The 144,179-nt window shown below is 42.0% G+C and overlaps 1 pseudogene; it reads left to right on the forward strand.

Annotated features, from left to right (window-relative positions):
- Nucleotides 1-4,948: 4,948 nt before the first annotated feature.
- On the forward strand, nt 4,949-5,066 carry LOC124614553 (annotated as a pseudogene).
- The last annotated feature ends 139,113 nt before the right edge of the window (nt 5,067-144,179 follow it).

Here is a 144,179-nt window from a genome sequence, read left to right on the forward strand (position 1 = left end):
AATAACCGTTTAAGTTTTGTGTCGATTTGTTTGCGCTCTCTGTAGATTAGTTCAGACGTTCTTTGCACAACAGTTTTTACCATGGATAGGGACTGCAACTGCTGTGTTCGGATGCAGGCTGAGTTGGCATCCCTTCGCTCCCAGCTTCAGGCAGTGTTGGCTTCGGTCACACAGCTTGAGGCTGTTGCCGATGGGCATCACTGTGGGGTTCCGGATGGGGGTTTGTCGGGGACTGCCAGCTCGTCCCACGCATCCCCCGATCGGACTACGACTGTGGTTGCCCGGGATACTGCCCGCATTGAGGCTGATCCCTCACCTGTGGTAGAGTGGGAGGTCGTCTCAAGGTGTGGCAGGGGGCGAAAGACATTCCGGAGGGCTGAACGGAAGGCCTCTCCAGTTTGTCTGACGAACCGGTTTCAGGCTCTGTCTCAGGCTGATACTGATCTTTGGCCTGACATGGCTGCTTGTCCTGTTCCAGAGGTTGCCCCTCAGTCTGCAAGATCCGGGCGGTCGCAGAGGGTGGGCTTACTGGTAGTTGGGAGCTCCAACGTCAGGCGCGTAATGGGGCCCTTTAGGGATATAGCAGCAAGAGAGGGGAAGAAAACCAATGTGCACTCCGTGTGCATACCGGGGGGAGTCATTCCAGATGTGGAAAGGGTCCTTCCGGATGCCATGAAGGGTACAGGGTGCACCCATCTGCAGGTGGTCGCTCATGTCGGCACCAATGATGTGTGTCGCTATGGATCCGAGGAAATCCTCTCTGGCTTCCGGCGGCTATCTGATTTGGTGAAGACTGCCAGTCTCGCTAGCGGGATGAAAGCGGAGCTCACCATCTGCAGCATCGTCGACAGGACTGACTGCGGACCTTTGGTACAGAGCGGAGTGGAGGGTCTGAATCAGAGGCTGAGACGGTTCTGCGACCGTGTGGGCTGAAGATTCCTCGACTTGCGCCATAGGGTGGTGAGGTTTCGGGTTCCGCTGGATAGGTCAGGAGTCCACTACACGCAACAAGCGGCTACACGGGTAGCAGGGGTTGTGTGGCGTGGGCTGGGCGGTTTTTTAGGTTAGATGGCCTTGGGCAAGTACAGAAAGGGCAACAGCCTCAACGGGTACGGGGCAAAGTCAAGACATGCGGGGACCCAGCAGCAAGCGGTATTGTAATTGTAAACTGTCGAAGCTGCGTTGGTAAAGTACCGGAACTTCAAGCGCTGATAGAAAGCACCGAAGCCGAAATCGTTACAGGTACAGAAAGCTGGTTGAAGCCAGAGATAAATTCTGCCGAAATTTTTACAAAGGTACAGACGGTGTTTAGAAAGGATAGATTGCATGCAACCGGTGGTGGAGTGTTCGTCGCTGTTAGTAGTAGTTTATCCTGTAGTGAAATAGAAGTGGATAGTGCATGTGAATTATTATGGGTGGTTACACTCAACAACCGAGATAGGTTAATAGTTGGCTCCTTTTACCGACCTCCCGGCTCAGCAGCATTAGTGGCAGAACAACTGAGAGAAAATTTGGAATACATTTCACATAAATTTTCTCAGCATGTTATAGTCTTAGGTGGAGATTTCAATTTACCAGATATAGACTGGGACACTCAGATGTTTAGGACGGGTGGTAGGGACAGAGCATCGAGTGACATTATACTGAGTGCACTATCCGAAAATTACCTCGAGCAATTAAACAGAGAACCGACTCGTGGAGATAACATCTTGGACCTACTGATAACAAACAGACCCGAATTTCGACTCTGTATGTACAGAACAGGGAATCAGTGATCATAAGGCCGTTGCAGCATCCCTGAATATGGAAGTTAGTAGGAATATAAAAAAAGGGAGGAAGGTTTATCCGTTTAGCAAGAGTAATAGAAGGCAGATTTCAGACTACCTAACAGATCAAAACGAAAATTTCTGTTCCGACACTGACAATGTTGAGTGTTTATGGAAAAAGTTCAAGGCAATCGTAAAATGCGTTTTAGACAGGTACGTGCCGAGTAAAACTGTGAGGGACGGGAAAAACCCAGCGTGGTACAACAACAAAGTTAGGAAACTACTGCGAAAGCAAAGAGAGCTTCACTCTAAGTTTAAACGCAGCTAAAACCTCTCAGACAAACAGAAGCTAAACGATGTCAAAGTTAGCGTAAGGAGGGCTATGCGTGAAGCGTTCAGTGAATTCGAAAGTAAAATTCTATGTACCGACTTGACAGAAAATCCTAGGAAGTTCTGGTCTTACGTTAAATCAGTAAGTGGCTCGAAACAGCATATCCAGACACCACGGGATGATGATGGCATTGAAACAGAGGATGACACGCGTAAAGCTGAAATACTAAACATCTTTTTCCAAAGCTGTTTCACAGAGGAAGACCGCACTGCAGTTCCTTCTCTAAATCCTCGCACAAACGAAAAAATGGCTGACATCGAAATAAGTGTCCAAGGAATAGAAAAGCAACTGGAATCACTCAACAGAGGAAAGTCCACTGGACCTGACGGGATACCAATTCGATTCTACACAGAGTACGCGAAAGAACTTGCCCCCCTTCTAACAGCCGTGTACCGCAAGTCTCTAGAGTAACGGAAGGTTCCAAATATTTGGAAAAGAGCACAGGTAGTCCCAGTCTTCAAGAAGGGGCGTCGAGCAGATGCACAAAACTATAGACCTATATCTCTGACGTCGATCTGTTGTAGAATTTTAGAACATGTTTTTTGCTCGTGTATCGTGTCGTTTTTGGAAACCCAGAATCTACTATGTAGGAATCAACATGGATTCCGGAAACAGCGATCGTGTGAGACCCAACTCGCTTTATTTGTTCATGAGACCCAGAAAATATTAGATACAGGCTCCCAGGTAGATGCTATTTTTCTTGACTTCCGGAAGGCGTTCGATACAGTTCCGCACTGTCGCCTGATAAACAAAGTAAGAGCCTACGGAATATCAGACCAGCTGTGTGGCTGGATTGAAGAGTTTTTAGCAAACAGTACACAGCATGTTGTTATCAATGGAGAGATGTCTACAGACGTTAAAGTAACGTCTGGCGTGCCACAGGGGAGTGTTATGGGACCATTGCTTTTCACAATATATATATAAATGACCTAGTAGATAGTGTCGGAAGTTCCATGCTGCTTTTCGTGGATGATGCTGTAGTATACAGAGAAGTTGCAGCATTAGAAAATTGTAGCGAAATGCAGGAAGATCTGCAGCGGATAGACACTTGGTGCAGGGAGTGGCAACTGACCCTTAACATAGACAAATGTAATGTATTGCGAATACATAGAAGTAAGGATCCTTCATTGTATGATTATATGATAGCGGAACAAAGACTGGTAGCAGTTATTTCTGTAAAATATCTGGGAGTATGCGTGCGGAACGATTTGAAGTGGAAAGGTCATATAAAATTAATTGTTGGTAAGGCGGGTACCAGGTTGAGATTCATTGGGAGAGTGCTTAGAAAATGTAGTCCATCAACAAAGGAGGTGGCTTACAAAACACTCGTTCGACCTATACTTGAGTATTGCTCATCAGTGTGGGATCCGTACCAGATCGGGTTGACAGAGGAGATAGAGAAGATTCAAAGAAGAGCGGCGCGTTTCGTCACAGGGTTATTTGGTAACCGTGATAGCGTTACGGAGATGTTTAATAAACTGAAGTGGCAGACTCTGCAAGAGAGGCGCTCTGCATCGCGGTGTAGCTTGCTCGCCAGGTATCGAGAGGGTGCGTTTTTGGATGAGGTATCGAATATATTGCTTCCCCCTACTTATACCTCCCGAGGAGATCACGATTGTAAAATTAGAGAGATTAGAGCGCGCACGGAGGCTTTCAGACAGTCGTTCTTCCCGCGAACAATACGCGACTGGAACAGGAAAGGGAGGTAATGACAGTGGCACGTAAAGTGCCCTCCGCCACACACCGTTGGGTGGCTTGCGGAGTATAAATGTAGATGTAGATGTAGAAGTGCTACTACTGCAGTGGATGACCGCTACCTACGGATTATGGCTCGGAGGAACCCTGATAGCAACGTTACCATGTTGAATAATGCTTTTCGTGCAGCCACAGGACGTCGTGTTACGACTCAAACTGTGCGTAATAGGCTGCGTGATGGCGAAGTCCATCTTTGCAACCACGACTGCATGCAGCGCGGTACAGATGGGCCCAACAACAGGCCGAATGGACCTCTCAAGATTGGCATCACGTTCTCTTCACCGATTAGTGTCGCATATGCCTTCAGCCAGACAATCGTCGAAGACGTGTTTGGAGACAACCCGGTCAGGCTGATCGCCTTACACACACTGTCCAGCGAGTGCAGCAAGGTGGAGGCTCCCTGCTGTTTTTGGGTGGCATTATGTGGATCCGACATACGCCGATGGTCGTCATGCAAGGCGTCGTAACGGCTGTGCGATACGTGAATGCCATCCTCCGACCGATAGAGCAACCACATCGGCAGCATATTGGCGAGGCATTCGTCTTCATGGACGACAATTCGCGCCGCCATCGTTCACATCTTGTGAATGACTTCCTTCAGGATAACGACATCGCTCGACTAGAGTGGCCAGCATGTTCTAGAGACATAAACCCTATCGAACATGCCTGGGATGGATTGAAAAGGGTTGTTGGGGACAAAGTGACCCCCCAACCACTCTGAGGGATCTACGCCGAATCGCCGTTGAGGAGTGAGACAATGTCGACCAACAGTACCTTGATGGACTTGTAGATAGTATGGCATCCCGAATACAGGCATGCTTCAACGCAAGAGGACGTGCTACTGAGGATTAGAGGTATCGCTGTGTACAGCAATCTGGACCACCACCTCTGAAGGTCTCGCTGGATGGTGGTACTACATGCAGTGTGTGGAAATGATGTTTATGTTGATCTCTGTTCCAATTTTCTGTGCAGGTTCCAGAACTCTCGGAACCGAGGTGATGCAAAACTATTTTTTATGTGTGTAGTTGAAAACCGTGGCAACGGCCTTACCGCAGTGGATACACCGGTACCAGTCAGGTCACCGAAGTTAAGTTCTGTCGGGCGTGGCCGGCACTTGGATGGGTGACCATCCGGGCCACCATGCGCTGTTGCCATTTTTCTGGGTACAATCAGCCCCGTGATGCCAATTGAGGAGCTACTCGACCGAATAATAGCGGCTTCGGTCACAGAAAACCATCATAACGACCGGGAGAGCGGTGTGCTGACCACACGCCCCTCCTATCCGCATCCTCAGCTGAAGATGACACGGCGGTCGGATGGTCCCGATGGGCCACTTGTGGTCTGGAGACGGAGTGCTTAGTTAAAAACCGGAGGCAGTGTTGTTCTGGTGTGCGAATTACTCAGAATGGGTAAATAATCTGAAACCAATATAATCAACAAAGTTAGGGATTTTTATCTTTAACCAGAAAAGTTTTACAATCTTAACGCCAAATATTTAACTCAGAAACTAATTTGTAACGTAATCTCTCCTCCAAAGCTGTTGTTATACATTACACTCCGATTCTTTAGAGAATCATGGGGTTGGGGAGGGGGTGGGCGCGCGACTGCTACGGTCGCAGGTTCGAACCCTGCCTCGGGCATGGATGTGTGTGATGTCCTTAAGTTAATTAGGTTTAAGTAGTTCTAAGTTCTAGGGGAGTGATGACTTCAGATGTTAAGTCCTATAGTGCTCAGAGCCATTTGAACGATTTGAGGGGGTGGGGAGTGGGAGGAGGGGGACTGGTTTCTTGAACGACCCGTACAGTTTTTGCTGAACGTTATTTAATATGTGTGTACTGTCGAGTTCGGGGTTCTCCAGTTCACTTCAGTGTCTACCGGAGCCTGCTGACCAATCACTATGGAGAACGACCGTGTACTGGCTGACGCAAACCGTCGATGGATATAGTGATGATGTTTGGTGTGCGGGGCGCCCAGCTGCGCTATCATCAGCGCCCGTACAATGTCCCAATTCTTACATAGTCAAGTTTCTTTTTACGCAGTCCAATCTAGCCACTATGATCATGATGCTGATGAGGACAACACAAATACGCAGGCCCCGGGCCGAGAGAATCCCCAACCCGGTCGGGAATCGAATCCGGGGCTCCGTGATCCGGAGGCAGCAACGCTAGTGGCTAGACCACGAGCTGCGGACGGATGGAGTGAGGTATTGCAGCAATACAGAAAAGTAAAAATCACATGACGCGGCTGGCTCAGAGTCCCTAATTCTAATGTTAAGACTCCTGACAGGAATTTTTTTTCTAATTTGCGCACGCTGGCACCTTTCCTTCGTGATGTATGACACTTGCGTATCAAGGGGACATATTGCGAGTAGGTGGTTGTAATGAGTGTGTGTATATTGTAGTACCGTGTTTCTGACGTATGACAAGAGCATAAGGGGAGGGTTCAAATCCTCTTCCGACCATGCAGTTTCACATTCCCAAGTTTTTTCCTGAATTGTTCAGGAAGCCTGTTTTGAAAAGGACACTATCAATTTCCTTCCCAACACCGACAATATTTGGTCAACATCTTGATGGATGCAATCATTCTGAGGGTTGCATTTCTAACAATTTGAAAATATTACATACTGTGCCAAAAGGACTACTGCTAAATACTTCAGAAGAAATTGAAATCTATTCACTTCACAAAAGTAAACAGTTATCTGTTTTACATGAGCAACTTGAATTCAAAGACAAAAGTTTCTTTGAGCTTTTTGACGATCTGCTTTAGAATGTTCACTCATCTGTCCTTCGTTTTTTTAAAATTATTTAGGAAATATTTTATCTTTACTTTGTAATTTTATTCCGCCAAACGCTGACTATCTGTTTTCAGAATGTTTGCTTATATGCATTAAGACTGCTTATTGCTAATTCACATCCCTTTATTTTTGACTCTACGGCTCGTAGTACTATAAATTTAAATTCCTTCCATCTTCATTATTTTTATTTGTTTATAAGACTGGAATGCAACGCAAGACATAGCAATGCCTTTTAAAAATTGTCACATACAAAAAAGATGGAATCTACATATGAACCTCATAGACAATATTTCATAAATATGCACAACTACTGTGCTGTCTCGATTCTTTTCTTTTTTAGTATTGATCTGTAAGAATTATTATGTAATCTATGTAAATGGAAGTCTCTTACTACACCAGTAAATCGTATCTGTGCAGCATGTTCTACACGTGACACGTGTAAGATAACAATTATTGCAGCCTACTCGTTGAAAATTGTTTCAATAAAGACATGTTGTTGCTCAATAGTACATCGTCTGACGTGACAGTCTTTGCCATTCCCCTTCGCAACAATTTCGTTAGATAGAATCCTGCTGCCACATCTTTGCACTGGCGTTTATCCTCACCATGGCAACCACTAGTTTGCCTGTCGAGTTTACAACAACTTCAGTGGAAAGAAGCCTGCTGCCACATCTTTGGAACGGCGTCCAACTTCACCATCGCAACCAGTGGATCCAAATGGTTCACTAACAGGCCTTAAGAGGGCAACCCCTGTACTATCAAAACGAAGTTCATTTATCCTACATGTTTAAATATTTTTAACTCTTCTTAGTTGACAATAGTTGTGAACAAGCTAAATTTAGTGTGTGTTTATTTTCCTTTCTTGACAATGTCCTTTTAACTAAGAAATTTTACATTGTTATTCGACTTATAACCCATTGGTTAGCAAAGACATCATTTCGTCAGCCTCCATTACATATAGTAAGACCTGCACTGGTTTCTCCAGTAGTGATTTACCACCAGAAGGAGGTTCTTACTCATTGGTAATCCATCGTTTTATAGTTTTGTAACTTTATGTGTTTTCTTTAATGTATGTAGTCCTCTAATTAAAGCTTTGTATACGACTTGTAGGTCTGAAGATGGCCACAGTAGTGGTCGAAACCGGTCACCGTAATAAATAAATTATGATCAAGACTGTTTTTGATAGTAAATGTTTGTAACACATTATGAGAGTGACAGTGGAGGACAGCAAGATATTTAGCCTGTATTTTGCACATGTCCAGAGTATAGCAGGAGAAGACATATGAAGCAAAGCGTAATGAGGAATACACTAAGGCTTGTCATAAGATGAACGCGAAGAATTATGAGTACAGAGCCGTTGTAACGGAAAAAGTAAGTAATTGGAAGTAAACAGAGAGGAAATTGTAGGTATGGAACAGGCATAGTACCATGAGATATTGTGCAACCAACGGGACTCAGGTAATGACGATATTACTACGATTATTAATAAGGGACGAGCTGTAGCAAGGGCAATGAACCCTATGTGTGCAACGAAAAGATAGTAACAACAACGAAACACTATGCTGCAGAGTGCAGTTTTGCATGGAGTTGAAGCATGGAACTTTTTTTTAATTTAGGACGTAACTCAAGCAGTACTACGATGGATAGGATAAAAAAGGACTTCATCCGACAAAGGATAAACGAAAAGGGACAGGAATTTCTGTGACGTCATCTAACAAAAACAGCTGATATGATTTGGCCACGCGAATGGGACGATTGAGGAAAGGACACCGAATAGGATACTACGATGGATACCATGCCAGAGGAAGAAACTGGTTCACCATGACAGCTGGTAAGATATACTGGTGGAGGCAATGGAAGCACGTAATATGAACGTTGACGAAAGTCAAGATAGAAGCAGATGGCGACTGGAAGCGCAGAAGCGGTGTCAGCCGTAGATACTCCGTAAGAATAAGAAGAAGAAGAATAGCTATCCCCAAACCAATGCCTGTGCTCCCGTTTCTGATGAATTCGACGTCCACTGGACGTAAAACCCTAATCTTGATCCAGATCTTTGTGATTCATGGCGTTGATACTCTTCTTGTCAATTCCAGTCTAATCCGTTGTCAGGTTCAGAAACATTCACCGATTTGTCGCACTTCTTTGGTTTTGTCATTCGTTTTCTTGCTGTTAATCAACTGGAACGTGACCTTTTCTTTTCAGTCCACTAACTTTTGGTACAGTTGCGAACGCATTTTCTGCCCATGAACTCTGGTCTGTGAGTTTGCATCTCTGTCCCCATTTTCCACAATTTATATCGAATCGTGATGCCAATCCCTGATCCCTTTTTGCTTCAACACGAGTCCTTCCCCTTGCTACCAAGTTCAGTAGACAAGTTTGTTGGACACCGCGTGGACCTTCTCATAATTCTTTCACCTAAGAAGATCACAACACATTTCCTACGACGGACGTAACTCGAGAGCGAAAAACACGTACGCAGAAACAAGTGAGCATGGAATTGAAAAAAACTCAAGACACTGTTTAGAGGAAAATCCGCAGGATCTGGCCTAGCGCTTGCCCCCAATTCTTTAAAGAATCGAACGCCCATTATTTACGCGCCATGTTCAAAGTTGGTTGAAAGCTGCTAGCTGCTCTCTTTATAGCTGGCCGGAGTGGCCGAGTGGCGCTTCAGTCAGGAACCGCGCGACCGCTACGTTCACAGGTTCGAATCCTGCATGGATGTGTGTGATGTCCTTGGGTTAGTTAGGTTTGAGTTGTTCTAAGTTCTAGGGGACTGGTGATCTCAGATGTTAAGTCCCTTAGTGCTCAGAGCCATTTGAGCCATTTTGCTTTCTTTATAGAACACTTGATGAGAGTAATTTGGGTAATCTGTGCTCAGTTTTAAGCAAAACTAGCTTTTCATGCATCTCAATGTTTCTGACGTCATATCTACGGAATTCTGAGTAGTGCAACGATGTAAGTTCGGAAGTACGTTTAAGTGATATACGTAGATATTGTCTACAAAATGTGTTTTCGAATGAAGTTAGTTAAAAAAGTAATAAATTAAACCATCATGCCTGATGCCGAAGTTTTACTGCATGAACTGCAAACACGTAGTAAGCGAGAAACTTTTTTCCTTTCATTATTTTGTTCAGGGTGTCGGACAAAAAGTTTCGAAATGGTTCGAAATTATGTATAAAATCGCTAAGTGTTCTAATTCTCAAATACTGGATGAATGTAATCTGGGTAACAAAAATGGTTCAAATGGCTCTGAGCACTATGGGACTCAACTGCTGTGGTCATAAGTCCCCTAGAACTTAGAACTACTTAAACCTAACTAACCTAAGAACATCACACACATCCATGCCTGAGGCAGGATTCGAACCTGCGACCGTAGTGGTCATGCGGTTCCAGACTGTAGCGCCTTTAACCGCTCGGCCACTCCGGCCGGCAATCTGGGTAACAGCCGAGCTGTGAATTACGCTCCCTCAGCACATATACACAGTTTCTAACTTTTATACCTGGAAGCCATTAGATACGCAATCAGCAACTGGAATAATGTGACCAATTTAGCCACTTAGTAATACAAACATTGAAACTTATCCCTCTTCTAGCATGAGATTTTCTTAAGTCGCTGGAATAACTAAAAGTAAAACATACACCGACGGAAAAAAATCGCAGCACAAAAAACAAATAATTCAGAGTAATGAAATTTCGGGAATACATTTGTCTAGATAACGTAATTAGCTGATTGACATTGTACGATTGTAAGATCACAGGTTAATGTAAGCGCGAGATAGACCATTGCAAATGTAAAATGCTGGTACATGAATAACCGACGTAACCGCTAGAATGTTGAATGCAAGCATGCAATCGTCTACGCATGGCGTTCTACAGGTGCAGGATGTCAGTTTGTTGGATAGAGTTTCATGCATATCGCACTTGGTCAGTGAATACAGGCGAGCTTAAGGGGGCTAGGACGTCAAACTGGCCGACTTGGAGCAGGAGAGGCACCAAAGGACATTTTAATTTCCACAGTCTATAATTTTACAAATAAATTCATAAAACTTTGTTAGCATGACCAGGAAGGGTTCAGGATTCACGCTTATAGCAGTGGAAATTCAAAAATATAACAAAATATATTTTTTTACGTGTGAAATGTCATCATTTTTTTCACTTACTATTGGCCGCATTCGTTGCTATAGGTACACTTTTCTTCGTAAGTAAGGGAGATTCTTCGATGAATTTTGCACAGCATACAAACCATACTTACAGGTGTATGAAACTCTAGAATTTTCCAAATCTATTAAAAACTGTGCTAAAAATTGAGATAATTAACCATAAAATTTGAGTTTTTTCTAAAGATGAAATTTAAAATCTAACAGCTCATTCATTTTTTCATTAATTAAATAAATTCTAGAGTTTCATACACCTGTAAGTATGGTTTGTGCGCTGTGCAAAATTCATCGAAGAATCTCTCTTACTTGTGAAGAAAAGTGTACCTATAGCAACAAATGCAGCCAATAGTAAGTGAAAAAATGATGAAATTTCACATGCAAAAAAAAATTATTTTGTTATGCTTTTCAACTTACATTGCTATGAGTTTGAATCCCGAATCCTTCCTGGTCGTGTTGACAAAGTTTTATGAATTTATTTGTAAAAGTATAGACAGTGGAAATTAAAATGTCGTGTGGTGCCTCTCCCGCTCCAAGTCGGCCAGTTTGACGTCCTACCCCCCTTAACACTGTTTTTGGAAGATGCTGGAGTTGTCGTGCGATGATTTCTCATATATGGTCGACTGGAGACAGATCTGGCATTCGAGCAGGCCAAGGCAACAAGTCTACACTCCGTACAGCATCTTTGGCTACAATAACGGTATGTGGGCGATCGTTCCTGTTGGTAAACACCCCTTGGAATGCTGTTCACGAATGGCAGCACAACAGGTAGAATCACCAGACTGACGTACAGTTTTACAGTCAGGATGGATGTAATAAGATAACCACGAGAATGCTGCCACACGAAATCAAATCCCGGACCATAGCTCAAGGTGTAGGTCCAGTGTGGCCAGCACGTAGACAGACTGGTTGCAGGCCCTCAACTGGCCTCCTAACCAAAACACGGCCAACTCTGGTACCGACGCAGAACCACCTTTCATTAGAAAACACAACAGACATCCACCCTGCTCTCCACTGAGCTCTCGTTTGACAACACTGAAGTCGCAAATGGCGGTGCTTTGTGGTCTGACTACAGGACCCGCGGCTCAGAGAAGTCCTTAAAGTAGCAGATGTTTAACAGTTCGTTGAGTCACTGAGGTGCTAACTGCTGTTCAGGTTACTACTGCAGATATAGTGCGACTCACAATGCCATATGCCGAACACGATGTCTTTCCTCTCGGAATTGCCACGTGGCCGTCCAGAGCCCGGTGTTCTTGCGACCGTACATTCTCGTACCATCGCTGTCAGCAATCATAAAGTGGCTACATTCCTGCCAAGTGCTTCTGCAATGCTGGTAACGGCATCTTTGTCGCCTTAAAGGCATTCTTCACTGACATCAGCTCACCACGTCCGATCTCAAATGTAACTAACGCTCACAACCGTTATAGTATGTATTTAAAGTAAAACTGGGTTGCATCCTCATAGTGGCATTACTAGCACCACTCTCATGTGACTGGCGCGAAATCTGAATAGGCATCGTCTTTCAGATGCAGAAACACACACTCCAACTTTCGCTTATGTCGTATATGGTGTTGCGTCATTGTATGTGGAACAGTTAATAAGAAACTTCCTGGCACATTAAAACTGTGTGCCACACCGAGACTCCAGCTCGGGACCTTTGCCTTTCGCGGGCAAGTACTCTACCAACTGAGCTACCCAAGCACGACTCACGACCCGTCCTCACAGCTTTAATTCCGCCAGTATATCGTCTCCTACCTTCCAAACTTCACAGAAGCTCTTCTGCGAACCTTGCAGAACTAACACACCTGGAACAAAGGATATTGCGGAGACATGGCTTAGCCACAGCCTGAGGGATGTTTCCAGAATGAGATTTTCACTCTGCAGCGGAGTGTGCGCTGATATGAAATTTCTTCCAGGAGTGCTAGTTCTGCAAGATTCGCAGAAGAACTTCTGTGAAGTTTGGAAGGTAGGGGACGAGGTACTGGCGGAATTAAAGCTGTGAGTACGGGTCGTGAGTTGTGCTTGGGTAGCTCAGTTGGTAGACCACTTGCCCGAGAAAGTCAAAACTCCCGAGTTCGAGTCTCGGTCTGGCACACAGTTTTAATCTGCCAGGAAGTTTCATATCAGCGCACACTCCGCTGCAGAGTAAAAATCTCATTCCAGTCGACAAGAAGATCTTTAGACCTGCAGATTAAGCCTAATGACGTCAGTCTGTTGTTTAATTATGGAACGTATTACGATCTTATTGGAGAGAAAAAAAATGGCTCTGAGCACTACGGGTCTCAACATCTGACATCAGTCCCCTAGAACTTAGAACTACTTAAACCTAATCAACCTAAGGACATCACAAATATCCATGCACGAGGCAAGATTCGAACCTGCGACCGTAGCGGTCGCGCGGTTCCAGACTGGAGCGCCTAGAACCGCTCGGCCACATCGGCCGGCTGTTGGAGAGAGAACAGCTCTTTTGTAGGTATCAGCGTTGTTTCCATATGCAGTAATCACGTGAAATCCAGATTCTGCTTTTCATTCATGAGACCCATAAGGCAATAGATAACAGAGTTCATGTTGATGGTGTATATTCACTTCCAGAAAACGGTAGTTGCAGTTCGGCACTAGGGGCCAGAAAGAGAAATGTATGCACACAGAATATCCGAAGAGGCAAGCAACTGGATATAAGACCATCTCGCGAACAGAATTCAGTACGTAGCTATTAATGGGGAAGCAGTATCAGTAGCTAGGCCAACGTCTAGCATTATCATAAGATAGTGTGAAAAGCCGCTGCTGTTTCCCTTGTAGACCACTCGAAAAATTCTTGTCTCATACCATGAATTGCACAGTTTTTGTGTATGTGTGTGTGTGTGGCTGTGCTTTTTGTATTCGAAACGTCTTCCTCGACATTAATTTGACCACAAGTGCTTGCCAATTACACCCATTTATACACCATGAGCAAAATAAAACTTGTTTGGAAAATCGATCAAGCGCACTGAAATAGTCAATTCAAGTTCCTTGACATGTGGGACACAGCTTACATGATCTGCTCATGTGGCTGGAAATCCTTCAAGCACCTTGAGATAAACAACCCGCCTTACATTCCTGCTCCTGAGACTGTAATTCATTCAAGCATCTTGAGAGAGGCAACCTAATTTATATCATCTGCTCCTGAGGCTGAAAAATTCTTTCAAGCACCTTGAGACAGACTTCCCAACTTTCATCATCTGCTCCTGATGTATGCTGGGTTACCTTTCATAAGGTGCTTGAACTATTTTCCAGTAAGGTTTATTTTGCCCGCGCTCTGTAGTAACCATGGTTCAAATGGCTCTGAGCACTATGCGACTTAACTTCTGAGGTCATCAGTCGCCTAGAGCTTAGAACTAATTAAACATAACTAACCCAAGGACGTCACACACATCCATGCCCGAGGCAGGATTCAAACCTGTAGTAACCATAACAGCAAACATGGATTCTCGGTGCAGTTCAGTAGTGTCTGCTGTGTCTCCAATGGCGAACAGAACATCGCAACCTGTGCAGCCCCGCATCTACTATATTTCCGAATCGGGCAAAAACTTCAGAGTGGCGCCCATCCTCCTCGAGCGTTTGTGATAGGACATTTAAAAAATTTTTTTTAAAGAAAAACGATTTTTCAAAAATACGTTCGTTTTGTAGCGCACATCTTTCTGAAGAGCTTTGTATATAAAACATGTATGTTCGAGGAAATGTAAGACATGTTATTTGGTCTTAATTGTGCCAAAGTGCAGCGCCACGCCTCTTCACACAGCATTCTTCTATCTCACGTCACTGTTTTTCGCTCTTTGGAATTCAAACGTGTATACTTTGTAATGGACCCACTCAAACCTATATTCAGGACAGTGGAAATTAAAATGCCCTGTCGTGCCTCTCCTGCTCCCAGTCGGCCGGTTTGACATCCTACCCCCCTTAAACAACTCGCAATTAATACTGGATGGGATTTTTTGTGACCGGAAAATAAGAACTCTTCAGAAAATTTCCACTCTTTGTTGCCTGTTAGCTAATAACTTTATTCTTTATGTGACATAAAATTAAATGTAGGAAACACAAATCCAGTACAGGCAAGAGAGAAGTAAGACAGTAACCATTTCTTCAATCCTTAGGTCCCAGCATTCTTTTCTCTCTAATCTTGCTACAGCTTTACACGGCGTGCTTTCCTTTCTGTAAAAGAATCTATTACCTCATCAAAGTTTGTCAAACGTTGTCTAATACTGAAAAAAACTGTTAATACGAATAGTACCTAAGACTGGTGTAATACCCCGATTTGATTACCTTATTTTGTGACGGTCTGCTAGATAAAACGAAATAGATCTTTGTAATATTGAAACAATTGCAACACACACCAAGTAAGCGACACTGTTTTGGCACAAATGGTCATTTTTATCTACCTCTTTTGCATACATAACACGACAGGATATAATTCACGATGTACAAATTAGGCCTACCACAAGCGGAAAGTCTTATGTCAGGAAAAAGTTTCACGTTTCAGTCATTTGCTCCAGTTTCTCTTGCATGAGATCGAAAAGTATTAGTTTGTATATAAATTTGGAATCGTCACATTCTTCAACATAATTTGTGTGATGTCTCCGTTTCTTCTCCTCCCTCGTTCTAACAAACAATCTTTTCATTGCTAATTCTCTAACTCTTCGTGCCATTGTCAAAATTTGTTCCCCTGTTAACTTCTCTAACCCTGCCAGAATCACCGGTTTAGTTATCCCGCATCGTTCAACGCTTTTTCCCCGCTATTCCGAGAACAGAATTAAAGCGGATGCTAACCGGTGACTGTATAACTGGCCCTTATTAGTGTAGCGATCTGGCAGAAATTTTCTGTCAAAATTTCATTTTCTTGGATACACCGAGAAGATAATATGTAATCTTTCCTTACCTATTATTCCTGTAAATCGTTTATTTCCACTCTGGTAATACGAATCTATGGATATCGCCAATAATTAAAATAACGCTTATCGTTCGCACACCCAAGCAACCGTATAAACAAACGGTTTATATGGTTTATTTGGCTCAACGCGTGAAACCCCTTCCCCTTTTGTCTGCGGGAAAGTTTTTTTTTACTTTTAGATGCGACGGGCATTCCCCTGGTAGAGACGTCGCGTGCAATATGCACGCATTCAAAATTCGTCTTATGATTTTTCAGAAATCAACTTAAAATGTTTTCAAAAATGTTCAAAAACCAACAGGGGTGCGTTTCAAAATCATTTGAATAGTCGATAAACCGACATGCACTGGATGCTACGGCTTTGTGAAACAAGGTTCTGTTCTTAAAAAATATGAATTTATCCCCCTCCCCCCCCCCCCCCCCCAACCGTTCCTCCATCCCCTCCCTCTAGATCTGGGCCTGTCTGTATAAACAGTGTGGTATGTCACCATAAAGGGATCTTTCCAGATCAGTTCATGCCCTGGTTCTCAGTTTCTGGCAAGAAGTGTTGTTAGCATGAGAAATTACCGGCTGTCTTGGCACAAACCACAGTCAGGTTATTCGAACAGTCAACTGTTATCGTTAAGCAGCAAACATTGAAGGCCTAGCAGGTAGTGGGTTATAGATGCCCTGAGGAAAATGCGACTGGAGTGCGCGCTAACTTTTCGGAAGCAATTGGGAGAGCTGCGTCTCCGCAGATATTACGCAACAGTCTCCACTCGATCACATTGGCCTCTTGGTGTCCATTACGAACAACAGTACAAAGTTCCCAGCATCAATGTACGCTAAGGAGGTGAACAAGGGAGTTCCTGATTATGTGGAGTCCTGTTCTCTTCATCACCGAGTGTATGATTCGACCGACGCCTGATGGTTGTCGGAGATGAGTGCGAAGGTGGCCAGGCACATCAGTCATGCAGTCCTACGCGTTCAGTAGCGAGATGAGTCATCTTTTGAGTCGGTATCGCGTGCGGATGTCGGACGCCTGTCATAGTTACTGAGAGTAATTTCAGGCTGTGCCAGCGCTGGCACAGGATCCTACAACCTATTGTCCAATCTTACAGTCAATTATTAGCAACGAGTTCGTGTATAAAAAGGATAATACTGGAGCACACCGAACTCAAATCGTAAAAAAATTCGTCCCGGAGGTAACAATCACTGGAATGCTATGGTCTTTGGTACCTGCTGTGTCTGATCATGCTGCGTGTGTTACTCGTATATGCTCGCCCCTCCATAGCTATGTTCAAATAGTATTGTTGACTTTGAGACATTGTCTTCATGGACGCTGCTTCGAGGCCTGATTTATACAGAGTAAACTGTTGTTGTTTATTTTGCTTTTCAGTCCGAAGACTGGTGTGATGCAGCTTTCAACTTTAGTCGGTTCCGTGTAAGCATCTTCATCTCCGAATAACTAACGCAACTTACATCCATTTGAATCTGCTTACTGCATTCATTCCTTGTTCTCTCTCTACAATTCCCCCCCCCCCCCCCCCCCACACACACACACACTTCGATCCATTAATAGACTAACCACATCTTAATGGTTCAGAAAGTGTCACATCAACATCTAACCCCATAATTTAGTCACGTTACGTCACAAATTTCTTTATTCCTTAATTCGATTCAGCGGCTGATCATTAGTTAATCTATCTAACCATGTAATCTTCAGCATTCTTCTGTAGCGTCGCATTTCAAAACCTTCTGTTCTCTTAACCACAGACAGAGCTGCACGACCTCTGGGAAACATTGCGACTGGTTGTACGTAAGGAACAACGGTATGGTGTTGTACCTACGAACAACGGAACGGCTGTCTGAACCGGTGAGGCACGCAAGCCACAGATTCTAGGCACAAGTCAATAGTTCGTGGGGAGAGTAAGTGAAATACGTTCATAAAGCATCAATGGACATCATAAAAACATCACTAATGATCACAGATTGCTGAGAGAAATATATTTACAAAAATATCGCCATTAGCGACTTATTTCCACTAGTTTGCCATCTGTGCAGTAATTATTTGAAAGCATGTCACTGTTGAGGAATTACGTACATTTCATAATGAACTATTTTAGGGGCACTTCTTCAACTTCAGTGGCGATTACCTTGTGCATTATGTTTGTGGGAAGACTATAGTTCTTTTCTGGGCGCAGACTTCTTGATTTTGGGTCGTCTACTGTAATTACGTTAAATGAGATGTGTCTTATTCCAACAGAATCGGAATGTTTCTGCTGTTTGTGGGACACATAGAGTAAAAAGTTAATTTTTTCCAAATATCTTAAAATGTTTTAAAGGTGACTTCACATTTCTTTTGCTCTTCCTCAGTTGCAACAATCAGTTTTTTCACGTTTTATTTCTTTTCTACGAATTTCATTTTTGGTTCTTTTTGATATATGTGTGTGTGTGTTTGTATTTGCGCGTGCAGTATCTTATGTTCTGTTGTGTCAGTGAATTGACGTTCTGTTTGCTGTGTATACTTTACAATAGCTAAATATCTATTTTGTATGGTTTTAGATCGCCACTGGGGATAATGCCGTCGTTCCTCGAAAAATAGATTAGGATTAGTGTTCCTGACAGTGTTTTTATTTTGAAAATAGTAGGTACTTAGGCACGTAATTCGAAAACAGTTTGTAGACTCGAGTGATTTTCCTAAACAGAGCGTTAAATGGGAAATACTAATCTTGCCGGGGTGTTGGACGGTCGCTTTATTCGTGCCGGCCTTTGTTGCAGGTGTTCCACGGGCTGCGGCGGCTGGCCGGGTTCTTTGTCCCGGGCAGAGGCTTCGCGCGACGGCTCCCAAACCGCCAGTCACGCCCGCGGCCGGCGAGTGAACGAACGCTCTCAAGATCACGCGCCCGCCGCCACCACGTCCCACGCTCTCGCCTGCCCCACATCGATTCATCGAAACAGAAACTCGAGCACCAGCAGCGCGCCGACGCGGCCGTACCTGGAACTATGAACGCGCCTGTTTCTCCGTAACTCCGCAGTGGCTTCCAGGTAGCGGCACTGTCCCGTCATGGAGATGCCACGCTTCAGCGTCTGAAAACATTTGCAGAAATTTCCTGGTACGATACTGAATGTGTCAAGAAAGTAAGTGCTTGAGAAAGAAAGCAATATAGATTTTGACACGATTATGTTATAAACCTATAAAAGGACAAATTACATAATGTTGTATTATTGTGATAGAAAAAATTTACTACGGAATTTGTAACTTAGTACGGTTCATGTAGACTCTAGATTCCAGAGGAAATAGCTTATCATAGCTATTAAACTATTTGTAGTCATTTGCTGACAATGGTCAGCTAACACAAATAAAAATTTGTTATGGAAAAACTGACTTAATAAATTCTCTCAACTTACACCTACTTCGAGTTATGTATCTTCTTGTATGAATTCGCCCAGCAGAATGTCTTGTGGCATTATTTCTAGGGGACCTATCTGAGTGGTGAGTACGGTTTTTCTTATTAATTTACTGTAAATTTGCATTACCATATGTTTACTAATCCATGCAAATAATATCAGTCGGCTGGTAGAAAGCATTGAACATTCTTTGTTCCATAAATAGAATGTGTAACCAAAATAACTAAATGTTTGTCCTTAAAATATTTCAGTCGATGTATAGAAAGATAATTTTGTTAGTGTAGAGTGAGGATATACATAACGTGAAATTTTAGAAATAAGTAGTACCTTTTTCGTTGTGAGGTGCCTACAATCTTTTTCACCAGTTTCAGTGTTCAAGATATGGGTTTAGAATTTACTCAGGAAACAACACCGTACTTCATAACAATACATAATAACTGAGATCTCTACATTTTCAGCGTGGCGACGTCAATCTTATTGGTTAATTTCTGAATTAAATCATTCTAAATACACGCTGAAGGCTGCCAAATTATTTACACAAGATGACCTTTATGAAAATGGCCGTAAGCCGAGATTGGTCAGTAAGTACATGATGCAATAAAGGTCATCTTTTATAAATAATTTGACGATCTACAGTGGATATGTAATATGGTTTTTATCTTTCAGGAGATCATCTTGCATAAATAATTTGATAACCTACAGTGAATATGTAATATGGTTTTTATCTTTCACAAATTTTGTCAAATTATGGAGTCACACATGAAGACAATACTAATACTAGTCAATATTTACATTACTTTTAAGTCACTGTTAATTAGATTCATTGGTTTCAGATTTTATGACAGCAGCTTTCAGAATTCTCTCTCAGAAGCTGTGATGACCAGAAACATAAATTTTTGGCTTCATGCTGAATAAAGTATAGGACACTGGAAAAACTAGAAGGAGGGAAGTGAAGTGAAGCATTTGAATTCTAATCTTTCTGAAGGGTACTTACAATTAAATCAATTGTTAAGACAGCGAATGAACTGGGTCTCTGCAAAATCGTTGAGGATAGGAGTACACACAAAACTGCAACTAGAAGATGGGGCAAGATATTACGACTTATGTTAGGACATGTGGGAATAACTTCCATGATACTAGAAGAATCAGAGAGGACGAAGATTATCGGGGAAGACAAGAGATTAGTATATATTGAGGACATTGGGTATGAGTACTAATCTGAGACAAAGAGGTTGGTGCTGGAGAAGAACAACCCTAATACAACTTGTTTCTATGTCAAAAATTCGCTATTTTTTGATGTAGTCCCTTTTTAGACCCAAGTAATTCGTCCACTTTTTTTTTTAAGCGAGTGCATGCCATACCTAAAGAGCAACTCCAGAAGGCCTACAGAAAAACCATTTACGGCTCCCACTATCTTCTTCATGTTACTGGAAGTCTCTCACTGCCATAATTTTCCATATATGGTGAATATGGAAATCTGTTGAACGAGGCGAGTATTCTGACAATTCGTGCGTCATAATCCTCACTCCAAAAACAAGCTTGAAAATAAGTTGTAACCTCCGTCCCGCTATATTTTGCTGATTCTTTGCGGCGATTGGACACGGGTAAAGGATGGTAGCACAGAGGAAACTTTGAGTATGAAACCCGTCAGTACTGCCTAAAACTAAAAAGTGATTCTTTTCTTTACAAAGTCATGAGTTTCGTAAATTTAAGTTAAAGTTTGCTTTGTAACGATAACAATGCATACCATTCACTTCCTTTATTGATTTCTTAACTAAAACAGTTTCTGACAATGGTTAGACACCACCATGCGTAGATTACAAGTTAGACATTTGTGTAGTGCTGTCCATGTTAAACTGTCGCGCTATAAAAGGTCAGGGTAACCTTAATTATTGCAATAATAAAAATAATAATATAGCCCACCGACGGATACTACTAACAATGACAATACAGATTTCACCACTTATTAAAGGTGTAATTAGAAGCACCCTCTGCGATTAGCCAATTAATGGTTCATGTTGCTTTATCATACGACGGAAAAGTTCCAAACTCAGATTCCGTCATCTGCTACAAAGTGATCATATACTTGCGTACGACTCGATCGTACACTGCCGTTCCACGCAGACGTCAACAACAACTGTCTTCGCCTCGTATGAAGGCGCGTGAACTGCAGGGGTGCGACTTTGTTGGACAAAACAGCAAGACAGTGCCTTGTGCCGGAAAAAGTGTCATCAGCTCCGAAAGTTCCAGAAAAACAGCGATGTATTAGTGGCACGATTAACGATAACTGTAGGAGTAGCCCTTATAAGGTACCTACACCCTAGTTCGTGTTCGAGGGCTTGCTAAAAGCACTGTCTCCGAATCTTTTGTGTGAAAACATAAAAAATTTTTAATTAAACACTTCATGTGTGTGTGAATTCCTAAGAGACCAAACTGCTGAGGTCATCGGTCGCTAGACTTACACACTACTTAAACTAACTTATGCTAATAACAAAACACACAGCCATTCCCAAGAGAGGACTCGGGAGGGGCCAAAACACACATACTTATTTCTCAACACTGTCACCCTGAAAAACATATTTCTCCCAATGAGAAAACAGTTTGTTGATTATCGTCACTGTATAATGTTTGTCTTTGTTGATGGGGCCACATCCTTCCTCTGCTTGCACCGCTTCCCGCTTCATTACTATCAAAGTGACGTCCTCTAAGGTGTTCTTTAAGGATTTGGAGACATGAAAATCGGATGGGGCCAAGCTGAGGTTAGTACCACAGTTTCCTTCATCACGAGCACGAACAACCGACCGTTCCAAATTACTGATGTTGATTCCGTCATCACCATACAGCTTTCATTCTTCTATGGAGTTCACTTGGAGACACGTTTTCTGCTGTTATAAACTCGATTACAGCGTACTGTTTCTCACCAACGACATAGTTTCGTTACACACCACCGTGTTACGTGCTACAATCCCCGGCCCTCTAGCGGCAGAGGGTTGTAACTTAACATTCGCGAAGTGGGAAGGTCGACCGAGTAACATGCGTGACACGTAACACCTCAACCGATGTTGAGAACAGAATAAACAGTTTGGAGGTGTTACTTTTTAGCAGACCCTTGCATATATTCACACAATATGATATATCTACTTAATAGGACCGACTTCTTCTCAGCCAATTGCAAGATTTGCAACACAAGGGTAGTTGTGGCATGTAGGATGGAAGAGGGAATTTCAGTTTCAGGACAAACTTGAAATATCTGCCGTAGAAAAGACAAGCAACTTCAGGCAACACTGATGACACCACAACCCTAATTAGAAAAACAGGATGACAGTAAATCTATGGTGACCTTTCGAAGTGAGATTTTGGAAAATGCTGGTAATATCGATCAGTTATGAGTACGCTAAGCAATCCAGTGGCGTTCAGCAAACGATGCCATCGGATTTTTACTTCCTAATTGACATGGGTTTCGTGTTTTGTGGAAGCTGAGTAGACATAATACAGAATACTAAGATCAACTTAATATTCAGTCAAGTTTTACAAGACAAATGATTGATAGCAACTCAGAAACAGAAATGGACACTCCGAAATTTTCTACAAAATGTTTTACAAAATTTACCCCTTTACACGTTTAACTGTTTACTCTTTTACTCGTCTACATAGGAAAACCGTGCCCAGAACATAACACCCCACTATAGCTGACATCCTCCGGTAGTTGACACCCCACAGCAAGCGCTAGTAAATTGTACAAAGCTCCCAGAACTCTTATGCATAAAATTCCTGGAAAATATCCAGTTCAAAGACAATGTTTTCCGCCGTGTGACAGCATGATTTATCATTATCATCAGGGAATTAGAAATTTTTGTACTGCGAGATAAAGTTTATATCTTAGCATGGGGTCAATATGATTAAGTTAATATCCGAGGTGGAATCATTATAGTGTCTGGCTGGCTTTAAAAGCATGGCAATCCTCGTTTCGTACCAATACAAATGTATTTTAATACTACTCAGTATGCATTTCCACCTGTTATGTGGTTTTCACGTTTGGCAGTGGAATATCACAAACGTTTTGAACTGCAGGATGAAGCCAGGAGCCCAGTATGGAGGTCACTACACTATTTGACTGACCTTGACATCGAATTTTGAGACGAATTTTGGAGAGGAAATGAGAAAACATTGTTTAATTTGTTAAACTATATGCGCAGCCAGAAACTAAATTTCCTGTGCAAAAATATCGAAGGACTTTTTAATTATTCACGGGGGTAAAACTGACGAAGTTCGCATTTCGTACGCTGTGCTATTTAATTGTTATTCATCCGTGACCAGCGGAGTGTCTGCATAGCTTCCTACCTTTATGACGGCATCGCCTGCAGCTTGATTCTGCGAAAATCTCAGATCCTCTCCCATTGCAGCGCTTCGTCTTTTTCTGTTACCGATGACGGTCCTCGGCATCCATTTTGAATAAATTATGTCGAAAATTTTATGTCACCGAAATGTTGCTCCAGAACGTAGTCCATTCACAAATTTGAAGTAAACAAATTTCTTAAATAACTCAAGGCAACTGTGGTATGAGATTTGGCGTGTTATTTTAGTGAAAACATGATATTGCAGTAGCAAACAGTACACACTAGACAAGATTAGTGTTTTTTCTGAAACGCTAATGTTCACGAAAGCTTTCAGTCTTTCTAAAGACACAATTCATTCACACACCTCCTTCCGCACATACATTACCTATTTCTGTAACTAGATTATTAACCCTTGAAATCAATCATACGTCTACACCTCTTCCTACTATACGTCTTGATTCAGTGCCCATAGTTGCTCAACGTTTCGAACTTCATGCAGATGCTGTCCGCGATTGACATTTACAGAATATTTTCAGCTCTACTTTTCTTGCTCGTGAATCTTCCCCCCGTAAATACTTCTGTACACGATTCAACATTCCAATACGCTTTCCTGCTTTACTTCTATACCTCCTCGCTTACTACAGTTGCACGGTTTTTCAATACGAAGTTCAAACAGCTCTAAAGTTTCGCCATTACGCAACAATACTGTCCCACAACAGTCTTCAGCACACTATGGTATCTCTCAAATCAGAATTCATCTTTTTCTATACGGTTAAGCATTTCTGTAAACATTCCGTTTCGTGCAGTCCAAATAGCACTCCACCACGTTTAATCTTTAAAGAATTTCGTTAGCTGTGCACACTAGCGTACTTCCATTCTTACAAACACTCTGCTGTCAGCTGTCAACGTCTTCCTACTTCCTCTGGAAGCACGGACTATATTTATTCCCTAATGAGGGTAACACTTGAGTCAATTTACAATTATTGTTTTACATTATACAAATTTTACATGAAATAACCATATATTTACGAGCAATTTATATCTATGTAAAAGGTAATACGACAAAAAACAGGAAAAGAATATACAGTGAGCAGAAAACAGCATTTAACCAGAACAGGTAAGTACATAACAAATGGTTCATTTCAAACCGTGTGAACATGATGTACCTGGTTTCGGGAGTTGAACATACGTCCATAAAATGTTTCTTCAGTAACTGTTAAAAGTAAAAAACTCTGTCCAAACAGACCTCAGAAGGCCGAAAGGTACTGACCGACCACCGTGTCATCCTCAGCCCATAGGCATCACTGGATGTGGATATGGAGGTGCATGTGGCCAGCACACTGCTCTCCCAATCGATGTCAGTTTTTGTGACCAGAGCCACCACTTCTCAACCAAGTAGCTCCTCAATTTACCTCACAAGTACTGAGTGCACCCCGCTTGCCAACAGCACTCGGCAGACCCGGACTGTCACCCAACCAAGAGCTAATCAAGCCCAACAGCGTTTAACTTCGGTGACCTGACAGGAACCGGTGTTGTCACTGCAGCAAGGCCGTTGGCAACACCAAAACACAAATGGCTGTATTTGGAATGATTCAGTGTACTGACAGAAACTGGTGTTACCACTGCCGTAAGGCTGTTGGCATTGTAACTGTGAATTTTACTACAAACACGTGGCGAAAGTATGATTCAGTGGAATAGAAAATATGGAGACTTGCACACAATTAGCACTCACGACTTCAGTGTAATTTTAATTTAGTCATCCCTCTTGAATTCCGTTTATGTTGTTTTTTGTTCTGGTGTGTGCCACATCTAGTAAGGACAGAGCTTGTCCACGGCACGACCACTCATTGTAAAGTACTGCACACTACTGCTTTGTTTTTCCGGCTACTATTACAGTGACAGACTGTCTCCTAACAAGATTACAAGTAAGTGAAAAATTTTCTTGTTCTGTATACAAGTAATCAAAAACTTCGCATGTGATCACATACAGACCTATTAAAGCAGAATTAGGTGGGATTTTCACGTAGACAAAATGTTATTTGGTATTCGTTTTTTGTTCATAAGTTATTTACATGTTCCATACATCATTTGAACGATTCTTTCAGAGAAATTATGTGTGATGAGTCAGTTTAGAGGATATTTGTACACAGTTAGAGTTAACAGTGATGAACATGTTGTGGTATCTTCCAGGGATAATGTTGCCACACCAAAGTCAGTCCCGTATATCGATACCACAGGCATTAGAGAGGGCTCGCAGCAAGCCGCAACAGCCAATGGGATACACTTCTGAAGATCACATCTCTCTCCCAGCATTGCAGTGGTCTCACACTGAGGTGAATACAGAGCTGAACTTGGAAGAGCTCTGCCCCAGTTCCAGACCTCAGTTACAGCAGTCACAGCGTAGGATTAACCAGTTGTAAAAGCGTCAGGTGAATTTGTACCGTTGGAATGTTGAACATTGTACCTCAAAAGAACAGTTTATTATTTACTGCATCAGGTGATACTTTCAAAGTACATGACAGCTGTACATTATCCAGTACACCTGTCGCAAAAATTGTGCAAAAGTTAAATACATGATTCATTCATTCACGTAACAAAGTGAACTGATATTTCATCTGCTGTATGTAAAAATTAACATTCTCCAAAAGCACTCAAACAACACACAGTTGTGACTAGAGGACTGTAGTTTAGTCTTGTCACAACGCATTCAGTCTTTGCAGCTACACTTAAAAACTAGATTTTTGTTTTGCAGGCTACCAGTTTTCAAACAAACATTCGCCAATGAAATAGAAGGAGTCGGCCAGGAGAAACGGTTTTAGGTTACATTTAAAACTTGCTTTGCTACCTATAAGACATTTTATGTTACTCAACAAATGATTAAAAATTTTGGTTCGTGCATACTGATCTTCATTCTGAACCACTTATAGCTTTAATAATCGGTGATAAAAGTTATTTTTTTCCTCTAGTGTTGTGGATATGGACATCACTATTTTTCCAGAATATGTTGGTAGAGCTCTTGCCCGCGAAATGCATAGGTCCCGAGTTCGAGTCTCGGTCCGGCACACAGTTTTAATCTGCCAGGAAGTTTCAGCAGTATTCTTCTCTGATAACGATGAATTGTTTACGACGAATTTCATTAACGAATATATGTATTGTAATGCTTCAGTTAAAAATGCTAACTTCTTGAGGAGGTCCCTTCATGGCGACACCACAGATTACTCTTACTGCTTGGTTTTGTGTAATCAGTAATAGCTGATAACTTTCCCCAGAAAATTATTCCGTAAGAAATTATTGACAGGAAATGTGCAAAACATGTCAGGAGGTTTATTCGTTTGTTTCCAAGACTAGCAATTATATGCAGAGCAAACGTAGCAGAACTTGTCTGAGTAGTTCAGTCATATATTTCCTCCAGTTCAACTTCCCATCAGTTTGGAGTATTCTACCCTTTACTGAGTCCTGTTGATGTGCTACATCCGTTGTTGATGTGACTCTATTTGTTGCACAGACCTGAATATAGTGTGTTATGTCAAAATAAAGGGGGAGTCTGTTTTCAGATACCCACTTAATAATTCCTTGAAAAGTATCGTTAACTATCTCTACTGTTTCTTTTGCTCTAATGGGATATATTATAACACTACTATCATTTGCAAAAAAACTGCGAAGTCTGATCGTTAAGTGGAAGGTCATTAATTACATCTTTTCCCAGTTCAATATTGTTTGATTTATTCAGCAAAATGTATTGGATTATATTTCTTAAGTATCAAACACCTCGGAAAAACCACAAAAATTCACCACCTGGTTATATATTATTATGTAAGGCTTGTAAGACCTGATGATTAAACGTATAAATAACATTCTTAATCGAGTTAGACTTCTGGAATGGCAGCTGTGATGTGTTCTGTTAAGTTGATTATGGGTAAATGAAGACTACTCTGCAGTGCCGGCCGTGGTGACCGAGTGGTTCTAGGCGCTTCAGTCCAGAACCGCGCGACTGCTACGGTCGCAGGTTCGAATCCTGCCTCGGGCGTGGATGTGTGTGCTGTCCTTAGGTTAGTTAGGTTTAAGTAGTTCTAAGTTCTAGGGGACTGGTGACCTCAGATGTTAAGTCCCATAGTGCTCAGAGCCATTTGAACCATTTTGCACTCCGCAGTACATCAATTACTCGAATACTTTGGAAAAAGATGCTGTTAAGAATACTGGACGAAAATTATTTAAGTCTGTCGTGTCGCCTTTCTTGTATAGAAGTTTGGCAATCGTATGTTCTAATTTGCCTGGAAAAATTCCCTGAGCCAATGATGGATGTCACACAGATAATCCCTTATTAAATTAAAAGAGCTTTTAAGAATTCTGTTTGAGATTCCATTAACATCATGTGAGCTTTGTTTTCTAAATTTGTCATAACAACTTTGATTTTAATAAAGGTGCTATTTCTACTTGTTCACATATTGTGAAATTACGGTTTTATTTTATTCTGTTGCTTTTTTTAACTAAACCAATCAATGAAAAGCACTACGTTGAGAATGTTCTACAGCATTAATTTATCGACTTCAAGGTCTGATGACAGCCTTCTAAGGTGAAAACAAGTCACCCTAAATATATTTCTCCTGTAGAAGGCACACAGTATAGTGCTCTTTATTTATTATTATATTGTACTGCTATGAAGAGCAGTAAGAATCACTTAACATGGATCATTTAATCCTATTTTCGCTGCTACATTGGAAAAGTGATTGTAATAACACTTGCAACTTCTGCATTATCTGTTACAGCATCGTCGTTTAGCTTACTTGTTGTGGTACTTTATACACAGACTGCTTGTTATGTCCCATATACTACACTACATTTTTTCGAGACCCCGTAATTGCCCTCCATTGCGATATCTAAGTTTGAAACTTCAGTCATAGGTGCCTACAGCATTTCTCTGTAAGGGTGCAAAAGCGTCGCGCCCTTCGACGTCACCCTCGGGCTAGGTGACGCTTCATACACCTATGTGTCAAAAACAAAAAAAAAAAAAGGCAGAGCTCAGCAGTGTCAAAACAGTAGTGTCAGCAGTGTGGAAGGTTGTCAAGAACGCCCTGTTCCTCGTCGCAATGTGGTCTGTCGTTCCCGACCGCGAAGTGTGTGGGAATCAGCCCCTCGAGGCAGGGGGTGGTTTCATTGACGCTGAGGCCTCTTCGTGTCGATTCTTAGCAGTGGTGTGTCTGAAATATTTTCCTCAGTCACCGATAAGAAAACCATATAATTTCGATGCTGGGAGTCGCGGTTCTGATCTCCATCGCAGAGACTTCTACATGGATACTCTGCAAATCACATGTAGGTGTCTGACAGAGGGTTCATCGAACCACCTTCATAATTCTCTATTATTCGAATCTCGTATAGCGCGCATAAAGAATGAGCACATATATCTTTCCGTACGAGCTCTAATTTCCCTTATTTTATCACGGTGATCGTTTATTCTTATGTGGGTCGCATCAACAAAATATTTTTGCATTCGGAGGAGAAAGTTGATGATTGCATTTTGTGAGAAGATTCAGCCGCAACGAAAAACGCCTTTGTTTTAATGATGTCCACCCCAAATTCTGTATCATTTCAGTGACACTCTCTCCCCTATTTCGCGATAATACAAAACGTGCTGCTCTTCTTTGAACTTTTTCGATGTATTCTGTTAATCCTATCTGGTAAGGATCCCACATCGTGCAGCAGTATTCTAAAAGAGGACGGACAAGGGTAGTGTAGGCAGTCTCCTTAGTAGATCTGTTACATTTTCTAAGTGTCCTGCCACTAAAAGGCAGTCGTTGGTTAGCCTTCCTCACAACATTTTGTATGTGTTCCTTCCAATTTAAGTTGCTTGTAATTGTAATTACTAGGTATTTAGTTGAATTTACGGCCTTTAGATTTGACTGATTTTTCATGTAACCGAAGTTTAACGGATTTCTTTCAGGAATCATATGGATGATCTCACACTTTTCGTTATTTAGGATCAATTGCCAATTTTCGCACCAAACAGATATCTTTTCTAAACCGTTTGCAATTTGTTTTCATCTGATGGCTTTATAATTAGATAAACGACAGTGTCATCTGCAAACAACCAAAGAGGGCTGCTCTGATTCTCCCAAATCGTTTATATAGATAAGGAGCAGCAAAATTCCTGTACCACTGCCCTGAGGAACGCCAGAAATCACTTCTGTTTTACTCTATTACTTTCCGCCGGTTACTACTAATTGTGACGTCTCTGACAGGAAATCACGAATCCAGTCACACGACTGAGACGATATTCAATAAGCACGCAATTTCACTGCAAACCGCTTCTGTGGTACAGTGTCAAAGGACATCCGGAAATTCAGAAATACGGAATCAATCTGAAATTCCTTGTCAATAATACTCAACACTTGAAGCGAGTAAATAGCTAGTTGTGTTTTACAAGAATGATTTTTTCTAAATCCATGTTGACTGTGTGTCAATAGACCGTTTTCTTCGAGGTAATTCACAATATTCGAACACAATTTATGTTCCAAAATCCTGCTGCATATCTACGTTAATGATATGGGCCTGTAATTTAGTGGATTACTCCTACTACCTTTCTAGAATATTGGTGTGACCTGTGCAACTTTTCAGTCTTTGGGTACGGATCTTTCGTCGTGCGAACGGTTGTATATGATTATATATGACATTAAGAGAAGGTTTAAATGTGGGTAAGAGAGGGTGTAAGGATCTTCCAATAGTGTGACAAGTCCAAAGTGGCACTGGATAGAATTGTGGTGAACTTTGGTGCCAATGTGACATCGTTAACCCACCTTACACCTCACATGAGCTTCTGAGCTCTGGTCTTTCTTTCGCTTGTGTCGACACCTTGCTGTTTGAAGCCCGAGGTTGACCTCTCAGGGCGCCATTCTTTTACAACATTACAGAGACAGTTTGCAGACACCTTTGAGCGAAATTTCGAATTTATGAGCTACAATGGGGGTCAATTACGCGTTTTCGAAAAAGTGATACTTTAATCGTGTTCCGCAGTGTAGTCTAAAACTTAGTATCTGCATTATTGATTTCTGTCACGACATGCACATTCCTGGACATTTTAATCACTTTCCTTAAAATTACAGTACTTTTGTTAAATTCTAGGCAAGCCGGATCTTGACTTTTTCTGGCCTCTATATAAATTTCCCTTTTGCTCTTAAAATATTAATCCATTTTATTCATCCATGGATTAACTGTTTTTATAATGGACTTCCTAGATACTTTTTTTAGTAAAGCACCTGTTTCTATGTATATCTCATTCCACACTATCTCTTCAACTTATTTTTAAAACATTATCTTATAGCCCTCATTAGGGCTATAAGATGCTATATTGTTTATTTCCCGTAATTCTACGATCAGATAGTCCATTACCTGTTGGGGACACACTAGTTTATCGGCCTGGCCTCTGTCTAAAGAAATATTACGAGTCGGGGTTCTTTCATCTTGCCGCAAGCGAGTTGGAAAATTTACCAATGAAATCAGATTTTAACATCCAAATAATGATTCCAGTTCAATTTTCCTGTCAGAATGTTTTAGAAAAGTCTACATTGACATCTCCACAAACTAATAACTGTTCTAGGTTTTGTTTACACAAAAATTGCTTGTTTCAGTGTTTTTACTTGGTGTCCAGCTTTTGGATATGTTGCAACTCCTTTCTTTTTCTGTGTGCACTCCACACGAAGATTATGGTAGTCTGTAATCACTGGCATTTATTTAACTTTTCTACCCCTGTGGTTTCACGGTATTTGGAGAGGAACAGAACACCAATCACTTCAGAATTTTCCACAATTCCTAGACATACAAAAAGCTCATTTCCCCTGTTTTTCAGCCCCGTAATGTTTGTACGAAACAGACTAATTTTACTTTCCTGGAAACTGTTTCTTTCAAGACTGCCTCTTTACAACCTGACTCTGATCTAAAAAATGTATCCCTCTGACTATAGCAATCAGAGGTATTTTTCTGTGCGTGCTTGTGATTCCCTTTACACTTTCTGCAAGATAGTCAAACAGTCATTCCTTCCGCCAGCTATTCAGGCGCAGGTCATCATTAGCGTATCCCTACATCCCAGTTGCAGAAACTGTTACAGCACAGATATGAACTTTGTTTCAGTCAAATGTAATCCACTCTGCCCCCTGTTTACTTGGCTGACACCAAGGTAAAGCCAAGGCTGGTCAGGGGCTGGAAGAGCTCCAAGAACGCCAAAAAATGTGTGTTGTTGCTGCCCCTATTTGCTCCTAGTTACCTTCAATACTATATACTATGTTGCTAGCCAGGCTGTTTCCTGCTTCTCGTACTGAAAGTACCTGATCTTCCCCTTAAAGATATCTGCAAAAAGTCCCTACGTTCTCTGTCGCCTGGTTAAGGTATCACTAGGTATCACGAAGCTTGTGATTTGGTAGTCCACCAAGTTTTTTCTGTAGCATTGGCCTAGATCCCTTCCATGATTGCTACCTACGAGGAGAACTCTCTTCTTTTGCTTGATTTTTCTACCGACCTAGCCTTGAAGTTGTTCCTACGAATCTAATGCCCTCTTCTTTTCTCAAAAACTAATTCAGTTAGGATGTCAAACCGATTGATAATGGGAATTTGAAAACTGATTTTTGAGGTTACCTCCTTCTGCTTATAACTCGTTCCTTTTTCCCAGTTCCCGCTAACTCTTTCCTGCTTCAACCTATCCAATGCGAAGTACGCCATTTTTAATTCTGCCTGAAGGGCAAAGACCTTTCTTCGCTCCTTCCTCGATTCTCCTGTCTCGAATGCATAATCTACAATTCCATGGGACAGCCTCATCTGATAATTTACTTATCTCACCGCTACAGTTACCCCAACGAAGCACAAAGCCCCAGCCCTGATATATTTTCCCGATACGAACTAACCTGTGGTAACATCCTCATTTGTTGCATATGACGCTAAAGCACATTAACACACACTTAAACTATAATAAAGCAAGAACTAATAAAACTTATCTTCCGATGAGCTACGTAGCTAGCTTCTAGACGACAGGCGGACGTAATCACAGAAGACACGAAACGAATGAAAACTAAAACAGTACAATATTTTTAACACTATCATTAAACAGACACTGTCAGGAAATAACGAGAAAACATGGAAACTGAAGCTGGTGAAATTCTTCTCTGTAAATCATAGCGTTAGCCTTAGTTATTTCTGATGGATCTTGACGATTGACTACTTTTCGGTAATTGTGACAGTATATTGTCCCGTCACTAGTCTATAATGTTAATAGTATGCTTGGTGATTAACTCTTCTTTCTATAGGTAGGATTGTGTATTCCATTACGCTTGCTTGTTGGATGCGTAGTACAGGAGTTCTATCAATCAGTCATTTAAAACACGTATAGCTTTCAGTGTACATAGCATGGTGTTATGTTCTTTTGTATGATGATGAGAGAATGGAGGCAATGAAAACCGGTACCAGTGCAAAGCCTACTGCTCCAGAAAAGTACCAACGTGACTACTGGACTTTACATCCCCATCCGATGGGCACACCACCATAAACAGTGCCACATGTCATCACCCAATGAGACACTGCAGAAACGCAAGGAATTTAACACAGGACTTTGGTGCAAAGTGTGGTGTTCAGAAACTGCGTGGTCACCTGTCTTCTTTCTCCGTCCAGCGAAACAATAACGCTGAATATTTCTGCACCTCCAGGGTTTGAACTGGTACTTCGGATTCGGGCGGCTTAATGACCTCGGCTACGGAGACAGATTGATGGAAGTGAATCAAAAATGGGCTTCCGATGTAGGCAGAGCGGGAGCAGACCTGTTGTGCATTGGACACGACCCTCGTCTCGGGCGAACGATAAAGGACCTACCACTGACCAGGAGAAAGTGGTGGGGAGGGGAGAGCATGGAGGGGAAGGCCTCGTGCTCGAGCATCGGCAGTCAGTTCACCAGCGAACAAGATGACTGCAACACGGTCACCTCCTGCGATACTCTATCCATTGGACTCAAACACCCAGTCGCATACCCGAGATCTATTCCCTCGTCATCAACTCCGAGAGAAACTGAAGACTCTCAATAGCTAGTGACTTTCGATTTGACATTAAAAGGTACAACTGAGCGAGGTGATACAGTGGTTAGTACAATGGACTTTCCTTTGGGAGGACGATGATTCAAATCCTCTACTGGGCATTCAGATTTAGGTTTTCCGTGACTTCTCTAAGCCGCTTAAGGCAAATGGCCGGATGGATCCTTTGAAAAGGGCATGGCAAATTTCGTTCCCCATCCTACCCTAATCCAAGTTTGAGCTCCGTTCCTAATGACGTCGCTGTCGACGCGATGTTAAATATTAATCTTCATTCTTTCGTTTCATTAAAAGATTTTAAAATACTAGAAAAAAACGAGTAAAGGGTATGAATGGCAAAAACATGCCCGCCATTCATCTTAAGAAATGGCTTTATCATAAAACTGGAGTTAGATGCATTAAGAAACTGGTTTGCCAAGAACAGTGCATGACAGCACTTCATGGGGGCTAACTAGTAACTCCTTTTCCTTCTGTCTTTCTCTCGCACCGGCGCAGAATCAGCATGGTTCTGAAAGGATTTGGCATGGCTAGTGTAAAGGGTGGCCGCATGCACTTCCTATCACTACCCTGTACCCAATATGTGTACCCCAAATTCAGCGTATACTGTTATTTACATCAAACTGAGTGAAATCTTTCTAAATGTGTGAGAATCGTGTAACTGAGGCGGGACTTGCTTACCAGCCAGGTTTTCACCTAGAAGGCCATAGGAAACGGCCTAGAAATCAAAGTCTGGCAGGCTGGCATTCCGGCTCACATCGTTAATCCGTCTGGCGGATGGATTCGATGTGGGGCCCGCATACATCCCTGTCGTGGAAGAGGGATTTTAAAATGCACAATCATCCGGTGGTGTCATGGGAACTTACTTGTGACCAATAATTAAGAAATAAATAGCTTATGCAGAGCTACATAAATACCTCAGTATGACCATAAATGCCTCAGAAACTGAAAGCAGTAATGTTACGGTAAGACGACAATGTGTACAACTTGTCAACCATTGGACGTGAATGTTACCGTAAATCACACAAATGAAATAGGTGCATTTAACGTTACGTCAGAAATGTAACGGTTCCTGAATTATGTTGTCGCTCCTTAGGGGTAAGTATTTCAATTTTTTGCATAAATCTGTGTACAGTCATTAACTACGACAGTGTCAAATATTTGGCACATGGTGGTTTGTTTTCAGAGTACGACATGTGCAAGGCACTTTAGTTACGTTTAATGTAGTTCTAAGCATGTGAAATGTATTTAAAATATTCGTGTAGTGAGTAGTATCTAAAAGTTCTGCAGAGCCACTTAAAATGGCTTGCATGGAGAAACCGATAGTCGTCTGGCGGATGTGTTGCCGTTTCATGAGTAGAATGCAAAAGCTGTGTCACAAATTAGCGCCGAATAATAAAAACAAAAATAAAACACACGAAACGTCAGGGGCACTGCGAGATAGGAAGCAGACTGATGGCGCTATGCGGGTGGCCTACATGGAGGCGTCCAACCACACTTCGTCATCCCACGCTGGCTCACGTTTCTGCAGAGGAGTTTGTCATAAAACTGGTCATCCTCTCCAATTCTTCTACTCTTTTGACATTATTTTATTACGTCTTCTACAGTGAGCAAAGCCAAAAGAAGAGACTGAATACTCGCATAAATTTGTTAGCTTTCGGAATTCGAATGCAGCATGTCCTAAAGAAGTATCTTCTCTACCGTCATTGTAGCGTTACTGGGAATTAAGAATCTAAAGAAGTGTCAGATCAAAATCCAACAACAGTTCATTCAATACCACTTCAAATTTTAGAACAAAATGTTTGTTTTCGCTTTGAAAAGGAAGATACAAAAATATTTTAGACATTAAGATGGCAACTATGAAAATATGAATTAGCTTTCATACATAATAATAGTTGTGTGGATTGATAATTTTTTTCACATTTATGGCTTTGAATGGCTGTTGTAGTACCATCTCGTTTCACCTACACTCGTTTCATTTATAAGTTAACATCAAGCTATCCTGTGTCACGCAAAGATACTTGCAGGCTGACACGCTAGTATCGATGGTGCACGTCTTAGTGTGGCTCTTTGACCTGGGCGAACGCGTGACGTGTCTCGATGGAAGTTTGCGAGGCCAATTAGACAACTTGCCGCAAGAGTTCGTGCTTTCTTCGGCGTGGCGTGTGCCCATTTTCTAGTCGCCCGAGTTAGGCACTTCTGTCCGGTTTGGCTTGGTCACGGGATCGCAGGTTGCCCTTTGACGTCATGCTGGTGCAGATCTGCTAGTAAGATCGCAACATCCTATTGGCTTAAGCAAAGCATTACAGATTAAATCGGCAGCACTCACGTAGGACGATCAAGTTTTCCCATGTCACGGTTAGGCACGGTAAACCTATCTCCAATAATTGGCTTACTGGCTGAAAACGGAACTTAGTTTCATGAATATAGGTTTGTGTGACTGAATATGCTACTGACATTCACGATCATTTTAGATTCTATAATGCCCTCACATTTAGCAGCAAGGTAGTTCAATTCTCTGACTTGATTATTTTTTATATGCTGTGCAGTAATTTATCTCTTTTATACCTAGCTTGAATTTCAGTGATGGCTGAATGCACGTCTGCAAATTTTGTGAAAAGTGTGGTTTTGTAATAAACCAAATTACTAACAAATTGACGTCCATATGTCCATTTAGTTTCAAATCTCGCTTCTTCCTTTTGCAATTGTGTGGTTATGTAAGATGACGTTTTGCAACAGGTCACACATTGATTGAACACTCTGTTTAATTTCTCTAGTATTCATAGATGTGTGGTACATTCCACTACACAACAAGTATTACAACGGGCGATCAAAGAGTTTCCATTTGAGGGCGTTGCTGCAGCGTATATGCGTCCAGCGTGACTCCGATGCGGGTACATAAGAACCGACATGCTGCCAAGGGCTTAGTGTGGCCATCGAACGGAAGTTTTTTGATTGCCACCTAAATTTTATGTTACGTGGTTTTTCGTCATTTCTGGGTAAGTTCTCGTACAGCACTCTGACGAGGAATTCAAGGGCGCCGCCAGCAGACGCTGCAGATCAACTTTCAACGAATGCTCATGGAAAAGCTGTCTTTTGTATGTTGAGAGGTCAGAATTTTTGTATGTAAGTAAGGTTCAGAATCGTTTCAGAACAGAAAAACTGCATAAATATGCGCATTGTGCGGAAGATCGCCTACGAGGCGAATTCCGTTTACATTCAGAGTTTCACAATCTTTGCGTCTGTTTCCTCTCATAGAGTCATAGTAGCTGTAGAGAGACTGTGGCACATTGTTCACAGCTCCTTCTGGTGTCACACGGTACCGTTAGCTCCCATGTTTTGTGTGGGCATTGTGTGGTCGTTCTGAAACAGAGAGAGTTGGGGGTATAGCTCTGTAAGCTAGACAGTTGCTAAATTCAGTTTCTGAATCGTGTCTGTAACGTGCTTAGGGTATAAATGCAAGCTCATATCTTGAAAGAAGTTTGAAGATTTGTGTACGTATTTTTACACGTGTTCTATAACTGTGCTGTGTTCTTTGTACATTGGTGCATTTGTTTACTTGTGTAATAAAACTTTTTCGTTCAAGTTCTTCTGCGTATGACTTAACCAATATGAAATTCCATGAATTTTTTTATGGTGGAGAATCCTGACGAAGGTATGCATTATACTTCGTACCATTTTGCAAACGTCAGGAGTATAAGATCAGAAGTTTTTGTTGTTAGTGGCTGGATGGAAGGTATGGTGAATTATACCTCTCTTATATGAGTGTAATAAAGTGATTCATTTTCTGACAGCTAGAATAGTCATTACTCCAGAAACTGTTTTTGTTGGTTTTTGGAACCTTTAAATGAAGTCTGCTCTCCCACTAAATGTCGATTACAAATAAAAAGGCCTGTAATTTCCTGTGAGTGGATGGTTACTAGTTTTGAATTATAACTTCAAATTAAAGTAGGCGCCGTTTGTAAGTAAAGTAAACAGTGCAAACTACTCTATAAACCAATATTGGTATTCTTTTGTTTATGGCCAGTCATTTTACAAAGTTTGGATCTGTATAGTGTATTGATGATAAATTAACTCAGGGGAAAGCTAATATAGCTAGGTAGTGTTCTAAGTATCAGTTTCCGAAATTCAGTTGTATGTCCGACTGGCGTAGTGGGTTAGGTCGTAAGGCACCTGGTCCATGAATTACAGTTCCCATAGATGACGCCTGTAACAAACAGTTTATTTCAAAATCGAATACAAATTTAACCATATGCTGCATAGAATGTACACAAAAGCAAACGTTTTGTAGAAAGTTTTTCTCTTAACTCTGATCGAAAGTTGTAGGTCAGACATATCTCCAACTGATTTTGAAACTTTTTGTCTTCGATGTATCATACATACGGTAAAGGGTATTTTAAACTACACTATGACTGATCCTAAACGGCATTTTGCATATCATGTTTTCTTATTCTGAATATCACGCAGTAGATTGTCTAGAACCGGATTATTACAGTCATTGATGAAATACAATGTGTATCAAGTGTTCGTCCTTTATAATAAGTGGTAATTTCGCTTCCAGGTTGAACTGCAGAGCATTAGATAAGTCACACTTAAAAGATTCCACAACTGAAGCTTCCTCATGTAGCAATAACTTAGGAAATGAAGGATTTGTTACATACACTAAAATAGAATACAAGTTCAAAAACAATGAGACAACTAGATTTCATAGTGACCTGCACACAGAAGTGTGTGTTTGTGAATTAATTTTGAAAAATAATTTACCTTTAATTGTACCTCTATCTGTGTCCCCACTGAGATATTTTGAACTATTTATGAGGAACATGGATTCCTTACTGTGCTCTCTGTCAGAGAGCAGCAACTAGTTAATAGTCTATGGTGACTTCAGTGTCGATTTTCTGAAGGATTCTGATAAGAAAAATGACTGGAAACCTTATTTTGATCCTCCCATTTGATCTCATTAATTAACTTTCCAGTGTGGGTGGATAAAGGCAATAGGGCCCTAATTGATAATGTTTTCTCTGCTGAAGCTCCCCTGATCATGATGTACAGTTAGTTAGGATAAATAACATACTGCCTTCCAGTATTGATACTTCTCAATAGAAATCACTTAGAATAACTAATCACTCCAAGACAAATGTTTTTAAGAGTAGTTTACAGGAGATGAAATGGAATGTAGTTTATAATGATCCTAATGCTAACTTATAATTTAATCCATTCCATGATAAATTCGTATCACTATTTGCAAATAGATTTCCGCATAAGCTAACCATAAAGGACACTAAACAGTCATGTAAAAAGCCATGCATCACCAGAGGGAATAAAACATATTTTGAAAGTAAAAGGGAAATGTAGCTTTTGGCAATAGCAAGTAGGGATCCTGCAGTAGCTACGCACAACAAAAAGAACTCAAAAGTACTAAAAAAGGTTATTAAAAAGAATGGAATGTGGTGAAACGAGAGGACAACCAGCCACAGGACAACATACCCCTATTGAACTGAATGGAAAAACTATAAGTGATGAGTCACAGGTAACAAATGCATTTAATAATCATTTCTTAAATACAGTACATAGCATAGGGACCAACAGTTCAAGAGCAAAATCACAGAATTTTATGGAAAATGTAACTTTCATTATGAATACGAATGTATCACCAACTTCTCCTTCCGATATTAAGAAAATTATACATTCTCTCAAAAACAAATGCTCAACTGGTTTTTGTGGTGTTTCCAATAGAGCACTAAAGATTTGTTCCCACTTAACAAGCCCAGTCTTATCTGAAATATGTAAAGCATCACAACTCAAGGCATTTTTCCAGGGACACTGAATAATGCCACAGTTAAACCACTCTTTAAGAAAGATGATAAGAGAAATGTTGATAAGGAACCAATCTGCTTCACTGCTGACATCATTCCAAAATTTTGAAGGTGATGTATTCTAGAATGGTATCTCACTTTAGCAACAATAGTATCCTTAGCAAATCACAGTCAGGTTTCAGAAGGGTTTCTCAACTGAGAATGCCATTCACACATTCACTCACACGATTTTACAAGCATTACACAATAAAATAAAATTGGTATTTTCTGCAACCTCTGTAAGGCATTTGACTGTGTGAATCACAATATTCTTCTAGACGAATTGAGCCTTTTGTGGGACTGATGGAACAGCCATCTAATGGGTAGTTTCATATTTAATCAAAAGAACGCAGAAAGTAGTATTTAGTAATTCAAGGAATATAGTCCATGGACATCGTTCTGATGGGGGAGAAATCACGATAGTGTGCAGCTTTAGGTCCACTACCGTTCCTCATATATGTAAACGATCTATCGTCTAGCATGCAACAGGAAGAATTAGTTCTTTTTCCAAATGACACTAGTATTGAAATCAATCCAAGCATACGCACAGAAACAGAAGAAATGGTAAACCAAGTTCTTAAAGGCATCATTGACTGCTTTTCTGCGAATGGTCTCACCTTCAGTTTTAAAAAGATGCAACGTGTTCAGTTCTGCACATCTAGAAGTTCTGCATCAACAATAAATGTAACACACGGTGAGGAAATAACAAATAGGATGGAAACTTCAAAATTCTTAGGGATCCATGTTGATGAGAATTTAAGTTGGAAGAAACAGGATTTGGAACTCCAAATACCGACTTAGTTCAGCCACATTTGCGCTTAGGATCATTGCAAATCTAGCAGGTAGACAAATCGGTAAGCTGACATACTTTGAATGTTTTCTTTCAATAGTGTCATATGGAATAATGTTCTGGGGCAATTCACCTTTAAGAAAGAAAGTTTTCATTGGGCAAAAACGTGCTCTTAAGAATAATATGTGGTGCTCACCCACGGACATCTTCTAGAGATCTGTTTAAGGAGTTGAGCTTCTGACTACTGCTTCACAGTGTATTTATTCCCTCATGAAGTTCGTTACAAATAATCCACTACAGTTCAAAAGGAACAATGATGTACACAGTTACAATATCGAAAAAAACTGACATTCAGCACTCCACAGTAAGGTTGTCTTTAACACAAAAAGGGGTGCACAACGCTGCAACAAAAACTTTTTATCAATTATTAATAGAGTAAGAGGTGCAAATGTGGAATACCGGTAGTAATACGGATATTATGATTTCTTGCCTTGTAGGTGCTGCGTTTTGGTTAGCTGCTTAAAAAATATCTTCAGAAACTATAGACTGTTTTGGGATGAATTGATATTACAGTTGGTAGCCAAAGCGAATGAGTGTATTCGTTTTCACGAATTTTCTAGGTGGTATACTTGTTGTAGGTTTCTGGTTTCCAGTTTCATTCTTGTCATAACATATAAATTATTAACGTATTTTGTAAACAGACGTTTAGGTATTACATTAAGCTGTAAAATGGCGTGTTTTTTGCCTATTTAAATTTATTTGCGATTTCATTTGCTTTCTGAATTTCAATACGGCTGTGTTACTAATGAGGAATACCAGTATTCCATATTTGTACCATAGTATTCCACATTTGTACCGTACTTTCACAACCTGTTGCACTTACAGGAATTCCTTCAGGAATTACTTCACGAGCTCGAAAGCAGAGGGATGAGTCTGATTTGACAATGGCAATTAAAAACGCTACAGAAAGAAAATGGGCCACTCCAGAAATCTGGATGTTATAAACCTCGCACGTGAAACCATGTCAGAACCTTGTGTCTGCCTCCTCATGGCTCCCACGAGATGGAACCGCTGGATAGAACTTTCGAAGCCTGTTATTCTGAGCTAGTACACGTGTGTATGAGGGAAAATACAAAGACATCGCCGAACTGAATGGGAAGGTCTACCTCAAGTGCCAGACATGGGAGTCAATGGGTTTAGGGTGGCAGGAATATACCCATTAAACCCTTATATTTCATTGATGCAGACTTCATTGAAAACAATGAAGGAATGATTAAGGATTTACCTAATGATCCAGTCAATGGACCATATGCAGGTCCATTGCCACAGCTTCTCAAAGTGGAAAGCCTCAGGTTGAAGTCGAGGGAGAAACATTTGCTGCTGCATCTGAAATTACACCTTGATAAATCCCATCTCTTGTAGTAATAAAAAAAGAGGGCAGGAATGTAGGGAAGAAAAGCAGGTCCTTCAGCAGTCCTAGCCGTGTCTCCATACAAGATATCTCTTGAAATATCGAAGATAGCTACAAAAAAACTGGAGACAAAGTAACAGATTTCACCAAAGCCAAGGAACCAAGAATCATATGGTTCTGAAGATGATGTTTTTAGTGTGAGAGATGATTCGTCCCCCGTTATTAGCGTTATTAGTGTACCCACTAATGAAGATGGCAATTGTCTTTCTTGCTGGGATAAATTTTCGCAGAACGAGAAAAGTGAAGAATGGATAATATGTCTAATGTGTGAAATGTGGGAGCACACTGGATGTACACCTCAAGATAAAGGACGACATGTGTGTGACAACTGCAAGCGAAATTAATTAGAGTAAGGAATATAATAACTGAAAATGCTATATTTCGTGTTTTTCTATTGTGTTATTGTGTTTTATTATGATTTGTTTGACAATGAATTATTAGATTTTCCATTATTTTTTTTAACTTTAACAAACGTGAAACGAAGGGGTCATTCCATATTTGTATTCTATAATATTAAGCGCCAAAAATGTCCAACTTCGTGTCAAGCCTAATTTATAAATGTTCCTAATGTAACATGTATTCGAAAATTTAGGAAGCACTAAAATATTTTCCAGTATGTGCTACAGATATTTTGCCTGCTTAATGTGAAAAACTGAGAAATTTATAAACGAAAAACAAAATATTATTCCATATTTGTACCACTTCCTCTGTATAAAATGTCTCACACACAGTGAAGTAAAATTTGAAAGCAAACTGAGAAAGTTTTTTCTTGACAACTCCTTCTATTCCGTAGAAGTAATTGTGTTACTGTATTGTGTAGAAACTGTTGGGTAGGAATTACTAACTCACATCTGTATGTCTACTTTTTTCCCTTTTGAAATAAAAAAAATTTAAAAAATAAAAAAAACTTAGAAATGTTCAGAATGTAACCGTATGTACAAATTAACTTGCGGTGTGTACATAAAATGACTGGTTCCACACCATTACGATCTATAGTGCAAAATGATTCATGGAACATGTAACTAATTAATTAACAGTTGCATGTTATTTCGTAGTTACTTGACACATTATCTAAGATTAACCTATAGTACGACCATCCTTGTCCAGAGCATAAAACTTGGCGTAGGACTGTTCAGTTGCTTCGCTGTCATCGTGCTGTAGACTCTCTATGGTATTCTATCCCTTTGGTTCCACTCATTCCCCATGCAGTACTGAACAGTTATTTCCTTCTGAGACAAATGATTTTGTTTTCCATTGTGCTTGCGAAGGTTAACTGTTTCCGACACAGAATTTATACACTGAAGCACCAAAGATAGTATAGGCATTTTATTCAAAAACAGATATATGTAAATAGGCAGAATACGGCGCAGCGGTCGGCAACGTCTATATAAGACAACAAGTGTCTAGCGCAGTTGTTAGATTGGTTACTGCTAATACAATGGCAGGTTATCAAGATTTAAGTGAGATTCAACGTGGTGTTAATGTTGGCGCCCGAGCGATGGGACACAGCATCTCCAAGGTAGCGATGAAGTGCGGATTTTCCCGTACCACCATTTCACGAGTGTACCGTGAATATCGGGAATCCGATAAAACATGAAATCTCCGACATCGCTGCGGCCGGGAAAAGCTCATCCAAGAGCGGGGAATCGTTCAGCGTAACAGAAGTGCAACCCTTCCGCAAATTGCTGCAGATTTCAATGCTGGACCATTAACAAGTGTCAGCATGCGAACCATTCAACGAAACATCACCGATATGGGCTTGCGGAGCCGAAGGCCAACTCGTTTACCCTTGATGACTGCACGACACGAAGCTTTACGCCTCGCCTGGGCCCGTCAACACCGACATTGGACTGTTGATGACTGGAAACATGTTGCGTGGTCGGACGAGTCTCGTTTCAAATTGTATCCAGCGGATGGACGTGTACGGGTATGGAGACAACCTCATGAATCCATGGACTCCACAGATCACCAGAGGACTATCCAAGCTGGTGGACGCTCTGTAATGATGTGGGGCGTATGCAGTTGGAGTGATATGGGACTCCTGATACGTTTGGATCGACTCTGACAGGTGACACGAAAATAAGCATCCTGTCTGATCACCTGCATCCATTCATGTCCATTGCGCATTCCGACGTACTTGGGCAATTCCAGCAGGACGTGCGACACCCAACACGTCGAGAATTGCTACAGAGTGGTCGTGGAACACTCGTCTGCGTTTAAACAATGCCGCTGGCCACCAGACTCCCCAGATGTGAACATTATTGAGCATATCTGGATGTCTTACGATGTGCTGTTCAGAAGACATCTCCACCCTCTCGTAGTCTTACGGATTTATGGAAAGCTTGCAGGATTCATGATGTCAATTCCCTCCAGCACTACTTCGGACATTAGTCGAGTCCATGCCACGTCGTGTTGCGGCACTTGCGCTAGCTGGCGGGGGCACTACACGAAGTTAGGAGTTCTTTGGTTCTTCAGTGTATTTAGGTACGTCTTTCATTAGATCTTGCTAGATAAATGGATGACATGAATAATACTTAATTCAGATGGAGTTTTTGGTTGGTTGGAATTTATAAAGACAGTGGTTGGCTTCCATGCTGGTTATTTTATGTTAGTATTTTTATAAAATTACACCTGATCCGGCAACCGTTTTTAAATGAGTACTTAGCCGCAACTGAGGAGTACTATGTTAAACCAACCAGTGGCAGACAATGCGACAGAATGTTAACATTCTAAGAGGGCGCGCTGAATAGTAATTCCTATGATTCTTATCTCCGTTCTCAATATGGATTAAGGTATCACATGTCACGCGTATTACTCGGTCAGTTTTCCCGTTTCGCTGACGCACATTGCAATCCCCTGCCACTAGAGGGCTCCGAATTGAAGAGAGTAACATGGCGGTGTGTAACGTAAGAGCGTCTGAGTGCTGTAATCGAGTTTCTAATCGCAGAAAACATTCTGGCTGTCGAAATCCACAGAAGAATGAAAGCTGTGTACGGCGATGGTTATATCGACATCAGTAATGTGCTGTGTTGGGTTGTTCCTGTTCGTAATCAAGGAAATTCTAGTGCTAGTCTCAGTGAAAGAGCTACAAAAAAAGAAAATCGATATGCAATTTCCGCACTGCAGTCTGCAAAGACAGTCCATTATAAGCAAGACCTAGAATGTAATACGGAACACTAAAACAGGTCTAACAGTGAATATGCACAAACCTCCGCAATCCGACGAAGTTTTAGAATCGTTCTTGGGTACGATAGCTCCACCCGACGTAATGGATAAGGAAGACGAGGTGGAATATGATGAGGACAATAGTGTCATGACACAGCCCTTTTCGCTGGAAGAATTCCAGATTGCACTCTTCGAAGGGAAGGGTACTGCACCTGGCCCGGATTATGCTGACTACCCAGTGCTAAAACATATCAGATACAAAGAGAAACTACTGCTGCACAAATTGCAATAGTATATTGACACAAAAAAAACCAGAACGACTCGCTAAAAACATGTCGCGTCGTCCTCATCTACAAATTAGGAAGAAGATGTGATAAACTCGAGTCGTATCGGCCTATCAGCCAACTACAGTGTTCGGCGAAGGTAATGGAAAAGATTATTAATCTGCGATAGAATGGTAGTGTGGAAACAAGGAACTATTACCGGAAAAACAACTTCGGTTTCGAAAAGGGAAAGGGACAACTGAAATCATTTTACTATTAATTACTGACATAGAGCTAAATATGACAGTTAGGTGCATAGACTTGACTAAAGCATACGACAGTGTCGTCTTGTCAGTCCAAGGCAAAACATTGAAGAAACTGTAAATTCCGAAGCTACTCGTGCATGGCGCTGTGAGCCATTTGAGCAATACCAAGACAGTCATTTTGCATTACGGAACTAAGCTGGGAGCCAGAGAAAGTAGCAGCGGACTCCAGCAGGGATCAGTCCTGGCTCCCTTATTATTTAGTCTCTATAATGCAGACTTTCATTCCTTCTTTTGTTCAAATGGCTCCAAGCACTATGGGACTGTCTTCAGTGATGAGTCCCACTTCCATCTGAGCCCAAATGATCAACGAAGATGTGTCTGGAGACACTCCGGGATACCAACCTGTCACCAGCCATAAGGCCCAGAAACCAGAAGTCGTGGTCTGGGTTGCCATTTCATCTCATAGCAGGTCCTCTTCTCTTGTCATCCACGGCATCCTTACAGCAAAGCGATGCATCAACGATATTGGTACGCCCCGTTTTGTTGTCCTTCATGGCAAACATCCTGGGCTTACATTTCAGCAAGATAACGCCGCCCGTACACGGTGAGAGCTTCTACTGCTTGTCTTCGTGCTTCCCAAACTCCATCTTGACCAGTAAGGTCGCCGGACCTCTCCCAAACTGGAACACGTTTGGAGCTTTGTGAGCAGAGTCCTCCTACCAGCTCGGAATTTTGAAGAGCTACCGCGGCAGTTGAACAGAATTTTGCACGATATCCCTCAGGATAACATCCAACAACTTGTCAGTCAATTCTATGCCGAATAACTGTTTGCCTAAGGGTCAGAGGTGGACAAACGTGTTATTGACTTGCGCTGTTGGTGAAACTCTTTCTCTTGAGTAAATCATCCAGTTTCTCTGAAATGGTAATCGTTTGTTTGTCTGTATATGTACATCGTATCTACCGATTTCCGTCCGATTCGGATAATTTCCTTCTGATTTTTTTTCTCAGTATGTTTATGTGACAGGTCAAATACCATCGGACTTAAGAAAGAATGTATTAATTCCAAAGGTAGCAGATGCTGACCGCTGTGAATATTACCGAACAATCAGTGCAATAAGTCATTATTTCAGAACTCTGACACGAATTATTTACAAAATAATTCTAGGGGAATACCAGTTTGGCTTCCATAGAAATGTATAAACACACGTGTTAATACTGTCCCTACGACTAGCGTAGTAGGCAGTTTATAGAAAGGAAAACCTTCGTTTACTGAGTCCGTAGATTTAGAGAATGCTTTTGACAGTGTGGATTGGAACACACTCTTTGAAATTCTGAAGGTGGCAGGGATGAAATACGAGAACCGATGAATTACCTACCATTTGTATGGAAACCAGACTGCAGCTATAACAAACGAGGGAAATGACAATGGAAACAGTGTCATTCGCTACTCAGAAAGGGTGATGCAGTGTTGTAGTCTATTCTCGACGTTATTCAATTTGTACACTGAGCAAGCGGTATAGAAAAGGAAGGAGAAGTTTGAGCGGGAATTAAATTACGCGAATAAAAACTTCGAGGTTTGCCGATGACATTTTAAATTAGGCAGATACGGTGAAGGACTTGGAAGAGCGGCTGAACGGAATGGATAGTGTTTTGAAAAGGTGTATGAACTTAATATTAACGGATGTAAAAAAGAAAAAAAAAAGAAAAAAACGAGCAGTGAGATGACGGCGAATTAAATCAGGCGATGCCGAGGGACTTAGATTAGGAACTGAGACACTCAAACTAATAGCTGAGTTTTGCTAGTTGGGCAGCGGAATAAGTGGCGATTGCGGAAGTGGATAAGATACAAAATACAGACTGGTAGTATCAAGAAAAGTGAAGAAAAGTAAAGAAAAAGTGAATTTTGTTAACGTCGAACAAAAATTTTGGCGTTAGTCAGCCTTATCTAAGTTGTTTATCTGAAGTGCGACGACATCATAGGTGCGACGTAAGATAAACTCCTCAGACAAGGACACGATAGAAAATTTTGAAATATGGAGCTACAGAATAATGATAAAGGCTGGATGGGTGCACCAAATAACTAATAAGGAGGTACAGAGTCCATTTAGGGAGAAAAGAAAGTTCTGGCGCAAACTGTCTAAAGGAAGGGATCTGTTGATATTACACATCGTGAGCCACCAAGCCATTGTCAGCTTGGTAGTGATGGGCAGTATGTGTGTGTTTATCTGTGTGTGTGTGTGTGTGTGTGTGTGCGAGAGAGAGAGAGAGAGAGAAAGAGAGAGAGATTTGGGGGGTGGGGGGTAAGGATACAAATTTTAGAGGGGGGCTAAGGGGTTCGAATACAGGAAACAGGTTCAAATGAATATATATCGTAGTAATTATGCAGAGACGAGGAAACTTGTACAGTCTTATACTTCATTACTTTGGGGAACGTCTTCTTACTGATGGCCGCAACAACAGTTTACTTCTTAATCTATGAATTTAATTGAAGATTCGATGCTTGAGTTTTTCACATCAAACTTCATCTGACGTGTCGAAGTATTGCTAACCTGTTTTCCTATAAGCTAAACGAACATCTGTATGGAAATAGACTGCGTCTTCCCGCTAATCTGTCATAGATTATCTTCTGTTGCTCTGGATGTATTTCGTGACTTTTTCCATTATATATTTCTGTGTTACTTAACTCTCCATTAGTAAAAAATCATTTTAAACTTGAAGTGATTATCCAACTAACAACGATTCAATAACGAAAATTCGTTACTCATAATGTTTTGAGAACAAACTTAGGCATATCTTTCAAAAACTTCATTGACTCTACTAGTCAACTTTGACAAGCTGTTTATTGTGTAATCAGCTGTAGTGGATTTTACATTTTAAATTTATGTTTGCCATTGTATCAACAGCTTGTCATGTCACACCGAAAAAACTAAGTAGCATGTTATAGGGCAATGTTCAACAGAATGAAAAAAAATCCCATAGGACACTGAAGATTCAATATAAGAACTAAAAACAAAAAACAGCCAACAATAATGGTTACAGCTCCTACACCAAGAATAAACTTCATAACAAAATTGGAAACAAATACGTTAACAAAGACAGCTCTATGTCCACTTCAAACAGCATTTTAAAGTAAACAGCTTCTCAAAACGCTGCGAAATGGATCCGATACCATTCATTGGTAAGGTGTCATAACAGTTGCCAGGCTTATTGCGTGCTAAAAATATCAAAATTAGTTTTTCCACAAACAATAAAATCAGATACAAGATTGTTCATAATTTAAATTTAAGGAATTAAGTACAACATAGGCCTGTCGTTTATAAACTAAATTGTTGTGAGTGGCCCAAATTTTACATTGGCCAAATTGGTAGGAGTTTTACCGTACGAATCCGCTCCCAGCGGCAACAAAGCAAGTAAATCACTTTTCGATGCTCATTTGCGCAACGTAGAAACACAGAGATAAACCTCGAAGAAAACTTAGAAATATTACATTTTGCGGAATTAGAAAAATCAGAAATATAAAACCACATTCACAGAAAACCTGACTGCGTCCTGAGTGATCATACAGAATTAAGAAACCAAATGTACCTCGAAAATTTCATAGAATTCTTACAATTTCAAACGATAGAAATAATAATATTTAATTGACAGAGAGAATATTCTTCATTGGGCATTACCAGCAGCTTTCAAACCTAAATTAGCTCTAAAATGATCTGTAGTATTTAGAAGTATCCTTGCAGTAGCTCCAGAAGTATGCCATATCTGTACACATATAAGGTACTTTGGCAAATTAATTCAGCAGCCGATGTAAAGAAATACATCCGACATCTTGAATTTAGGTTAGCTCATGGGTCAACCGGATCAAAAACAGAGTCGAACATCTCTCTTATAATACACGAAGTAAGTACAATGTGTAGAGCTAATATACAACGTAAAACCTTTTGTAAACTATGTAATCACAAAAACTGTGTTATACTTTAGGACACAAATTAAAAACTTGCCAAAGAATCAATGCAACCATCTGACGATGGCTTCAGTCCCGAAACTAATAACAGTACAATAAAATCATTTCTAAAATTCTTGTGACTGGTCACAGTAATTCCTACATTGTAATTTACGAAAACAGGTTCAATGTTCTCTAATTGCAATGGATGCAATAATAAAACAAAAAATACATTCTCAGAACCTTAGAACTCAATACTGTTTCTATGTATATACGAACATTCTGCTATTATTGGGGCAAATTGGTTCACAACATATTTTCAACTTAATTCTTGTTTGGTATTCGCAAAATATGCTCCTCTTTGTTTGCCGTTTCTTTACGATACTAGTCACCTAGCGACGATTTGTGGATATCTTAGCACTCCTGTACCAAAAAGTACTAGAATTTGAAAAATAGACATACAAGCAAAACAACAGTAAACATCTAAATGCGGAAAATAACTATAAAAGCCTTTACAAACTCAAAAAGCTTACTCTAGAAAATTTTGAAAGGTAGGTAAGTATTCTACATGCCAAAATACATACTGACTGACATGTCACAAATCAGGCGCAGAATGACGTTGAGTAGTGTAATTCGATAGTCCAAATGTTAATTATTAAAAACACAGTGGGTTACAGGCTTATGCTGAAATTGTAAGCGAAAGAGCGATTTATTTTCTCTTGCTTTACGAAACCTTTTCTCTCTCTCCTGTCGTCATGTAAGATTAGCTCCTTTTGCAAAAACAAAGCGGAGTTTACATCATTAACGTGGTAATGCAATTGAAACTGCAACAGAATCGTGACAGTCTACTATAAAACAAACAATTGAGAACAGGTCATGTCAATATATTATGAAAAAGTCGTTCACATGTTCGGTGTGATTTTCCTTTTTACGCCACAAATATCGTATAGATCACTTAATGTATTTCTATCACTTACTTCAATAGCATGTTTAGGCTAATGACATCATCAGATACTGTAATTAAGAAGAAAACAACTCAAGAATGAGAAGTGTTGTGTGTACTTAGCAGTCAAGAAAACTGAAAATTCATCCACCAAAACCTAAAACATCTGAAGAACCATTCAATGTCGTCTGCAGTAAAACCTATGCTGCTGCCAACTCGGCTCAAAAGGTTACAGAAGTACAAGTGCCGGACAAGAGGATAATGTTTCTAATGAGAGCACCAAGTTAACGCAAAACATACAGGGTGGCTCTAATTAAACTGTCGCTACTTGAGCCACTTTAGACGTGAAACTGTTTTTCGTATGGGTACTCAACTTTATAGCAATGATGTTCAGATTGTACACTGTATGATTTTCGTTGTTAGTAGTGATAATGTCATGACCTGCCGCTAGACGCCGGTACTGGTACGGCGAAACGGGTTAAACAAAAACCGATGTACATTACGATTGCAGACAGTCAACATGGCTCTGGACAAAGTGAGCATGTCTTTACTCGTAAAGCTGTTTTATCAACACAACGGCAACACTGCTGCTGCTCTCCGCATGTACTGACACATGAAAGGAATGCAGAGAGGTCCTCTTTGCGCACCGGGGTTGAAGAACGTGATTCGGAACTTCGGATTAACTGGGGATTTGGGAATTTCTCCTAGGACAGGCCGATGGTCAATTGGGGCACAAATTGTTACCATGGCTGAAAATGCTGGATGCAATGTGTAACCTGCAAGAAGTGCGCGAAATGTACGACAGTTGAACATCTCATGATCCGCCGTTCGAAAACTGCTCACGACAACTGTCCTGAATTCTCTAGCTCTATTACAGAACGTTGTGGAAGCAGACGGCCACACGTTTGTAACCTGGAACATAATTAATTTGGAAATTAAAATGTGTTCCTTTCGACGGTGTATTCGTTACTTCTCTTTCGCATGGCCTTAAAAATGTTTCTTCAACGTTTCATAGTCCTACAATCACTTGTTTTTCACGAGGAACAAGATAGCAGTATGGTAAGAAAAGTGGCGATTGATGCTAAATATGAAAAGTATGAAGTCATTCGCATTACTATTAAAAGAAATTAAGTAAATTACGGTTACACGATGAATTACCAAAATATAAAGGCTGTAAATTCAACTAAATACTTGGGTATTACAGTTGCGAATAACTTAAATTGGAACGTTCATATACACAATGTTGTGGGTAAAGCAAATCAAAGACAGCGATTTACTGGAAGAAAACTTAGAAAGTGCAGCAGGTCTACTTAAGAGACTGCTTACAGTACTCTAGTCCACTCTTTGCTGGAGTATTGCTGTGCGGTATGGGATCCGCTCAAATGGGAGTGACGGAGAACACCGAAAAAGTTCAACGAAGGGGTACTCGTTTTGTATTATCGCAAAATAGGGAAGATAGTGACACAGACATGATACGTGCATTGGGGTGGCAACCATTAAAACAAAGGCTTTTTCGTTAAGGCAACATCTTGTGAAATTTCAATTACCAACTTTCTCTTCAGATTGCGAAAATATTCTGTCGGTGCCCGCCTACATAGGGAGAAATGATCAACGTGATAAAATATGAGAAATCAGAGTTCACACAGAGAGATTTAAGTGCTCGTTTTTCCCGCTTGCCATTTGAGAGTGGAATGGTAGAGAAAATAGCTTGAAGGTCTTTCGATGAACGCTGTGACAGGCACTTAGATGCGAATTGTTGAGTAATCATGTAGACGTAGATGTAAATGTAGATGTGGAGCCCTCTAGAGTAGCGAAAGTTTGATTATAACCACCCTGTACATAATACTCATGTGTTTTGGTGGTAAATGATAGATGAAGTAGGTATGGTGAGTTCCTTCTGCCTTTTAAATTTCTAATTTTATGATTGTAGAATCTTATACAATTAATCCATATTTTTTAATTTTAGTTTTGCTATTTGCAGCTTTAAAGACTCTCTGTTGTTTCGTACATCAGCCGTAAAAACTAAGGCAATTTATTGTTTACTTGTGCCACCTGTCGAGTGGCAGTCGTATTTCTGTAAAGTTTTAAGTCTGTTAGCAGTTGGCACCCTGTTCTCTGTGCAAGTGATAGAGACTTGATAATGTGGAAGTTCAGTGGTTGATTCCCAGTCGACCCTAAGATTTTTTACTGTCATTTGTCACACCTTTCACCCATGCCAGATCATGGGTTGCCGTGAAAAAAGTGAAGTGGACACCTCGCTAAAGCTTTGCTGCCGCAACAATGGACTGCGGAAATCAAAGGTCGGACTGTGGCAAGTGCATACCAGCTCCAATGGGTCATGCCGAGTACAGGAGGGGTTGAAGAGAATTTTATTTTTTAAAGACAACAGTTGTACACATTAGTTGTACTTACACGTCCCGCTGCAAATCGACGGTGAAGAAACTCCCCTGATTCTTGTCGTCCGACTGTTCCCCACGACCCTGACACAGTTTGCGCTTTGCCCTGGGGATGAGTAATGGCCCGCTAGCGTGGTCAGCAGCGCGGCCTGGTCACGCACACCACCGCTGACGCACGCACACGCACACACACACACACACACACACTTCCGCCTCGTTACGATCTATTGCGCATGAGGTCAGACGGGTGAGCAGCCTGTGAGTGATGCCATGACAGCGCTTCAACACACCACCTGCTGCTTCTTCAGTTCTGACGACTTTGTGTCTATTGCACTAATACTGCAAGTTGCGGGAAAAGAATCGACGACTCATACAGCAGAAGCCAAATATTTACCATTGGGACGTGTAGCAGTGCCGTTACTTTTCGTAACATACAGAGTAAGTCACCTAAGTTGTTCACGTCAAAAACCTTCAGAACCATTTACGATATCCTAATTCTGTATTCACCCAGATGAGTGGTCAGAAAGTCCTCAATAAGTGATGTGTATTTCAGATGGTTCAAATGGTTCAAAGCACTATGGGATGTAACATTTGAGGTCATCAGTCCCATAGACTTAGAACTACTTAAACCTAACTAACCTAAGGAAATCCATGCCCGAGGCAGGATTCGAACCTGCGACCGTAGGTCGCGCGGTTCCAGACTGAAGCGCCTAGAACCGCTCGGCCACCACGGCCGGCCAGTCTCTTGTCATTAGAGCTGTATAGTCACTTGTGATAACAAATGATTAATGGGGTTTTGGATGAATATATTTCACACAGTATTACGTAAATAACTGTGAATGACATATTGCATGAAAAAGCACATTTTCAAATTTCTTACACACTATTGCAAATGGTCTATGTGCTCTCTTCGTGTTACGCGACAAGTAACTACGCGGTTGGCAAATTCGATCCATAGACGTTCGAGGACATCCCTGTGAGTGTTCGCCAGCGCAGCAAGTAGTCAGTGTTCTCGGCAAATGTGGTACATTGGAGGGGGGGCGGGGGGAGGGGGGGGAGGGCACCTGATGAATGGCATATCAACCTAAGCCTAGCGCCCAGACTACCGCTGTGGAAGTTCTTCCTTCAGATCTCGACGTACTACTCTGTCCCAATGAAGCAGAGCTCCATCTTGTTAGAATGTAAGGTATTGGATATTAGCTACCTATTAGGAAACAACCATTCTTACAGCATGTGGAGGTACATTGTATCCCCCACAGTTCTTCCAGGGAAAAGATAGGGCAATGTGAAACAGCACTGAAGATGTTCACATCGGTTTCAGTCTCCGTCATAACACTGGGATCTGCCATGCACCATATGCGGACGTCGAGACGATTCAGTTGACTGTTTAAACGGAACGTCACCTCAATACTGAACACAAGTCTGGGAGGGGGGGGGGGGGGGGGGGGGGTGGAGGGGATTTTCGTCTTCCATTACTTCCTAGAAAACTTCATAAATTTCACGTCTCATGGTGCAGTCGCTTGGCCGCAAGCCTTACAGAATCTTTACATAGACCGTTGTGGAATGCGAGTTGCACGAAGTATAGTTTTCCTGGGCGACGAAGGAACGCTAAAGAACCCTGTTCGGACCCTCTCCACTATTTCAACTGCAACATCTGATCGCCTGGAGCTTCTTCCTTCACAGAAGCAACCTGTATACCTGAACTGTCGACACCACCGCAGGATGCTTTGGTGAGTTGGTGGCAGGAGCCTGCACTGCCTTCGGAACAGACGCTCCACAGTACGGGCGGATTCAGTCCCCTCATAATCCAGCTTAGAAATCTTTTCTGTCGCCATTTCGGAAACTACTATCCCGATGCTGCCTACTGAATCACATTGAAACCTGCAATAATGTTAACAAAATTTTAAAATATGCTCTTTTGATTGACAATTAGTAGAAACAGGTGCGCACTACATTTCTGAAGCAACAAAACGTCCAAACGAGATAAATAATTTGCAGGCAGCCTGCACAAATCACAGAGATATCGGTATAGACTTCAATTGTCCAAATGGAATTGAATTAATTTCTGATGCCAATATCTCAAAGAGACAAATTCAACCGACTTCAGCCCTGCTAATTGCGATAAACAGTATCATAGAAATTACAGTGTTAAAATTAAGGATTTATCAGTTCTGACGCTCAAAATGACTTTTGTGTTCTTAGTAACTTTGTGTTATCATATGGAACTGTCGTGGCCAACTAAAGAAGCTGCAGCTTGGTGTGGCTAACAGAAACTTGTTGCAAATCTGGAATAATTCAAGGTGCTAGTGATAAGATTCCATGTGTGGTTGGACCGACAGATCAATTGCAAGGCAAAAAATATGGCATCTGAGGATAATCAGTCTGTTGACTGTGGTACCAGTTGTGCTCTGATTTCTGCCATATTCCAGAAGTAAAGCTGAATGCAAACAAATGAACTTTTGAAATAGGATGTTAAAGTATTAAGACAGTTAGTAAGAAACTTGGGATGGATAAAAATTAACATTAATTCCAATGCAGCTTGTTAACTCAGTGCCAAAGTTTAGTATTCAATCCTCAGTTGGTCCCAGGATTTTACCTATCACTTATTGCTCCTTTCTCCTCTGGTAATATTGCACTGTGGTTCAGACCCCACATTAAACTGGAACTCCTCCTATAACTGGCTGGCTAAGAAACTTCACAGGCCAGAACAAGCGAGGTCATGTCACCACTAGTAGGAGCATGGCTTGTAAAGCACGGAAAGCATATTTACGCTGAAAAATTACAAAACAAGAAAAAGTAAATCGTAAAAGAAACCGGCCATCAACATTTTATAAACTCCTTTTGATGAAATGAACGCCTACCGTTTCCTGATGTCATGCAATGCACATCTGTAGGCTGGTGTCTAGCAGATTTGGCAGACCCGAAACGAGTGGCTTAAATGAATGCAGCATTTACTGTGTTCGGTACTGTGTTCGATACTGAACATAGTTACGTAGTTACCAGAAAGAATTCCAGCTGTCAAACCGTTACGAAATACAGACCATGCAAAAAGGAACGATGTGGTATGAGAATAACAGTCTGTTGCACAGTTCTGCAATGCATTTCTTTCAGGAGTAAAAGTATAGAACTGTGTGTCTTCCGTTGCAGTGCGGCCTACTAACAATCACACCCTTTGCCTCAAGTACTGAAACATCCCAGGCGCTGGAGCAGAAAGCCACAGCAAGCACAGAGCGACATGCGATTGCAAATTGTTCTGAGAGACCATGCGAAATGCTATACTACAATAACAATTATCGTCAGTAACAGCCACGGAATTGCCGTTGTCAGCGAGTAACAAGTGAAGGTGAACATTAACTGCTTGATGTGAATATCCGAAATGGATAAAATTTCAAACTCATGTAAGTAGTGCAGTGTTCTATGTATGTACTACTAACATATGCTGTTTTATTCCCAACGATCCCTCCAAATCCACCTCCTGGTGTAACCAATGGCTCCTCAAGATCAGACATTCCAAAACCCAGGCAATAATTACAGGATGCACCAACTACACCTTCTGTCTCCATGACTTCTACCTTACCATTTACGACTGTCCTATCCACCTTATACACTAAAATATCTTGGACTAACCATCGGCTGGCACATAACGTGGAATCCTCACCTTCTATCAAATGCAACGCGCATAATAAAATGAAACTACTGACTGGAGGAACTTGGGGATTGCACCCCTACATTGTCTTCCTCTTGCTAATTGTGCATCGATCTCCACCCATCCTCCCTCTTCTAAGTTCTATAAACCTCTTTAGATCCCGGAATGTCATGCACTCCACCTCGCTTTCCACATCCTTTTACTTTCCCTCATAACGATCCTTTATGAACTCGTCTTCACACACACCTCTGAACAACCTACACCATCCGCAGACTCGATTCCAATAACCCTATAATTTTCCCTCTACTTTTCAATCCTCACGTTACACCGTCGCTCTATCAAAACATACCACCAACCCTACAGCTACACACCCTCCACACACTCACCCTATGAAACTTTTACCCAGATCATGAACTCCGTCCCAACATTTACCCATCCTACCAACTCTATTTCCACCCCACCCATTCCCACCTCATACAGACTTCGTCTCCCTCCCCTCCCACAATTCCCTATCCTCTTTTACCCCATCCAACTTTCTTTCCTTCCCTCCTGTTTCACACCAGATTTTAGCCATTCCAATGCCTCCCTCCACTCCACCCTCTGCTCTATACCAATAGCCACTCCTGCCTCATCGATTCTACACAAACCTCCTCCAACCTTATGCCACCACTTTGTTACTCTCCTCACTACCAACCCTTTCCTTTCCAACAATAGATTTCCCCACCCCAGGACAAGTCCTTCCAGCTTTACTGCCTGGAAAGTGCTTCTTGCAGTAGGCAGCGCGTGGCACTCTGTAAAATGTTTATGAATGTGCTCTTATTGCGTTTCACTTTACATTTTATTATTGTTCTTTCAAGTAAAAGAGCAGGAAGTCATAGCCATTTTATTTTAACATTTGAAATGTTTCAAATTCACCTTTATGTCTACTATTTTTTTTTCTCATATAGTTTTTGGTGTCGATTGGCTGGAGAACAGTTGATTGTAGTGCTGACAGCCCACCTTCAGTTCAAATTCAGCGTGGGGGGGGGGGGGGGGGGGGGGGGGTTGAAATAGCAATAAAGAAAAGCGATTTCACTTAGTCATTATTTTTGATGCAGTTTCTGATGAGATCTACAAGTATTAATTGACGAAGGCAGTACAGCGTGGATCATGTAAGCACTGCATTATTTCAGAGAATTTTTTTATATGTGGTACCTTAATTTGTACCCACATCAGTGTATTGGTTTTTTTTTTTTCTGTGGAGAACAGCTTCCCACAAACTTCACAACCTGATGTTTTCTGTGCAGTCATAACTGCATTACACCTGTCAGTATAGGCTAACCACTTTGTGTTCACACATCCACACTTCAACACTGCGCCATCTGCACAGGGAAAAATAAGCGTCAATGGCTTGCTCTTGCCACATGTATTTGGAGATACTACCCAATCTAAAAAATATGACTTTTAATAGCTATAATTATTAGTCTGCAAATGATATAAATACTGATGTAATGTTGTTCAGTTCACCATCCTCAGTCACAAGTAGAAATAAATGAACTCATAGCCTTACATCTTGTATATGCTGTTTTGTGTGCATGCATATATGTTTAGTTATTCATTATTGTTATTGTGTCAAATTATATCTGCAAGCATCCAGTGATGAAACAAATATGACCAGAATGACCAGCATCGACAGTTTTCAATATTTTGTGTTGTTTAAATGACAACAGTTCGAAACGATTTCTTGTTTGTGTGCCATTGCATCTTAAGTTTCATACCGTTGTGATAATTTAAATTCCTTGATTTTGACCGAGCGAGGTGGCGCAGTGGTTAGCACACTGGACTCGCATTCGGGAGGACGACGGTTCAATCCCGTCTCCGGCCATCCTGATTTAGGTTTTCCGTGATTTCCCTAAATCGCTTCAGGCAAATGCCGGGATGGTTCCTTTGAAAGGGCACGGCCGATTTCCTTCCCCATCCTTCCCTCACCCGAGACGGTTAGACCGTCAGTGAGAGAGCACTTCGATTTCCTGCTGCTAATAAGGCGAGTACACCGTTCGCTTGTTACACATTTTTACGAGCTTCAAACAGGTACAACTTATTTTCAGTTATCTGGGTAGTTACTATTTTATTTTTGTAATTTCTTGCGTGTTTGAGTGCCTACTAGACACAACCTTTTATTTTAATAACAGTGTAGTGTACAGTATCGCCGTTGCTATCGACCCTCGTATCGTACAGGCTTTTGTTTGTTTGGTTAGAACAGCTCAGTGTCGGTTAGACCGTCAGTGAGAGAGCACTTCGATTTCCTGCTGCTAATAAGGCGAGTACACCGTTCGCTTGTAGGGTAAACATAGTCATGTGTAGGGACTGTGGTTGTTGTGAGCGGACGCAAGGAGAATTGGCCACTCTTCGGGGGCAGGTGGAGGCTTTGTCTGTTAGGCTCATCGAGCTCGAGGCGCGGGCGTCGGCTCGTAGTGGCGTTGGGGCAACTGTGGTGAGACCTATGCCTACTTCGGTGGCCTTGGAATCGCATGGAACCCCTGATGTCGCTGCGTCTTCCGGCAGTGAGCATCTTACCGGTCAGCCATCACTCCAGGGTGAATGGCGGACAGTGGTGGGCTCGCGGGTGCCTGGCCGAAAGGCGAAGGTGGGATCTGGCCGCGTGGCAGCTGCCTTACCCCTTTCCAACAGGTACGGGGTGCTTCCTAGTGGTGATGACATCGTTTCCGAGCCACCACAGGATGCCTCGCCTGTTGGGCCAGTGGCCGATTCTCCGGCAAGGTCCCGACAGTCACAGAGGGCGGGCCTATTAGTTATAGGGAGCTTCAACGTTAGGCGGGTTATGGAGCCCCTTAGGAAAATAGCGGGTAGGTCGGGGAAGAATGCCAGTGTGCACTCGGTGTGCTTGCCGGGGGGTCTCGTCCGTAATGTGGAGGAGGCCCTTCCGGCAGCTATTGAACGCACTGGGTGTGACCGGCTGCAGATAGTAGCACATGTCGGAACGAATGACGCCTGCCGCTTGGGTTCTGAGGCCATCCTTGGTTCCTTCCGGCGGCTGGCTGATTTGGTGAAGACAACCAGCATCGCACGCGGAGTGCAAGCTGAGCTTAATATCTGCAGCATAGTGCCCAGAGTCGATCGCGGTCCTCTGGTTTGGAGCCGTGTGGAGGGTCTAAACCAGAGGCTCAGACGACTCTGCGACTATAATGGTTGCAAATTCATCGACCTCCGTTATTGGGTGGAGAACTGTAGGGCCCCCCTAGACAGGTCAGGCGTGCACTACACACCGGAAGCAGCTACTAGGGGTAGCAGAGTACGTGTGGCGTGCACACGGGGGTTTTTTAGGTTAGAGGGACCCCCCCCCCCCCCTTGGGCGAAACGATAAAATACCTGACGGCTTACCAGAGAGGACATTATCATCGTTGATAAAGAACGTCCGTCCTCAGAGACCAAAAACAGGAAAAGTCAACGTAATATTGGTAAACTGCAGGAGTATCCAGGGCAAGGTTCCTGAATTAGTATCTCTTATTGAAGGAGATAGTGCGCATATAGTATTAGGAACGGAAAGTTGGTTAAAACCGGAAGTGAACAGTAACGAAATCCTAGACACAGAACGGAATATATACCGCAAGGATAGGATAAACGCCAATGGTGGAGGAGTATTTATAGCAGTAAAGAATTCAATAATATCCAGTGAAGTTATTAGCGAATGCGAATGTGAAATAATCTGGGTTAAGTTAAGTATCAAAGGTGGGTCAGATATGATAGTCGGATGCTTCTATAGACCACCTGCATCAGCAACCGTAGTAGTTGAGCGCCTCAGAGAGAACCTGCAGAACGTCGTGAAGAAGTTTCGTGATCATACTATTGTAATAGGGGGAGACTTCAATCTACCAGGTATAGAATGGGATAGTCACACAATCAGAACTGGAGCCAGGGACAGAGACTCTTGTGACATTATCCTGACTGCCTTGTCCGAGAATTACTTCGAGCAGATAGTTAGAGAACCAACTCCTGAAGCTAACGTTTTAGACCTCATAGCAACAAATAGACCGGAACTTTTCGACTCCGTGAATGTAGAAGAGGGTATCAGTGATCATAAGTCAGTGGTTGCATCAATGACTACAAGTGTAATAAGAAATGCCAAGAAAGGAAGGAAAATATATTTGCTTAACAAGAGTGATAGGGCACAAATCGCAGAATATCTGAGTGACCACCATCAAACGTTCATTTCTGAGGAAGAGGATGTGGAACAAAAATGGAAAAAATTCAGAAACATCGTCCAGTACGCCTTAGATAAGTTCGTACCGACTAAGGTCCAAAGCGAGGGGAAAGATCCACCGTGGTATAACAATCATGTACGAAAGGTACTACGGAAACAAAGAAAGCTTCATCATAGGTTTAAGAGTAGTCGAATCATAGCTGATAAGGAAAAGCTGAACGAAGCGAAAAAGAGCGTAAAGAGAGCAATGAGAGAAGCATTCAACGAATTCGAACATAAAACATTGGCAAACAATCTAAACAAGAACCCTAAAAAGTTTTGGTCATATGTAAAATCGGTAAGCGGATCTAAATCCCCTATTCAGTCACTCGTTGACCACGATGGCACCGAAACAGAGGACGACCGAAGAAAGGCAGAAATACTGAATTCAGTGTTCCGAAACTGTTTCACTGCGGAAAATCGTAACACGGTCCCTGACTTCAGCCGTCGCACGGACGCCAAAATGGAAAATATTGAAATAAACGATATCTGAATTGAAAAACAACTGCTATCACTTAGTAGCGGAAAAGCATCCGGACCAGACGAGATACCCTTAAGATTCTACAGTGATTATGCTAAAGAACTTGCCCCCTTTCTATCAGCAATTTATCGTAGATCGCTGGAAGAACGTAAAGTACCTAGCGACTGGAAGAAAGCGCAGGTCGTTCCCATTTTCAAGAAGGGTCATAAATCAGATGCGAATAATTATAGGCCTATTTCGCTTACGTCAATCTGTTGTAGAATAATGGAACATGTCTTGTGTTCTCGTATTATGACGTTCTTAGATAATACAAATCTCCTTCATCATAACCAACATGGATTCCGCAAACAGAGATCATGTGAAACTCAGCTCGCCCTATTTGCCCAAGAAATTCACAGTGCCGTAGACACTGGCGAGCAGATTGATGCCGTATTCCTGGACTTCAGGAAGGCATTTGATACGGTTCCGCACTTACGTTTAGTGAAAAAAATACGAGCTTACGGAATATCGGACCAGGTTTGTGATTGGATTCAGGATTTCCTAGAAGAAAGAACACAACATGTCATTCTTAACGGTTCAAAATCTGCAGATGTAGAGGTAATTTCGGGAGTACCGCAGGGAAGCGTGATAGGACCTTTATTGTTTACAATATACATAAATGACTTAGTTGACAACATCGGTAGCTCCGTGAGGCTATTTGCAGATGACACGGTTGCCTACAAGAAAGTAGCAACATCAGAAGACTCGTACGTACTCCAGGAGGACCTGCAGAGGATTAATGCATGGTGCGACAGCTGGCAGCTTTCCCTAAACGTAGATAAATGTAATATAATGCGCATACATAGGGGCAGAAATCCATTCCAGTACGATTATGCCATAGGTGGTAAATCATTGGAAGCGGTAACGACCGTAAAATACTTAGGAGTTACTATCCGGAGCGATCTGAAGTGGAATGATCACATAAAACAAATAGTGGGAAAAGCAGGCGCCAGGTTGAGATTCATAGGAAGAATTCTAAGAAAATGTGACTCATCGACGAAAGAAGTAGCTTACAAAACGCTTGTTCGTCCGATTCTTGAGTATTGCTCATCAGTATGGGACCCTTACCAGGTTGGATTAATAGAAGAGATAGACATGATCCAGCGAAAAGCAGCGCGATTCGTCATGGGGACATTTAGTCAGCGCGAGAGCGTTACGGAGATGCTGAACAAGCTCCAGTGGCGGACACTTCAAGAAAGGCGTTACGCAATACGGAGAGGTTTATTATCGAAATTACGAGAGAGCACATTCCGGGAAGAGATGGGCAACATATTACTACCGCCCACATATATCTCGCGTAATGATCACAACGAAAAGATCCGAGAAATTAGAGCAAATACGGAGACTTACAAGCAGTCGTTCTTCCCACGCACAATTCGTGAATGGAACAGGGAAGGGGGGATCAGATAGTGGTACAATAAGTACCCTCCGCCACACACCGTAAGGTGGCTCGCGGAGTATAGATGTAGATGTAGATGTAGAGCTTGCGCTCCGTCTCTAATGACCTCGTTGTCGACGGGACGTTAAACACTAATATCCTCCTCCTCCTTCTTGATTTTGTAGTTGTTTAAGTAAAATTATCGACTTACGAATGGATGCAACTCTGTGATAACTCTACACTGGGTACGACAATCTCCAGTAATGCAGTCGAAACACCCTGAAATCTGCAGTGGAGATTTTTCATCAAGAACCAGTATACACATCTTCACGAAAATGCGTGTAATAATTTAATGTTTGCAAGTCATGCTATATAGCGAGCTACTGATAAACATATTATTTCGAATCCATGTCTTCGAAATATTTATGAACGTTTATTGACGAATTTAATAAAAGTCGCTTGTTGTGATAAAAGTCCAACTAAGGAAAGATTAGCCAGACATTTTGATTCATATTCTATCTCATTATGTGGTAACGTATGAGAACCTAATTTACCAGAGGTAGATACAGAACTTAGGCCGTATTTAAATTTGGTTATTTATCAAACTATCTGTAAATACTTATCAATAATAAAGAAAGTGTAAGTCATGTTCTTTTTATTTCTGTAAAATCCTATTTACATTAACGTAGTCATACGGTCAGCAACATATCTATACGGATGAAATAACCTCTTCCCAAAGACTTGATAGTTACCGACCTCCTCATGCCACACTACAAAAAAAAAAAAGACTAAAAGAAATGGCTCTTTCCTACCTGACAACAATTATTTTATTACAGGAGAAACTGGATGGTCTTAAAGGAGTAACATAGGCAAAATATGGTTACAGTACCGATATCCCATTACTAAACAAAGCAAACCAAATTCAGTGTTCGTTTTTTGATGATGTCACTATTGATAACCAGCAACAGATGAAAACTTACTTTTGGTTTTGAAGGCATAAATTAATTGCCGCTTCGTTTACTTCACAAAAGTATTCAAAAATACGTAAACAGTTGGTCTGAGGTAATGTAAAGCACATTATAGCTTTTAAATGGAACAACTTCAACGAGAAAAATTTATAATAGCCATGTCTGTGGAATTAATGTCTTTATAGTATTTGCAATGATTTGTGGAAGAAAGGTAAGTATAGCTTCATAGTAATCCATAAGTCTAGGAACTTGAAGGAAGATCGATACAGGCGAAACTTCCGAATGTTTGTTGTTGTTGTTGTAGTCTTTAGTCCAAAGACTGATTTGATGCAGCTCTCCATGCCACTCTATCCTGTGCAAGCCTGTTCATCTCCCACTAACTACTGCAACCTACAACCTTCTGAATCTGCTTAGTGTATTCATCTCTTGGTCTCCCTCTGCGATTTTTACCCTCCATGCTGCCCTCCAATACTAAATTGGTGATCCCTTGATGCCTCAGAACATGTCCTACCAACCGATCCGTTCTTCTTACTCAAGTTGTCCAATAAATTTCTCTTCTCCTCAATTCTACTCAGTACCTCCACATTAGTTATGTGATCTATCCATCGAATTTTCAGCATTCTTCTGTAGCCCCCACATTTAGAAAGCTTCTATTCTCTTCTTGTCTAAACTATTTATCGTCTACGTTTCACTTCCATACATGACTACACTCCATACAAATAATTTCAGGAAAGATTTACTGACACTTACGTCTATACTCGAGGTTAACAAATCTCTCTTCTTCAGAAACGCTGTTCTTGCCAGTCTACATTTTATACCCTCTTTAAATCGACCATCATCTGTTATTTTGCTGCCAGATATCAAAATACATCTGCTACTTTAAGTGTCTCATTTCCTAATCTAATTCCCTCAGCATCACCTGATCCAATTCGATTATATTCCATTATCCTCCTTTTGATTTCGTTTATGTTGATCTTATATCCTTTCAAGATACTGTCCATTCAGTTCAACTGCTCTTCCAAGTCCTTTGCTGTCTCTGACAAGAACTGAAATGTCATCGTCAAACCTCAAATTTTTTTTCCTCCCTGAACTTTTATTCCTATCCAAAATTTTCCTTTTGTTTCCTTTACTGCTTGCTCAATATAGGAGTGAATAATATCGGGGACAACCTATAACCCTGTCTCATTCCATTCTCAACTATTACTTCCCTTTCCTGCCCCTCGACTCTTATAACTGTCATCTGCTTTCAGCACAAACTGTAAATAGCTTTTCATTCCCTGTATTTTATCCCTGCCACCTTTAGAATTTGAAAGAGAGTATTCTAGTCAACATTGTGAAAAGCTTTCTCTAAGTCTAAAAACGCTATAAACGCGGGTTTGCCTTTCCTTAAGCTATCTTCTATGAGAAGTTGTAGCGTTAGTATTGCCTCGCGTGTTCCTACATTTCTCCAGAACCCAAAATGATCTTCCCAGAGGTCGGCTTCTACCTGTTTTTCCATTCGTCTGTAAGGAATTGGTGCTTGTATTTTGAAACCGTGACTTATTAAACTGATGATTCAGTAATTTTCACACCTGTCAGCACCTTCTTTCTTTGGTGTTGGTATTATTATATTCTTCTTGACGTCTGTGGGTATTTCACACGTCTCGTACATCTTGCTAACCAAACAGATGAGTTTTATCATGACTGGCTCTCTCAAGGCTATCAGTAGCTCTAACGGAATGTTGTCCATTCGCAGAGCCTTATTTCGACTTCCGTCTTTCAAATTCTTCATGCAGAATCATATCTCCCTTCTCATCTTCATCTACGTCCTCCTCCATTTCCGTAATATTGCCCTTAAATACATCGCCCTTGCATAGGTCCCCTAAGTACTCCTTCCACCCTTCTGCTTTCCCTTCTTTGCTCAGGGCTGGTTTTCCATTTGAGCTCTCGAAAGGTCTCTTTAATTTTCCTGTGGGTGACATCTATCTTACCTTTAGTGATATATCTTTCTACATCCTTACGTTTGTCCTCTAGCCGCTCCTGCTTAGTCATTTCGCATTTATTGACGATCTCATTTTGGAAACGTTTGTATTCCCTTTTGCCTGTTTCATTTACCGCATTTTTATATTTCCTACTTTCATCAGTTAAACTCATTATGTCTTGTATTACCCAACGATTTCTACTAGCTCTTGTGTTTTCACCTACTTGACCCTCTGCTGCCTTCGCTATTGTGTCTTTTAAAGCTATCCATTCATCTTCTGTTGTATTCCTTTCCCCTGTTCTGGTCAACCGTTGCCTAATTCTCCATCTGAAACTCTCAAAAACCTCTGGTTCTTTCAGTTTATCCAGGCCCTATCTCCTTAAATTCCTACATTTTTTGCAGTTTCTTCAGTTTTACTGTACAATTCATAACCAATAAATTGTGGTCAGAGTCCACATCTGCCCCTGGAAATGTCTTACAATTTAAAACCTATTACCTACATCTCTGTCTAACCATTATATAATCAATCTGAAACCTTCCAGAGCCTCCAGGTGTCTTCCATGTATACATCCTTTTTGCATGATTCTTAAGCTAAGTGTTAAGTGATTAAGTTGTGGTCTGTGAAAAATTCCGCCAGGTGGCTTTCTCTTTCATTCCTCTCCCCCAGTGCATATTCATCTACTACTTTTCCTTCTCTTCATTTCCCTACTATGGTAATTCATTACACTATGACTATTAAATTTTCGTCTCCCTTAATTATCTGAATAATTTCTTTTGTCTCATCATACATTTCTTCACTTTTTCATCATCTGCAGATCCAGTTGACATATAAACTTGTACTGATGTTGTGGTTGTGGCCTTTGTGTCTATGATGGCTACAATCATGCGTTCACTATGCTCCTCGTAGTAGCTTACCTGCATTCATATTTTTTTTTCATTATTAAGCCTACTCCTGCATTACCCCTATTTGAGTTTGTATTTGTGACCCTTATTCATCTGACCAGAAGTCCTGTTCCTCCTGCACAGAACTTCATTAATTCCCACTATATCTAACTCTAACCTATCCAATTACTTTTTAAATTTTCTAGCTTATCTGCCCGGTTAAGGGATCTGACATTCCTAGCTCCGATACGAATAACACCAGTTTTATTTCTCCTGGTAACGACGTCCCCACCCGGAGATCCAAATGAGGGACTATTTTACCTCCAGAACATTTTACCCAACAGGACGCCATCATCTTTTAACCTTACAGAAGAGCTGCTTGCCCTCCGAAAAATTTGTGGCTGTAATTTTCCCTTTCTTTAAGCCTTTTGCAGTATCAGCACAGCTAAGCCATTTTTGTTGGTGTTACCAGGCCAGTTGAGTCAATCATCGAATTGTTGCCCCTGCAACAACTGAAAAGGCTGCTGCCCCTTTTTAAAAGCACCAATTTTTCTGGCCTCTCAACAGGTGCCTCTCCGTTGTGGTTGCACCTACAGCACCGCTATCTGTGTCGCTGTGGCTCGCAAACCTCCCCAGGCAAGGCAAGGGGCCTGTTTCGTGGGGGGGGGGGGGGGGGGTCCAAGAGTGTTTAATATAAAAGAGAGCGTAAGTGTCCCAGTACGTAATACACAACTAGCAAGTATGGATTAATGTTTCGACCATATAACTCAACCAGAGATGAGATTATGAATATTGTTGAAGAGCACAAAGTTAATACGCATAAACTGATGGAGAGAAGACCACTTAGCGGCACTATTTGATGAAAGTGGAAATATAAATTAATTAATTATTGTCTGAAGCAAACTAACTACTGCCATTTAGAAAAGTACCCACCACATAATTTCCGTAAGTGGATGTGACTGTTTCACAAAAAGCTCAGTGCATGAATGCACAGCACACTGCGTTTTATGTGCTACACATTTCAGAATATCCGCAAGAGAGACAAAGCATAATGATGTGCTGCTTACAGAGTCTTACAACCATGTGAATATGTCATCAGAGAAAGCAGGCAAAATGTTGCTTCCAAAGCCTCTCGAGAGCATAGATAATACGAACTTTGGTATAAGTATTGGGACACTGATGTAAATACGTCTTTGAATATTAGACAATGGACAAGTTTTCTAGAGCACTGAATATCAGACCTGAGCGAGTACATGGACAGAACATTCGTCTATATGTAGATACAAAAATTCAATCGATTAATACAAGTCTGAAAGATATACACATCCGTAACAAAGCTATTTAAAGCTTATACAGTACGTTGGCTTCATATATCGACGAACCTGGGAGGATAATTAGCAAATTGACTGCCAAAACTGGTGAAATGCAATCCATACTGATACAGAAAAAAAACAAGCCTTCCCTGAATTACTCTGAGGATGTATATATATATATGAGGCTTTCACACTCTGTTTAGTACACAGCATCATGTTGACGAAACAGAAATTTACTGAGGAACAAAAGGTAATTCGGCAAAAATGAAGATTGCTAAGAGCTGGGTAACTGACGAGGGAACTGAATCTCAAAGAGGTTTTTCGAGCAGTCTCTGATTCCATAGAATGAGTCTCGCAAAGGGTTAATAAATAAGATGTTGTTGTGGCAGACCTTTTCATCAAACAGTACATGAAAGCTGATTCAGATAGGACGTACAGTGTCAGTAGCACAGAACTATATAGACTAGATACTTCTCCAATAAACTACCCACATCAGAGGGAGAGCGTTTGAATCAACACCCGACTTCTAAGGCCTAATATCATTAAAAAATTGATCTTGGCATCTATTTACCAAGAGATTTAAAGCCCTATGTGGAAATACTACGGACTTCCAAGGGACATGAGTGAAGCAACAGGAACATAAAAAGCAATCGCATTAGGAAATACACTCATATTATTAAACCTGCATTTGATTATAGTTATGGTGGTAAGCGTACTGCAATAAATATTCAATACAAAAAAAATGAAATTGTAGACCATTTAGGACACTTGATAGCTTCAAGGAAGCACATCATCAAACAATTGTGGTAACAGTAGCCAAAGAACATCACAAACATGCACAGAAAAAAGTTTCATATAGACTTGTTATAATTCGAGGTTTGGACATTTCATGGCAGACACATCTTGTAGATATCAAGCAGTAAGCACACAAAAATAAAGGTTCCAAAGATAATTTAATTATCATTGACATCTAATCAAAATTTGCCTGAATGTCGCCCGTGAAATAAAGACTTGGACGGCTGTTTCAGGGGTGTTTGAGCAGTTGCTTTAGAGTGGTATAAATCACATCCTACGCAATCTATCAATCTACAGTCAGTCCATGGTGGAAGGCCTTAATGGATAGGTATGGAAAACACCATTAACCCACTATCTCACATTTAAATATCATCAGTCATTGAACGACTGAACAGAACAATAAAAAACCAAAAGTGAAAGAAATTCAGTCTTCACAGTTAATATAAATGGACTGACATATTTATGCAAATAACTCACCCCTATATTCGAACAATGCAACAAACAATAAACATGAAACCAACTGACGTTTTTGGTAATAAGGGTCTAAATACAGTGTACAACCATATGAAAATGATTGATCGGTGCAAACAGAAATTTAATGTTTTAGTTTTTGTTCACATTACCAAATACATGACTGAATTTCGTAAATCTTGTTTGCCAAACTAGTCAACTGAGATATTTACAGTTGCAAGGTGAAAACATGCACATATTGTTTGAAAGACAACAGAGGAAGTAAAAAATTGTCTACATTTCATTCACTACTGTTTGAACTAAAATCAGCAATATGCGAAGTTTATGTAATGTATTTTTGCATCTGCAAATGCTTTAAAATTTAGTGCAATGTGTCAGTTAATTTGATGCAGCACAGTATGCCATCTCTCAGCAATGGTACACTCCGCGACAGGAATCTGAAAACTTTGCGACCATTACAGTGTAACTGCGATGTGGCCACTGTTCATGTGCAGAGGAGTACTGTTCAGCGTTAATACATTTGCCTGCTTTTAGTTTGCCACATGTGTTCATTGTGAGTACAATGAAATTATTACGCCTATTAGTACTTCAAAACTCAAATGCAGGAAACTGAATAGTCAGTCTCGGAAGATTGCACATAACATTTCAATGTTTATGGAAGAAAGATCACCTCAGAGAAGAAACATTCCAGTACAGCAAATCCAGCTGAGAGCCCAAGTGGCCAAATACATTTCAGGTAGCACTACCCAAAAAATTAAAAGGAAATTTAGGCTGTCAAAACCTGGCGGAGGAAAGAAATTTGTAACCCCAGGTAAAGAACGTAAACACAAAACATTTACAGACATTGATTGCTTTGATGAGGCTTTCGTTAAGAAAATTATTTACAACATTAATCTGAATGAAAAACGAGTGACTACAGTGGATCGAATTTTTAAAAATTTTTAAAGAAGCTGTATACTTTCAAGACAGCAACACTAGTACAAGGCGGTTAATAAATAAACAATGTTTCCACTATAATAAACAATCAAGCAGGCTCACATTGTTAACGAGGCGCAACAACTGAGAAAAAAGAACTGATTATGTGAAGCAATTAAAAAAGTTAGGGAAGAAAGCAGAGACAGTATTTGTGTTGATGACACTTATATTTTATCTTCACACTTAAGTGGGAAATTATGCAACTACAGCTCACAGTCTCCTCAAGCCGGTATCAAAGGGACAATGTCTAATAATAAATCATGTAATGGTTGAAATGTCTTTATTCCCAACGCGTTTGTCATCTGGAAGTTAACTCAAGCAATGGGATATTATCAAAAGCACATGAACAAACAAAATTATGAAAATTGGTTGATAGAAAAAGTGTTTCCCAATTTAAAACCTAACTTTGTACTAATTCTCAACGATGCTCCGTATCACAAACTTAAAATAAAAAAGCTCCAAGGTCTAAGTCCACCGAAGACGACATGCTGATGACATGCTGAAACCTGTTCTATGAGAGCTTGTTCGAAGAACCAAGCCAAAGACCATCGAGTATTCAGTCGATAAGATACCACAAACTGTTGGCCATGTTGCTTTACACCTTCCTCTATAGGAGCCAGAATTAAATCCAAGAGAGAATATTCGTCTACTGCGAAAGACTGGGTAGCTTCTAGCAATGTTCTCTGCAGCATGGCATCTGCGAAGCATATGTGCGAGGAGAAATGTAGTTCAGCGACTCAAGGAGATTGAAATCCTTTGTGTGAAGACGTTAAAAAAGTTGAGTGAGGATAGTTGCAGCAAGAAATCGCTTTCGATGGTGAGATAGGTAAATTAATAATACGTGTATGTGGTATAGATACTTAAAGCGAAAGTGATTACGATGAGTCTCACTCTGAAGATGGTGTAGAACTAGAGGAGTGACTGAAGGTGAGTACTCGCCGTCAGCGTTTTCCGTTTAGAGCGCATATGCTTATGACGAGCTCCACGTCAGTTCTTTTCACGATGTCATCCATGCTTTCAGATATCTGGTACGGAGTGCAGCAGCAATTGGCAAGCAGTACAGCGACAACAAAGCCGCGCTCAGGATAAAATGGGGGGAGCACGCCTGTACGAGCAAATGTGTTAAATGTATCAGTTTTCCATCACTGCACAACAGTTGGGTTGAAGTCGAGGACGTTATACACAACAAGGAATATAAAACAACAAACCGCACAGTCGCATAGCACGATTCGAACTAAGCACATGATATATAGATGTGGTAAATTACTCTACAAATTACCATTAGAACTCCATACTCAACTTATAATTATTGCAGTCCAGGCATGAAGCTACAGCAGTGATTGGCACGAGGTAATAAGAGAATTAACCTGTAAGGAACATGACATAGCATATGCTGGAACGAAAGATACGTCCAAAAGCCGCATACCAATTCGAATTTGATCCGAGAAGACCAAGGAGATGTGCAAAAGAAGGATAATTAGCATTTGACAATATACTGGGCATCAGCGGTTGATCAAATAACGTGCGTCATAGTTACATTGGGTGTTGGAACTTGTTTTCGATGGGTGACGAAGGCTGTCCACTGCCCAACAAAACCGAAACGGTGTTTCAAATCATCCATTCACTCAGCTTTGGCGGAAGATGATCGAGTTACAAAACAGAAACAAAGGGAAACACAAGTTAAGACTCCCAGATGTCAACACCTACATCAGTAGAATTTCTTCCATTTCTATCACAGGCGTGAGTGAGATAGGAAGCTTTGCAGAGAGAGCTTCAGCAATATCTCGAAACCTGAAAAACGCGAAAAGCGTGCAAGAGCAGTCTGACAAAGCCAAAAGATATAATCAAGTCACAGGAACTGAAGCTGCTGGGAAGGAATACATGTAAAACAATACTGACTGGAGTGGGATTGTTCATGCAGGAACTCATTGCTATTCTGCCAGACAGACTCCTCACAAATACCGATCTGCTTAAATACGCCAAAAGGTCCACATACAGGTCCACATACAGAGATTACGTGGATTGTTTATCCCCAGTACATTATTTAGAACTATATGGATAACGAAAGACTGTGGAACTGTGAATTTATATGTTGTTGGAAGTCATGGGATTTATTGGGTAGCATATGCTAAGAAAAACAGAAATAACAACATTTGTTTTGACTCGCTTAGAGATTTTCAAACATCTGAAAATATGCTACTATTTCACCAACAACCTCATATTCTATAGTTTTTAGCAGTATCGAAACTTTGCTACATACTTCTGTGACTCTTTATGCCTAAGTTTCCCCCGACGACTGCAGTTACAAATAAGAATTTTATGAAAACACACTCATTAATCAGTTGAACTTTAGATTTATATAATGTTGTATGCTCTGATGTTGAAAGAGAGATCCCCAGTGCCATGTGCGAATCATTTCCTACCGTTAGATTTGGGCAAAGCATTGTGAAGTGTAGCATTGGCAGGGTGTGACACATATTCAATTGCAAATATCACATTATCGAACTGTAAACTACATCAACCAGGTCGCAAGACCACACAGATACGTCACAGAGCATACGACATTGATGATTAAACACCTATTTAATAGTACAATCTATAGAAAATTTCGCAGGTCGGAGTGGCCGAGCGCTTCAAGAATATGAAAAGAGAACCTGTTAATGTTAAACAGGAAATGATTCTAGTACATAGTTTAACAGAGTACAACGTTTATAAGCAAGGAACGAACAGTGATGGTGAAATCAATAAAATCATCCTTAAAAAGATTGTGTGGAAAATGCCCCATGTTTCAGTAAGTGATGAGTAACACCTAACTTTACTGAAGACAACTGCTGATGGTACTCAATTTTCCTTATTGTTTTGTTCATCGGAGCTGGTTGAATAACCCTTTTTGGTCTACGACCAAGAGACAGATACGAACTATTGAAACACTGATTCAAGTTGGAACATCAACATCATAATATTGTGTTGGTGCATAAGTTCGTTGCGTTTTTGTTTTGCATGTTGGGATTCCGGTTGCTACGGCTTTATTTACCAATTATCATTTTTTATTTGTAGTTTACTGTTGCTAGTTGAGTTTACATATTGTCATTTCGTCATTTGGAGATAGTGTGTGGAGCAATGGATGCTAGAGAATGGAGTGCCAAGTAAAGAAATCGGAACATGACTGACGTATTCCTCTGTTTCAGTTCAGTACAGAAGTGACAGCAGCAGAGTCAGCCAGAAACATTTGCGCCGTGTGTGGGGTCAATGCCATTGGACAGAGCACGGCAAGAAAATTGTTTTCTCTTTCTAACGAGGATCGTTTTGTCATTAGTGACTCCACGTTCGGGAAGACCATCAGGGTTTCCTGAAGCTTGTTTAAACACATTAATTCACCATGATCCAGGTCAGTATTTCGAGAACTGGCAAATGTGATGAACTGTGATCATTCCACCATCGTGTGACCTTTGCACGCAATGTGGGAGGCTCAAAAATAAGGAGCATGGGAATCCCTCTAAGCCAAAATCACAAAAATCAGCAGGTGGTCATACGTGCATCTCTGCTTGCTCCCCATCAATTGACTCGTAAACCATTCTTATCCCGTATCGTTACTGGTGATGAAAAATGGTGTGTCTTTATGTTAAGATATGGAAAAGAAAGGAATGGTTGAGCCCCAACAAACCAGAAGCTTTCTGTACAAAGAGCAAAGAGCTGCTCACATTTACAAAACAAAAAAAAAACAAAAAAACAAAAAAAAATTATGCATCTGGTGGATCGCTGAATGTGAGGTGTACTACGAATTGCATCCTTCTCATAGCTGTAACCATTGCCGTTGACATTTATTGTCAATAACTGAGACGTCTTGCAGACGCAATGCAAGAACAACGACCAGAAGACTGCGTGAAGTATGCTACTCCACAATAATGTCTGCCCGCATTCCACTACGCTGACAAAAAACACTATACAGGAGTTGGATAGGGAAGTCATTCTAAATCCCCCTTATTCTTCTGCACTTACGCCCTCAGATTTTCACCTTTTCCGCTCTTTATTTAACAGTTTGCAAAGATATACCCATCCGGATGAAAATGCGCTGAGAAATGGCTCAACGAGTTCTTCACCTCAAAACCACGTGATTTATACAGTCGCAGAATCTAAAACTTACCCCAGCGTTGACAGATCGATGTAAATCGTGAAGGAGAATGTATCATCGAAGACGTCTCTCTTATGAGTGTCTGTTGTGTTTATTAAACTTAAGAAAAAGCGCTACGAAGTTATGCACTAACGCAATACTAGGACTGCTGACAAATCGTAAAGCAAAGCTCAAAACTGATTCTAGAATATTCGACACCTGGAAGTTAATGGATGTAGAGGTGTAAGTCAATCTGAATTCTGTCTGAGTGAAGTTAGGAAGCTGCACTCATTTTCTCAGTCTACTATTCAAAATAAAACGAAGTTGTGAATTCACGTCCAGCAGATGATCTGATTCAATATGATTCCAATGAGAATTTCCCAACAACACTGTTGCATATACAATAATTTTGCGTGACAGGATGATCTATTATTCACCAATCAATGGTATAGTACAAAGGCTTGTATAGAAATGACTTGTAGATTATTTTACAGTGGAAGCTCAAGAAGTTAAAACAGACACACTGTTTAGCCACGATATTGAATTCGTGATTGAATCAGTGTTTTCATAGTATTCAGAAATAATGGGTGTATCATTAGGGATTTTAATACAAACATTGCGTCAGCAACGTTCTTGAGAGATGTCAAATGTCTCAAAACTCGTAAAACCGCCATATAATTCGTGAAATGCTATTATGGTTTTCAATCACCACAAAGATGAAGATGTTCTACACACTATCATTTGCCCCATAGTACTGTACGGTTCAGAAAGCTGGATGCTTACAAAGAATGAAAGAGGAAAACTGAATATTTGCGAAAGAAAACTAATGAGAAAAATCTGGGGACCTGTGTTGGGGAATGGTGTATGGAGAATTCGAAAGAACAATGAAAGTTATCAGTTAATGAAGCAACCCACTATCGTCCAGGAATTGAAAAGTAGGAGACTGCAATGGGCTGGACATGTGACTAGAATGGAAAAAACAGAATCACCAAGAAAGCATCTGAAGGAACTCTCCAGGCAACAAGACCATTGGGCCGACCCAGTACAAGGTGGAAAGATGACATAGAGAAGGACAACGCAGGATTAGGAATTCTCACAGCGTGGAGAGAGGCTGCGAGAGATAGAAGGCGGTGGGAGCAGATCGTTGATGGAGCACGTGGTCTACAGGGCCTGTGATCGCTGAAAAGAGAGAGAGAGTGGGACGATATGAGGATGTTTTACACTGGTATGCTAAAGGCACTTAGAATTTTTGATGATACAGACGCTATTGTGTAGGTTTGGAAAAGTGACTTGGCTGAGAGCCATCTACAAAAATGCAGCAATACAAAACCTTAAATACTTTAAATTTCCATCTTTTCACTATCTTAGGAATGAAAAGAATACTAAATATATGAATTTCACTATTAAAATGTGTATTTATTAATGATTTATGTGAAAACTTGTTGTGGAATTTACAAATATTAGGCAAAATGTACGGTTTTTATTAATAAATACATAATTTTCATGTATCTTTCTTTCATTCAAATATCAGACACATGTCTTGCTCACAGTTTGCCTCATGAAAGCTATTTCCGCAGAAACGGTTTCAGGGAAAGTGCTTGATGTCACACTAAGGTATATAAGGAAGCTACAGGGCAGGTGGGAGTGTCATATGCCTTAGTCAGCTAGCCATCAATAACGTAACTCTCAGCATCCACGATTTGTAGTGATTCCGAACCTAACAGATCTTTCAGGGTTTTTATTGAAAGTGTTACATACATATTCTACATATTATATGTGCATGTATATTTTGCTCATTATCTAATGATCTTTTCCATATATATTACAGTTGACATGTCAATGAAAAGTGGAGAATTTTCTTCAGTCAGCATATACGGATGGATATGCAACTGCATTCCCACTGCAGCTGCTGGTGACAGCTGATGCTATTTGACCAACATCCATTCTCCATAAGTAACAGAAAAACTCTTTTATCTAAACAAATATTGTGAGTTTTATGTGCACTTACGGTCAAAAGAATCTTTTCTTGATGTTAAAGTTACAATTATTAATGATGGTAGTGGCACTAGACATTTTCTTATGTGTCTGTGCAGTTTATTAAGGAACTTTTTTCCCTACTTGTGCGTGTTTGTGATTGTGTGTGAGCTTGTGTGTGTGTGTGTGTGTGTGTGTGTGTGTGGTGTGTGTGTTTGTGTGTGTGTGTGTGTGTGAATGGATTTCTACCTAAGAATTCATTTAATATGTTACACATAAGCTCCTTGGATGTTGGCTGATACGGATAAGCAGCTGAATGGTGAACAGTAAAAGCACAATAACGTTGCTGCTGAAATGGAGTAATGTTTGGATTTCAATGAATTGAGTTGGCAGCTGAATGGTTAACACCAGTAGCACAACAATGTTGCTGCAGAGAATTCGTGATGTGTGGATGGGCGGTGCACTCCATGTAAGTGTAGATTGTTTGCAGTGTGTGAACATATACATCTTCATAAATTAGTACCAATTTGGTACATTGCAGGCTATGTCGTGAAATTGCTGACGTATCGAGCAACATTCGCAGAAGGCAGGCTTTGGCCCACTCTGCTCTGCAATTCTGTGAACGCCGCGTCCTCCTTACCACCCACTGGCGATAATACAAACATGAATTTATTGCTTTTCATCTCGAGTTCCTAGAGCGTAGACGTCGTGATACTGTTCAGCCAGTGTGCGAAAATGGTTTCATTTTTGTCTTAAAATCTGGTTTATATAACGAGAGTGCGTTTGCCGCTGAGCTTATAACATGAATGGGCCGACATATCAAAGTAACCGGCTTCAGTCCAGTGCTAAGCTAAAACGTAAGTCTTGTACCCAAAAGTCAGAAGATTGCTTTCCCCAATTCTTCGTGAAGTTTATTATATTTCGCGTCTGTCACATTGGAAATTGCTTGGACTAATTCCTCCTGCATTTTTTTTTTCTTTTTGAAAAGTTGGAAATTGAGCTGGAGGGAGGAAAATGTCTGGTTTTGGGGATGAATGGTGGAGGATTTGGGAGAGATTCAGGAATGGAGTATCAGAGGAGACAGGATCTGATGGCCATCTGGGGCTGCTTGTGCAGATTAAATTTTCGCTGTCTGTGGTAATGCAGATGTTTGATCTAATGTCTGATCTAATGAAATTCACGGACCATCCTTTATCAACGAAGCGGACCTGAACCACTAGGAGGGTGCATAGCTCAATCTCCAAGTACGTATTTCCATTGTCCACAAATGCACTATAGTTGCCAAAGAATGAGTTGGTATCGCATAGTGATATGTGACAGTAATGTCACACCACCTCTTTGTCCATCTCAAAAATAAATTTAAACTCCCAAATAGCAATCCTTGTTCATCACATGTCTTTGGCATCCGAAAAAATTAACTTACTCGCCCAATGATCAAATGTATAAAATGACTCACAACAGCCTTCTTTGAGATAAAGGGCATGACAAAGAAAATGTTCCCTGACTAATTCTAAACTGATAAATATAATGTGAGTATGAAAATGTTACTCAAACTTTTACATGATTGTGAATTAGCTAAAGGAAATTATGACTCCATAACAGCAATTTGTTCTCCATAAAAGTGATTAGAAAATGATTTTCGTGTTTATTCTGGGTAAAGTGCATTTTCTTACAATGAACATCGCCTTGAATTAAATTAATTACATAAAGTTCCAAGTTCTTCAAACACAGTTGTGTGTACAATTCAAATGGATTTAAAAGAACTTGACATATAAACTACTTTTGTGTATTAGAATAAAAAAAATTCGTTCCCCATATCGGTGTGTCATAAGCACAGAAACATTTGTTTTCAAGTTAGCAAAATGGGGGTCATACCTTAATCTGAGTCATACGTTTAGAGCCAAGTAAAATAAAGTTTACTGTACTGCTTGTAAACACAGAGAACTGAATTTCATTTTCTAAGAGAGTTACAGAAAACATAACGCTGCAGTTCCTGGAATAATCAAGATTTATGCAGGCATCGCTTCAGAAACGTGCCGAAATGCATCAAAATAATGGTTCAAATGGCTCTGAGCACTATGTGACTTAACTTCTGAGGTCATCAGTCGCCTAGAACGTAGAACTAACTAAACCTAACTAACCTAAGGACATCACACATATCCATGCCCGAGGCAGGATTCGAACTTGCGACCGGAGCGGTTGCTCGGCTCCAGACTGTAGCGCCTAGAACCGCACGGCCACTCTGGCCGGCTGAAATGCATCAGATGGACACACATCTCATGTGAGTTGCGTATCCCTATGGTGTAAAGTTTCAGCCCATTTTGAAGAATGAGGTGCTCCCAGATATATCTAGATTAGATGGTGAGATTCAATGAAACCATGCCGCTCCACATATTCACATTATCCAGCAGGCTTACACCTGATGCTGCAATGGATGCAGAATATAGGCACATGGAGAGTGTTTGATGGGAATTTAATGTCTCATATCTAGGTCACCATGCTAGACTTTACGTGACATATGCCTCATAACTAATGTTTATGAAATATTCCGGATTGTATACTTGGAAACATACGATCTGAATCTTGCTTTTCGCTATACCACATCTGTTTTGGCGTAGGAAGCCACACTTGAGTACACAGAGGGCGAATCCATACTTTTGACCAATGTCGATGTGTTGCTGTTCTTAAAGCTGGAGATTCGCAGTGGACTTTGCCAATGCATACACAGACAAACCAAGTCACAAGACACGCAAGTTGGTGAATTTTATGATGAAACATGTGTCAATTCAAGTTATATTCTATAATCAGACATTAACAATGTATATGGGCACAGCATGCAAAAATATCTACCCATTAAAGGTTTTCGATGAATGTCTAGTGATGAACTGGCTAGATTAACTGATAATATCTCAACTGTGGCAGATAATACTGATGAAAGTTCTGTCTTTGTTGTTGACCTGACATCTCCTGTTAGCCTGCGTGACAAGCACAGCGATCTGATGCTATGTCAAGGGCATCATATTCCCTGAAACTGTTCCCAACCCAGGCTGTTGACAACGCTTGGGAATAAATTTAGATGTATGACGCATTGCAGAGGCCTGAGGCAATGTCTCAGTCTGGGATTACAACTGCGCAGAATCACCCAGTGCATCATCTTCAAGTAGTCCTTGGACGAATTCTTATATTGACATGAACACCGAAAAGTGAGCTTCCAAATCAAATAGTTTTGAAAAATATTTTTATAGATTAATGAACTATGCAGTTTTCGGATAAACAATACAGAATGTTCGGAGTCAGCTCAAAATTCATTTAGTCAATAAACGGGGTGGAAATTTGGCACTGGGCATTACATCGCCATTCCAACTTATAAACAGGCAATTATCATCAACAGTTTTTGTGGCCCTGTAGATGGCTAGGGTTTTGATACTCTATATGAAACCTGTTTATTTCAGTATTTTGGTATTAGATGTGTCAATCTCCACTCGTACAGTTTCATTGTGAGTTTGACAAAACTCAATTTAAAGATCCACAGTTAATTTATATGGATGCAGACATCTTCATTTAGTGGATGAAGGTTTGTGATGCAAGTGAAATTCAACATACCTTCAATACATAGCTGATAATTCTTACAGTATAAAGCCAGCAAACAATAAGGTTATTGGTTTGATAAAAAAAAGAGCCAAATGGGTTGCATATTGTGGAGTTTGTGGGCCTGCAATCCAAAGTACACTCCCACTGTACACATTCTATGATGTGCTATGGATGTAACTCATTTAGTCACATGTTGTCTTACCATTGAGAATTACTGGAAGCACTTGTATGTTCACATTGATGTGTCACACATGGAATGACATGTAAATTTTCGATCTAAAAGTCTCATGGTTTATACAGCTGAAGTCCATCATGTCATGATGATGTGCAGTTCATTTGTGATGATGGAATCGACCATACTCACTTCATTCACTTGAGAAGTGAGAGGATGAAATTTATTTTGTATGTCTGAGTATATATTTGTGGAACAGTATGAACCATTCGTAACAGCACATATAGATGCATACAAGTGTGTGTGTGTGTGTGTGTGTGTGTGTGTGTGTGTGTGTGTGTGTGTGTGTGTGTGTGTGTATGTGTGTGTGTGTTCATGTATAGATTTGCTGTGATACAACTTTTGTATATATATAAATGGTGTTCAGAAATTTCCATTAAAAACTTCTATGACTTGTAGAGGGGACTGAGTACATAGTATTTTGAATGGAAACCCATGTCCAGAAATGTACCATTTTTGTCATATAACTCATACACTTCTCCTTGATACATTTGATTAAGCATGATTAAATACAATTATTAGGTAGCGTTTCGGTAGGAAACATAATGAAACATCCATTTATCACTCAAACACATTTGTATTAACAGTTGAAGATTATGTGTTTACATTATTCCAGTACAAAAAAGAACCCAGCCTGCACTACAATCGCAACTTGATGTGGCGACCACCAACATTGTTACATCCATTATACCTACAAAGCATCTTCTGGTACACACCCACCATCCCACCTGGCGTGCTTTCAGTTTCTAGTGCAGCTGGCAGAACACATGTCAGCAGATCTTTCTCTGTCTCTACAGGAATCTCGCAAATTAAACTGTGCATACAACCCCAAAAGAAGTAGTAAGTGTCATTCTGTCTACCTTGTTGCATACCATGACAAGCAACTCTGAGACTTCTCTCTTTCCCTCAGTGGGTGTGGTCATTTTACACACCTGAACTGAAACTGTCATAGAACAGAAACAGTATGTTGTTGGACATGGGTTCCCATCCAAAGTATTATGTATTCACTTCCCTCTACAAGTCCTAGAAGCTTGTACTGGGAGTTTCTAAGCACCATGTAGAATGCATAAGACCTATGTCAATGATTGGTTTTGTTAACTGTTTACTTTCAAATTTTTGATTATGAAATATGTGTTTCCAGTTTTTTTAGACAAATGCTATGTGAACTGTCTATAATTTTTGCATAGGGTGAGTATTTTTTCTGATTTTATAGCACAAACAATGTAAGCTTTCATTAATAACGTCTACAGAGACGTGGAGCAAGCTTTTTTGTACATATATCAAAAACAGTTTCCTGCTGCTGAGCGCCCAAGTCAATTAATTTGTATCAGTTATCAAAAACGTGATGTCACAATGACATTTTTAAGAATGTCATGTTATACAGTGTTAATGTTTGATACTGTTTATATTTAGGTACAGTATGAGGTAAATTCCACTTTCTAGTTCTAGTAGCGCCAAAAGAGCCCGACTCTCCTCTATGTCATTCTCTGCCAAAGGCTTCATTGTATGGGATGTGGAGGTGCATATGGCCAGCACACTCCTCTCCTGGTGGTTGTCGAATTTCTTGTCTTTGGAACTGCAAATAGTCGGTCAAGTAGCTCCTCAATTCACTTCATAAGGCTGAGAGCATCCCATAGCAGTCCTCCCACCAAAGAAAAATCGCTGGCAGTACTGGGAATCCAACCTGTGTCCTTTGTATGGTAGTCTGTGTGGCTGAACTTTCAGCTACAGAGGTGGGAAATTAGGTACAGTAATATATCGATAAATGCAACATATACTTAAATGCAGTTAGATGTGTATGTATTTTTTTATCACAGGGAATGCATTTATGATTTTGACAATGTAATACTACATGATTCTACATGTGTATAGGTACATACAGTATGGGAATGTTTGGTATTTTTATAGTGCACTTGTATAAGACTTTGCCTTTATATTTTTGCTTATGAGATGCTCATTTCATAAACCTGAATAAATCCCTAGATATTTAATATTTTTACAACAATAACTCTGTCTGACATTTTAAAATAGAAAATGTGGTTGTATGTAGCAACAAATATTTACTGTAACAATTTTTTATAAAAATAACTGTGTGCAATGTAATACACCTTGAAAACAAATATCTATATTGTTAAATTAATTCTGCCTCTGTTCTTATTTTGTTTTCCTCATGTTCATCACATGTATGTATGAAAATGATAAAAATATTTTTACAGCTCTGTGCATTGCACTTACTCTCTTTGTTTGAAGTAGAAAGCTCATGTGGTATATGCTAATTAAGTTACATCCATTCTCCACTTTTATATGAACAGAGATGATACATGCCTACACTGAAACAATTTTTCTTTACATCTAAGGGACACATATATTCTGTTTGTACATATTTCAGGAACACATATGAGGTGTAGTGTATGTGTCTATCCCCCAGTGTTAACAAAGTGGTGAAGCAAAGGTATGAGTGCTAATGAAATATGAACTGAATACACCTGTTCTCCAACTTTACTCATAAATGCATTCCTCTTTTGTATGAGCACTGACGTACATCACGCTGAACCAACGGCTCATAACAACAAATGACATACGTACATTCTATTGTCGACAAAGTGGTATATTAGAGGTATGAGTACGCCACAAAGCAAGCATTAGCTCAATACACCTATTCTCAGTTTCATGCTGTAAGTCAGAGCAGTCAGAACACATTTATGCCGGCCGAAGTAGCCGTGCGGTTAAAGGCGCTGCAGTCTGGAACCGCAAGACCGCTACGGTCGCAGGTTCGAATCCTGCCTCGGGCATGGATGTTTGTGATGTCCTTAGGTTAGTTAGGTTTAACTAGTTCTAAGTTCTAGGGGACTAATGACCTCAGCAGTTGAGTCCCATAGTGCTCAGAGCCATTTGAACCATTTAGAACACATTTATGCAACTCTCTCACGGACACTGTAATAATCTGGAGTAACATCTCATATAAAAGTAATCCAAGGAAATATGACGACACGAAAGACTTCAAATTAAACACATATTGTAATATTTTAAAAATATATACTAATTTTATTACTTTCATATGCACAATTTTTTATTACTACATAGTCATTCGTCTTTCATCATATCTGTTTGTAACTCAAAAATATTTAGCAAGTAATTGTCTCTTTGTACTTTAAATTTTGTATTTATGTCATCATGCTCACATGAGGGTATGCAGTCACACAACTCAACGCCCACATAAACTTTATTTAGCATTAGACATTCCACCTCAGTCATTAAATGCTTTTCTTACGCTGTAGGTTAACTGACATACCAGGTGGTTATAATTAAACTTCCCCTATTTAACGCGTTATAACACGGAAACTAACTATCGTACGTGGAGAAATCTTGGTAGCATCAATGTCAAGTACATGGGGCAGAGAAATATTGCAGAACCAATTCTATTGATACAGTTTAAATGTGCTGCTACAGTACATCATTCCATTACATACCAGTACCATTACAGCTACAAAAGGGGCTTAATGTGCATTGTGCACAGCAGAACGAAGTATTTCCATAGGTATGCTGACTATCTCTCTTGATATGCTGCGCTTCAGATCAGCACATGTGTGAATGTTCTCCCTCTAAACCCTGTCCTTCACGTTGCCTCACAACCAGAAATCACAGGGAGTGAGATCAGGTGATCATGCCAGCCAAGCATTTGGAAATGATCGGCTGATAATTTGATCGTTTCCAAATGTGTTTCGGAGAATCAGGTGAACTTCACGAGCAGTATACGGTGGGGTCCATCTTGCAAGAAAACTGTTGAGTTCAATGCGACTCTTTTCTACAGAGCAGGTATGACATGCTGGCGAAGCATATCGCAGTAACGCTGGCCAGTCGTACTGCACGTCTTTAGTCCTTGAGCGACACCCTGTTCAAAAAAGAATGGGCCAATGATAAATGTAGCCGTGAAGCCAGACCAAACAGTGACACGTTCACCATACGGAGGTACTTTATGCATAGTGACTGGAGATGAAGATCTACACATTCGGCAAATCTCTGTATTCAACTCACCCATCAGAGAAAAATGAGTTTCGTCTGCCCATAGCAAAGAGCGAAGTCAACATGTTGGGCGTCCTGCGCTGAAAGCTGTTGTGCGATATGGATCTTGTACGGATTCCATTTGAGAATGGTTCAAAACACCCTCAGTACAGTGTACCACGGTATTTTCAACTGCTGTGGGACAGCACGCGTACTGCCTGACGATCGGGAATTGCGTGCAGCCTTGTCTGCCATAGCAATAGTGATTTTATCAACCGCTGTAGTGCAACCTGTCGTCGCCCTTCCGGAACGACGCCCAGTTTACCAATTGATTCGAACTTCATCATCATGCTCCGCACAGCAGGTGGAGAAAGTGGAGGTTCCGTAATCCTTACAGCCGGCGATATTCTAGAAGTGTAGCTGCAGCATTACTGTTGTTGTCATACTATATAGCTTCGCCAATAATGCCCTGCTCCTTTTGTCCAATCTCATGTTGACACATCAACAGGTGCAAGCGACTGGTCAGGTGTGTGTAAGTATGAATCACGACGACTGATCACGACACCTGCTGGCCGTTGTTGGAACAGGACGGTCGCGCTGTGGAGCATGAAAGTTTCCGTGTTGTAATGTGCTAAATAGGGAAAGTTTAATTATAACCACCCTGTATTGAGCGTACGACAAAATGCGCAGCATAGTATACACTTCACATACGCTGACGGAAAAAAGTCGTAGCATCAAGGAGGAGTCGTGTAACATAAAGGAAGTTGGTAGACGTGTTTCTGAAACTAAAAGGTGGTGTATATTTAAATTTCGCGCCAGTCGCATAAGAGTGACACTAGCAGCGCCGTTATGAGAATGTAAATCAGTTTTGCTCTAAATACATACTGTAGCGACAGTGAGCGTTTGTTACCTTTGAGACTGGACGTCGTGAATTGGTGGTAATTGCGAATGCCTTTAAGGTGATAAAGACGCCATTATCAGCACCTCATTCAGTTTGAGCAAGGTCGTGTAATAGTGCTGTGAGAAACTGGATAAGAAGACCAGGTTCTGGACGGTCAAGTGGCACTACCGAGAGGGAAGACCATCTTGTTCGGCATGTGGCTCTAGCGCATCATACTGCCTCTGCAGCAGCAATTTCAGCAGCAGTTGGTGCCACAGTGACGCAATGAGCTATTCCACATCGGTTGCTTCAAGGACACCACCGAGCCAGACACCCTGTAGAGTGCATTTCACTGACCCCCAACCCACCGCCATTTGCGATTTCCGTGGTGTCAAGCTATAGCTCATTGGAGGGCAGAGTGGAGGTCTGTTGTGATTTCTGATGAAAGCTAGTTCTGCCTCGGCCAGTGATGGCCGTATATTGGTTAGATGGTGGCCAGTTGAGGGCCTGCAACCAATCTGTCGCTATGCTAAACACACTAGTCCTACACTTATAGTTATGGACAGCAGGAACACTTTCGTTGCTATTCCACGCACTCTGCCTGCAAATTTGTACGTCAGCCTGGTGATTCGACCTGTTGTGCTTCCATTCATAAACGGCATTCCAGGGGGTATTTCACAGGAGGATAAAACGTTGTTGTAACCCAGCATGCTCTATAGATAGTCGACATGTTGCCTTGGCCTGCTCGATGAGCATATCTGTCTCCAAACGAGCACATATGCAACATAATCGGACGACAACTTCATCGTCATCTACAACCAGCATTAACCGCCCCTATATTGACCTATATCCATTCAACAGGCATGGAACTCCATCTCACAAACTGACATCCGGCACCTGCACAACACTGTATGCCCGTTTGCATGGTTTCATTCAACATTTGGTGGTCAAATGGTTCAAATGGCTCTGAGCACTATGGGACTCAACATATGTGGTCATCAGTCCCCTAGAACTTAGAACTACTTAAACCTAACTAGCCTAAGGACATCACAAGCATCTATGCCCGAGGCAGGATTCGAACCTGCGACCGTCGCAGTCGCGCGGTTCCGGACTGAGCGCCTAGAACCGCTAGACCACCGCGGCCGGCTTTGATGGTCACACCAGTTATTAATGTACCAGCATTTCACATTTTCAATGGCTTATCTCCAGGTTACATTACACTGTGATCTGGCAATGTTAATCACCTAAATATCTTACCCAGACAAATATACTCCCGAAATTTTGTTACTCTACATTAATTATATTTCGGTGGTGCGACATTTTTTGTCAGTGTATTTGAAACAATGTCTTTGTAAACCTACACTACGTGTAGTCTCACGATCTATTAGTTTCAGTGCAGCACCAGCAAACATGGTAACCAATGAGGTGGTAAGAAGACTGCTGGTGTTGGCGCCATTGCTAGGAAAAACATTAATGTCCAACTCGTGTGGGTTGTATTCTGTGGTGAGCTGACTTTTGATGTATGATAGACTTCTACACACACGTCTCCATTCACTTTGATACGACTGAACATTGCTACATTATTATACATTCTCCAGATCAGTTATAATGGTAAACTCAACGTTTGGCGCTATTCCAACATTCATGCAATTCTACCCACAAACAATGAAATAAATTTAACTTGTGAACAGCAACATAACTTTGTAAAATTAGACTGATGAACAGTGCGGATTAGGTGGGCATGTAACAACTCTCTTCAGGTGAGTTTATGTTTGCCAGTTGTGACAGCCCATGTAAGACTGAGATTGTTATATCCTAGCCAGTAATGCCACCCGAGCCCGCTGCCAAAAGGTTGGCAGCATCAAAGTCCGGACGCCGTCCGCATAAGCAGCGCCAGTGAGACAGGAAATCGCCGCAAGTCTGCGCGCGCCACCGCTGGCTTCTGGTTCCTTAAGCGCTGGAGTCGCGAGCGCTAGGACAGTTCTGTATTCGCCGCTCAGTTGTATACTCGCCACCGAATTGTGTACTTGCTAGTCAGTTGTGTGTTCATCGCAGCAGAGTTGTTGTTTGTCGTCAGCCGACGTTGACCTAGCCGCTCCGACTCGAACTAGACAGATTTCTGTAGACACGGAGTTCACTACTGCGTTTCTGTATCTTCGTTAATAAAGATAAGTACCGACTTTTATTTAATCAGAGTGTTTGGGTTTTCATCTTTCTGTTCACTGTTCCAGCGGACCGGTCGGCCCGCTATTAAAAGTGTGGCGGTGACTTCGTAAGCCGTTTCTACAGCGAATTGTTTGTCGCTACGAACGCCGCCACAAAACTGGCGACGAGGGCTTCCGAACTCGTGTGCAGGGCTGGTTCAACTTGTTTCTGGTTATACTAATTATAGCGATAAAATTTTGGGGGCTGGTTTAATTTGTGTTCACTATGTCTGCCGAATTACAACAGTTGATCTTGTTACAGAGTCAGCAGCAAATACAAAGTCTGGTGGAAGCAATCGCCAAACAAGCGGCTAATCCTCCAACACAAAAGGAACAAGCACAGGCAGCACCACCTTTCCGTGCTTTTGATGCATCAAGAGAAGAATGGCGAGAATATTTCGCGCAGTTGCAGGCGCACATGACAGTCTACAAAATCACGGGTACTGAGCGGCAGCTTTATTTAATTTCCACTGCAGGCGTGGAAGTCTATCGACTACTTTGTAAGTTGTTCCCGGAATCCAAGCCAGAAGCTTTAGACTATGACGTTGTTGGTAACAAGCTTGCTGAGTATTTCGAGTCGCGAGTTCATGTGGCAGCAGCCAGATTCAAGTTCTTCAGATTAAAGAAACTGCCACATCAATCTAATAAACAGTGGTTAACAGATTTACGGGGCCTCACCCGTCAGTGCCGATTTAATTGTGTGTGTGTGGAGCTTCCTACAGTGATGTCATGTTACGAGACGCTATTACTCAAAACATTGCAGATTCTCGTATTCGTGCTGCTATCTTAAAGTTGCCTGACCCGTCATTAGAGACTGTGATGAACATCATTGAAGCCCAAGATACTTTTGACTATGCTGAGTGTGAGTTAGATCAGCCATGTATTTCTCAAATTGCCTGTGCTAAGCAAGTTATGTCACGCCCGCGGCCCCACCGGCAGAGTCAGACTGTAAACACTAGCCGGCCGCGTCATGTTAAACACATTCGTCAGCCGCGTGTGCCAAATGATAGAGTTAAGTCTTGCCCTAAGTGTGTTCTTGCTCATCCTCGTGAACGTTGCCCGTTAAGAAACGCGGTTTGTCACTTTTGTCAAAGGAAAGGACACATCCAGACTGTTTGTTTGCATAAACGCAAGAACAATTCTAGTGCTGCCCAGCCCATGGATATTCATGTTCTTCAAAGCCAGCCCGCCCAGAGGGTCGCGTTTAAAGACTCTTCCACGGTTCGTGTGGGTAATAAACTTGTTCGCAATAAGCCACCCACCCAGCCCTCTGCTATGCGACCCAAGCGTAATTCAAACGCTGTAAAACGTAATGTACAGACTGCAAGTGAAGCGGGAGTTGTTGTTCCACCCGCCCAACCCACGAGTTGTCGTAAGCAGCGAACACGCGCTAAACGCGCTGATTTTGTGTCTTCCGCCTCCACTATACCGATCCAGAGACAGTGTAATAAACTATTTGTGAAGCTACGCATCCAGGATAAGACCTTCAATTTTCAATTAGACACTGGTGCGTCTGTGACTCTCATAAATAGTTCTACGTATGCGGCTATCGGCCGCCCTAAACTTTCAGCGGCAAAACATTCTTTGGCTACTTATAGTGGAGAACAAATTCCTGTGTTAGGTGTATGTAGCGTGCCAGCCACATTCCGTGGCAATACAAAAACAGTTTCATTCACAGTGCTCCGCGCTACAGACAGTGTAAACATTTTCGGATTAGACTGTTTTGACTTGTTTGGCCTGTCTATCCAAGACAATGTGTTGCAAATTAATTCTGTTGTTGTTCCTCAAGACAGCATAACTGATTTGCGTAAACAATACAGTGACATATTTAAAGACGAACTAGGTTGTGCTGCGAACTTTGCCGCTCATATTACGTTAAAAGATAATGCTCAGCCTCGATTTTTTCGTGCTCGTCCAGTGCCTCACGCCCTCCGGGCACCTGTAGCAGATGAACTTCGTCGTTGGCAAAACAACGGTGTTATTCAACTCTATTCAGCGAGCCAGTGGGCTTCTCCCTTAGTTATTATAAAGAAACCCTCTGGCAAGTTACGTTTGTGTGCTGATTTTAAGTCGACAGTTAATCCTCAGACTGTCATTGATTCTTTTCCTTTGCCTAGACCGGACGAGCTGATGGATAAGTTAGGGGAAGCTCGTTTCTTTTCCAAAACTGATCTCCGTGAAGCATATTTGCAATTGCCCCTCGACGAGCAATCACAACAGTATTTTGTCATAAACACGTCGTTGGGGTTGTTCCGTTTTCTGCGTTTGCCTTTTGGCTGTGCGTCAGCTCCAGCTGTTTTTCAGCGTTTTTTGTCACAACTTCTGGCTAATGTGCCATCGTGTTGCAACTATTTAGACGATATTGTTGTGTCCGGTCGGACGCCTGCTGAACATTTCCGTAATTTGGAGTGTTTGTTTACAGTGTTGTCTCAGGCAGGCCTACGTTGCAACATCGATAAATGTTCATTTTTCCTTACGGAGATGGAGTATCTGGGACATGTTATTAATGCTCAAGGCATTCATCCCTCCCAGTCACATTTAGCAGCTATTCGTGATTTGCCCGCCCCTCGCAATCTGCATGAATTGCAAGCAGTTCTTGGCAAATTGACATATTATATTAGGTCTATATCTAATGCATCACAGATTGCTGCACCGTTGCATCGTCTCCGCCGTAAGAATGTTCCGTTTGTGTGGTCAGCTGATTGCCAATCAGCCTTTCAGCAGCTTAAAGATGCTTTATTGAATGATCGTTGCCTGGTCCATTACGACCCTAACAAGCCTCTGGTGTTAGCTTGTGATGCCTCTTCTTTCGGCCTCGGTGCTGTGTTGTCTCACCGAGTCGGTAACACCGAACGTCCTATTGCGTTCGCATCTAAATTGCTAAACAAAGCTCGGTGTAATTATAGCCAATTGGACAAGGAAGCGTTGGCTATTGTGTTCGGTGTCACAAAATTCCATCACTACCTCTATGGTAGACCATTCTACACTCCTGGAAATGGAAAAAAGAACACATTGACACCGGTGTGTCAGACCCACCATACTTGCTCCGGACACTGCGAGAGGGCTGTACAAGCAATGATCACACGCACGGCACAGCGAACACACCAGGAACCGCGGTGTTGGCCGTCGAATGGCGCTAGCTGCGCAGCATTTGTGCACCGCCGCCGTCAGTGTCAGCCAGTTTGCCGTGGCATACGGAGCTCCATCGCAGTCTTTAACACTGGTAGCATGCCGCGACAGCGTGGACGTGAACCGTATGTGCAGTTGACGGACTTTGAGCGAGGGCGTATAGTGGGCATGCGGGAGGCCGGGTGGACGTACCGCCGAATTGCTCAACACGTGGGGCGTGAGGTCTCCACAGTACATCGATGTTGTCGCCAGTGGTCGGCGGAAGGTGCACGTGCCCGTCGACCTGGGACCGGACCGCAGCGACGCACGGATGCACGCCAAGACCGTAGGATCCTACGCAGTGCCGTAGGGAACCGCACCGCCACTTCCCAGCAAATTAGGGACACTGTTGCTCCTGGGGTATCGGCGAGGACTATTCGCAACCGTCTCCATGAAGCTGGGCTACGGTCCCGCACACCGTTAGGCCGTCTTCCGCTCACGCCCCAACATCGTGCAGCCCGCCTCCAGTGGTGTCGCGACAGGCGTGAATGGAGGGACGAATGGAGACGTGTCGTCTTCAGCGATGAGAGTCGCTTCTGCCTTGGTGCCAATGATGGTCGTATGCGTGTTTGGCGCCGTGCAGGTGAGCGCCACAATCAGGACTGCATACGACCGAGGCACACAGGGCCAACACCCGGCATCATGGTGTGGGGAGCGATCTCCTACACTGGCCGTACACCACTGGTGATCGTCGAGGGGACACTGAATAGTGCACGGTACATCCAAACCGTCATCGAACCCATCGTTCTACCATTCCTAGACCGGCAAGGGAACTTGCTGTTCTAACAGGACAATGCACGTCCGCATGTATCCCGTGCCACCCAACGTGCTCTAGAAGGTGTAAGTCAACTACCCTGGCCAGCAAGATCTCCGGATCTGTCCCCCATTGAGCATGTTTGGGACTGGATGAAGCGTCGTCTCACGCGGTCTGCACGTCCAGCACGAACGCTGGTTCAACTGAGGCGCCAGGTGGAAATGGCATGGCAAGCCGTTCCACAGGACTACATCCAGCATCTCTACGATCGTCTCCATGGGAGAATAGCAGCCTGCATTGCTGCGAAAGGTGGATATACACTGTACTAGTGCCGACATTGTGCATGCTCTGTTGCCTGTGTCTATGTGCCTGTGGTTCTGTCAGTGTGATCATGTGATGTATCTGACCCCAGGAATGTCTCAATAAAGTTTCCCCTTCCCGGGGCAATGAATTCACGGTGTTCTTATTTCAATTTCCAGGAGTGTATTTAGTAACAGATCACAAGCCCCTGACGTCACTGTTGCATCCGTCTAAACCAGTTCCTCAGCGGACAGCTCAGAGACTACAACGTTGGGCTCTTTTGTTATCACAATACCAGTATGATATACTGTATCGCCCTACAGCTCAGCATGCAAACGCTGACGCGCTTTCTAGATTGCCGATTGCTGCGGATGATGTCTTCGATTCCTCTGACGACTCTTGCCATCAGATTGACGCCGATGAGCATCAATCCCTCCGGGATTTTCCGATTGATTATCGTCAGGTGGCACGTGAGACAGCTACGGATCCTCATCTGAGTTTACTATTACGTTTTGTTCAACGTGGTTGGCCGTCCAAGGCAAAGGACATATCGGATCCTGTGGTTCGTCGCTATTATCCGCAACGTTATCTGTTGTCTGTTTCGCACGGAGTTTTGCTGTTACGCACCGAGAATGACCAGCTTCGTGTAGTGGTTCCCAAAGTGCTCCAGTCCAAGGTCCTCGACTTGTTGCATCAAGGTCATTGGGGAGTGGTCCGCACCAAGCAGCTTGCCCGCCGTCATTGTACATGGATCGGCATTGATAAGCAGATTACGCAGACGTCTACAGATTGTTCGACGTGTGCCGAACACCAAGCTGCTCCGCCTCAACGCTATTTTGAGTGGGCACGCCCTGCCGGTCCCTGGCAGCGAGTACATATTGATTTCGCTGGTCCATATTGGAATTCTCGTTGGCTCATCGTGATAGATGCATTTAGTAATTTTCCGGTTGTTGAGCCCATGCAGTCTACAACGTCTGCACAAACTATACAGGCGTTGTCTTCAATTTTTTGTATTGAGGGTCTTCCAGAAGTTTTAGTGTCTGACAATGGTCCACAATTTACCTCTGCTGAATTTGAAAGTTTTTGTTCTGCCAATGGCATTCGCCATGTTCTTACTCCGCCGTTCCACCCTCAATCGAATGGTGCAGCGGAACGTTTTGTACGCACATTCAAGGATCATATGGACCGCCTTCGTGCTACGCACTCTCGTCAGCAGGCCCTCATCACGTTCCTGTCGTCGTACCGGACCACGCCACGCGACGGCCCTTCGCCTGCGGAGCTTCTCCACGGCCGTCGTCATCGCACCCTACTACGGTTGTTGCACCCCCCGGATCGACCCGCCGCTTCTGAGCATCGCACGCGTTTTCAGCGCAACGACGCCGTTTTTTTCAGAGTTTATCACGGTCGCCGTCGTTGGGAACGTGGTACCGTGATAAGTGTCCAGGGTCGCGGTTTTTATACTGTTCAAGGTGCTACTGGGGTGCACAGGAGGCATCAGAACCAGTTGCGCCGCGCTGGCCGCCCGGATCTTGCCGCTCGTTCTTTGTCCACAGATTTGGTCCGCGGCGGGTTCCAGCCGCGCCTTCCGACTTCGCTGCCGCCCTCAGGGCAGCAGCAGCAGCCGTCGCCGCTACCACGCCGACAGCCCGTCCCGTTGATGCCTCCCGCGCAGCTTCATCCGGGAGCGCCCCAGGTGGTCGCTCCGGCGCCTGCGGTCCCTCTTCAGTCGCCACCGCCTTCGGAGCTGATGGACGTCGACCCCTCAGCCGGGCCGCCTTCCCAAGCGGTGGCTGTGCAGCCTGTCCTGCAGCCGCTTTCCTTGGGCACCCCCAAGGAGTCTGACACCGCAGCGCCTTGTCCGGCGCCCACTCAGCAGCCGTCGACGCAGCGTCAGGAGACGCTGCCTCTCTTCGTGGGTCCCGACGCCCCGTCGCGTCCAGTACCAGAAACTGCGCCCGTGGTCACAGGCGTGCACCCTGACCTCGGTTTTCAGTCGGTGTTTCCCGAGGCCCCGCGCAGCCAATGCTGGGGTGCGGATCGGGGACTGCCACCGACAACAGTCTCCGCCCCGGTCTCTTCTGCTACGCCTGCGGCCAGACCCCTCCCCCGCCGTCGACGCTCGCCACGTCATTATTCAACGACGGTGCGGCGATTTGGGGGGGAGGAGTGTTATATCCTAGCCAGTAATGCCACCCGAGCCCGCTGCCAAAAGGTTGGCAGCATCAAAGTCCGGACGCCGTCCGCATAAGCAGCGCCAGTGAGACAGGAAATCGCCGCAAGTCTGCGCGCGCCACCGCTGGCTTCTGGTTTCTTAAGCGCTGGAGTCGCGAGCGCTAGGACAGTTCTGTATTCGCCGCTCAGTTGTATACTCGCCACCGAATTGTGTACTTGCTAGTCAGTTGTGTGTTCATCGCAGCAGAGTTGTTGTTTGTCGTCAGCCGACGTTGACCTAGCCGCTCCGACTCGAACTAGACAGATTTCTGTAGACACGGAGTTCACTACTGTGTTTCTGTATCTTCGTTAATAAAGATAAGTACCGACTTTTATTTAATCAGAGTGTTTGGGTTTTCATCTTTCTGTTCACTGTTCCAGCGGACCGGTCGGACTTTTATTTAATCAGAGTGTTTGGGTTTTCATCTTTCTGTTCACTGTTCCAGCGGACCGGTCGGCCCGCTATTAAAAGTGTGGCGGTGACTTCGTAAGCCGTTTCTACAGCGAATTGTTTGTCGCTACGAACGCCGCCACAAAAGAGATGATGATGGCTTGGGGCCACAGCCAATTTTGTGACGTTACACGACCAAGTTGGCCTGGAGTCAAAATAGAATGCACAAGGAATAAGAAGGTGAAAGTAAGTCATGAGCTAAAACAGACTGTCCCAGGGAAAAGTAGGTCATAGGCTGAATCATTTGAATTACCCACCGATGGTTGTATTTGCCACCAATTTTTTGAATTTATCTCCAATTTGTGATGCCACAAGAGAAAGTTAGTCATGTGCTAAAAAGATAATTGAAAGTAGGTCAGGAGGTAGCGTCCCAGAACTACTGGGCTCCTACTGCTGTAATCTTGTGGATGCCTATTGGGAAGTTTAGAGAACCGATACTAGAATAAGACACCATAGCATATTTCTCTTAGGTATCGGGAGAATACGATAAGAGTATGTCCAGAGATGTCATTTCCCACTAGCTCAATATTCGAATGGTATTGGAGGGGAAATCGCTAACATAATCATGAAATACCCTCAGTCATTTACTGAATCGCCCTGTATTGGCCGTGAAAGTACAGATGGACTCCATCAAATAGCAAGTGGTGTAACTGAAGGCAACCACGGATGATGTGCACTGGTGAACGAGAAATGTATGACGAGACATTTACCATAAAACAGGACTTGGTTACATAATGAGAAAGAGGATGGACAGGGCGTAACGCAGAACTAAAAGCGTACGACAGATGGTGGAGTTGGAGGAAAGACATTCCGCGTATGGGAGTGGAGAGAGTGCCTGACCGAAGCTACTGTAATAGGTTACGAAGGCCCGGTGGTTGAGAATGAACAGCAGGGAAACACCGAGGACCAGCTGCCACTAGCAGTAATGTCATGTCTCCGGTCTCCAGCCCTCGCTAGAGTGGACCATAACGCAGGAGTTAACACGTGTGTTTTGGAGCACATCGGTCATCATCACCAATTACGGGTCACACTTTCTCGGTTTACTTGTCACGTTAGATTCGGATTAAATTCCAAGATTTCGATGACTGCCTCCATCATTGACGTCAGGACCTCGCTCTGGATGTCGAAAAACTGACCGCCCATTCCTGTCTATTACCTCAGTATACTGACTTTACTACTTCTTTGTTACACATGTCACATCCTAAATTTCTGCGTCGCCACAGAGATATCGGGATCTATACATCTAGGTGAATGTTGCTTTAATAGTGAAGTAGCAATGTTGCAGGTGCTTGTGAACCAGTAAAATTGCCAGTAAAACCAAGGTAAGTCAAACATTTTGTCAGTGATGCAGTCGGCGAGCATGGGTGCCTGAGCCATACAGCACTATTTTTTCCCTTCTCATCCTTCAGTGATGTATTACCTCCTGTCTTTTCTGTTTATACTGAGTACCCGCCATTGCCCAGGTATGTATTTATTCCAATCTTCTAATAGTCAGTCTCTTCCTTCCCCTCTATCTTTCCATCACCTCCTTCACCCTCTCTATCAAACGCCTCCTCTATTCACTCTATATCCATCTCTTCCTCCCCATCTCTTTGTACATCTCCTCCTCACCCTCTCTTTGTCCATCTTCACCTCCCCGCTCTATGCACCTTCTCCTCTTTCGTCTCTGTATCCATCTTCTTCCCCTCGATTCTGTCTGTCGCCTCCTTCCCCCTCTTTCTATCCATCCCCTCTTCCTCCCTCTCTGTCTGTCCATCTCCCTTCTCTCTCCACGTAATCACCTCCACCCCAGCAGGCGGTTGCTGGTTGTTATCCCCATAGCATTTCTTTCCAGATAGTAAGTAGCATGTGTACAAAGTTTGGTTGAAATCGATCCAGGAGTTTAGGAAGGGTTTTTTACTCCTGGTTTTAACCTCGTACACACATGTCACGTACATTTTACGTATATTAAACATATTTCACACATATTTATACACATAGTTCACCTTTATCTGTAGCGAATTTCGACCTACAATTTCGTTATCACGCATCTCAATATTTATGATGTGTCTCCTGAACCATGTGTCATTCAGTGATATAATTTTGTAGGTACGTTCAGCGCCATTTATAGATACTACCTGTGAAAAGTGTTGCGAATAAAGTTAGTAGCAAAGAAATAATAAACTTAAACGTCATGCACGAAGCGGCTGCTTGTCACACATCTCAGTGTTTATGTCATATGTGGTGTCACCGCCAGACACCACACTTGCTAGGTGGTAGCCTTTAAATCGGCCGCGGTCCGTTAGTATACGTCGGACCCGCGTGTCGCCACTGTCAGTGATTGCAAACCGAGCGCCGCCACACGGCAGGTCTAGAGAGACGTCCTAGCACTCGCCCCAGTTGTACAGCCGACTTTGCTAGCGATGCTACACTGACAAATACGCTCTCATTTGCCGAGACGATAGTTGGTATAGCCTTCAGCTACGTCATTTGCTACGACCTAGCAAGGCGCCATTACCAGTTTATATTGAGATTATTAATGTATCAACAAGAGCGATGTTCTCCAATTATGGATTAAAGTTAAGTATTACATCAACTACGTACTTTATTTGCTACTATTAATTCCCTTAACTGTTCCAGACCTCGCGCCAGCCTGCGTGAGCTTAAGCGCGTGCCTTTCGGCTTCACCTCATAGTGACTTGGCTGTCTTACCAAGTCACAACATCATACATCCTGATATATGCGTCGTACAATGGTACAACTTTGCTGGTACATTCAGTGGTATATGCGAATACCGTCTGCAAAATGTGTCACGAATACAGTTGGTAATAAAGAAGTAATAAATTGAAACATCATACCTAATGTGGCAGTTGTACTTTATGAACAGCGAAAATGTAGTAGGCGATAAACCTTTTTCTACCCATCGTATCGTGGAGGTTGTTGGCGAGAAAAAAAATTAGTAAAGATTTTAAATTATGCCTACAGCTTGTTGCAAGTCAGTGAGTGCTCGCATTGTCAGATACTAGGTAAATAAAGTTTTGGTATTCGCGTGCATGGGCTATTCTTCATTTTACCTCCACACCCACCACTTTGATAGACAGGTGCTTCTTACTGCAATTCTTTGTCAACGTTAAGAGTTGCGTTTACCAGGTTTGGTTGAAATCGGTCCAGCGGTTTAGGAGGAGATGTGGAACATACTTACGCACGTATATCCACGTATATAATATGTGTGGTTATCAGAATTACCATTTATCTGTCAGTATTAAACCATCCTTCACGCGCCATAGTGTAACATGCATACGATGTAGGCGTAAATAGACAGAAAAGTCAATTCCCCATGGAGAGTGGGGTAAATATAACTTATCCCTTGTTTCCGTATGCTATGGCAGAGGCTCCTGGACGACATGCCTGGCCGAAGAAAAGTGTAAAAGTCCCCATAATTATGGTATTTTCATGTTAATCCTCGCCAGACCTAGGAAAGAGCTACATCATGAATTTTTGTCACTATGATCTAGTGATCTGACACAAACAGTACCATAGTTGCCTCGAAGAACTATTTAATGCATGCATCAAGATGATTAATGATGTTACCGATACATGTTGATCTTGATCTGAATGTAGGCTTTCTCAATGAAGTATACTTCTGAATTCTTCTTACGATACCAGCCGAGTAAACTGTTCGATGTTTAGCTACGTTTTGGCAAGTTTCTTAGACACTGCCTTCTGGCAAAAAGTTTTCCCCAAAAGTCTTGAACTACAATAATATACTTCATCCGTACGAATCCATAGACATCTGGCACTTCTGACGTTAATTATTGTTTCCCATCGCAAATACGAGAAACATTTTTTTTAATTTTTTTTTGTACACTTTTCTGGCGATTGAATGTCGTCTTGTAGAATCGGGTTTACTGCCGGTCTTCCGCATCCTCCCAACACGATATCTTTACGTCGCAACTCGACGTCCTGATGAGAACGTAGCACGTGTAAATACCGTGTTGGGAAGATGTGGAACACCGGTGGCACACCAGATTCCACTAAAAGACAAACACAGGGTTACTCTCAATTAGTTGGTAGAATTAGTTGGTAGTAGGATCTTAAATGGCCGTGAGCGTCACAGAAATTGTGTCTAGCTATTTCCAAAACAAAACCCAGAATATTTAAACTTCACAGCGTTCCCCAAGGTTGTCGTTACAGTACCATAGCCTGTGAAGTGACCGCCAGGAAGACGCACATCTTGATACTACTCAAACACCCATTGCCTCGCGAGAGCCGATAAAAGTCTCTATTGGTCGTGAAATTTAATGGCTGGCCGTCTACGTGCAGGGCCACAAAGAAGTACGTGGCGTGACGGCGAGGTAGGGCCGCCGACTGTCCAAGCAGTTGTTTTCAGTGCGTCTCAGTTTATCCATCATCGTTGTTCACTAAGCCAAGTTCGGTGTAAATTTATAGAAGAATATTTATTTAAAAAGCGACGTCCTGTATCTGGATAAAAATGATTCCAGAGTATTACACATTTCCTTTTATTTCATAGGATACGGATTCGGTTGTTACCAATTTCGGCTATTCGTTAGCAATAGTGAGAATACATTCGTCATAGCCTCGTATGTGTGTCATGTGGCGAACAAAGCGTTCATGACATGCGGTGTGATGCATTGTCATATCTGTGTTATTTTCCAGTGGCGTTCCATGTAGCAGTGAAACGATTCATAACCTCAAAGTTTGTCGGAATGACGATATATTGTTGTTCAGTGTTGGCACTCCACACTTGGACAAAGTTCACAGTTGATGGCTGCTACCGCAGTAGGTTGAAATAACGAAGTTCAGTGTGTGGAAGACACCATTCGGGCTAAACAATTTCTATGACCTTTGTCTCCTGAGTGAAAACGTTTTCTTAGTGAGTGACAGTTTTCCGCTGTCTTCTGGAGATCCACAAATAGAAAACAGACAACCAATGCCATGTCAAAGATAAGGTGCTGTCTCATCGGTCAGTGGTACTGGGCATCGGCGTCTCCGCATTTTCTTCTTGACCTGTGGCTCATTTTGTAGCGACAGAAACTGAGAAAACGTGCCCATTGCTCCAGCCTCTTGCACTGCTTCGATATTATATTAAAATGTCCTGTCACAGGCAAGATACGTTCAATACTATCGTGCTGCGTGAGTAAGTTACACAGTACATTTCCTACTACTCACTACTACTAAATATATTTCACCTTAAAAAAACCTAAACAGTGAAATTTTGGTTAAAATCTAAATAAGTAGGCCACAAAACGTTTTCCGTAATTGTTACACAAAACCAAAAAAATACGAAAACGGTTTTTTGCGAGAAAAGTACGATTAAAACCAGCCTACAAAAATCTGTTCGCCTAAATTATGGCAGTAAAACGAAAAGTCGCCAGTTTATTGTGGACATACGCTAATGTTAACCAGTTGGCTGTTTAGCGCTACTTAAGTAACGAAAAAAATACGGAGTTTTTCTAATGACTCTTTCTTATTACCGCTGAATATAACAGCACTGAAAGAGCAGTGTCTTATTTCACTGAAATGAAGTTTTTAAAATATAATGAAATCATTACTTGTTATCATAGCTATCACAGCTCTCGCACTATAAATTCTAAAAGTTCTCTGGAAATATAGTTGCAGCAGAAGCAGAAAAATGCTGACGCTTCTGAGGTAGATACACACCTGAGCAGTAACATTAAACATAGACCTACTAACACAATACTTATATAAACGCAATCCACGAATATAACTCCATGTTGTTGGCAGAAAAGAAACCATCTTTCCGATGCTACCTGAAATCGAAATGTTAACTCCACAAATTAACTGAGAAAACGAGTTACAATCGTGCAATAATGAAAAGCTCAATTGAAGAAACTCATGAATATTATTTTATTCATGGCTGTAACTTTCAGCAACTGTAGTGTTTAGTTTTCAGGATAAAATTCAGTCTTCAATTGCAAATATATTTTTATTATGCTTTATCACATAGACAAATCAATTTGTCATCTTCAGAAGTCTACAAAATTAGGGATATTATAAATCTTTAAACTTTGGCTATACATTTACGTGAAGTATAAGGATTATGTTACAGAAACTTACTTAGTATGGCTTAGCAATGTCAATGTCTTCTCCATAGAAGTATAATGTCATGGCATGTCCAGAAATTTGTATATTGTATGTCATTGTTGTAAACACAGATTGACAGTTTCAGTAACTAAATCACATCCTTGCTAACAGCAAGGAACGTACACAAAAGCAAACATAAAAAATATAAGCAAGGCATGTAAGGAAATTGTACATAACACATTAAAAAAAATGACATTCTGATGTACAAAAGCAATGGGCTAGTTTTCACATTTTACAAGAGATGATATGTAATCAAAATAGTGTGTTTTTATGCCAAGTAGATCATTCGACAAATCTTTTGAGTGTAGGTGGGAATATTTACATATTTCTATTTCTTTTAAAAGGTTCATATTGTAGGCTTTGTCAACTACATGTTAAATTTCCTTCTTAAGCAACGACAGAGCACGAAGTGTGTGTTTCTATTTTGAGCTGTTCTCCAACATTTGGTTTATATGAATTCTCGCCGTGTTTGTTAAGGAAGTGCCCACGAAAGCAGGTCTTACATGCACTTCCTGCCTGTCCTATGGAAAAACTTAGACATATATTACACTGTATTTTATATACCGCAGATTCGAGATATCTGTCAGTTGGAGATTTCTCATTAAGTATATTTTCTGTAAATAAAGTAGCTATACAATATGAAATGTCGACTAGAATAGGGATTACAGTCCATTTCAAGTTGTGCTCAAAGGGGTTAAAAGAAGAGACATCAATGATGTTGTCTGTTGTGATAGGTTTCCTGTAAACCTCAAAGTTAATTTTACCATCTCCTAAACATAGTTTCAGACTGAAAAACCTCAGTTCATTATGTTTATTTTGTATTTCATACGTAAATTTAATTTTAGGATGGAAGCAGTTCAGCGACTCACTAAGTCATTTGACATCCTTCTTATTTCCTTTTAATATAATGATGGTATCATCAACAAATCGTCTGTAGAAAGAAATAGTTTTGGCTGGAGTGGGAAAGGCATTTTAAAAAATTATTTCAAAAGTAGCAGAGGTACCTGTCTTCGCTCAGGAAGTTGATATGAGATTGTGTGGTAGTTGAAATAAAGGGATAAACCTTAAACTATAAGAAGGAAAAAAAATTTATTGAAAAAATATTCTATCTATTTACAATACTTGTTGAAGTCTAAGAGGTAAAAATTTGTATTGAAAACATATTGTAACTATTTACAATACTTGTTTGTAAATAATATTTTTCATTTTGTTATCAGGGATATATATCTACAGATCTTCGAATTTCCTACTTGACAGCAAGCTACGTATAGTTGTCCATGAGAGAAGCAGGAGTCATTGAGGCTGACGCCGAAATATTTTAAAGTTGTCCTTGCGCTTTGTTAGTTGTAAAACTGTAGGCTAATTCAATTGGAAATTGCAGTCCTTTAAATTAGAATGGCAGTTCAGTAGAGGTCAGTTGTACTCTGAGTATAAATAGTGTACGTCCTTTGTACTTTCCAGTCATAAGTTCGTCTTCGATATGATGTTATTCGATAGCTATTTGACGATCATCCTTGTTCCATTACATACTTTTGTTGAGCTGAGATTTCTGAGTAGTGTGACCGGATAACCCAATTTTAAGTCGAAGGCAGTCTAATGGCATTGGTTCAAATGGCTCTGAGCACTATGGGACTTAACTTCTTTCGTCATCAGTCCCCTAGAACTTAGAACTACTTAAACCTAACTAACCTAAGGACATCACACACACATGCATGCCCGAGGCAGGATTCGAACTTGCGACAGTAGCTGTCGCGCGGTTCCAGATTGCAGCTCCTAGAACCGCTTGGCCACTCCGGCCGGCTCTAATGGCATTCCTGGTACTTGCAAACAGTTAAAGAAATCCTGTAGGAAAGTTCACACTCTCTTCAGCGTTTATCATCGTGTCGACCGATTTGTATATTCTCTCTACACAGGAATTTTCTTTTGAATATTAAAATAGATATAGTCGACAATATTACTTTTAGTTGCCAAAATTTCAAATAGCCAGTCCGGATTGTTATAGTTGTGAACAATGTTTGGACAGATTTGGTCGATGAGTTCCTTTTCAGCAGTAGCTATCTTGCAGATATCACTGTTGAGTGTAATGAGGTCCAACGTGTGGTCAGTAGGATATGTGCCTTCGCCTGTATGTAAAAGTTGTTGAGCAAAATGTGCTGTTGTTTCGTCCTTCGATAGTTCAGCTCTGGTATTTTTTGGCAGTCACAGTACTTGTATGTGTGGCCAGAGATTTGAGTTTTTAAGCGTCCATTGATTTCGTCTACTGGTGTTAACTTGGGGATAATTTGAAGTGTTTGTCGAAAATCTCCTGAGAGTATGAGCAAAGCTCCTCCCATCACTTCAGATTTTCCTCGCAAGTCTTGTAATGTTCTTGAGGGATTTTTTGTGTGCCACTGTGCATTCGTCCCAGCTGTAGAAGTTCAGCCCGTCCAGATGCTCTTGAGATTTTACATATCGGGAATTGTTCTTCGGCTATATTCAGTGCTAGTTGTAGGGCGGAATGGGCAGTTCGTGTTCCTTCCGTAAGTGTAGCTGCAATGCCGGATGATGACAGTGCAAGAGCGATGTGTTGTTTATAAGATATTTCCGCCAGCAGTACATTTATCAGAAACGTTTACCCGGTGCCGCCTGGTGCGTGCAGGTAAATAACTCACCAGTATTTTTGTCGATCCGGTCCATGATAACGTTGTAAATTTACTTTTGATTGTAATTGAGGAGTGGTTTGTTGTGATCAATGTGTTGAAGTAGTTCATTGATGTTGTAGCTTTTGTCCTTCGTAATTTCGAAGTTGAGCACACTGATAGCATCTTCTCGTGGTGCTTGCACTCCAAGTTGTACTAACGTCTGGTTGTTTAATGTTTAACATTTATCTTCTGTGCGGGTGAGTCTTTCATTGAAGATGTCGTCGTTAAATTCGATGGTCAATTCAGTATGAGCTTGTCGGATATGGTACAGTATTTCATCAGTCACGCTCTCTTTGAAAGAGTTCCGTAGCTGTTTTGGATTAGATTGGTTACATGTTGTTAGAATTATGATGAATAAGTGTCTCATTTGTTCAGTCGAGGCTGTGAGTGAGGCGTCTTGTAGTGTTAATTCCCAGTGGTTGTCGTTTCCCAGTAGTCCTAAGCGTTGGCATTCTTCTCTGTGCGTCTGGCATAGGTAACCATCAACAGTCTTGAGAACTGTGGAACTTGCTGTCCCCGCATCTCGTGTAGCAAGGTTCGGAGATAGAAATACTCGGCGTTGTTATGATATATGGTGTATGTTCGGCCTAGGGCGCCAGTCTTCATGATTCCCGGGTGTTCTTCTACTGGAATTTCTTGTATTCGTCGTTAAAAGGTTTTTCTTGTTGTGTTCGATGATAATAGGTAGTAGTCTTTTCGCGAATGGAATCGTTTGGCATAGTTGGTAAAAAGCTGTTAATATTGTCATCTGAGGTGGTTCTCTTGTAATTTTTCTGGCGTTTTCTTTTTCCAGGTAAAGTCTATGTCCATTCTACAAACGTAGTGCTGGCTGTTCAACAGTTGGTTCGCGATCGTGTGTGGGAAAACGGAAAATTCGCCACGCTGCTTCGTTACTGTTGATGTATCTTCCCATTTGGTACGTGAGGACCTCGTCGTTTCTGTTTTGTTGTTGACTGTCTTTGGCTGTTTAAAATACAGCCATGTCACTGCCTTTGTTCACATACTTACAGACATATTTTATGGATTTCACTAATTGTAATATTGTAAATTTATGAGTGCTTGGAACATTTTGGAAAGTGGTGTGTTACATGGTACTACCTATTGAGTATCCATTCCCAGTCCGTCGCTGTTTTGTAATCGTATTTCTGCTGTGAAGCTTCCGTTTTTGGGTGATCATCTTCTGGATTTGGGATAGCTATCAACACCGGTTTGCGTGCCGTCCAAGTATGGTTTCAGTGCTTTTCTTTTCTTTTTTTTTTTGTACATTTTCCATCACTCATACATGGCTAATTGTTTTAATAGCCCGCATGGCCAATGAATCATGTTTTTCACTAGTACGTCGTACAGTTCCGGATCTTCTTGTGGACTGGGAAATTCAGCTTGGATGATTTTGTCATGAAGAATTCTGTTGTGTAGCCATGTGAGAGTGTGTGAGTGAGGCATCCGTCGTTTTTGCCATTCGATGGTCTACATCCTGCATCTAAATGTTCCAAAAATGTGGTATTTTGAGACGACTGCAAAAAATCTCATTTGTGTTTGTAGGTAAATTCGTAGTACTATGTCGTATCGTTTCACGGAGGCTTGTTCCTTGATTTCTAGCCGAGACGAGTTGGATGTGAATGTTGTGAAGAGGTCATGTTGTACATATTTTTGTATGCAGGTCACTTCATCTTGATGGTATTCGTGCATGTGTCTAGGACTTCCTATGTATAATGAGAGTAAGATTACCATTGTTCGATTGTCGTCAATGTTACCGGTATTTATGATTGCGTCGGGAAGTTGGAGGTATTTTTTCGTACCTGGTTTCTTCTGATTCAGTTTTATGTAAAGCATCCGTTACGCTTCTATTTTTGCATACATATCTACCAGGAATTATTGGAATAAACGGCGAGTGTTGAAAATGTGATTGTATGTTTCACTGTCTCTGATCATTAAGAGACAAGCATAGAACTCCTTAGAAGCAACTTTTTTTTGTTTTTTTCCCGCTCCTACTGCGGGCTGGATCTGATCATATTAAAACGATATCCGTCCCCTCCGTGCAGAAATATTAATTGATATAGCAGGGCATCATGTGAACGGTGTGTCTCTGCATGTTCTTCGTTGTACAGTTATGTCACGGCTTGTGTTTTCACTGTCCCCAATTACGATGACGACTTCGTCTATCTGAGGTGCATTAAATCGATGGTCGTGTTCGCTATAAGGTCTTCTCTCGAATCATATTATATGTTTATAGTCATCAGAAATCATTCGGTCAAGTGCTCTTTTGAATGTGTGAATCAGCTGATTGTATTCGTGTAAGATCCTCTGTACATCTCGGACTACTTCTCATCTCAATCCACTGATATTTGTGTATCGTTGATCAATTTATGTGTTTTTCATTTCCGATAAAATATAATTGCAGAAATTTATGGTCTTCGTTGGGTAGTGGTAGTAATGATCCCATGTTGTGACATATTTGTCTTTGGATTGAAAAAACATAATCGATTTCATCTCTGTTAGTGTTGATCGAAGTGTCACAGAATGGAGTCATTTGGAAGCAGGCGAAGTAAGCTTTTATATTTTGAACAAAGTGGTTTTGATTCTGGAGTTTCCCCGGTCATGTAATGTAAAAACTCCTGCGGAGGTGCTTCCAGTGGTGTTAATTGAATTTCTCCATTCACGCAACAGAATCCTGGTGTTTCTTTGCGTTGCAAAATCGCCAGATGTTATCCATTTTTCGGAACATGACGTGTTTGCGTTGTTATACTCTTCAGTCGGGTCGTAGTGCAATGCTTTGTTTGTTAGGTTGTACAGTTCACTTGTCGTCGTCCGCGCTTCCCGTTAGGTGATATTTTCGTAGCTGGCTTGAGTTCCTAGTCTTTTATTATGAGATTGTGTCGCAATTTTTGATTCTTCAATCCTTTCATTTCGTTGTTCTCCGGTTTCTCTGCTTGTCACGGAGCTTATTGTCTGACGTTTGGAACTTAAACATGCGTAGCGCTCTTCGTCTGTTTCATTTTTTTCACTGTTCTTTTTGTTTCCGCCGTTTTGCTTCAGAACGGGCAAGATCTTCTCCTCTTTTACATCTGGGCATTTCCTACAATATAATAAAATAAACTTATTATTAACAAATGTACTAAGTACACTTTACACGCTTTTCACATTTCACTTTGACTTCTCACAATTCGTTTTCATTTAACCACAACCCTTTCGATTCCTTCCTTCGTCACTGACCTAGAAAATGACGTCCGACCCCGCGAAGGGTCTTGTTAGGCTACCAACGGGTAGCTCCACCAGTGGCGAATTCTAAAACACGCCAAAAAAGCTGCAAATGGTTCATGACGTTCCAGAACATTTCACAACATTCTAGAGTGTTCTGGCATGTCCCACAATGAGCTGGGATGTTCTAGAACATTCTGGAGTCTTTCCGAATGTTCCAGACTATTTCCGAAGATTCCAGAACATCCCGCATCATTGTGTAACATTCTGGATCATTCTGAAACGTTGTGGAATGCTCTCGAATACTCTCGAATGTTTTGGAATGTTCTCGAAAACTCTTAGGACTTGAATAACACTTAAACCTCTCTATATCAGATTACTGTGACTGAAGTGATTGTTTTTGTGGAAACTGCCATGGACATTACCAAGCTTGGCAGATATGAACAAGATAAGATAGACTGAAAGGTTAATGAGCTTATCAAAATAGAAACAGCAGTCAAACAAAGAAGGCGAGCAGTCATATCAGAATAGAGAAACACACTTTCTCCTCTATCCTTGCTTAGTATGGAAATTTTACGTATAGTTGACAGGCCTACAAAATGAATCTTTTAGAGGAATTTGTAATTTATAAATATTCTCACATAAATGGAAAAGATTTATTGAATGATCAACTTGCCATACAAAACACACTATTCTGATTGTGTATCATCTCTTACAAAATGAGAAAATTAGCCCACTTCTTTTATACATTAGAACTATGTGTCATTTTTTTAATGTATTGTAAATAATTTCTTTATATACTTCGGTTATATTTTTATGTCTGCTTTTATGTATGTACCTTGCTTTTAGCACAGTGGATATACTGATGTGGTTCAGTTACTGCAAACTGTGAACGTTTCTTTAAAATGATCACATGCAATGTGTATGTTTCTGGACATTCCATGACAGTACGCTTCTATGAAGAAGATATTGGCATCTGGTAAACCAGTAGTAAGTAAATTTCTGTAATATACTTCTTAAACTTCACATAAATGTATAGTCAAAGTCTAAAGATTTATAATATCCCTAATTTTGTAGGCTTCTCAAAACGACAAATTAACTTGTTCATCCAGTAAATCATAATAAAAATACGTTTGCAACTGAAGGCTGATTTTTATTCTGTAAAATCTCATGGATACTAAGAAATAATTACGTCAGAGTACTAATTATCATTTAAGTATTATGATAGTGAATCTTTATCATTCAATGACACTATGGTTCACTAATAGGACTTGGGGAGGGGCCTATTCGAAGCAACATATAATGACACAACCATATAATAAACACCTAAAAAGAATTATTTAACTTTTACATCTAATGTGTTGGGTTCATAAGAACACAAACTCACCGATGCATTTATAGTTCTAAATAATATGGCACCGTGATGTGAAACGTTAGCCTTCGTTCTCGTCATCTATGGAGCCTCATTCTACATGTGGCTCACGCACAGATCTTTTTACCGGATTTAGGATCTTCTTTCCATTTTAGTGTCTGGTAGCACACTATGGAAACCATGGTCACACAAGATTGTCTGATACTACTTACACGAATCTGACAAGTTTTGGGATTACTAAAGAATGAAATACAACCTGCCAGCTTTGACCAATGATGTCATAAATTGACGGCAAAGACGAATGTTGAGAAACAAAGAAACGCAGGACAGAGAAAACATATGGTAGACATATATCACATACATTCGTATTTCGAACATAACGTTAAGTGTATCGTATCTTTGAGTCCTATTATCCTATTCTTCAGTTGACCTATGCAGGTCAACTGAAGTACGAGACACAAATTTTACAGGTGTCGCTTTTTTCGCCCCTGCTCCTACTAGCATCCTATTCTTCAGTTGATACTAGTACCGGCGAAGGCGAAAAGACGAACATACGTAAAAACTGTACCCCATACTTCCTCACTATGTTCAGGTGTTCGGTAGTGGTCGTTCAGTTTGGCTGCCACTCTCACGAACTGTGCAAAAAAGTCAGTAAACTGATCTCAGTGGTTGTACATGTATTGCAAAGAATCGCCGGCACAATGAAAACACAAATTAAAATAAACAAATGTGACTCAACATATTTATCAAATTTTCGAAATGAAGGGTCACCATTTCAGGATCATGAAGTTGAGCGAAATAAGTTAAATGCACCACATTTAATTAATCTAGTTAATTTCATTAATGTGGAGTATACGATATAATCTGAAGTCAATAATGCTCATAAAAAAATAGAATTTGTTGTAAGTATGGTGTAATAAAAAAAACTATCCTGAAACTGAAAATCGCAGAATCTTAACTATGCACAAGATGCTTACAGTTACATACATTTGGGTGCGAAACATAGTTGAACTAATTACTAAAAAAGATTCTTCACAAAGAAAAACGATTTATCAAACCAGACAAGTGACTGTTATCCAATAATTTATCAGCAGTTGAAACTAGTACTAAGGAAGACTGCTAGCGGACGTGCACATAGGTCCAACAGGTCTGAGCAGCTCACAAATGCAACTAAGGGAAAATGCTGGATACTAAATCAAACTCTGTATCAATACAAATGCAACACAAGTTGAGATTTTAAGGGTAACGCAAGTTGCAAGTTGCTAGTTACTCAGTGTTAAAAGGATTGCGGTGCTGTGAAATTGCGACCTTTACTCAAGCAGCAAGCTTCTCCAAGGCTGTAGCCCGACCGCTCGGCGATCGAAAATCGGACCTCGTGACCCACGCGCCCTTCTGCATCCTCGCTACAACCATACACATTCCCCCCAGAAGATCATTTCCTCGAGGGCAGAGTCCATCACGCTTACCAGCCTGACAACCCGGGATTTCCCTGTCCAGTACGCATTACTAGGGGAAAAGCTGCTAACATTTTTGAATAGCGCCCACTGTGTATCCTTTAGTTATCTTATGACCGGCACATCGACTGCTAGCTCGCCCCTCATTGGAAAACCAAAAAATAGGGCTGGGCAGCTGCCGGAGCTCCCAGAATGTGAAAAGTTATCTCACTGTGGAATTGCAAAATGGCGTAGTCGCAGACTTCAGCGTTCTGCAGAGAGAGCAGGTTCGTCACGCTTTCGAACACTTCCAGGACTCAACAGAAGTTTCTGACTGACTTTCCCGCCAACTAACAAGAACAGTCTCGGCCATCCTGCGAGTTATTACAATTTTGCAGCCCTTGAGAAGCCTAGAGGAGGAGCCCTGTGTTCCGAAGCGATCAACCCTTCCAAGGCACGACGCTGACTCTCCTGAGTTGTTCCCCACAAGAGAAAATATCGTAACTTGGCACCCACAATTAGTACATGTGTTCGTTCTCCCAGCACAGTTATAAAAAACACACATATTGTCAGACAGAATAAAGACTGCTTAGTGACATGTAACAGGCCAGGTACGTTACAGCCTCAACGTATTTCTCCTACAGAGTAGCTTCCTCTACTTTTCATTCTTTTCTGTGTAAGATGACTACATTCTCGGAGACCTCAGATGTCACCTCGCATTTTTATTAATTCACAGATAATTAAAATTCTTTATATGTAAATGAATATCTAAATCTGCCCCTGAACTCTGTGTCCTTTTGTGTAGCTGTCTAGCTGTAAAACTTCCATAGAGAAAAGTCTAACACGTGTGTGAGACTGGTTCTGATCTATCTTCCTACCACACACAGTTGCGCAAGGATGCTCTGTGCGTGTTTTAGGAATTTGGTGTTGAACCTATGGCCTGCAAGGTAGGAAGATACCATCTCACGCATGCAGAGTTCGGAAGTGTGCAGCAGTATGGACAGTGATGTAATCAGACAATGATCTCAATCTCAGTTACACTACACTCCTGTAAAGAAAACGTTATCGCTAATAGAAATTAGTGTACAAGTTCAGGCGTAGATACATGTTAGCAAAAAATGAAAACCTTAGATTTTCGTTATTAAGGTTTATTTTTACCCTAATTATGACTTCATGACATAGCAATGTTAGCAAAATTACGTACGTGATGGTAAAATATAGATAATGAGTGTTCACAACAGTAAAGCGAAATTCCTAACTATTATAAGGTTCTTCAATGGTAAGATGGTTTATAACTGTATCTGGGGGTCGATGAAATTACAAACAAATTAAATACAATTGGGGACAGAGATATCAATTGCGCTAAAATGCACAATTAATATACCCGAACTTGATTGGGTGTCGGTAAAGAACAACCAAAAACAAGTACACAATTAAAACAATTCATAACTTTTACAGTGGCTGATCAGTCCTTTTCGTTAGATCGGACATCTCGCGTTTGTGCTTCAATTAAGCCAAACAATCGTGAATATATTTATGTACACGTCATGGCTGAATGTACGAAAATTAAGAGAGACGGAGACGACCGCAGTGCTGAGTGTCAATTGAGTATCACTTGCTAGCATAGTGCGAGCGCGTGTCGTTACCTTACGTCTGCGGCGGCAGTGGCGGTTGTCAGCGCGAGCTGTTAATCTGAGAGTCTATTCTAAATCTCCTTCGATTGTTAAACACCAGTCTGATACATTTCCTACGTCTTTCGTGAAACCGAGACTCCTATTTATTTCCGCCGGCCGCTGTGGCCGAGCGATTCTAGGCGCTTCAGTCCGGAATCGCGCTGCTGCTACGATCGAAAGTTCGAATCCTGTCTTGGGCATGGATGTGTGTGATGCCCTTAGGTTAGTTAGGTGTAAGGAGTTCTAAGTGTAGGGGACTGATGACCTCAGATAGTGCTTAGACCCATTGGAACCATTTGAATCCTATTCATTTCCTAGCTAAGTTAACTGGCATGGTACACGCTATGTGGCTGGAATAGCACCTGTGTCATTGCCCTCAAATCGCTCGCAAGCTTTAACTGACGGTGCTCGGTGCGATTCTCCATACTAGGAGACTTAGCAGCTTAACTCCTTACGAGTTAAGACGAGTCTGTGAACAAGTGTTCACATAATGAGTCTGCAATCTTCCCAACATGGCGCGAGTCGCCTTGTTCAAACACTCGACGATTTTGTACAAGAGAAGAAGCCAATTACTCTGTCTAGAATTTGCCCGTATCAAAGCTGGTGGCCATGCATTTTCTTTCTGGCCATTCACGGCGTTTGTACTTGCTATGCCTCCAACCACTAGAATTTTCGTAGCCTATCACAGGCGTCGTTTCTTTCATAGGACAGAGTTTAACTCCTGCTACGTAAACTAAGACAAACAGCTTTCTCCATTTTGCGAGTTTTAATGCAGGTGGCCACAGTGAGTCTCCAATGTTTTGAGTTGGGTTTCTCTGAACATTTATCTGCAATCTCCAGCCGTGTTCCTGCAGAAAGGCTTTCCGGAGGTTCCTCGTTAAAAGGAGTGACAAGGGCTGCTTTGGCCGGCGGCCTGCACAGTGGCTGCGGCGTCTCAGTGCGTCTGCTAGGTGTCCTGTGGCGAGGGTTTCACCCGCATAAGACGGCGTGCCATCGTAAACTTCTCCTTTCCCTCAGAACTGTGCCTCATAGCTCGGGTCAGGGAAATTACTTGCATGCGTTTACTAGTATGGGTGTTAGTGGTTTATATTCACGAAATGTCGGTTTATTAATTCCCTTCACTTTGCCTATCAACAAAATTCATACATTTTCACCTAACTACGTCATGTGACATATCAAGTTAAGGGGCTCCGGAACGCCCTATACTTGCAATGTTAAAATAACGCTTATAAATTTCATCTTTCCTCACAAAGTATTTGAGGTAGGAAGTTGAATTTTTTACAGATTATTTATTGGAATATGGGCTACAACTTAACACAGGCATTTTACAAAATTTTAGTTCAGTTATTAAAGATGATTTTTTTTCAATTGTAATGAAAATTCACAACATTTTTTTGCAATTTTTTATTTATGTATTCAAAAATATACAGTTTTTTGGAAAAAGGCTGTGTTAAATTATGCAGAAGGTACTGTGTAACATTTACTGAAAGTTTGAAACAAATATGTTTGGAAGATCCTTAGAAAACATGTAATAAGTATGAGAAAATAAAAGTTTTGGGAATCGAGCGACAAAGGTTGGATTAACTTTTTAGTGCATTCCAGGTCCATAGGATGGATTATCTTCATCCTCTGCAAACTCCTCCTCCAGCATCCTCTTGTTCATCCTCCTGTTTACTCTTGCTTGTATTTCTAGACTCTTTACAGCCCTGTCTGCAGCCCGAAGGCGTTCCTTGTCTAAAGCAAGCATCGCTCGTACCATGTTAGAACCTATCTTCATTCCCATTTTCTTCAGTTGCAGTTACTGCAACACTGTTCCAAAAGATGGTCATGTATGAACACTTATCACATTTCAGTTGTATTTCACTAGCAAGTCCTACGTGCTTTATTATGGAGAGTTCCAGACCAACTTCACTATAATGAATACATCTTACACAGTTTGAAAAAATTCCTTTGAGAACCGACATATCAAATATTTCATTCACATTCGATTCGCCCATAAAACATTCATAGTTTTCACTCATTGAACCAAGCTTCTTCTGTGAAGTATTTTCTTTCCCACTTTGACTGCTATGGGCAGGTGTACTTGAGGGGTTAGGTTCACTCACTTGGTTATCGTCTTCATTGTTTACAGTAATAACACATACCTTTCTCCTGTTCTTAAAAGCCTTCAGAGGATTTCTAATAACTTTACTTTTACTCATTATTATTCTTCAACAAAACAGAGACTCAAGAAACAGAATTAATTACGAATATTTTCGAGATAACGACAGAGTAAATAAACATGAAACAATCGGCAATCACACCAGCGATATATATTGAACCATCACAGATTTGCCACAACACATACTTTATCTCACATCACTAAAATGTACTTGATGAACACGGACGTTAAAAATAACACCATTTGACAGCAGTTTAACAGCGCCACAGTGGGTCACGCCCATGTAGAACACATTTCAAAAAAAATTTAAAAATAGTTGTAGTCTTCGGAATTGAATAAATTATATATCTATTAAAAGGTAATAGTCTGCAGATTCAGAAAACGCAAAAAAGTAAAAATTGAACTTTTCATGATGTTGAGCCTTTCCGGAGCCCCTTAACCGGAATTGTTTCAGGAATTCAATGTAAGGTGAGTTGTTTGTTTGATACCTTACAAAAGGAAATGTCCATAAAATTACAGCAATTCTCTTACAATCACTGGGGAAAGTGAATGTTTTGGTGCTGTCTGCTGCTGCGTGGTGTTCACATGAACACAGCGAGTGACGCAAGCAGATGTATCTGACAGAAGGAATGCAAAGTCATTGTGAGTGGCAAGATAGTAGTGAAGGGGGTGATGTTGGATGGCGAGGGACTGTGTCAGAGCATTGACGAAAACATGTTGAGGATGTAAGGAAGAGGCGAGTATTACAAGTAAAATATGCAACAAGTAGAGAAGTTATGTCACTGTTCGAAAAAATGTCTAACGTGATTTAGCAAGGTTGTGTAATCAGTACCAGTTTTGTATATTAACAGATGATGTGAAAAATAGTGATTAACAACTGAAAACGACTAATTCTGGGATTGTTCTTTAATTCAGTCACCTTCCCACATAATGTCACCATGAAAGGAGGGACGTACTCAACTAGGTAAAACGGAGCACGTTACTGGCATCACTCCAAAACCATTTATTCAGTCATGGAAGACTGATTGTGACAGACTTTTCAACATAAAGACTATTAGGTGCTCAAGGTAAATGGTACATGCTGCAGATTTACTCACAAGCATTTCCCTTTACAGTCAGATTACACTGTCCAAAAATATAAGTGCACCATAAATAAAAAGCAAAAAAATTTAGATATGCGTGGCATAAGTATTGATAGAGAGTTCTTAGACCACACAGTAAACATTCGAAAGTGATGAAATTAATTGACTATACACAATTTGCAGTAACACAATTACATGGCTCTGCATGCTAATATAAGCCACAACTGAACTCTTCTGACAAAATTTGGGGTGCAGACAGGTAGTACCTGTAACAAAGTAGGATTGACTAACATCAGAAACAGTATTTGTGACGTGATACTGTACAGAAACTAGACACACGCATTGATCATGTTATCAATGTTGTATTTTTTTACAGTATAACGGTACTAAGAGTCAAGCGAACTAATTTTTTATTTAATTCTCAAGTAACTTTCATTGTAAACTGTTGTTGTGTACTTGTCATGCGGCCATTATATAAATACATGTTTCGCAACAGTTTTGATAGCCAGCACACACTCAACTAGAATGTTGGAATCAACGAAGCGACATCACTGTAGTCGCAGAATATCATCTTTGAATATATGGAGACGTGACTTGGAGAAGTTATGGATGTAGTTACGAGACAGAGATCACCACGTGATCATAGGAACTTGGAACCTATCGATCCTTAATAGGATGTTACTCGAAGTCATGGGAAAAGACAGTGTCAATCGCGAGCAAACTCAGAATGTATCAGTCCTCAAATTATGCCATGGAAACCAAAGTTGACAAGCAGAAATGATGTCACAATCTTTTATATGAATGCATAGTGTCTGTTCTTTCGGAAATCTCGGAAAGAACAGACACCACCAAGGCAGAAATGATGTCACAATCTTTTATATGAACGCATAGAGTCTGTTCTTTCGAAAATCTCGGAAAGAACAGACACCACGCGGAATCCGTAGCTCTGATACGTACTTCGCTGAAGGTGGCGCCAAGTATGAGTGTGGGTTGGCTGGGAAGCGTGCCGAGGCGGTCGGTGCATTTGCGATAAACACTGTGTACGGGTGGTGCAGTGGTTAGCGCAACTGCCCAGTCAACAGGAGATTCCATGTTCGAGTCCGGGCCTGGCACACATTTTCATTCTCAATGCACTTAAATTTATTGAAGGCAGAATATGCCATCAGGTAATGATGACGACGAACGCTTAGATAAGGTGAACGAAATGCTGGACCAAACAAATGACGAGAAGTGTCGAAAGTACCATCTGGCACACACTCCTGAAGAACTTGTAAGATCTGTGTGTACTTCTGAACAACAGAGGAGCCAGTGCCACGTTAAGGACCTAGAAAAGTGGGTAGTACGAATTAAATCTAGGTTAGTAGATTCGAGATCGAATTATGCAGTGGGAAGAGCATCGGGAATCTCAGCTGTAGCGTTAAGCCAAGGTCCTGGTGGGGATGCTGTTGGTGAAGAAAGTAATTTTATCACAGCTACCGCTGAACAGAATATACAGGGAATGGATCGATGTAGTGGTTGAGGAGATGGTAATTACAAATTTCGTGAACACCAACTTTTTCACATACAACAGCGATGGAAGAGGACATCCAGCACTTATTGGCGAAACGGTTCAGCAGCATACTTGGGTAAAATTGGACGGGAGGTAGGGAGACTGGTTTTATACACGACTATTTGGACGGATACACAAAACTCCAAACAATGTCTATGGCTCAAAACTGCCGTACCGCGGCAGAGTGAAGACAGCCGATAAGAGGCTTGAGATATTCAGTGCTCGTAATTGTCCTATTGGTGACAAGTATTAAAGTATGGCTGAATGTTTTAACTACTATTATCACCAGACTTTGCTTTTGTTTCAGCCATTGCAACTCATGGATACGATCAAGTTACCTTCCATTAGGAAAGTGGATGCACTCAACGACTTAGACACGACTTTCAAAATGATAGAGCACAGCAATCAGTCATCCTTTCGTTTCAGGTTTTATTAAAGCAAGTCTAGATTTCGGCTAGAGTCCAGCCATTATCAGAGCACTATGTCGTAGTTTCAATACATGTCCTAGTACGTCACTTCCCTGTCGTTCTGGCTTCTGTCATAGTATATTCAAGACTAGTCTTGAATGAACTGTGACAGAAGCCCGAATAACAGGGGACTGACGTACTAGGACATGTATTGAAACTGTGACATAGTGCATTGATAATGGCTAGACACTAGCCGAAATCAAGATTTGATTTAATAAAACCTGAAACGAAAGGATGACTGATTGCTTTGTTCCATCATTTTGAAAGTCAAGTATATGACTTGCATATTGATACCAAAGCTGCTAAAGCATATAGGCGATTGCTACGACGGACAGAAAATGGAGTATGGGACGATTTATGTCTGCATTGGAGGATCTGGATCATCACATTCGAAGTAGCAATAATTATGACTGGCAATCAAAAAGTTTCCATTTGAGGGTGTTGCTGCAGCTTATGTGCAAAGTAAGCAACGTAGCACGACTCCGATACGGGGATATAAGCACCGACATGTAGACAAGGGATTAGTGTGGCATTTTTGGCTTCCAGATCTGTGTGCGATAAATACAGAAAAATGGACTATGGTGACGTTATTACACAAATGCTTCCAAATAGGACCAACGTGCTGTTATTCTTTCCTAGGCTGCCGAAGGACAAACAGAGTAGACACGGATTGGAGAGTGAAGAATGTGTGTGGCGCAGCATGTCAATCGAGAACCACTGGTGCGAACGGTGCGCCAAGTTCCAAGTTGGTCGCAAGGCACCATTACGGAGAACAATAAGCGAGAGATTGATGATGAGATTACGGCGGGCTTGAGCATAACCATTCATGCACTAGCAGAGGATCTCGACATCAGCTTGGTAGCATACATCACATTATCCATCAGGAGTTAGGCTACCGCAACATCTACAGCCAGTGGATTCCACGGGCATTGAATAACGAGCAAAACGCAAACCGAATAGCTGTTTGAATGAAGCACAGGATGTGTTTCAATGTTGGAGACAACACGTTCTTTGAGCACATTTTTGCAGGCATGGAAAGCTGGTGCCACCACCAGGAATCGGAGTCGAAAGCGTTGACGATGCATCTACATCTACATCTACATTTATACTCCGCAAGCCACCCAACGGTGTGTGGCGGAGGGCACTTTACGTGCCACTGTCATTACCTCCCTTTCCTGTTCCAGTCGCGTATGGTTCGCGGGAAGAACGACTGTCTGAAAGCCTCCGTGCGCGCTCGAATCTCTCTAATTTTACATTCGTGATCTCCTCGGGAGGCATAAGTAGGGGGAAGCAATATATTCGATACCTCATCCAGAAACGCACCCTCTCGAAACCTGGCGAGCAAGCTACACGGCGATGCAGAGCGCCTCTCTTGCAGAGTCTGCCACTTGAGTTTGTTAAACATCTCCGTAACGCTATCACGGTTACCAAATAACCCTGTGACGAAACGCGCCGCTCTTCTTTGAATCTTCTCTATCTCCTCCGTGAACCCGATCTGGTACGGATCCCACACTGATAAGCAATACTCAAGTACAGGTCGAACGAGTGTTTTGTAAGCCACCTCCTCTGTTGATAGACTACATTTTCTAAGGACTCTCCCAATGAATCTCAACCTGGTACCCGCCTTACCAACAATTCATTTTATATGATCATTCCACTTCAAATCGTTCCGCACGCATACTCCCAGATATTTTACAGGAGTAACTGCTACCAGTGTTTGTTCCGCTATCATATAATCATACAATAAAGGATCCTTCTTTCTATGTATTCGCAATACATTACATTTGTCTATGTTAAGGGTCAGTTGCCACTCCCTCCACCAAGTGCCTATCCGCTGCAGATCTTCCTGCATTTCGCTACAATTTTCTAATGCTGCAACTTCTCTGTACACTACAGCATCATCCGCGAAAAGCCGCATGGAACTTCCGACGCTATCTACTAGGTCATTTATATATATTGTGAAAAGCAATGGTCCCATAACACCCCCCTGTGGCACGCCAGAGGTTACTTTAACGTCTGTAGACGTCTCTCCATTGATAACAACATGCTGTGTTCTGTTTGCTAAGAACTCTTCAATCCAGCCACACAGCTGGTCTGATATTCCGTAGGCTCTTACTTTGTTTATCAGGCGACAGTGCGGAACTGTATCGAACGCCTTCCGGAAGTCAAGAAAAATAGCATCTACCTGGGAGCCTGTATCTAATATTTTCTGGGTCTCATGAACAAATAAAGCGAGTTGGGTCTCACACGATCGCTGTTTCCGGAATCCATGTTGATTCCTACATAGCAGATTCTGGGTTTCCAAAAACGACATGATACTCGAGCAAAAAACATGTTCTAAAATTCTACAACAGATCGACGTCAGAGATATAGGTCTATAGTTTTGCGCATCTGCTCGACGACCCTTCTTGAAGACTGGGACTACCTGTGCTCTTTTCCAATCATTTGGAACCTTCCGTTCCTCTAGAGACTTGTGGTACACGGCTGTTAGAAGGGGGCAAGTTCTTTCGCGTACTCTGTGTAGAATCGAGTTGGTATCCCGTCAGGTCCAGTGGACTTTCCTCTGTTGAGTGATTCCAGTTGCTTTTCTATTCCTTGGACACTTATTTCGATGTCAGCAATTTTTTCGTTTGTGCGAGGATTTAGAGAAGGAACTGCAGTGCGGTCTTCCTCTGTGAAACAGCTTTGGAAAAGGGTGTCTAGCATTTCAGCTTTACGCGTATCATCCTCTGTCAATGCCATCATCATCCCGGAGTGTCTGGATATGCTGTTTCGAGCCACTTACTGATTTAACGTAAGACTAGAACTTCCGAGGATTTTCTGTCAAGTCGGTACAAAGAATTTTACTTTCGAATTCACTGAACGCTTCACGCATAGCCCCCTTACGCTATCTTTGACATCGTTTAGCTTCTGTTTGTCTGAGAGGTTTTGGCTGCGTTTAAACTTGGAGTGAAGCTCTCTTTGCTTTCGCAGTAGTTTCCTAACTTTGTTGTTGTACCACGGTGGGTTTTTCCCGTCCCTCACAGTTTTACTCGGCACGTACCTGTCTAAAACGCATTTTACGATTGCCTTGAACTTTTTCCATAAACACTCAACATTGTCAGTGTCGGAACAGAAATTTTCGTTTGATCTGTTAGGTAGTCTGAAATTTGCCTTCTATTACTCTTGCTAAACAGATAAACCTTCCTCCCTTTTTTTATATTCCTATTAACTTCCATATTCAGGGATGCTGCAACGGCCTTATGATCACTGATTCCCTGTTCTGCACATACAGAGTCGAAAAGTTCGGGTCTCTTTGTTATCAGTAGGTCCAAGATGTTATCTCCACGAGTCGGTTCTCTGTTCAATTGCTCGAGGTAATTTTCGGATAGTGCACTCAGTATAATGTCACTCGATGCTCTGTCCCTACCACCCGTCCTAAACATCTGAGTGTCCCAGTCTATATCTGGTAAATTGAAATCTCCACCTATATAACATGCTGAGAAAATTTATGTGAAATGTATTCCAAATTTTCTCTCAGTTGTTCTGCCACTAATGCTGCTGAGTCGGGAGGTCCGTAAAAGGAGCCAATTATTAACCTAGCTCGGTTGTTGAGTGTAACCTCCACCCATAATAATTCACAGGAACTATCCACTTCTACTTCACTACAGGATAAACTACTACTAACAGCGACGAACACTCCACCACCGGTTGCATGCAATCTATCCTTTCTAAACACCGTCTGTACCTTTGTAAAAGTTTCGGCAGAATTTATCTCTGGCTTCAGCCAGCTTTCTGTACCTATAATGATTTCAGCTTCGGTGCTTTCTATCAGGGCTTGAAGTTCCGGTACTTTACCAACGCAGCTTCGACAGTTTACAATTACAATACCGATTGCTGCTGGGTCCCCGCATGTCCTGACCTTACCCCGCACCCGTTGAGGCTGTTGCCCTTTCTGTACTTGCCCAAGGCCATCTAACATAAAAAACCGCCCAGCCCACGCCACACAACCCCTGCTACCCGTGTAGCCGCTTGTTGCGTGTAGTGGACTCCTGACCTATCCAGCGGAACCCGAAACCCCACCACCCTATGGCGCAAGTCGAGGAATCTGCAGCCCACACGGTCGCAGAACCGTCTCAGCCTCTGATTCAGACCCTCCACTCGGCTCTGTACCAAAGGTCCGCAGTCAGTACTGTCGACGATGCTGCAGATGGTGAGCTCTGCTTTCATCCCGCTAGCGAGACTGGCAGTCTTCACCAAATCAGATAGCCGCCGGAAGCCAGAGAGGATTTCCTCCGATCCATAGCGACACACATCATTGGTGCCAACATGAGCGACCACCTGCAGATGGGTGCACCCTGTACCCTTCATGGCATCCAGAAGGACCCTTTCCACATCTGGAATGACTCCCCCCCCAGGTATGCACACGGAGTGCACATTGGTTTTCTTCCCCTCTCTTGCTGTCATATCCCCAAGGGCCCCCATTACGCGCCTGACGTTGGAGCTCCCAACTACCAGTAAGCCCACCCTCTGCGACCGCCCGGATCTTGCAGGCTGAGGGGCAACCTCTGGAACAGGACAAGCAGCCATGTCAGGCCGAAGATCAGTATCAGCCTGAGACAGAGCCTGAAACCGGTTCGTCAGACAAACTGGAGAGGCCTTCCGTTCAGCCCTCCGGAATGTCTTTCGCCCCCTGCCACACCTTGAGACGATCTCCCACTCTACCACAGGTGAGGGATCAGCCTCAATTCGGGCAGTATTCCGGGCAACCACAGTTGTAGTCCGATCGGGGGATGCGTGGGACGAGCTGGCCGTCCCCGACAAACCCCCATCCGGACCCCCACAGTGATGCCCATTGGCAACAGCCTCAAGCTGTGTGACCGAAGCCAACACTGCCTGAAGCTGGGCGCGAAGGGATGCCAACTCAACCTGTATCCGAACACAGCAGTTGCAGTCACTATCCATGCTAAAAACTGTTGTGCAAAGAACGTCTGAACTAATCTACAGAGAGCGCAAACAAATCGACACAAAACTTAAACGGTTATTAAAATACAAGATTGCCTAGTAAATGCAGTAATGCTGCTACTTGCGCACTGCTGACACACTGCTCGGCGGCGGAAGGAGACTACGCGATTTTACACTATTCAGGTACTAAAACGCGATGCTACAACTCTCAAATACTATAATACGCCCGAAATTTATGAATTAAACAATGCAAGTACCAAAAACACGCAAAGAAATTAAGAAACTATGTAACAAATAAGTGAGCTAGGAGTATACGACTTGCTGCTGCAGCTGCTTATCCAACGGCGGCAGGGAGCACACTGACTGTGACCAACCGACACTGGCCGTTCAAAACAAAAACAGAAGACAGACGACTACGCGAATGGTTCAAATGGCTCTGAGCACTATGGGACTTAACAGCTGCGGTCATCAGTCCCCTAGAACTTAGAACTACTTAAACCTAACTAACCTAAGGACATCACACACATCCATGCCCGAGGCAGGATCCGAACCTGCGACCGTAGCAGTCGCGCGGTTCCGGACTGCGCGCCTAGAACCGCGAGACCACCGCGGCCGGCAGACGACTACGCGAATTTACACTATTCGGGTACTAAAACACGATGCTACAACTCTCAAATACTATAATACGCCCGAAATTTATGAATTAAACAATGCAAGTACCAAAAACACGCAAAGAAATTAAGAATTAAACTATGTAACAAATGAGTGAGCTAGGAGTATACGACTTGCTGCTGCAGCTGCTTATCCAACGGCGGCAGGGTTCCTTGTAATTCACAGACAGATGGTCTGCCACTTCGTTCTTCGTCATTCATACTTGTCTGACCACACTACAAGGTCTGCACCCCGTAACTACTGTGTCACACGACGCTTCATTGTTGCCATACTCTTCGAACAATTCAACACAAGTTGTTGCAGCATTACTGAAGTACAGAAAACGAATAGCCATACGATAACCCCCTTCATCAATGAGTTGTATCATTTTGTCGTGACTTCTCTAGCGGTTTGCTGCGGTACTGTGGCAGCAGGATCTCAACGTCTACAGTGATGGCAGAAGTGTGCCTGCTTCCAGTAATCAATAATACTCAACTGTTTCCCCGTACGACACAGGAAGGTCATTCATATATACATAGAAATTTTAGTGAAGTAACTTTGTTTAGGTCCCACACAGCGAATCAATTATATAAGACTGTTTTTTGGTGAACTCTTATTAATAACTAGCTGAGAAACCCGTAGTTGCCCGGGTATTTATTTGTAGCTGTGCCCCTGATTTCGTACATTTGAAATCTATTTTTGACTTATATACTTCTTTGTATAGAACAATTGAAGTGGTATGAATGGGAACACGAATGAAGAGCTTGTCTGCGTCACTAACACAGGAGAGAGCCATAGAGTGCTGGTCATTAGACAGCAGCTGGCACTAAAGTGAACGCACATAACACACAGCGTCTGGCCTTGTACCATGTTTATGGTTATTCAGTAACATAAGCTCACCGGAAATTGTACACGTTTAAAGCGATATGACAAACTGTTAGGATAAAGCAGGGTTCTGGGTATAAAACCCTGCTCACCAGCACACGTCCCACCAGAATTCCCGTTTCTGTAAAGCTGAGTTAGAGAGAAGTAACTTAAAGACTCTGTGAGTGAAGGGTTCCGAGGAGCGAGATAACGCATGAAATTCATAATCAGAGTTACATAATGTCTCGCTTTCAGAAAGAGCTTCCAAAGAGCGAGTTAAAACCTGATGTTCTCAGGCCGAAGCAAGTCTCGTCTCACGATGTTCTTTGGATTCTTGAGACCACATAGTCCTCAGTCTTTTAGTAATTCTGTTGTATTCAGGAAGACTCGACCATTTTCTAGGCATTTTTATTTGCAAACAAAACGAAATCCAAATCTAATGAGAATGTACCCCAATTTAAAAAGCATACTTAATAACTACGTTTTTAGTAATGAAAAACGTAAATAAAACTTGTCGAAAGAAGCAATGCAATGTTGTCAAGGTTTTAACGCGCAAAGCCAAATCAGTAAATCCTTATATCCTAGCCAAGTAAATTCAGTTTTAGTTTATATTCCTAAAGATAAGACTGGGGGGGCTTAATTCTGCTACTGACGTACTGTTTCGAAAATACATATGCCACTGAGCTAAAAAAAAAAAAAAAAAACAGCGCCATCTATTGGTTCATGGTGTACTACAAAACTAACAGCGCCGACAATTGGTTCTTTGGTGTATTATGCCACTGGTTGGTTGGTTGACTTGGGGGAGGGGGTCAAACAGCGAGGTCAACGGTGCAATCGGATTAGGGAAGGAGGGGAAACGAAATCGGCCGTGCCCTTTCAAAGGAACCATCCCTACATATACCTGTAGCGATTTAGAGAAATCAAAAAAACCAAAATCATGATTGCCGGACGTAGGTTCGAACCGTCGTCCTCCTGAATGCTTGTCCAGTGCGCTGTCAAATGCACCCCTTCGCTCGTTACTATGCCATAATGATTATACATCCAGACTAACAGGCTGAGCAAATAAGTTAAGATAAACTTTAAATTCTGACATCTTTTTCCGTGTCCCGGTTTTGGTAGAATAACGTCTGTATGTTCCTGAAATCTACGTTCAAGTTACCTGTTCGTCTAGTAGTTTTGGAGATTGGTGCGTTCAAACATATAAACAGAGATGTTGGTTGGTTGGTTGATTTGGGGGAGGGGAGCAAACAGCAAGGTCATCGGTTCCATTGGGTTAGGGAAGGATGGGCAGGGGAGCCGGCCGTGCCCCTTGAAAGGAACCACCCCGGCATTTGCCTGAAGCGATTTAGGTCAACCACAAAAACCAAAAAATCAGAATAGCCGGACGCAAATTTGAACCGTCGTCCTCCCGCATGCCAGTCCAGTATGCTGACCACAGCGCCATCTCGCTCGGTTATCAACAGACATACATGACTGTTCTACAATTTTCTTACTAGTATATGTAAGATAACAGCTGTTGAGTGCTGCAATCCTTTAATAAAGAAACGGAACACATTTACCAGTTGGAAGAATGTAAATAGAGGTCCTTATATCAATTATATTGACACAAAATGCTCCGTTTTGGATCATGGTTAATCAATTTCAGTTATCCATTACAATACACAATTATAAAATATTATCGCCCATCACCATGATCTAAGTAAGTAAACAATAGTATATCGCCGGCCGGTGTGGCCGAGCAGTTCTAAGCGCTTCAGTCTGGAACCGCGCGACCGCTACGGTTGTAGGTTCGAATCCTGCCTAGGGCATGGATGTGTGTTATGTTCTTAGGTTAGTTTGGGTTTAAGTAATTCTAAGTTCTAGGGGACTGATGACCTCAGATGTTAGGTCCCATAGTGCTCAGAGCCATTTGAACTATTTGAATAGTATATCAGTTATACACCGAATAGCCAAAGAAACTGGTACACATGTCTAATATTGCGTAGGGCCTCGGTGCGCACGCAGAATTGCCGCAACATGAAGTGGCATGGACTCGATTAATGTCTGAAGTAGTGCTGGAGGGAACTGACAGCATGAATCCTGCAGGGCTCTCTATAAATCCGTAAGAGTACGAGCGGGTGAAGATCCCTTCTGAACAGCACGTTGCAAGGCATCCCAGATGCGCTTGTCTGAGGAGTTTGATAGCCAACGGAAGTGTTTAAATTCAGAAGAGTGTTCCTGGAACCGCTCTGTAACAATTCTGGACGTGCGAGGTATCGCATTATCCTGCAGGAATTGCCCAAGTCCGTCGGAATGCACAATGGACAGGAATGGATGCAGGTGGTCAGACAGGATGCTTACGTACGAGTCAGCTGTCAGAGTAGTATCTAGACGTACCAGGGGTTACATACGACTCCAACTGCACTCGCCCCACACTATTACAGAGCCTCCACCACCTTAAACAGTCCTCTGCTGACATAAGGGTCCATGGATTCATGAGGTTGTCTCCGTACCCGTACATGTCCAGCCGCTCGATACAATTTGAAGCGAGACTCGTCCGACCAGGCAACATGTTTCCAGTCGTCAACAGTCCAATTTCGATGTTGACGGGCCAAGGCGAGGCGTAAAGCTTTGTGTCGTGCGGTCATCGAGGGTACAAGAGTCGGCCTTCGGCTCCGAAAGCCAATATCGATTGTGTTTCGTTGAATGGTCCACGCGCTGACACTTGATGATGGCTCAGGACTGAAATCTGCAGCAATGTGCGGAAGCGTTGCATTTGTTTCACGTCGAACGATTCTCTTCAGTCGTCGTTGGTCCCGTTCTTGCAGGATCTTGTTTTGGCCGCAGTGATGTCGGAGATTTGGTGTTTTACCGGACTGCTGATCTTCACGGTACACTCGGAAAATGGTCGTACGGGAAAATCGCCACTCCATCGCTGCCTCGGTGATGCTGTGTCCCATCGCTCGTGCGCCAATTATAACACCACGTTCAAACTCACTTGCCGGCCGCGGTGGTCTCGCGGTTCTAGGAGCGCAGTCCGGAACCGTGCGACTGCTACGGTCGCAGGTTCGAATCCTGCCTCGGGCATGGATGTGTGTGATGTCCTTAGGCTAATTAGGTTTAAGTAGTTCTAAGTTCTAGGGGACTGATGACCACAGCAGTTGAGTCCCATAGTGCTCAGAGCCATTTGAACCATTTCAAACTCACTTAGATCTTGATAACCTACAACTGTAGCAGCAGTAACCGATCTAACAACTACGCCAGACACTTGTTGTCTTATATAGGCGTTGCCGACCGCAGCGCCGTGTTCTGCCTGTTTACATATTCTGTGTTTGAATACGCATGCCTATACCAGTTTCTTTGGCGCTTCAGTGTATTAGCCGAAATGTCTGAAACTTGTTCATTTTAGGCTTTTAGTTGTTTTTAGTTGTAGACAAATGGAATATTAGCAGCCGGATTACGGCAGGAGTGTTTGAGAGCATGTCTCTATGCCATTGCTATGTCATTACCCATCTGTGTGTGGCTTATTGTGTTTGAAAGTCAACGGCATTCCACTGGGTGGAAGCCTAAAGACGGTGGCGACCACACCTGTGTGCTTGCTGTTGCATTTTTACGAATGCGACCAGAGGTGGACGTAGGTGACCCTGAGTCACTGAATATGACTGCGCTTGAAACCAAAGTACTGAGTGATCCCCACAAGCTGTAGCAGTCTCCCACGAAGCCTTGTACTGAGGCCGCTACATTACTCTACAGTAGGAAGATCTCTCCATTAGTGTTCTGTAAAGTTTACTGGTTGTTAAACTCAGACCCTTCATCTTGTCAATCGAATTAGCTAACAAAAGCTGTTGTAGTTGTCAAATAACACCTGCTTTTCTCACGCTTTACCACACACACACACACACACACACACACCACACACACACACACACACACAAACTTTCACCTCCGAAAGCATTTCTTCATTATAGGGAGCTTCCTTCAATATCACTATGGGTGAATGGGTGATGGTCATTTTCCATTTCTCAGCCCTGTTTTTGTTGCAGAAATGTGTTGATTCCTGTACATAGCCAAAAACATGTGTAAAAGTGCATCCGGTTAGGAAATGGTACATACTGCCGCTCCTGAAGAGTGAATTCCCTTGCCTCCAGCGACAAGCTCCTGTCGCCCCACTCACCTCGGGGCGACCAGTCTGGCCACTGCACTACAAACTGTACTGCTCCTTTAAATACTGTTCTAAGGTTTTTACTGAAATAAGCAGTATACGTGTAGTTTCATTATTTTAGTGTCCCCTTCTGGAATCTTCATCGTGGTGGCACAACAATCTGTAATGCAGGGTAGTTTGTAAGGTGATAATCTGGACGTGATGTGAATACGAGGTAAGGGTTATGGTAACAAACTGAAATACAGCGTTCGTCTCTGGAAACATTTACTCAATATTTAATATCCAACATTATGAGGAAATATCGTCCTTGTTTATGAAAAGTCTAATTTCGGAACGTTTTCGTCATAGCCAATATTTGCTCCATATTTTATGCACTTTTCTCTGTGAATATTTGAAATGGTAAGGTTGTAAAGTATATGTGTAGAACTATAAACGGATCCTAGCCAAGGCTCGACATACGTTACGTACCAAGAATAATGGAGATGTAACCCTTGTGCCCAATTTCTGGCTAAGCCACCTCACAAGAACAATTATAAATTTAAAAATTACAGGGTCGCCACCAACCCAAGCCCTTCCTAACAATTAAAGAAAAGACCGAACTGGAAATTATCAGTTCAATTAAATTAAGAATTTAACTATAAGAATGCAATTTTTTTAAAGACACTAACAAGATGAACAGCATTGTACGTCGTATATCTATGAGCTTGTTTAATTAAATTGATTTGTGCTCCCATTTTTGTTCATCACAAGCAAGCAGATTAACTTAAAAAAAAATCATGGAATAGTAAATTAATTTGAAAACTGGCATCAATGAGAAAGATAAATGACGCAGAGTTTATCTTTTACGTAGCACATTTATTTCATCACTGAATTTGATGCACATCCTATGAATACACATGACTGGTGCCCGAATGAAAAATTTAACTAAATAATTCGCCAAAAAATGATAGAATAGCGCAATCAAAAAACGAAAAACACACAAAAAGGAAGTGGAAACACAATGATTCAATCATTCCATCTACATACACACGACAGAAATAGTTCAAAGAGATACCTATCACCATTATGTCGGTCTAAGGCGCTACAGTCGTGGACTGTGCAGCTGGTTCCGGCGGAGGTTCGAGTCCTCCCTCGGGCATGGGTGTGTGTGTTTGTCCTTAGGATAATTTAGGTTAAGTAGTGTGTCAGCTTAGGGACCGATGACCTTAGCAGTTAAGTCCCATAAGATTTCACACACATTTTGAACACCATTATGCTCAAACACTAGCTTGGAAAGAAGTTTATCCGATTCGCAAGGTTTGTGTAGTAGATATACGAAATGGAATCAGCGCCTCCCGCTTACGAACGGCCGAACTTCAGCAGGTGGTAAACTTGTTTACGAGTTAACTCTTCAGAAATTAGACATTAAACAAGGCACAAATGTAAGAAATTTTAATGGTGCAATAGCAGAATAATTTTGCCGTCACGAAATAAAATTAACTTGGCAAGGCAGAAACCCTCTCTAGAAGTTACGAGCTGTACTCAACAACCGCTAGCTGCAGAGTGTCCTTTCTCCACCGAGCTTCGCCTAACTACCCGTGCAACGGAAGCTACCAGAGGGGTAGCCTTCCGCCACCAACCTGACAGACAAACCAACCTCAGACTGAAAGGGGTAAATCTCTCTGTCCAGGTACTGAATCCTAAATTGGTCATCCTGTGCTACCCTCCAAACGAGAAGCAAACATCACCTGCTCCTAAAAGACGACAACCAACTCAGCGCCCTCCACAAAAGAAACCCGACAATACTCATACAAAACACTCATTCAGTAACATTCACGCACACATAGGGTAGGGTGAAGGGAAAAATGTCATAAATACAGGGCACGATTTCCTATGGAACACAAAAAAATCTAACACAATATTATTTAATAAGCCTTAGTGTGATTGCTCAGTCTTTCTGGGAGAGTTAATAAATTAAACCACAATCAGGCGGTGGACAGAATAGGACGCACAGAATTCAGTTACACAAGCGTCTATGAAACGACTCCACAGAGACGTTTCAAGGTAAATTCGGAACCGTTGTATTGCATCACAGAGAAATCTCCTACTATTTTGGTACATTTTGTTCACAAGCCGGAAACGTGATCTGAAGACCGGGCCAGGGTAGCTTAACCGTAGTGTTCACGTCCGTGAAACATGGAAGGGGGTAGTGACAGCATACTGTCCAGTATCCTTATGGCCGCTTTACACTGAAGCGAACACAAGCGAATGTACATTAACGAACGAGAATGCTCTCTGGTGTGAACACAAGGCGCGAGTGAGCAAACGGCATTCGTTCGTGCTCTGTACGCATTCGCTTGTGCTCGCTCGTGTCACTCTGACTGTCGGTCTTCTGGCGAATCATCAAAAGAAGTTCGCGTCCTCTCCGCTTCTGCGCTGGCTTTACAGGAAGCTTTCGTCTGCTATCTTGTTTGCTTTTGTTGTTGACATGAGTTGCGTGAGCGATGAACCGGTCCGAAGGGAGTGTAAAGTTGCTGGTACAAGAATATACATACCACATGTGCTTATGCGATCTAAGTGAGGCGCAGCACAAACGCCAAAGGAAAAAAAACTCATCAGATGCCTCCATCAGGCAGGAACGGAGTTCACAAGCACAATTTTTGTAATCCTTTTCATTAAAAATGAAAAGTACAATAAATTTTCTTAAAGGTAAAAAAAATGTTAATTAAAAACAGGCTCTACAAAAGAGCTGATTACTCTCGTTGGTTGTGTTTATGGTATCTGTAATTATGTTGCTGATATATCAGTGTTAAAGATTTTTGATAATAAATGAAAGTGGTTTATCCAAGACCACTTCTAGCAAACTTTACAAGGTGATCATTTTAACTGTGGGCGTTGAAATAACTCGATAACTACACATCGCATCAAAAAAAGTTATAATTCCAATTTGTTCGTCTCACAGAGGAGGGCAACTTTGAAATCTTCAATGGGAACCGCTGTTTTTTATATTGCATATGACGACTCCACGGCAAAATCTACATACTTTTTGTCTGAAATACTTTTTTTCCGTTTCGCCACAGATGGCACTGCAATCGTAATTTACGACATGCTACTCAATGGCCGCCGAATATCCAATGGCACGTGGGACCCCACCTCCATGCAGAGAGGGTAAGTATTTTATAACTTCTACTTGAAATCCCGTTCGTGATGTTGTATTCCTCAGACATATCGAACAGAGGACTTCTCGACGCGCCACAGTGGGCTTGTAGCGAACTCGGCGTATCACAACAGGCAGCACAGTGCGACCGGAGCTCACGTATCGAGCAGATGTAGAACAGATAGCGGCTCTAAACATCATAATACTTGCCCAGTGTTTATTGCCTTCCCATCTACCTATCCTTTGGAGAACAGACGTGCAAGTGGACGATGAATGTTGCAACCACAGAACAAGAAACTGAAATGATCCTGATTTTTGGAGAATGTAGGAGAAATGTTGAGGCTGCCGTTTCCTTGTATGCCGAGCGTTTTCCAGGGAAATCCCGTCTCGTTCGTCCTTTTACAAGGCTATGAATGTCGTTAAGTCTGGTGGTAGCGTACACACCGGCAATAGGAAACGAAGCAAAAGTGTTACAGGAGAAGCTAATGAAATGGTTGTACTAGCGACAGTGCGCCACAACGTACGGATAAGCGCCCGGCAGTTACACTGCGATTCACTGTATCAAGAAGAACTTGTAAGGAGTGTGTCAGAATTCTCCATTACATTGAAAACAATCTAGCCAACTTAACGCTATTCTTTGCATTGTGTAAGCACTCAGATATCGATAGTAACAATCTGAGGGCGACATATAGGAGCGCGATTCTAAGCATTGTTGTGAGGCGGGGTCCGTCTGCGAGAGTGGAAGGAGTAGTGTCGGTCGAGAGCTCGGAGACGGAAGACGTGTCACGCTGCCCTCACGTCGGTGATGGCAGATCTTACCACACTTAAGGCCTGATTTCGTTTATATGGCTACGAGAGGTTTAGAAGTATTAACTACGCTTGAAGATGGAATTCAAGGTAAAATTTGCAAGCAAAGCGCAAAAGCACTTGCATGGTTACGCTCGTGATTGTTAGTTCGAGTTTGCAATAATCCCATGTTTTGCTTGTCAGTTAAAGAAGCCTCCTTATCCTCCAAATAATAATAATTATTGTCCGCATCTATTTAATAAATAGATGCTGCGGTTATTAAATTTTAAGATGACTTTGAAATTGAAATAATTTGTTAATCTGTCACTCAGCGATCATTGATACTTATGTCATTGTCATTGTCTATTATTGGTCTTGATGATTCTGAAGTTTTAAATAGACTTAATTTATGAAATCCCTTTTCACAAGCTATTTAGTAGTTAACAGGACCCAAGCAAACACCTTGTTATTAAATTCATTCTTAGTAACAATAGGCTTTAGCCGCTGCTCCTGCATGCTGCTGCGAACTGCTGTAAACCACATGGAGAACGGCAGTTATCTAAAGAGGTGAGTGTAAAACTTACGGCCAAAACAGACACACTGACACACCACGACATTTCATGTCCTCTAGTCCAGTAAATTCCGTTGCAGAAGTAATATTCTGTATCACTTATAAATTCTTGCTCAAAAACGCAGTCAGATAGCTTAGGTATTCATTGTTACAGGTTCATTTGTTCCTGTAGTTTTTCCTATTCCAATACGCGGTCAGATAGCTTATCCAAATGTTAGTTTTAAGTTTTTCATGTAACGATCCGGTGAGCACTTAAATGACGGTGAAACTGACACTCATACAACACGCACACTGTGTTATGCAGGTTAGATTCCGTTTACTGAAAGCTCAGGTTGCTTATCGAGTCCATTTTCACAGATGAACACAGGCAATATTGGTTATAGCTACGTTAGATATTGGTTGCGTATACGTTATAAACTTCGTGGCGGCGACTTCCATAACCGGGTAGTGTTTCGTGAATGAACAAGTCAACAAATGAAAACGACCCCCAGGTTCTTTTCAAAGATACTTTTTTCCGATGGGTCTACATTCACAAACCATGGTAGCGTTAACCGACATGACATGCATTACTGGAGCGTCGATAATCCCCACCGCTTACAGCAAGTTGACCATCAACGTCCTTGGTCGGTTAACGTATGGTAAGTATGGGGAACAAACTCACTGATACGTATTTTGTCGACGGCACGTCGAATGGACGCTAATAAAGAACGTTTTTGGAGCAGGAACTACGGGTACTACTGCAGGATGTTGCCTTGGACGTTCGACAACGGGTGATTTCAGCATGATGGTTGCTCAGCGCATTACGCAATTGAAGCACGGGAGGTATTAGACCGTGTTTTTCCTACTCGGTGGATCGTCAGAGGTGGGCCTATTAATTGTCCCGCTAGGTCACCGGAGTTGGTGTCGCCACATTTCTTTCTGTGGGAATATTTAAAAGCTAAAGTTTACAGGAAGTGCCAACAGGCCGTGAAGACGTGGTCGACCACATCGGAAACGCCTGTGCCGACATTCACGTAGATATGTTTCTGTCCTGTGTACGGTCATTTGAAAAGCGAAGTGTATTGAAGTTCGCGGTAGTATTTCTGAACACTTACTCTAACTGGAAAAATAGAGTTTCGTTCGCCTCGAGCCTCGGCCACAGTGGCTGGTCGAGTAGTCAAAAATGGTTCAAATAGCTCTGAGCACTATGGGACTTAACTTCTGAGGTCATCAGTCCCCTAGTACTTGTTGTTGTTGTTGTGGTCTTCAGTCCTGAGACTGGTTTGATGCAGCTCTCCATGCTACTCTATCCTGTGCAAGCTTCTTCATCTCCCAGTACCTGCTGCAGCCTACATCCTTCTGAATCTGCTTAATGTATTCATCTCTTGGTCTCCCTCTACGATTTTTAACCTCCACGCTGCCCTCCAATACTAAATTGGTGATCCCTTGATGCCTCAGAACATGTCCTACCAACCGATCCCTTCTTCTGGTCAAGTTGTGCCACAAACTTCGCTTCTCCCCAATCCTATTCAATACTTCCTCATTAGTTATGTGATCTACCCAACTAATCTTCAGCATTCTTCTGTAGCACCACATTTCGAAAGATTCCATTCCCTTCTTGTCCAAACTATTTATCGTCCATGTTTCACTTCCATGCATGGCTACACTCCATACAAATACTTTCAGAAATGACTTCCTGACACTTAAATCTATACTCGATGTTAACAAATTTTTCTTCTTCAGAAATGCTTTCCTTGCCATAGCCAGTCTACATTTTATATCCTCTCTACTTCGACCATCATCAGTTATTTTGCTCCCCAAATAGCAAAACTCCTTTACTAATTTAAGTGTCTCATTTCCTAATCTAATTCGATCAGCATCGCCCGACTTAATTCGACTACATTCCATTATCCTCGTTTTGCTTTTGTTGATGTTCATCTTATATCCTCCTTTCAAGATGCTATCCATTCCATTCAACTGCTCTTCCAAGTCCTTTGCTGTCTCTGACAGAATTACAATGTCATCGGCGAACCTCAAAGTTTTTATTTCTTCTCCATGGATTTTAATACCTACTGCGAACTTTTCTTTTGTTTCCTTTACTGCTTGCTCAATATATAGATTGAATAGCATCGGCGAGAGGCTACAACACTGTCTCACTCACTTTCCAACCACTGCTTCCCTTTCATGTCCCTCGACTCTTATAACTGCCATCTCGTTTCTGCACAAATTGTAAATAGCCTTTCGCTCCCTGTATTTTACCCCTGCCACCTTTAGAATTTGAAAGAGAGTATTCCAGTCAACATTGTCAAAAGCTTTCTCTAAGTCTACAAATGCTAGAAACGTACGTTTGCCTTTCCTTAATCTTTCTTCTAAGATAAGTCGTAAGGTCAGTATTGCCTCACGTGTTCCAGTATTTCTACGGAATCCAAACTGATCTTCCCCGAGATCGCCTTCTACTAGTTTTTCCATTCGTCTGTAAGGAATTCGTGTTAGTATTTTGCAGCTGTGGCTTATTAAACTGATTGTTCGGTAATTTTCACATCTGTCAACACCCGCTTTCTTTGGGATCGGAATTATTATATTCTTCTTGAAGTCTGAGGGTATTTCGCCTGTGTCATACATCTTGCTCACCAGATGGTAGAGTATTGTCAGGACTGGCTCTCCCAAGGCCGTCAGTAGTTCCAATGGAATGTTGTCTACTCCTGGGGCCTTGTCTCGACTCAGGTCTTTCAGTGCTCTGTCAAACTCTTCACGCAGTATCCTATCTCCCATTTCATCTTCATCTACATCCTCTTCCATTTCCATAATATTGTCCTCAAGTACATCGCCCTTGTACAGGCACTCTATATACTCCTTCCACCTTTCTGCTTTCCCTTCTTTGCTTAGAACTGGGTTTCCATCTGAGCTCTTGATGTTCATACAAGTGGTTCTCTTATCTCCAAAGGTCTCTCTAATTTTCCTGTAGGCAGTATCTATCTTACCCCTAGTGAGATAAGCCTCTACATCCTTACATTTGTCCTCTAGCCATCCCTGCTTAGCCATTTTGCACTTCCTGTCAATCTCATTTTTGAGACGTTTGTATTCCTTTTTGCCTGCTTCATTTACTGCATTTTTATATTTTCTCCTTTCATCAATTAAATTCAATATTTCTTCTCTTCTTAAGTAGTACTTAGTACTGCTTAAACCTAACTAACCTAAGGACACTACATACATCCATGCCCGAGGCAGGATTCGAACCTGCGACGGTAGCGGCCGCGTGGTTCGAGACTGTAGCGCCTAGAACCGCTCGGCCACTCCGGCCGGCGTCGAGTAGTCTCCTGTTCGATATGTCGGACGAATACAACGTTGCAAATGGAGTTTCCAATTAGAAGCTATGAAATACTGGCCTGTCCTATCCTCGAAGCAGGGAGGTGGGGTCCCACTTCCCACTGGATATTCAAGGACTATTGAGTATTACGTCGTAGAAGCGTATTCTGAAAAAAAAAAAAAAAACAGGGGTTCCCATTGAAGATTCCAAAGTTGGCCTCCCGCCACCCACGTATGGGGTGGGTTGGTGGATCGAGTGTGGTATTATTGGATGTCCTCCTGCGATAGGAGCAAATTGGAATTATAGCTTTTTTCATTCGATGTGTACTGTAGTATTCGAGATATTTCAACTACTTCAGTTCAAATGAACACCTTGTATAGCAGATTTTATCAAGTAGCCTATGTGACAAGTCGTTTGTATGTTTTACATTTCATTAATTTATTGGCTTTATCTTCTTTAAGTTAACTTTATATAAAACTTTAAGCGCTTTTCATATGTCCCTGATGACATCAGAAACACGTCAGGAACTCTCTAATATACAAGATATCTCTCCTAGGAGTCGTCAGGCTTATTACCTGTAGTGTTTCGGCAGATATTTACAGTTTACTTTCTGCAGTGTGTAGCTGCCGACAACCTGGACAAATAATGTTTATTCATGCGATGCCCAGTCTCGACTGAAAGCTTCGGTTTGTTTCCCGTTAGAAACAAAACCATTTGTAAAGCGGAATATTACGTGCCCACTCGATAGAGCGGTCCCAAATTAGTCTAGTGCGATATTCGTTCTATCGATGTATGTCAACAGGCACAGTAAAACGCGGGGAATAACCAGTGATCCAGTAGCGACAGCAGCGCCCTATTCCGCGACGACTGCCACTGCCGGAATACTAGTTGTTCTGCTACACATCGATAAAACAAATATCGCACTAGACTAAACCGATGTTTTCCTCCGAAACTGGGCGTCGCATGAAAGACGTGATGAACAGTATTTATTTGGGTTAACTATAGCTACTCATTGGAGGAATGTAATTGCAAGCATCTGCCGAAACACCAGAGATAATGCGCCTAACCACTCTTAGGAGGACCACCCCCTGTAGTACCTAATGACATGTGAAAAATTCACTAACGTAATGGCCAGAGTGTAAATTCCAACTTTCTCCACATCTCCGATGTAGCGATGAAGGGATTTTCCCGTACGACCATTTTGCGAGTGTACTATGAATATCAGGAATCCGGTAAAACATCTAATCTCCGACGTGACTGAGGCTGGAAAAAAATCCTGAAAGAACGGGACCAATGATGACTGAAGAGAATTGTTCAACGTGACAGAAGTGCAACGCTTCCGGAAATTGCTGCAGATTCCAATGCTGGACCCAAAAGGCGTCAGAGTGCGAACCATTCAACGAAACAACGAAACATCATCGATAGAGGCTTTCGGAGCCGTAGGCCCACTAGTGTACCCCTGATGACTGCACGACACAAAGCCTTACGCTTCGCCTGGGCCATCAACACCGACGTTGGACTGTCAATGACTGGAAACATGTTGCCTAGTCGGACGACTCTCGTTTCAAATTGTATCCAGCGGATGGACGTGTACGGGTATGGAAACAACCTCATGAATCCAAGGATCCTGCATGTCAGCGGGGGACTTTCCAAGCTGGTGGAGGCTCTGTAATGGTATAGGACGTGTGCAGTTGGAGTAATATGGGACCCCTGATGCGTCTTGATACGACTCTGACAGGTGATATGTACGTAAACATCCTGTCTGATCACCTTTATCCATTCATGTCCACTGTGCATTCCGACGGTCTTGAGCAATTCCTGCAGGGCAGTGCGACACCCCAAACGTCCAGAATGGCAACTGAGAGGACAGCCCTGCAGTACTCATGTTGTCATTTCTCTCCAGCACTACTTCAGACAATAGTCGAGTCCACGCCACGGTGTGTTACGGCGTTTCTGCGTGATCGCGAGGGCCGTACACGATATTAGCCAGGTGTACCAGTTTCTTTGGCTCTTCAGTGTATATGTGCTCTATGCGTTCTCTCACTGAGTGCGGGGCAAGCGGCACGTGGCCCTGCCACACGACTGACACACGTGGCGAGTCAAAACCGTGGCACTGGCGTATCAGGCGTGTGACTCGACGCTGATAGAAGTGGGTGAATGCGTGTGAAATCTTATGGGACTTAACTGCTAAGGTCATCAGGCCCTAAGCTTGCAAACTACTTAACCTAAATTATCCTAAGGACAACACACACACCCATGCCCGAGGGAGGACTCGAACCTCCGCCGGGACCAGCCGCACAGTCCATGACGGCAGCGCCTCAGACCGATCGGCTGATCCCGCGCGGCTGATAGAAGTGAGAACACTTAGTAATATGGCACCACATCTTCCTCGCTGTAATCAACTTAGTTGACAATAATCAACAAATGTCTAAAATACGTTTCGGGTAAAACCTTTTATTGACACTGGCGAGTATGGCTGCAACAGCGATGGGAGTGTTAAAAGAAATCGGTTGTTAAGCAAACTGTATCAGTTCGGAAAATATGACGCACTATTATGCAGTGCCATACTCATAATGGAATCGTGTCTTTCGAAAACACGTTGTGATTTTGATTTAAATACAGCACACATCTGGACAACTGGTGCGTCATGTTCTCCATATTATAAAAATTCTTCCGGTAAAGTGTTGTTTAGAGGCTAGCTCCCAGTTCCTGCTCCTACTTATTTGGCGCAAGGAGTCTGCGAATCTTCCTGTTCTTTTGCTGTGTAAAAAGTTTTCGGCGTTCCAAAGTACATAATGAGGTCAGATCTTCGGAGACAATTAATTGATGGAAAGTGCGCATGTAATTGAAGATTAGCTACGGGAAGGGAATATGTAGAATGTTATTCCGGTAGCTTAGCGCCGAAGTGCCTGGTGTAGGCACCCGCATTACATAGTTCTGTTTAGATCTCTATCGTCTTTTTTTCAGAAATTCCTTAAATTAATTTCGGTTTCCGATCGTACCGACACTTCACTTGCACTCATTTCTCTCTCTTTATATGTTCCCGCTGCTCTATTCAGCGCTGTTGTGATCGTAAACACATCGACATTGCTCCGAAAGACCAACAGAATGAACTTTGAACTCTGGATCATTTCTCCCTCTTCTAGGTACAAATTCAACCGCACAACAAAAGGAGAGAGTTTCGTCAATTGTCATTTAGTAGAACAGACGTGTAGCGTGGCAAAGCGTAGGACGTCACTTTCCTCTGACACCGATGTGGAATGCCACACGACGCGGTTACGTCACCTTCAGTCTGGAAAGCGCAGTCCCATTAGGCTGCGTGTGTTCCACCCGAAGTTTCAAGCTGGGTGCAAGCTACATGCCACGCTAGTTCGGGAGCTGTCTAAACGGCATCGCGTACATGGCGTGACGCCTCGGTGGTTTCATATTTTCATATGGGGCTGGTATGTGAAAGGCACGGTAGCTCCCTTCATTTCATTTCTCTCCTTCTCTCAGCCCATTCCCAGTAAAATGAAGCATGTACAAATGCTTACACGACTTTTTACTTAACGCCGTCTGAAAAGAAGAAGAATGCAGTGGATTCAACCATTTTCTCTAGATTATGTAACGGCCTGTGTTGTTTTGCATTAACTTTATCCTTCACAGAGACGACTACGAAACTGAAAATACATTATCGATAACTGGGCTTGAACAAGTGCAAGCAGCTGGACAGATACTTCGAGAAATTTCAACAAATAGTGTGAAGAACGTAATGATGAATTACTTTCTGGCTTCCGCTGGGTCAGTAAACTGATACTTTTGTAAAGTATAATTGCATAATGGATTACAGAAGGGAAAAGATTTTAATTGAGATCAGAGACATTAGTGTACTTTATTGCCTACTCTATTTAACATTTTATACTTGTAACGCCATCCTAAAATGCGAAAAAAGCGCCATAAGGCAACCATATAAACGAGAATAATTACATTAATATATTATTGTATGCTTATGACATTGATGACATCGTATTAAATACAAACTCTAAAGACAAACTACAGAAGTCAATCCACCTTTTAAACCGTTTTGGAAAGTGTTACAATTTTAAGACAGCACTTCGTAAAACTGAGGCAATGGTCTTCTATGGGAAATACCCTTTACGAAACAGAATTTAACTGAAGATGATATTTTGGAACAAGTTCAACACTGCATTTACCTAGGGAGGTTTATCACTTTTAGTGAAGATAAGAATGTAGATGTTGAATTAGAGATACACAAATAATCACAAAAACGAAACTTTATAAGCTGATGACCACACCAGTTCTACTGTATGGCAGTGAAACCTAGGATATGAAGAGAAAAGATTGTACATTCAGGTGGTTGAAATGAAATTTTTATGAGCAGTCAAAGATTGTATTAAGTTGGACAGCGTTATTGTTGTTGTTGTTGGGGTCTTCAGCCCTGAGACTGGTTTGATGCAACTCTCCATGCTACTCTATCCTGTGCAAGCTTCTTCATCTCCCAGTACCTACTGCAACCTACATCCTTCTGAATATGCTTAATGTATTCACCTCTTGGTCTCCCTCCACGATTTTTACCCTCCACGCTGCCCTCCAATACTAAATTGGTGATCCCTTGATGCCTCAGAACATGTCCCACCAACCGATCCCTTCTTCTAGTCAAGTTGTGCCACAAACTCCTCTTCTCCCCAATTCTATTCAATACCTCCTCATTAGTTATGTGATCTACCCAACTAATCTTCAGCATTCTTCTGTAGCACCACATTTCGAAAGGTTCTATTCTCTTCTTGTCTAAACTATTAATCGTCAATGTTTCACTTCCATACATGGCTACACTCCATACAAATACTTTCAGAAACGACTTCCTGACACTTAAATCTATACTCGATGTTAACAAATTTCTCTTCTTCAGAAACGCTTTCCTTGCCATTGCCAGTCTATATTTTATATCCTCTCTACTTCGACCATCATCAGTTATTTTGCTCCCCAAATAGCAAAACTCATTTACTACTTTAAGTGTCTCATTTCGTAATCTAATTTCCTCAGCATCACCCGACTTAATTCGACTACATTCCATTATCCTCGTTTTGCTTTTGTTGATGTTCATCTTATATCCTCCTTTCAAGACACTGTCCATTCCGTTCAACTGCTCTTCCAAGCCCTTTGCTGTATCTGACAGAATTGCAATGTCAACGGTGAACCTCAAAGTTTTTGTTTCTTCTCCATGGATTTTAATACCTACTCCGAATTTTTCTTTTGTTTCCTTTACTGCTTGCTCAATATACTGATTAAATAACATCGGGAAGAGGCTACAACGCTGTCTCACTCCCTTCCCAACCACCGCTTCCCTTTAATGTCCCTCGACTCTTATAACTGCCATCTGGTTTCTGTACAAATTGTAAATAGCCTTTCGCTCCCTGTATTTTACCCCTGCCATCTTTAGAATTTGAAAGAGAGTTTTCCAGTCAACATTGTCAAAAGCTTTCTCTAAGTCTACAAATGCTAGAAACTTCGGTTTGCCATTCCTTAATCTTTCTTCTAAGGTAAGTCGTAGGGTCAGTATTGCCTCACGTGTTCCAATATTTCTACGGAATCCAAACAGATCTTCCCCGAGGTCGGCTTCTACCAGTTTTTCCATTCGTCTGTAAAGAATTCGCGTTAGTATTTTGCAGCTGTGACATATTAAGCTGATAGTTCGGTAATTTTCACATCTGTCAAAATCTGCTTTCTTTGGGATTAGAATTACTATATTCTTCTTGAAGTCTGAGGGTATTTCGCCTGTCTCATACATCTTGCTCACCAGATGGTTAATGAAAACATAAGACAAGAAATGAATATTTTTGCAGTAAAAGACAAAATAAAAGAACATAAACAAAACTGGGAGGAACATCTGGAACGAATGAAAGAAGTGAAGATTCTAAAGATGGCCTTACAACACAATCTCAAAAGAAACATGGACGTAGGATGTCCACTTAAAAGATGGAACTAATTCTTCCATCAGCTTCTTTTTAGATTGTCCTGCATCGACTTTCTGTCATTCACTCGTCCCGTGACTAAATCAAGTAAATGAACTAATACAACCCATTATAGTCGATAATGTTAATGGCACTGGCCAGAAAGACTGAGGAAGCGATTAAGTGCAGCGTAGCGCATCGGGCGTGCGCACACTGCAAATTCGCAGGAAAAAGGCAGGCGAGTGTAGACACGTGGCATTCGCGTGGTGCTAACGAGACTATATAGTCAGTACTTTCGCAAGCGCGAAGCCTCTCGGTAGTTAACAGGCGCACCGCACCGCTATTTTTGGCGCGCCATCTTCAACGTGGTCGTGTGGTTTCAAACATCGAATTACAATGCGCAGCCAAAGCTGTCGTTCTAGGTTCCTACCTAACCACACCCTCGGATTTCGTAATATATTTGGAAATAAAAAGCAAATACTTGTGACAGGCAAGGAATTATATATTCACTCGCAGGAATTTTAGCTGTGCTCTTGGGTTCCTCCTAACCACACGCTAAGAAATCTCTATATATGCGAAAAAAAATTTGCCAAATATTTATGAAGAGTAAGAATCCAAATGTCATTGATGGTTCTAAATCTGTTACAAACGCGAAGATGGAAGAAAAGTGGGATACAGTGGGTCCCGAACCCTCTTCAAAAATGGTTCAAATGGCTCTGAGCACTATGGGACTTAACTTCTGAGGGCATCAGTCCCCTAGAACTTAGAACTACTTATACCTAACTAACCTACGGACACCACACACATCCATGCCCGAGGCAGGATTCGAACCAGCGACCGTAGAGGTCGCACGGTTCCAGTCTGTACCGCGTAGAACCGCTCGGCCACCACGGCCGGCGAAACCTCTTCCCTCAGCTTCATAACCTGACATCTCGGAACACACGCCCTTACTGACTAAAGGCACTTGGGTACAGTATCATTACTCTATTATTATTCACCTTACGATATCGTGGGGATCTTTACCACCAGTGCGTCTTGAACTGAAATTTAATTACAAGGAATCCTATCAAGGATGACGTGCTTATGCTAAATCTTCTTCAATACAACAACTATAGGTGTGGATGTTGAGTATCGAGAGACTTCGCGCATGCGCTAGGTGCTGTGCGGGTGCTCGTTCAAGAAGCGCTCACGCGGCTGTAAATCAGGCGAGATGGTATCGGCCATCTTCGGCAACTTCCGCCAACGCTCGCTAAGTGTGTTCTCTCTCTCGCACGCCGCAGCCGCGTGCGGGCCACGCGCCTGTAGGGCAGGCAGCTTTCACATTCGATGTGTGTAGTCTGTAATGCAGTCGTTTGCTCCGCCTGAAGGAGGCAGGTCGACCGAAGTTTAAGTTCGTGATTCGCTTCTAAAATATCTTTCTGCCTTTGGGTATTATCGTTGAGAATCACTCTATCAACTTCATGGGGAAGGTAGCTAGAAGATGCAGCACACACGGTTAGTAGGCCCTGCTGATTCGGTGAAACCTCGTCGTCCCAGGGCCGGCGAATTCAAAAGTGTCGCCATGAAACATCAGCGAACATTTTGTCGCTAACAAAAGTTGTTCCCTATGGCGTGGGCTGTCACCCTAGAATCTTTGATGTAAAGACTTACCGTCCAATGCTCATTTCCTTCTTCATTGGCCATTTATTTCCCGCTGTCTGCAGCTTTGTTGTGTCAATCTCTTCACAGTCTGTTGTTGCAATGGTGTTTTGTTTATTTTTAAAGCTGTTGCAGCGTGAGAAACAGGAAACTTTCTCAAAATACTCTCTCATACCTAACCGTATGCGAATTCACGGGCTTCTCACGTGTTGTGCCTCCACCATCTGCAGTGTCAGTTCGAGAACATTTATCTCACAGAAGCGACACATTATTTGCCGCTCTGCCTTCCAGCTTTCCACATAAGCGACGAATCATTTGGTGCTCCTCCCCCTCCCCCATTTTCCCTCCCTCCCTACTTCAGACATTAGCTGCTGTTCCTTGGGCTCTTGCAGAGACCTTTAGCCCTTAACCGGCATTGCGGAGTCTCTGGAACCCCAGCGAAGTACTGTATAAAGTTGCAGTCACTTTCATATTTTTGTTCAAGGAGCATGAGCTCTTTTGCTGCCTTCCCATGGTGGGGACACACATCGCGTGCTCAGGTGACCGCAGTCTGTTAAAAGACAATACTGTAAACAGCGGCCGGCCGGCGTGGAAGAGCGATTCTAGGCGCTACAGTCTGGAACCGCGCTACCGCTCCAGTCGCAGGTTCGAACCCTGCTTCGGGCATGGATGTGTGTGATGTCCTTAGGTTAGTTAGGTTTAAGTAGTTCTAACTTCTAGGGAACTGATGGCCTCAGACGTTAGGTCCCATAGTGCTCGGAGCGATTTTTTTTTTTTTTTTTTTTTTTTTTTTTTTTTTTTTTTTTTTTTTGTTAACAGTGAACTTAAGAGCCCCCGTGACTCCGCGACATGTGAACATGTCTGCGAATGTGAACATGTCTGCGAATCCAAAAAAAAGTTAACGTTACAGATCATTCCTTTGAGGAATCTGTACTAATAGGGATTAAGGAATCTGATGCTGACTGGTCAGATCAAAACGGCGATCTCAAAAAAAACAGCATTACCATGGAAAATGCTATTCCAAGTGATCGCGAAACAGTAAATGAACTTCCTCCGGTAGAATCTGATGACGAAGATGAGATGCATGTTTCTGAATGTGGGCATGAAAATTGTATGGCTCTGAGCACTATGGGACTTAACTTCTGAGGTCATCAGTCCCCTAGAACTTAGAACTACTTAAACCTAACTAACCTAAGGACATCACACACATCCATGCCCGAGGCAGGATTCGAACCTGCGACCGTAACGGTCGCGCGCTTCCAGACTGTAGAGCCTAGAACCGCTCGGCCACCCCGGGCGGCTGAAAATCGTATGATCAGTGCACTGCTCATCTATAAGACTCCTAAATACTCTGACGTGCAAAATTAGGCCAACAAACTGCTATTTCCCCGTCCTACGTCTAATTCCCCCCCAAGAACCATGGACCTTCCAGTTGGTGGGGAGGCTTGCGTGCCTCAACGATACAAATAGCCGTACCGTAGGTGCAACCACAACGGAGGGGTATTTGTTGAGAGGCCAGACAAACGTGTGGTTCCTGAAGAGGGGAAGCAGCCTTTTCAGTAGCTGCAGGGGCAACAGTCTGGATGATTGACTGATGTGGCCTTGTAACATTAACCAAAACGGCCTTGCTGTGCTGGTACTGCGAACGGCTGAAAGCAAGGGGAAACTACAGCCGTAATTTTTCCCGAGGACATGCAGCTTTACTGTATGATTAAATGATGATGGGGTCCTCTTGGGTAAAATATTTCGGAGGTTAAATAGTCCCCCATTCGGATCTCCGGGCGGGGACTACTCAAGAGGACGTCGTTATCAGGAGAAAGAAAACTGGCGTTCTACGGATCGGAGCGTGGAATGTCAGATCCCTTAATCGGGCAGGTAGGTTAGAAAATTTAGAAATGGAAATGGATAGATTAAAGTTAGGTATAGTGGGAATTAGTGAAGTTCGGTGGCAGGAGGAACAACTTCAGGTCAGGTGAATACAGGATTATAAATACAAAATCAAATAGGAGTAATGCAGGAGTAGGTTTAATAATGATTAAAAAAAAGGAGTGCAGGTAAGCTAATACAAACAGCATTGTGAACACATTATTGTGGCCAAGATAGACACGAAGCCCACGCCTACTACAGTAGTGCAAGTTTATATGCCAACTAGCTCTGCAGATGATGAAGAAATTGATGAAATGTATGATGAGATAAAAGAAAATATTCAGGTAGTGAAGGGAGACGAAAATTTAATAGTCATGGGTGACTGGAATTCGACAGTAGTAAAACGAAGAGAGGGAAACGTAGTAGGTGAATATGGATTGGGGCTAAGAAATGAAAGAGGAAGCCGCCTGGTAGAATATTGCACAGAGCATAACTTAATCATAGCTAACACTTGGTTCGAGAATCATGAAAGAAGACCGTATACATGGAAGAACCCTGGAGATACTAGAACGTCTCAGATAGATTATATAATGGTAAGACAGAGATTTAGGAACCAGATTTTAAATTGTAAGACATTTCCAGGGGCTGATGTGGACTATGACCACAATCTATTGGTTATGAACTGTAGATTAAAACTGAAGAAACTGCAAAAATGTGGGAATTTAAGGAGATGGGACCTGGATAAACTGAAAGAACCAGAGGTTCTAGGGGACTGTTGACCATAGATGATAAGTCCCATAGTGCTCAGAGCCATTTTGAAACACAGTAGAAGAAGAATGGGTAGCTTTGAGGAATGAAATAGTGAAGGCAGCAGAGGATCAAATAGGTAAAAAGACGAGGGCTAGTAGAAATCGTTGGGTAACAGAAGAGATACTGAATTTAACTG

This window comes from Schistocerca americana, chromosome 4, assembly GCF_021461395.2.
Source record: "Schistocerca americana isolate TAMUIC-IGC-003095 chromosome 4, iqSchAmer2.1, whole genome shotgun sequence".
In the NCBI taxonomy this organism is placed as follows: Eukaryota; Metazoa; Arthropoda; class Insecta; order Orthoptera; family Acrididae; genus Schistocerca; species Schistocerca americana.